Genomic DNA, 144,179 nt, shown 5'->3' with positions numbered 1-144,179 from the left:
AATTTCTGTTGATCACTTCTTCGCTGACAGCTGTGGTCTTTAGAGATACAGGTGTCAGCGCCTGATAGAAGTACACTCCCTCTCATAACTGTGTCCTTTAATTCTCCACATATACGCTCTGTGAGGAAGAGAAACGTTTTCTCCTTCCTCTCTCGCTGCCGTTGTTGCCTGCCTTGTTTCAGTGGATTACTCTAAATGTCAGCAGCCACCAGTTCTCTCTCCTTTGATGATTATTCCAGTGTGACCGATTCACATTTTGACTCAAATCCATCCAGCATTTCTCTATTTTACCACTCTGTTTTACCACTATGTTTGTGTCGTCGTCACTATATCCTATACTTTATTTAATCGCATTATACAATAATAATATATGATATGATATTATTATATCAGTATCAACCACATCAGTATGCATGATCCTGCATTTAATTCATGTTTGTCTCTGAAACATAAATCTGTTTTATTCAAAACATCATGGAAACGATGACAACCCTTGATAAAAAATAAGTTGACAGTTGGTGTTCAAAAGAAATGTGTAATGCCTGGCTAGAAAAACTGAAATGACAGTGAAAACTGTAAGCACGCTGGTGACTTGCTTGCTTAATTATAAGACAAGGAAGCATCTGTGCATAATTACATCTTACTTGTTGCCAACTATTTGGTGGAGCAAGGCTGTTTACACTTTCCAGCTTCCAAAAATGGTGTTGGTCAATGCTGAACAGATTTAAAAAATAGCGTGAGTGATTCAATATGCCTTGTAGCCATTCGGATTCAAATGCCAGCTACACTGGCATTTGATACTACATGTCATTCCCTCTCTCTTCCGCCCCATAGTTATGTCCACAAAGGCAAGAAAGTCCTTTTTTTAATGCAAACCTTGAATGCCAAATTGAACAGATAATCTGCATATATAGATTTTTTAATCAGGATGAATCACCCTGTAGATACATCCAAACACTGGGGTTGCAGGGTGAGTCCAACCAAAGGTTGCGGCTGATCTGAATTCCACAGGAGTACGTTGAGTCGTGAGCTCGTCTTGACTTCAAAGGGAGCCATGGGAAAGTGGAGCAGATAGTAGCTACTGATACCTCTACATTCACAGCAGCAGGTTTAGATTAAAACCACTGCTTGCCTCAGCGGGGATTTAAGAAGCGTTCCCTGTCAAATAAATCAGCAGTCTGCCTCCTGGTTGTAACCGTGTGTTTCTTCTCCATACCCTCACTGATCTCTGTAATCTGATGGAGCCTTCTGGAACGCTTCAAGAGCGACGACGCTCCAACGCCACTCCGAGGCTTCTCATTGGCTACGTCGGGCCGTTCATAGGAAATTTGAGAGCATTGCTAAGGGAAAGCGGGACGGCTACGGATCCTGAGCCGGCATGCTATTTGCTAAACCCTCCCTCCTGATTGCTTTTTAGCCCCAGGAGAGGTGACGTGCCTAAAGCATACATTTGAAGAGTTTGACGTCGTGGAGTAAACAAACCTGTGACAAGTACCTTCTATGACCCTCTGCAGGAAAACATCAGGGAAAGGGGATTTAAAATGTTGTAGGAATGGTTCATGGAGCTGGTTTGTGATTTGTTACTCAAAGTGAGTTTGTGTTTCTTCTTGAGATGGGAAAGGAGCAAGTAACCGTGTAGGGTGGAGAGAGGGGTACAGATGCCACCTGTGGAGGTGTTTCTTCAGCCTTAGAAAAAGGAAGGATGGCTAGGTCATTAGATGGGTACAGATGGAGCCATCAGCTGGGCATTACGGTCAAAAAACACTCTATAGTGTATCACCCCCCTTTAATTTCCCTAGTTTATCTCCATGACGCTTCGGTGAAAACCAAGTGCAGTTCCGAGAAACATCAACAGTTATAACTTCAATGGTGAGGGGCCCCTGGTGGCCCCTGTGTTCTGACGGTTAGACTTAATCAATCCCATAATAACCCAGAGGTCCTGCGTCGATGAGTCTCCGCTGCCGCATTAATCAACGGTAGTAACCCGCTGGCTTTTCCCTTCCACGCCGCAGTGCACGGCCACCGCTTCAGACATGTGTGTTGTTGACGGCTTGTCTCACATTAACGTAGTTAGTCAGGGAAGTACATGTCCTGGTTTTAATGCTTCCGGGGGGTGCAGGTCACTGCGGCCTCGAGTTGTTTTCAAGTCGATTTTCTCGTATTTTTGATTACTGCCATGATGAATCTCTCATCAGGGTGACTGTCAGATGTTTTTGTTTGGCGGTTTTATTAAAGTTGAGTCTGGAATGGCTGGAGGATATTGTTATTCCACTCTGTGCCTGTCAGGTTGTCCCTTTGCTTGGCCTCGCTACATGCTTATTTCGGATTGGTTAACACACAAGTATTTTGTTTACATTTTTTTATCAAGTGAGCGCAATGTCTTCAGACAAGCCTTACCCTGAATCATAGATGATGAATAGAGAAATATGTAGGTTAACCCTTTCATGTAAATTGAAATATAAGAAATGAAGTCAGAATGTGTTTCATAATGGAAATATATGGCTATTATGGGATACTATGGCGCCAAACTAATTGCATGTGACAAATTGGGATTCATCTATGGTGAGATTGGGGTCTGTAGACGGTACATTCAATATGTCTCATGCTCATACCAGTTATTATTCATCGGAAGGGGGCAATTGCAGTGATGCCTTTGTGTCCCCCCGCCCAAACCAAATGCTTGGGCTAATTAAATTTTAGGGATCACCTCTCTGATATATCCTCTCTGACTCAGTATTCAAGCCATCATTAAATCACAGGCTAGTTCACCACAAAATAATGTATTTTTTTATTTCCTTGGCGGATGGTCTTCCCTACGTGTCCCTGCAGTGCTCACCTACGCATACGATGATATAATCACCAAATAATCAGGTTTTAACCACATACTGGGATGACTTGTTCACTAAATGTGGTGGCTTGGGGTTCCCCCCAAGACGGCAGCTTGGAATGTGTGGGACGTCATGTGAAGCACTCCTATGGATGGTGTTGACATGCTACAGGTGGATTACTGTGTGATACAGTGGGTTTCATGTAAATGTAATCAAACCAATGCTTCTAAAAGGCCTATTGCTGGCCAGCTTATTCCTTTTATCTGCAAACCACCCCATGCAATAGCAGATTACTTGCAGTCAGAACACAGCATTTCCCTGCGCTCTGCAAAGTCGATTATGATCTCTTGGCCGTTGTGTTTAATGTCTTCCAGCGAGCAGTTTTGTGTTTCGGCATTACAGCACAATGCCCCCAACCAGGGTTAACGTGTAGAGAGCCTTTCCGTCTGTTGACAGTTCATTACCTTCCCGTATAAATAGTGGTCCGATGAATCAAAGGAGCACGTCTTGGGCCTGTATCTACTGGGCTTTTATAAGCGCGAGTGTGAAGGTACGGCGTGTTATTTATTAGATTCCCTTATGTGTGACTGTGTGTCAGCGAACATTGGCTGACATCAATCACCCCCCTACATGGACAGGCTGAATGGGCAGGGGTTGAGGTGCGAGGGGGATGAATGGAGACAAACACATTCCCGTTCCTGGAGAGGAATGCTGTGGTGATTGAGGGAAGGTGACCCCAGACCTCTGTGACTCGGGTCCACTCTGTCGTAAACAACCTCCCTCCCCGCTCCACGTTGTTGAGCTATGGCAATGTATCGTCGTATCACCATGATGACCGAGAGAGGAATGTGCTCCGCAGGCCATCGGATAAACGGGGCCATTCCGTCACTCTAGCCAAGCATTGGGGTTAAATGAAGCATGATCATGGGAAGACCTCATCTCGGATCCAGCAGTCCTGCCAGTCCTCGTGGGAGACGGCACAGAGCCTCGGCCTGAAATGAACAAATGCAACTGGACCTTAATACATCTACAGGTTTGGTCTTCTACAGTGACCAAAGTTTAATGCTGGTCGAATTTGTGTTGCCATTACAGATCCCCGCCTTGCACAACATGATTGGTTCAAAACAAACACGATGTGAAAGTAAGGTGAAGTAAAGAGGAATAGAGCATATGGACAACAAAATAAGGGGGTGGGTTGTGTTGCAGATCATTGTAAAGAGTGAAAGCTCCTGACTATAACAGAGGAGCTACCTTGTTATAGACCAAACATCTGGTCTGTTATGTCCATTGAATGCATACAAGGAATCATACAGCTCACATGCTACCCCATTGTCGATCTTAACCTAAAACACTAGACTCTAGGTTCACACTAGGTTCTTCCACACGTTCTATATCTGAAGGAAGCCCTGGGGCTGAGCTGAACATCTCGAAGCAGAACCCGGAGAACCGCACTCTACAGGTGATAGTCCTACGCCGCGAGGTTCTCCAGAACTACCAGCTACCCAGGCAGCAGCCTAGTACAGCCACTAGGATGCAGCCATGATACTCATGCGTTTGTGGATATATTCATCTGTCAAATGCAGCAGGTCCAATTCTGACTTTGAAAATGGTAAAAAAAAAAAAAAAATCGAATAATGTAGGAGAGCGCCGGTGGGAGAGTGGGGATGGGAGGGGGTGGCATGCGGGGAACAAAGGCAAATCAAAGAGCTGCTCATTGCTTTGATGCACCAAAATGTGTCCCGTGGGGTGCGGGAGCAAGGGGGGGGGGCTTTAGATGGGGTAGGCAGGAGCCATGGCTGGGGGTCAAAATAGAGTAGAGATCAGAGGAGTCAGGCAGACAGTACTGTCGGACGAGGCCACTAACTGGCGTGAGGGGAGGTGTTGATGAGTGCAAAACACTTTTAATGAATCAGCTCAGTGTAGTTTACATGAGAGTGGATCAGTTCAAGAGGTCCCAGGCCTGTCTTAAGATCATGGAGCTGCGTGCAGTACGAGGTAAGGCATCGATCCAGGGCTGCTCTCCGTGGTTCTGAAAGCTGGGGCCCACTTCAGATCTGTACAATGGGGCTCTGTGTCCCATGTGTTGCCGGGATACGAATACATGGATATGTTGCCTCTCTTTCAGTTCCTTTTGGGTAGGAACCGCCAGAGAACAGCTGTAAGACATCTAAAGACAGCTTGACAGCCAGAGAAAAACGATGAGACAGCTGGAGAGCGGACTTAAGACAGCTGTAGGAGAGCTAGAGCTCAACTATAAGCTGCTAGCTTTGTCTTTCTAATAGAGTTCCTATAATAGACAGACAGGGGTAAATTGCAGACAGACAAGTGTTTTATAACAGAGACAGACACACAGGAAAAAAAGGTGTGTATAACATACAGACATGTGCATATAACAAAAAAACGGGCAGGTGTATAACAGACAGACAGACAGATAGACAGACAGACGGGTGTATATTACAGAGAGACAGGTGTATATAACAGTGACAGACAGACCAAAAAGATGAATATAACATACGTACGGCTGTACATAACAGACAGAACCAGACAGGTATTAACAGATGTCCAGAAAGAGATACAGGTCTGCATAACAAATGTATGTAACAGGAAAACAGACATCTGCATGTAACCAACGTGAATCAAGCAGACAGACAGACAGACAGGCAGATACTACAGACGAACAGGTGTATAGCGGCGCCTCATAATTGTTTAAATGGAACAGCATACCTCGGGGACGTTGAACGGATGTAGCGTGACGCTGAATATAGAGGAGTGATATCTTGAGCAAAATACTCTTTGAGGGAGAAACCAAGCGTGCAGGATGTTGGCAGTTCTGAGGGAACACAGAGACAGCAGCCATGCTTCCTCCATGGTTTAACACGTGGCTCCCAAACTGCATCACAATGCATTCAAACATCCATCAGATCAAATTGCCATGTGTGCGATCCGGCATGCGTGCGTGTGTCTGCATTGGAATGCAAGAGTGTGTAATGTTTGGGCAAGACCTTGATGCCATGAGAACACATCCTCTGCTCGTCGCATTGACTCAACACAACGATATGGCTTGAGGGGCTAAGTGCATTAAGTTGGCCGTGATGAATGTTATTATTATTTCGGTGTGTCGGGTGATGACATGATAACAGTGTTTGAGTGTTATCATATGCCTTCAGTGGCAACTGTTATGTTGCTATGTAGAGGAGCTGAATCCTAGCCTATTGTTCCTAGCCCCCAAATTAGCACCAGGCGTTACACACAAGCGCCCCCAACAAGCGCCCCCAACTCCTCGTGTTTGCGGAACAGAGATAAATGCCAGAAATCTCGACGCATCTGCTGAGGCAGGCTGAGAGGTCTGAAAGGGAATGTGAAAGTGACAGCTAATTTGCATAGCGATGGCGTGATTAAAACCCCGCATCCTGGGGGCCCAGTCATCACCAAAACAAAAGAGCTGCTTTTATTTCTCTGAAATCCGCTGAGAAACTCGGAGATTACTAATAATATGCACGACGACTTTTCAATTGAATCCACGTGTTGTTGTTATTTTAATCACTGTGCTTCTGGCAGTTCTTGTCCTCGACGATACACGTGAATTATTTTGTAGGTTTGGTGGCAGGCAAGTGGGGCGGCTCGGGTAGGATTCCCTGCGGGTGTGGTGTGGCCCACCTGCAGGCCACTTGAACCCATCTACTCCTAATGACCTGTGTCTGAATTCACTTTAAGCCAATTGGGTACAAGCGTCTGATAATAACTTAAGTAAAGTCAATTATTAAATAAGTAGATTGAGTCAGGATTAGACAGCATATCAGTTGGGCCATAGATGTGCAAATAAAAGTTACTGTTGACCCTGAAGAGTGATTATTTAAGGGCTGTTTGGCGGTGTGATTATAGTCCATCTCTTGATCTCTCGCTCGCCGGTCGGTTTTTCTCTCTCTCTTTCATGTGGAGAGTGAGTCCAGCGGGAGGCTGCGCTGCCCCTGGTGTCCTGCTGCAGAGTCATTAGACCGGGAGGGCCCCTCCTGGGACCCCCTGCACAGACCCTGTAGCTGTCCCTGCTCTTTGGTCTCTCGCTCTCTTGTTTGATCGTTCTCTCTCTCTCTTGTTTGATCGTTCTCTTTAGTTCTCTCTCTCTCTCTCTCTCTCTCTCTCTCTCTCTCTCTCTCTCTCTCTCTCTCTCTCTCTCTCTCTCTCTCTCTCTCTCTCTCTCTCTCTCTCTCTCTCTCTCTCTCTCTCTCTCTCTCTCTCTCTCTCTCTCCCCCCTCCCCTTGGATCAGTCTAACTCGCTCTAACCATCCCTTTCTCGTCGGCTCCCTACCCTTTCTTCTCCGTCTGCTGAATCTTTGTTTAATGTGTGATTGTAATCATTCCTTCTCCCTGATCCCACGGCGTTCCTCTCTCTCTCCCTGTGGCGCGTGGCTAGGCTACTGTTCCGCCGTAGCATACATGTTAGTGTGCACAGTGGTGCTGTAAATCACCCATGCAGTGTGGTGGTTTGTGTGTCTATGTCGTGGTGTGTATGTGTGTGTAGCAGGTGTCACAGACTAGGGTGGGGGTGGGGGTGGGGGGGGGGGTAGCAGGGACAAGTGCCCACCAGGCATGACAAAGGGCCCGTGAAATGTATACAAATCAAAATGAAGGGCCACAGCCTCACTGCACGAAGGCCAAGGGCCCACTGCCTCTCTCTTGTCATGCCGGCTGCGTGCCATAATTCTATTATTTATAATACCGTAGGCCGTATGTACTGAATCGAACTAACCCGCGAACGCAATCTGTTTTCTTACTGCAGCACCAATGATGTGAAAATCAATAACGCCCTGATACGAGGTCTCTCCAATTTCCCGCATGCTTTTCGGTTGGCCAGCGATGGATCTAGTAACTATCTTTACTATCATTGATTCGTCGTATCGAACCCAACATTAATTGGCTCCAATTATTTTTACGACACGCAGAATATGTCTTACCAGGGGACCGGGAATATCTTACTGGAACTCCACTGGGGGACGTGGAGGCCCCAAGACCCCCCAACCCCGGGACCTGCCACAGCCCCTGGTGTGTGTGTGTGTGTGTGTGTGTGTGTGTGTGTGTGTGTGTGTGTGTGTGTGTGTGTGTGTGTGTGTGTGTGTGTGTGTGTGTGTGTGTGTGTGTGTGTGTGTGTGTGTGTGTGTGTGTGTGGTCTGGTTGAACAGAAGGTAGAGTTAGATATGTGAACAGAACTGTAATGAGATCCACAGAGGCCCGTTCTAAAGTGCAGCCCAACAGCTCCCGAAAATGCTTTTTGGTTGCTTTTAAAAGGTTTGCCTTTGCTGAGCTCTCGGCCTTGTCTTTTTCTCAGAATCCATCTCCATGCATCCCTTTCTTCTTAAGTCTTACATCTCTCTCTCTCACTCACTGTTTCCCTTCCTCTTCCTAGCTCCCCTCTTCCTCTTTCTCTCTCTTTCTTAACGTCTCCACTTATCTCTCTCCCTTCTCAGGTTCAACTTAATCTATCTTGAGCACGGTAAAAGCCTTATTGGCAGTGATCTGCTTGCATAACAGGCACTCTTAATGCATGTATAACGCGCTACATTATCATTATAAACAGTTCAGCAGCCTTGGAGGGGTGAATTGATGGTAACCTGGACCACACGGCCAGACAGGTGTTAAGTTTCTGGCAGCTCTGAGTGCTGGGGCATTCACTCACTCACTCACTCACTCACTCACTCACTCACTCACTCACTCACTCACTCACTCACTCACTCACTCACTCACTCACTCACTCACTCACTCACTCACTCACTCACTCACTCACTCACTCACTCACTCACTCACTCACTCACTCACTCACTCACTCACTCACTCACTCACTCACTCACTCACTCACTCACTCACTCACTCACTCACTCACTCACTCACTCACTCACTCACTCACTCACTCACTCACTCACTCACTCACTCACTCACTCACTCACTCACTCACTCACTCACTCACTCACTCACTCACTCACTCACTCACTCACTCACTCACTCACTCACTCACTCACTCACTCACTCACTCACTCACTCACTCACTCACTCACTCACTCACTCACTCACTCACTCCCAACTCTACTCTTAACATTTTCAGCGTTATTTTTCTTCACTATAATCATTTTGCCCCCAATTCTCATTTGAATTGCTCCTTCTGGCAAGCAAACCCTTTTGCCTTGCCATTCTGCCTGTCTCCCTCTCTCTCTCTCCCTCTCCTACCTTATCTTCCTCCACACTCTTTTCCATTCTCCTCCCTCCCACCTTATCTGTACCACCCTGCCTTATCTCTACAATCTCTCGATTAAATTACATTAAACTCAAAAGAGCTTCCTTGCCATGGTGCACTTAATGTCAAAAAGTTCAAATATTGAACAAAGTATAAATATCAAAGTACTTTAAAAAGTGAATTATAATGTGGCAGTACAAGTGCAATAGAGGTAATTGTCGGGATAACTATTTTCCTGACCGGGGGCATGGCATGACAGACTTGGACTGGCCTTCGCCCATCTCTCTGTCTGGTCTTTGCTGTAACCTAAACCCTCCGGTTGGGAGAGAAGAGGCCTCTGGGAGAGTCTGCGTTTGAACTCCATGACATGAAGCCCAGCAGGGCAGGACGATGGGGGATAAGAATAGAATGGCCCTTCTAGTCCCCGTATCGTTCTGTCTTTGATAGAGAGAGGTCAGCGTCGAGTGGAGGGAGAGTGAGAGGGCAAGACATTGAGAGGAGAGAGGAAAGGGACAGAAGGTTTGAGAGGGTGAGAGAGGGAGAGGGAGAGAGATGAATACAATGTCGTCGCCCCATGATCTCATCCTTGTATAGCAGGGGGAATCATATTTGTTGCATTTTGTCGAACCACACTCACCTCTCACACCTGTTTCCATTATGCCCTACACTTGTATCACTGCTATGAAGAGCCATTCTACAGTTATATATAATCAACTGGTTGAGAATACAGTCAATATATCATGTGCATTATTTAAGAAGCCTCTGAGTTAGCCCCGAAAAAAATGAATCCTCAAATATTTTTAGCATTCATGACAGCATGAATCATTCATCAATTAGGTCAAACATCGGCTCCGACTGAGATGGGAGATATGCTCACGTGTGTGCTTTAGAACGGGAAGGAGACAGCTGGTGTGTAAACGCTGAAGATGAAGCAGATGCATACCCTTAACGCTGTTTTGTAAGCCAGTGTGTCTCCTCTCCGTCGCTACAGAAGCCCACGTCTACAACCTTGTGTGTGTGTGTGTGTGTGTGTGTGTGTCTGTGTGTGTGTGCGTGTGCGTGTGCGTGTGCGTGCGTGCGCGTGCGCGCGCGCGCGTGCGCTCGCTCGCTGATGTGTTCCCCTGGTATGCACCAGGGGGGGATGTTGCCCTAATACGGCTCCATTGTCGGCCCCTTATGAACTTAAACTTGAACCCTGACCTTTAATTTATAAGGATTTGTGTCAGAATATAAATTATTTAAAGTGTAATGTTCAAAAGGTGACCGTTTATTTCAAATGCCGTTTTGGATGAACGCACACAAACATTTTCTTTTATGTTTTAGTAAAGTGTTCATAATAAGTTGCATGCCATTTGGTGTAAGCACTTGCACTATTTCTTGCACTATTTCTACCTCGCCCTACCGCTGGAGCTAAACAGCACCTACCTACCCATGTTTGTATCTTTTGATGTGTGCATTTTGTATTCCTTTTAGCCCAGACAAGCTCCTCTTGAGCGGTCTGTGAGGCGAGTCTGTGGGCCTGGGGGTGTAATACATCACACAGAGTCTCAGACTCTGCCCTAGTCATGCTGCTCCCAGCCGCCCAGGAGGGCGTCTGTTGTCTTTGGGCAGCATGTCGCGGATGCATGCTCGCCCAGCTTCTGAATATTTAATGTGTCTTGGTCAGGGCTCGGGGCAGCTGAAGGGCAGCCCATGCAGTGCAATCATGTACCGGATGGGATCCCCCCTGACCTCTGCTGCTGGTGTGTGTGTGTGTGGGGGGGGGGTTGCTGGAGGGGGGCTCACATTGGCCTGCATGGAAGACCCGTCCTTAAGAAGATGGATGGGGGGGTACAAGCGAATGTCAGGGAGGGAAGGACGGTTAAGTGGTTAGGGTGTTTGACTTCCAGTTGAAAGATTGTGGGTTTTTTAGCCCAATGTCTGCAGTCTTCTGGGCTACCCTTGAGCCCTAACCCCTACTTGCTCATTGATGACATGTTCCTTGGAATGAAAGTTTCTGCCACATAGTACAACAGTTAAAATGGATACTGGGTCTGGGGGTTTTTGGTTTTACTTCAATGGATGAATGCTGCTTTCAGATTTATGCAATGCACTGAAATAAAAGAGACATATGCAGTCTTATGTCAACCGTATATTTGCTAATTCTTCACTTTATGATTGCAATGCCTTCCTTCCTTCCCTGCTTCTACCCTTTCCTCCTTACTTCCATCTTTCCACTTGAGCCAAACTCATTAAATGCTATTCAGTGGCAAGAAAATTGATCAACAGGAAATCAATTCTAAGCAAAGCACTCGGAAAAGCAGCTGCATGTTATTTTTTCCTGACCATTACATATATCTTGATTATATCCATCAGAACTATAAAAAAAAATCAGCTCGCGGCCATATGGCGTCGTTTAGAGACCTTTTCTTCCACAGAGAGCGAGCGAAAAACCCCTGCCATCCAATTTCCTCCCGTGCTCTTTGTCAACGACGGGCTTCAGCGGCCCTTCAGTGGCTGTGATCTGTATGCTAAGTGTTTACCCGCCGTTCCCAATATAAGTCCTTCAGCATGTACTCAACCCCTGACTCTGAAAGGGTGGCCTCTCATTACCACCCCACCCCCCCCCCACACTTTACCCCCGTCACCCCGGAGCCTCTCGTGCCACCCGCCAGCTCCCACCTCCGTGCCAGAGAACCGACCGCGGTACCGCAAAGATCTCCTTGGCCCCCTTGGGGCCCTCTGTCCCCCCCCCCCCCCATCACGCCCCCATCACGCTGGAGGTGGGGGGGGGGGGGTAAATCACACTGCCCTTCCCTTTCACACCTTCCCTCAGACGATTACCTCCGGCAAATAGATTATCTTCCTCCTTCACACGCCGGCCGAGTGAATGCTATTTGCCAGAGAGAAGCCGTGGGGAGGAAGACACTGAGGATAAGGCTGATTGAAACCATGTCTCCAGACCCGTCTTCTTATCCAGGCCAATGGACCTGCTGATATCCAACTGCTGCTCGGTTGAGAGGTTACCCGCCACTGTAGAATTGTACCCTTTTGGAGTAAATACCGCCATTGAAAGTGGCTATAGATGAATGTCATTAATCAAGCAAGTAGGGGTAAGGTATCTTGCTCAAGCATAGCTACAGGTAGACTGCGGACATTGAGGATCAAACCGTGCTTAATATAAACACCCCCAGTGTTGTTATTACATTAACCTAGAGTCAAGATTACACGGCTCATGGGAGGAAGGTTCTGCATCACAGGTGATATCTCTTCACCTCTCTCTTCTTTTCCCATCAGAGAACCTAGAGAACCGGCCCAGGGGAACTGGGTAGATGTACTGAAACGACCATGAGCGCTGAGGTTGATAGTCTGTTAATGGAAATGCTTATGGGGATGAGGACAGGTGTGATGTACAGCTGCTTCAATTGCAAACATAATAACTACACTTTGTCAGCGTGACAGCCAAGCCATATTCGGCTGATCTGATCATTTTCACTGGGACACTTGGTGTACATGTTCCAAGTAACAACAAAGGAAGCAAAAGGGAGAGCCCATCCTGGAGAGTTTGGCCATGGCTGAATTGGGATAGGCCAGCCAAGCTTATTTGCAATAGTCTATCGGGGAGTATAACTAAACAGGAATAACTAAACAACGTTCAATTGGAGAGGAAAGTGGCTATCTCTAGGTTCAAGGATAATTGAGATAAATGTGTTTAAAAGTAAATACTAACATTGTAAAAGGTTATATAATTTGTGTATAATTGTATATAATTAGCAGCATGCAGTCAATATTTTTCCAGGGCACACAAAGACATGTCTGGTGAGCTTGTCAATAAGGTTGTCACGCCAGTCTATTACAGAGCACATTGTAACGCTTAATTGCCTTTCAGTCTGTTAACTATAGTAACATTTAGCATACCGAGGTAAACAAATTTGACCTCGGTATGCTAAATAACGAGAACATTGTGTGAAACAGAAGGATTCTGCAGGAGGACAGAAAACAGCCTGACAGTCCCTATCTTCTCTCCTTTATGTGTGAATTTCCGCAGCCTTAATATGGCTCTGATCCAAACAGAACCAAGTTGAGTGTTAGTGCTAATGGATGGAGGGTGTGGTGGCGATGATGTGGAGGCTTTCACACACCCAGTCGGTGCTGGGACTCTGAAGGATGGATTATACAGGACAAGCTGAATAGAGGATGTTTGTCTATTATATTTGGCCATTTCTGAAACCTTCTTATCGGAAGTCACTTGCAATGAATTATTTTAGGTAGATCTCGTTACTCAGTTGGGCATCTTGGCTCAGAGATGGGTAAGGCGGCAGACATTGGGGTCTGCAGTCGCAACATTTGGCTGGGAGTCGAACTCCATCACACAACCCTTGAGTGCTTCAGAGGATGCAAGGGACCAGAAGATGGACTGCGGGGCTACAAGCGATTCTGGGAAGGATTTAGAAGGAGAATAGATTAGGAAGATAAGGTCTTCTTATCCAACACTGTAGATCACAAGATTAAAGGATTTGAAGGAAGGATAAAGAAGATTTGAAAGGAGATATTGAACCATTGGTCAGCAGAACCGGCCGCGACTCTATTTGCAATGTACCATACCAGCAACAACACACAAAGGACACTATGCCATATACATATTGTGAATAGTCAAGTGCAAAGCTAGTGTGCTCAATGTGTCAACACAATTAAAGTATGCATGACGCAATATGGGGAGATTTTGCAGGTCCATGTATAAATAATGCACCAAACAACAGGTCTGCACAATTACTCCAATAACATGGTTCCAATTGATTTCGTGACAGCTCAGCTATTTTCCAAATAATCAAATATCTGTATCTCAAACAAAATGATACAAGTGCAAATCTCTCCTATACACCGCTTTATCATGTGTGTAAAACACACACATGAAATGTACGCAAGCGTAGCATCAGCAGATTCGGCAATGTAATAAACGACTATAGAGCAAGTGAGGCTTCCACATGGAAATGAAGATGCTGTGAGCTATACAAATGCAAATCGGTATAGAAGGTGGATTTTACTCCACTGCTTTTTTGGGTAGACCTACGACTAAATAGATCAGGCTTAGTATAATTCAAGACTCATAAATTGTAGCATCAATAGATTTGCCTTATGTTATTAAGTATGCTATGATGACTTACCTCTGATGCCTCTTTATATTAAAAGGAAAATACACCAAACATTAGAATTTATTTTAACAATCCATTTTGCTGCTATGCAATGAGGTCCATGCATACGTACATACATACATACCTACATACATACATACATACATACATGCATGCATGCATACATGCATGCATACATGCATACATACATACATACATACATACATACATACATACATACATACATACATACATACATACATACATACATACATACATACAAATACATACATATTGGGGACAAGTGTCATGAATTAGCTTTAGCTAAAAACACTTTGATGCATACATCAGCTTATCCATGTTTTTGTATCTGTCCCTATTCATTTAATCCTAAATAAATAAATACTATCTTTCTATCCAATGCCCTGGTTCATATAAAGAGCGAGAGACCCCAGGTCTCTAGCTTACTCTTCAAATGTCCTTGACCCCCAGGTCACCTACTAATTACATAATTTTTGTATAATTTTTGTATATTATCTAGTAAATTTGGTCGACCTTAGTGCCTGGATTCATATAAAAGAGACCAGACGTCTCTCTCTCACTCACTTAAGGTATGTCCTTATCTAAGTTGATAAAAATAGCACTTGACACATCAGCTCAGATGACTACACAACGCAAAGACATTGATTCAAACAGCATGCAAGCTGAGTGGTTTCATCCAGCGCAGCCAGTCCAATCGCCCAGCCAGTCTGATGGCTCGAAAGCCCCAGCCAGTCTGATCGCTCGGAAACCATCAGTGCACTCTGCTCCGTCTGCGTATGTTGTGGTCAGATTTCAAAGCACTCTCCACGGTTCTTGGGCCTCTGAGGTAATTAGATTAAGAAATGTGTATGGCGTGAGAGCCTGTAAAGAGGTTCATTTGCGGGAGACTTGAGCTCAATGCGTGGGACTTGGCACCTCTATGGAACAGGCGGACGCGGATTTCACAGGCGGTAAATGGTCGTTAACTGCTATTTACTAACTGGAATTAGTGAAGTTCTCAGGCATCCACAGGGCCGAAAATCTGTCTTCTTGTTCTTTCTCTATTTGGACGCGCCAGCGCTTGCTATAGTCGGCTTCCATTTTGTGTCTCACGAGAGCTGGGGGCGGGAGGCGGCGGAGGGAGGTGGCTGCAGGTGCAGAGCGATTGTCATATAAATGTGTTCATTTTGCCGCCCCTTGCCAAAGTGCTACTCTGGGAAATTGCCAAGGTCGCCTATATGGATGATGATGCATGATTACATCAGGTCATCAGCTCTGTCCTCTTTTGGACGCTAATTGACGCAAGCTTTGACAATTGATCAGATAGATACTCTTGAGAGATAACTAGGGTCATGGACCAGTGGCCAACCAAATCCACTTAGTCTTGATATATGCTATTCCCAAATCAGCGTCTTACATTATTTAAGTTGACGACCCAAATTCTAACAGCCGCTTCAGACTCAATCAGAGGTGTGATGTGGATCGATAAAACCCACAATAGAGGTAATCTCTCTTCACAGATTGTGCGAACATTATTGTTCTTCAGAACATGGCCGCGGGGTCATTCTGTGACAACAGATACCTGGACCTGGATCAATGCACTTTTTGGACATTATGGGTTTTCCACTCAAGAAACCTCTTCGGAGAAATCTTTAATGTCTGGACAGATTTGCAGTATTATCGACTCTGTAGTAGTTCACACTTTTCTAAGTGACTGCAACATTTTATCCATCCCTGAAGGTAAATTCAGGAAATGTCATCTAGTGGGTCTTTAGAATTGGAAAGAAAAAACGGTGTTCCTGGGCCACGAATATAAAGCAATGGTCAAATAATAAAACATAAAACAACCGCACCTTACTCGCACATCTACAAACTGCAGCAAATCAGCTTAGAATACGGGTCGCGACCCAAAGTTTCATAAAATACGTCTTTCAGGGGTGCTATAGGTTGATATATATAATAACTCCACGATGAAAGAAAGCAGAGTATTTCATTTTGGAGCACGGCAGGGTGTCAAGCTTAGCAGCTCTGATAATGCCCCCATTTCGAAGCTACAGGGACAGAGGAGTTAAAGAGGGGTCCCTGGAAGAGGTAAATTACCCTCTGTGGATCCAAAATGGAGGACACACGCTGGCATGAAACACATGGCACACGCTTGATGGCAGCCTGGAGTTAGTGTTGAGGGCAGATTTTGAAAAGCTTGTCTTACATGTACCCCCCCCCCCCCCCCGACAGTGTTGAAATCAGAAGCAGCAGGGGGTGGGGGGTGCTGAAGGGAGCGTGGCAGAGTGGTAACAAGCAGAGTGGTGCTACTCGAGGTTTAAGAGCGGGCACACTGACAAAGACCGTCCTGATCCTATCTGAAACTTTGATGTGTTCCAAAAGAAGACTCCTGCATTGGTCTATGGGCAGGAGGCTGGCGGAGATGATTTTTCTTCAGTGGCAGAGGACAGGAAAGCAATTGAACCTGAGGACGATTGGCACAGAAATGGGATAAAATAGTGGGATGTGACAATGAGGTCAAACAATGTAATGCAGTGCAGAAAGAGTTCAAAGCAAGGATGATGCCAAGGGTGCATCTCCTCCCTCTCTCTCCCTGTCTCTCTCTCTCTCTTTCTCTGTCTCTCTTTCTCTCTCCTCTTCTCTCTCGCTTCTCTTATCTTCTCTTCTCCTCTCTCGCTTCTCTTGTTTCTCTCTCTTTCTCTCGCCACTCTCTCTCGCTTCTCTCTCTCGCTTCTCTTCTCTTCTCCCCTCTCTCTCTCATAGCTGACATGTTTTTTAATGACTTGGATGAAAGAATATTGCCCACAGCTGAACAGCACGGTTGCTGTTTAGCTATAGGCCATTTGGTTTGAGATGTTATCCCTGTTTGAACTCCCATAGACACATCCAGTGAGTGCACAGGCTGCTGCTGCTGCACATTCTCTGAAGAAGAAGTTTGCTGTCCGCCAAGTCTTGTTCGAATGTAATCAGGCCATGGTGTACGCACTGGGCCCAGCATGTCGAGTTGCTTGTTCACTCGCTTGTATGAGTTGCTTCTTTATTTGCATGTTGACTAGGTCATTGCGCATTAAATCTTTGATCGTCTGTTGTTCGTCTTTATGCTTGGGCTTAATTATATTGGGAAGGTCCATCCATAACTGCTGGAGCTCCAGTATGGGAATCTTATCACCAGGTTGAGCCAACTCATGTGTACTCGTACCCACTTAAAGTCGCTATGTGATGATGAATTGGCTCGTAACTTAAAATAACCAGGACATACCTGTAGTAAATGAAGATTGGTAATGGATGGGAGTAGAAGTTGTAGCAGTGGGTGTTTAAGACACATTGGTTTAAGTAGAACGTCATCCTTGGGCAGCTGCATGTGATAAATGGTTAGAATCCATCTCCTTTTTACCTTTCTAGGACAAGTGAGGAAACTGAAGTCTTTGGTGCCCTGCCCTTAAAATGAGTTCAGAGCCACAGAAGGGCCAAGCAGCTGGTTACCAAGACAACAGCACAGGACTGCCAGATGAGCCATTTTACAACTAGGAGAGATAGATTGATACTTGGAGAGAACACAAAGTCAACCCAGGGGGCAGGGTTTGAGTGAGTGCATGCATGTGTGAATTTGTGTGTTTGTGTGTCCGTATTTGGCGGGGGGGGGGGGGGGGGTAGGGCTGGCAAGGGGAAGGGCAAGGGCAAGGATGTGTACACACACATCAAAAGTACCCCGGCTAAACACATAACCAAACACGGACATGCACGCACGCACACGCACACACACTCTCCTTCACTTCATCTGGTGGCACAAAGACTAGGTGAAGGAGGGAGGGGTTGAGAGACAGAGAGAAAGATGCACATGCATGGAAAGAGAGAGACATTAACAGAGAAACACTGAGATAGAAACAGACGTGGGACTTAACACGATTTTGTACGGCTGCTAACTTTCCTAGGCAACCCGTGTGTCTTTGGGTGTGATTGGCTTCAAAGGCCACTCCAGTTCTTCAGCGGGATGTCCCAGAGAAGGAGAAGCTGTACGTTTGGCGCATACGGGGGGTAAGGAGAAAATTGATCCAACCAGGGCGATTTATTTAATCTATCTTCACATGTAGCCCCACACCATTTAATCCCCAGGGTTACGGTGTTGCGATCAGGATACGCAGCAATAAGGATACGTTAGTATTCAGGTTAGGCTGGCTACTGCTTCCCAAGAGAGGAGGGGAGGGAAGAACATGTTGTGGAACTATCTACAGACCCAGCAGACACGGGAGCAAGACGAGAAATGTCAGCGATTTTTTTGGTCCTGGAAAAGTTGAAAGAGGGAGTCATATAACGGTCAATACTTTCCATGTAGTTTGGTTCCAAGACACGATTATGGAGGACTGAATTAGCACATGATGGATGACCACCCAATGGAATAACGGCTTGGGAGTTGTCGGTGGAACTGGAAGGGTTAAGTTGTCAAGTATTCTGATTTTTCTCTGACATAGTGAAACGGCTCTATGGCTTGGTTTTTGATCAAGATTAGGATAAAAAGTGGGACAGCCAGCAGAAGTTGGAGCTGAGGAACTGAATGTGATTGCATTGTGAGACGGGGCAGACGGTAATATGTTTCGAGATATACGGAAAGAGAGAGATTTTTTTTTTGTTAAAAGTGAAGTAATGGAATTGCAGTTTCAGATGTCTTATTATTAGTTTGAAGGGGTTCCATCACACAGTGTTATTTTCTACTCAGTTCGACTCAGTTTGCCATGAAAATAATAGCATTAAAGTGAAACCATTTACATCCTTGGCCCGGGATTTGAATTCTCCAATTGTCCGATTACAAAAATTACAGAAATAACAATGACCATAAGTGGTCAGTGGTCCAACTTCAAAAATAAAATTCTGGTGCTGTTGCAGTGTCATTTAACAAAACACCTGTATGGAGCAGTATGCTCTTGCGTTAGAACTAACCAAAGTGTGAACATCCCCCTTAATGAACGAGAAAAGCAAGTCGGTGGCATATATTATCAGCATGATGGGTGGCGTTTCAACCTTCTGAATGTGACATTTAAAACATAGGAGACTGCATGGGTTTGGCAGCAGAGCTCTGTTCAATGCTCCAGTCCTCGATAAACAGCATCAGGATTTAACAAAACACCGGGCCTAGTTCCATGTTGTTCGGGAACTCCCTCATCACAGCTGAGGAAAATCCTCCCGGGTCCGGATGACATTTTTAATTGTTTGTTTTTGTTTTGTCGAGACACTTTGAAAAGCCCAGTGTTTTTCGCAAGGCCCGGTGGAGAACGACAGGGTGTCAATGCATTAACTAAGGGGATGAAGGAAATGTCCCTGTGGTGGAATGAGACAAACTGTGCAACAACAGCCATTGCGTTCAGATTATTTGTATTTATTGTTAATGCTTCTTCACATAGGCTTCTCCATCGTTGTTTGTGCAGCTCTCAATATTTGGCCTGAACTAAAGAATCGGTTATCTTTTGAGTTGGAAGCCTAATTAGGACACTAATGAGAATTTAGCCAAGACTCATTTGACATGGGCCGATAGTGGGTTGTACGAAAGGAGGCTAAAATAGAACAATCGAATACAACTCTAAATAACAAGCCCTGTAGACCCAACAGAATAAAGTTAGTTACTGTGTAGCTGCGTGCGTTAACTTCTCATTTGCACTAAAAGAAACCTGACAATAGTTCATCAATTATTCTGAGTTCCTGTATAGGAAAATGAATCGTTTAAATTGTTATTGAATAGCGTAGTGTAATGACTCGTGGTTGGCCTTGAACAGCGGCTCTGATCGTTTCCTGCCTTCCGCCTCCACAGACCATTCACCTGCAGCTGTCTAATAGAGAACAACCACGCTGTTTTCAGTGCCTGTCAAAAAGAAAACCAAAAAACCCAATCGGGTTTTGTTGTGGAGCTCCATCAGGGAGCTGTTAATGATGGCTGTTTCTGAGAAGTTTAAGTTTATTTGACCCTTATACTTTAACGGGTGACGCATTTCATCCTACGACGTCGATCATTTTAGCACTTATACTCAAATGACGAATAATAGCAAAAATATATAATATAAGTACAAAACACATTTATCTGAAAACACAAGGTTTTTACTGAATATGCGTTTCCGGAGTTCTACAAAGGGTCCTATACAAGTTGGTCCCAACTTAATGCAAGTTTCTGTTCAATTGAAATACATATTAGACTATTTAAATTCCCTGTAGGATTTTTTTGAACATGTATCAATACATTTTCTTGCGTCACGTGTGTGAAATATTGCAAAAATTGCTAATAACCTAGTACATATCTATACAATGTTAATGAAGTGTGTGATATTTTCGGAATCATGCCATCCAACTTTAAAGTAGTGTGCCATGATCTCCTGGTTGCCACAGCCCTATAATCCTTAAATGCTCCTTTGCAGGGAACGTCAGTTTTGAAACCTTAAATTTCGGCATTTCACACCTCTCACCACTGTCTGAAGTATTATATTGGTAGCTACATTCCCCAGTCTCATTTAGTCAAGTAATGTGTGCTCTACCTTAATTAAGGAAATCAATTTAAGGGAAAACTGTAACTAATTAGCTCATATTAGGAATGTATTTAAAAAGGCATGTCATGTAGTCGTATCATTTCAAATCAACGTAATATCCTCAAGAAGTTGTTGGTGAATGCGTGATTGAGTATGGGACTTGAAAATAAGCAGTCAGTAGTCTAACTATTTTTAAATCTAATCCTAAATTATCAGTTTAACTGCCCCCCCACCCCCCCCCCACCCCGCCCTTCTTAATTGTCCTGTTCTACAAGCAGCATTACATCAAATTAATAACCCCAGATGAAGGATTGGTTGACCACTTTTAATCCAGAAATGCTTCCCTTCACAAACCTACCAATCTTCCCTGTGAACCATCGTTCCCCCAACAGCTAGTTTGGAAAATACATTAGATAGAACCATGTGACCAGCGTATAAAGTTTTTCCTTCCTTATGTTTAGGATTGCATCATGGCGATATCATGGTGAGATAATGCTCACCTGGTTTAAGCTGTGCTCTATTCACTATTGCGATTCAACCGAAAATGTTATCAAAACAGCTTAGTGAATTATATTGTGGTTCAGGAAATCAGGGTAGGGCCAGGGGTAAGGGATTTGGCAGCTCACTCATTTAGCACACACCAATTAAAACAAGACATTGATGGAAAAGTATGATGGAATGGTCAAACCAATACTATTTTGGAAAACAGCAATAATATATAATTACTATACAATATTGATAATAAATGTTTTTTTAATTATCCTTATTTTTTTCTTCTATCATTGTATTATACTGTACTGTCTGTACTCTATTTCAATAATGAAATCCCACATGCGACATGCAGTGACCTTGCGTCCCCGATGGGTTGAAGACACTGCTCTAGTAGATGTAGTGATTCATTTGAATGTGAAACATCCATAACCATGGACTTGTATAGCAGATTGATTCTTAGTACCACCACATGCACGCTGGCTCATGGTTTAATTGGTAGCTGACAGCCTCACAGCTAGAAGGTATTGGGTTAAATTCCCCTTAGGCAGGACCTTTCTTTGGGGAGTTTCTATGTTCTCCCTGTATTCACATGTTTTTTTTTTCAAATAAACACCCCCGGCCTGCCTGTAAGGCAAGGCGAGCACACTACATATGGAGTTCTGTGCTCCTAGCTAGGATAAATTAATTGCAGCGGAGGAATTTCCCCCATGTGATCAATAATCTAAATCATATCAATATCAAGTTTTGTTTCTTGGCTAAAAACGTTTGATATTATTATTTTTTTTACTACACACATTACAGCTTTATGCAAATTACCACCGATAATATTTTTCTGATTGCTTGTCGTTTCAAACTAAATTTTAATCCAAAAAAGACTGCAAATTAGACCGCACAAAAATGTTATCACCATAATATGTTGTTTTGATGATTGTTGTGATGAAACATTTTCTTGGGAATATAATGTTATCCTGGATCATTGTTGGCTAAAGTAGGGAAAAAAGCTTTTGAAAAAAGGATGATAGAAGAGGACTGATTGTGCTTTTGTTTGGTGTAATTACCAATTCAGCCGATGCTTTCATCCAAAGTGACCTTTAATAGTTAAGGGATGGTATCTTTCTCAATGATACGTTTCACATGGGAAAAGGGAATGGGACCACAATCAAACAATGGAATTAATTTTCCAGATTGGAAGTAAGCCTATGGCCTTTTTTACTGCTATCCTTTTGACCCGATGTAAATTTGTACGCTTACCTTTGTACGCGTGTCAATAAAGAATTTCAATCAATCAATCAAATGTGGGAATCGAACCCAGGAACATTTGCACCTGGCAGCTAAGCAACAAAGGAGAAACACATTCAGGAGAGATCGATGGTCCTTTCTGTAGGAGGAAGACCACACAAAAAGCAGAATTATGAATAATATAATTGCAGTCATATATCACCCTGATGATGACAAACAGGATGATGATGATAATGATGATGATGATGATCTAGGGACTAGGTTATTCCATCCAACATTTGCAGACTTTCCCCATGTGTTTGGATTAATGACAAAGGCATTATTTGTAACAATAAACCCAAACTGTTACTGTAAATTTGTTTTTGTCATGCTCCGTCCTCATTTCTGAATATAGCACACACAATACAATACACAGTGAGGGAGGGTACATCATAGCAGACTACTGTGCACCTGATAGGGCCCTCATGGGTAGGTTTAAAGGTTTGTGATGGCCCTTATTTCTCAGGCTCAGCTGGGCTGTTCTGCTGATGGTCGGTTAATGAAACGGCCGCTCTGACGCTCTTTTCCCTCATGGTTTGAGTAGTGGCACACAATGGACTCAGGCCATCCACCTAAAATGGAAAAAATTGATGGAAATGGGCTGCGTCGGAAATGTTCTGCTTACGTAAAGGCGAACATTTGATGCTTTATATGCAGTTTAAAGTTTCTTAAGCTTTGGTCTGACTCCCCAAATTGATTTTATAAATACTGTCTCAGCTTTTTGTAACCCTTGACCTATTTCTGAATTTAAAAAGTAAAAAATATGAAGGCATATGAAGATGAACACCAGACCGAGAAGATAGAATCTGAACCAGCAAATATCTCCCTGAGCTAGAAACTGCTCAAACAATCAAGCGAAACTAAATAGATGAAAAAAACCATTTAACAGATCTGCTAATGCAGCAGAACCGTGAGTTTGACGGTATGGACTGCGTTGATCGACATGTTCCTACATTCCATCCATCTGTCTTTCAGTTACTAAAAAAAAGTTAACATACAAAAGTCAAAGTCAGCTTTATTGTCAATTCCAAAATATGTGCAAGACAAATAGAAGAATCGGCATTGTGTTTGTCGCTGACACACGGTGCAATAAGGACAAAAGGATAAAATTAGGTAGCATAAAACAAGTAATATTTCCAATAAATAAATTCTAAATAGTGCAAAATAATTAACACCTTAACATGTTCGGAATCAGAAGTAGTTTATTAGCAGTAAGTTAAGACACAAAGGAAAGAGCGGCCAAGTGTTTTTTTCTTGGTGCACTGCTACATGTTTCGCCCGGTTGAGGTGGAGCTGTTTGTTGATAAGGCCTGGGTTTGTTTTGCCTCGATACTCCTAACTGTACCCTCCACCTGTCTGCAGCAACACAAGCTCCGGCACAGGGCCGGCCCACAGACGGGTATTTGAGGTCTCAACATCAGGGCAAGACAAACAGCAACATACACACAAACAGACACACCCCCTACTTCACACACACATAAGTGACAGAAGTATCAGCACTGTAAGGACAAAATACAGGGTTTGAAGCAGTATGAAAGTATCGCAAAGCTGATTTATCTGTGTTAACATTGAGGTATGGCAGTTTATAGCCGTGGGGTTGCATTGTGGGGTCTTGGTTATCGATTTGGTTATTGATTTCTTTTTCTTGCAACACTCTTTGATACACACTACAACCCCTATACTTGGACGAAGTTTACTCCAAGCCTTCATGTCCTTGGCTTTATATTTTTGCTTGTTTTACTGGTTTTGCTCTTCTCTCAATGTATTTCTGATACAAGAAAAATATTAATCGATCATTATTTCACAGCCTTTCTGAATCCTGATGTTTTTTGCTTTTATCTTTTTCATTATTTTTCCTGATATTTTCACATCCCTCCTAGCCATGGGAGAGATGTGTTTCTTTTGATGATTTCTCTTCTAACTAGGAGACTCTTTTTCTGGTTTGAGGTTTCTTAAAGATCCCATGGCATGAAAATTTCACTTTCTGAGGTTTTCTAACATACCTATGCTCGCCCAATAGCTAGAAATTTCGTTGGGTGTAAAACGAGCACCAGGCATTCTGCTCCGGTTTTGAAAAAACTAAGCTCAGACGCGCCGTTTTGGAACTTTCCCCGTATGTCGTCATAAGGGGAGATGCCACGTGTCACGTGTGTGTGTGTGTGTGTGTGTGTGTGTGTGTGTGTGTGTGTGTGTGTGTGTGTGTGTGTGTGTGTGTGTGTGTGTGTGTGTGTGTGTGTGTGTGTGTGTGTGTGTGTGTGTGTGTGTGATTACACACACTGTAACGCAACTGTTGTACACTTCTTTGTTATTTCGATAACCGTTATGCTGTTGGTGTTATGGCGTGTAACATGTCGGTTCTTTGACGTCTCTGGTCTTTCCACAACGAGACAGTAGTTGGGGTTATCTCAGCCATGGTTGAGAAGAAATTGGGGGAAAGGAACTTTGGCTTTGACTCCCTGAAGTACATGAACCACGACATGGAGGAGAAAGGATTGTTGCCCGTGATTGTCTCCCGCTTTAGCCCCGCTACCCACTGCCAGCTGCCGAGGGACCACCTAAGCGCTGGTGGTGCCCAAGCGCTGCCTGCTGCCGAGGCGGTGGTCCCTCGGCAGCGAGGCCCCGGCGGGAGACAATCGTGGGCAAAAATCCCTTTCTCCTCCACGTCGTGGTTCAGTCTACTTCAGATTGATGTGGACGTGGAAGAACCAGAGACGTCAGAGAACCTGAAACAGTAGTTTTTTATTCATAATATCGTCTGGAGGCGCACACAGCTTTTGGCCGTGATAATATATAGTATATGATACAGATATCTATGTATAATATGATATTATTTTGATACAGAGCTCCAGGACTCCCGCCGGAGCACCCAGAGTGTAGAATCTTTACAGAACACGGCAAAGGCTGTGTTCGCGTCGCCATTGCAATGCATCCACTGTAAACAGAGCGCATGGTACCGTGGCTGCAAGCTGCTCAGGGCCACACCCCCATTCTCCTCCTTGACCCGCCTCTCTCCTCCTCATTTGCATTAGAGCTACAGACACCGAAACGGTGCGTTTGGTGAAAGCTCAATGTGCAACTGGCTCGTAGTGGCTGTAATTCTGCACCACGGCTGAATTTCGGGAACGTCTTCCAATACTGTGTTAGGGGCCCACTAATATCTATATTAAAGCATCCATAAAGTAGCATGCCATGGGACTTTTAAGGTGAGGACGGACCTGAACTATAATTACCATTAAGGGCATACAAATCAACTTGCCTTGGTATTTTAAGTCAAGATGGTACACATAGAACGCGTGAATGCCTTGCACGTCCTCTGCCCTTGTCGGCTTAACTTGAAGCTGTCTTCAAGATACACAGCATTGCAGAGTGATAGCCTAGTGCCACCCTACTCTATTCTTCCACCAGTGGCACAGGCATGATACTCCCAGATCATTAGTCCCACTAACACGTTATCTTTGCTCAGACATTATTCTTTAAATCATTTTAAATGAGATGACTCTATTTAGATTTTTCTTTATGACTAATAATGACTAATCTATATAGTTTATGCAGGTGACTGAAAAAGATGGATTCATATTTACCTTTCGTACTGTAAATGCTGTTACCGCCGGCCTCGGGGAATGCAGAAGACATAGGAGGATAAAATCTCACACACACAGCCAATCAGTAGGGATCCCATCCACGATTAAACACGCACCTCATTTAAATAATCATCCAATCATCAACCCATACACAAACATATCAACAGGCTTGTATGCAAGGGAACATGGACACAGAGAGGGACACTAATTCATCATCAACACGTGTTCTCTTCGTCTATTACCAAGCGTCATAATATTACAATATCCAAGTTCTCCTGGTTTCCCACTTTTGGGACGACCATCTCATGTATAGTTCTGGGGATTTGCTGAATGACTTGGGGGGTGGGGGGGGGGGAGGTAGACGTTGGAATTATCTCCAAATTGTCAACACTAGGATTTCAGTATCAGCCGCACGGTAGCTCGACTAAGGATAACTGTCATGTCAACATAGCAGTAATGCTCTCAGCTTTATGGCATCACACATCAAGTTTGATGGCACTATCTTACGGATTATAAAAGCAGGACTTCATGGCCAAGGAAAATAGGGTAATATATCTGAATATATGACATTGTGATGATGCAAAGCTGTAGTATTCGATACTTTTGGTGCAATGATAACAATGGCACAGTTATTACCAGTTCTATTATAAAATAATTATCATCACAAAAATAATAATGTAATCATTCAATCAAAATCAGTTCATTTGCATGGTCCAAGGTTGCAGTACATTAGGACCTTGGACATAGGTCCCAAAGCACACAACCTAACACCTTAATACACTGAATGACAACAACAAGGCCAACAAGCAAACAAAAGAACTGCTCTCTTAGAGTATATCCTCTGTTGACATTCAGTCAGTTAGGCTTTCAGTTCTCTCCCTTCAACACCGGGAGCTCTGGTAGCACCAGACTTCACCTCAAACCTCAGTTCAACCCTCAACACTAACCGTTTCCTCCCAACAACATCTCTCCCTCAAAACAATTCCCACCGGAGCTATTTTCATCAGCATCACATCTGTGGACTGAGGAATGGACTGGCTGTCTCTAGGACTGTGTCGGGACTAGAATTACAATAGCTATTGTTCGATTGGCTAGGTGTTGGGAGGGGGGGGAGTGCTGATTACTACTTGATTGATTGTCCAAGGTCGTCGTCTGGGTTTTTTATTGAGAAGACAAAAAAAAGCGCTGCATCCAGACTTGATTTGTGGTTGGCATGCAGATCGAGGGACTTGTTTCAAGGCATGATAAATATGTCCTTTGTTAAGCATGTTTTGTTTAAAATGTTGTTTTTCTGGTTTAATTTATTTTAATTAATTCCGGGCTATCAAGCTCACGCTAGCTTCCGACACACAAACACTTGCCTCCACACACATTCACACATGTATCCGCACACACACACCCAAAACACTCTGCCTGTCCTCCTGATAGTGGCCGGCCGTGATGGAACTGAAGAACAGAAGGGCATCGAGGCACATTTAAATTAAAACTTTTATATCGGAGTGGATTGCGTGTGCTGTTGCAAAAGCGAGACCAACTCTATTGCACATTATCTTACAAAAGTTATGTGGCTACAAATTCTCACTGCTCTGAATGGTGAATGGTAATAGCTTCAGAATTGTAAAGTCCACATTAACATAAGCGCTACATTTTAGGTAACGTTCCAAAGTGGTGCATTGAGGTAAGGAAGTTTCAGTTGGTTAGGTTCTGGGTTGGCACTACAGGATCCTGGGGGATTTAGCATGCTCGTCCTGCCTCTGCTGAACTTCTCAGAGGTTCTATGAGAAAACACGATCCTGCTTCCACTTCCAGAGCCTTTACTCCATAGCATTCGCTCCATCACCTTTCTTTCTTTTGAAGACGATTTTGAAGAAGACTATTCTACAGCTATGGTATGCTTCAGTCAGCTTTGATCACTTTGATGTAACCGTTTGGACCCTAATCTAGACCCGTTGACAAAAGACTCACATTTTTGAATACTTTAGGCATTTGGGATTTTGGGCCAAGACTGCATTTTGGAGGGCTTCCAGAGGCTGGCCGGGTGCCAGATGGGATGGCAGACCATCCATTGTGCCTCGGAGCCACTGTGTTTATAACCAGCAAACAGCTGTCAGCTAGGAGGGAGAGGGGACGAGAGAGAGAGAGAGAGAGAGAGAGAGACAGAAGACAGAGGAGGCAGAAAGCACAGGGAAGTGTTCCTTCATCCCTTCTGACGTCAACGGCTTCACAGTGTGCAATAATGATTGATTAATGTGAGCTTTCATGCTGGATGTTTGTTCTGTGTTGATCAGATTTGCCTGGCGTCTTCGCCGTCTCTTGCTCTGACACGACGGATTACTGGTCGTGCTCTACATTACATTTACCAACATCAACGATGGGAATGTTTTTTTCGGTTTCTTTTTTGCAGCTTTTCAAAGTTATGTAAATTAAAGTAGACTCCATTCAAGGTGTACACACCATTCATGGTATTTAACATTCCGAAGCCTTCCTCAATAAAGTGAATTATATAGACATGAAAAAGAATATAAATTGGTGGGGTTATATTGCACGGATCAATTGTTGTTCATAATTTTGGATATTTGCAGCATCTCTATTGTAGGGTTGGATCGTCCTTATCATCCTAATGATTGCCTGTCTCTCTTTGTGTCTGCAGAGTCCACAATACCCCCTCCAGGACAAGAAGTTTATGGTGAGACCTGATCCTTAAAACTCTCTCTCTCTCTCTCGCTCACTCTTTCTCTATTAATACTTTAAAAGCTTTGATAATTATGTTTTTAATGGATTGGGAAAACCAAAGCTGTCAAATAATTAGATTAAACAAACTCTCACAAACAACCAACATAGATGGACACACCCACTCTGATTCACTATGTCTTCAATGTCATTGTACTTACTCATTGCACGTATTCATCATTCTTCTTATTCCTTCGCCTTATTTTTCCGGCTACTTTTTTCCGAACTAGTTTAATGATTTGTAAACTTCTCGCAGCCTCTGCAGTAAAGATCTGGAGCCCTTACTGACTGACACGCACGCACGCACGCACGCACGCACGCACGCACGCACGCACGCACGCACGCACGCACGCACGCACACACGCACACACGCGCACACACTTTTGATATTTGAAGGCTAAGTCCCCCCGCCTGTGGGAGATGACGGGGGGGCACTAGGGGGGAAGGAGGGCGGAGCCGACAGGGGAGGATATGATGCTGTGACACATCCGCCTGGGTGGTGTGTGTGTGGAGCCACGACCCTCAGACATCCAGAGACTGACAGCTCTCAGGCACGTGGGAAGAGAACACCACTTCGCTCCTTCCTTCTGACTCCCTGTACTTTTCTAAAGGGATTAATGTCAGAATATGTTCCGAACGCGAAGTCAACGGTGTGGGAAAGACCCCAAGGATAGGCTAGTGGTCCGGGGGGTTCCATGGGGACTTCCAGCCCAAGGGTTCTGGGTTCGATCCCCAATGTCTGCAGTGTTACCCGTAGGTTTCCCTGAGCAATATGCCCCGACACCTACCTGCTCCTTACTGATGTATCACTGTACATCGCTTTGGATTAATGTGTCTAAATGAAATCAAATGTTAATAGGTCAATATAATGCTGTCAGCTGCAGAACCAACTGTGTGTTCTTCCATCTGGGAGAACTTTTTTCCATGAAGAGCGAAGGACACTCCAATGGATTCAAAGGCAAGAGAGCAAACAAAATAAACAAAATATATATTTTTTATATATGTGTGTTCACACACACACACACACGCACACACACACACACACACCTCAGCTCTTTGTATGTGTGCTTCTCATACACATGCACTCAAATATGTTACACAGTTCAAGTAATTGCACTCCCACGCTGGGCCAGGAGAGGTCATCTACAGTGCAGTGGAAGTCTCTGTGCACTGTTATTAGTTATCATTAGTGAGCAGACTAGAGGTCAAAGTACCAAGCCTGCTATAATAGTTCTGATTAGGATAGGAGAGAGAGAGAGAGGGGGGGGGGGGGGAGAGAGAGAAGGGAGAGGGAAAGGCAGACTGTGAAAACGGAGGGGTGAGTAGGGTCATTAGACGGGACTTGATACAAATCTCCATACCCCCTACCACTGCTACATGTAATTAATGCGGCTGCTAGAGACCACTCAATTTAGACCTGCTAACACAAGGCCACTGCGGTGCATGCTTATGCTATCTCACGTGGCGTGCACTGGGAGAGCACGTCCAGCTACATGCTAACTCACCACCACACAGTGCTCCAATTACACTCTGAGTAGCGGTGCTGATTCTGCGTTCTCTTTGTCTTGACCGGCAGATCCATTTAAAGACTCTCTCTCTCTCTCTCTCTCTCTCTCTCTCTCTCTCTCTCTCTCTCTCTCTCTCTCTCTCTCTCTCTCTCTCTCTCTCTCTCTCTCTCTCTCTCTCTCTCTCTCTCTCTCTCTCTCTCTCTCTCTCCCCTACTCGCCCTCCGTCACCATCTAGCCAGTACGAATAAGGAAGTTACTATTTAAATATTCATCCCAGTCCAGAGCTGGTTTATTGCTTTCTTTTCCTCTTCTGTCCCAAGTTGCTGCGAGCTCACGGCACAGTTCATGAATGATTTAGAATCTTTCAGAACGTGCTACTGTTTTTGATCCCTGCCTCGGAATCATGGCGGGTGGAATTGGAAGGAATAGAAAAGAGCAGAGTGAGTGAGAGTGGCTCGCTGTTGGCCACTCATATTAGTGCGGGACTCGCCAACTCGGTGGGAGGTTTTCATCCTGCACGCTTGTTACTGGGCCACCATTGGTGTCGCGGCAATTTATTTATGAGTTGTTGTGTCGAGGACAGATGGGACTTCTAAAGGCAAGGTAGCAAACAATAGTTGTAGAATATAATGGTTTCACGGTATGCATGCAAGAGTCTCCTCTCTGGGAGGCCGAGCCCCGAACAGCGTTCCATTATATTAGAGTTTTTATACAGATGTGAACATTAGCGATTAGAATAAAGGCTCTATTATCGGTGTCTACTACTGGTCTCTATTATTGGTCTCTCGGGCTATCGGTCTCTATTATCAGTTTCTAATACTGGTCTCTATTATTGGTCTCCAGTGCTATTGGTCTCTATGATCAATGTCTACTTCTGATCTATATTATTGGTCTCTAGTACTATGAGTCTCGATAATCGTTGCTACTATGGGTTTCTATTGTTGTCTCATTAAGTTCTGTGGCACCCCTCCCCAGTGTGATGAACTGCCGGGTGTCAGACGGACGACAGCTGCTTGGACTGGTTGCGTCTTGACTCTGATGGACTGCGGCCTCGGCTCTGTACCGCTGTGCTCCTCAGTCTTTAGTGCGTAAATATGAAGTCGGTCGAGGTGTATGCGTGGTGTTTTACTAGTCAGTCATCTAGCACAGGGACCTGCAGTGAATACATTTGAAGGTACAGGTCGTGCAGGCAGGCGTCGCGTGCTAGCCCAAGGTGCAAACTGATGGATTATGGGTAAATTGGGGGTGGAAGGGCTCTGGGTTAACCTGGGGTGTGTTCGAAACCACCTACTTGCTTACTACTCTTACTAACTATGACGTCAAATTGAGTAAGCAGAACGTAGTAAGCGAGTTTTAGGTAAGCGAGTAGTATCCGAATGTCTTCTACTTCCGGAAAGATTTTGTGTAAGCATCGCTAGCTTACTAGACGTACTAAACCGCCCCAGAATGCACTGCGTCTATTCAAAAGAACAGTGGAAGCAATGGCGCTAAACGGGGAGCCGCAGCAGCAGTGCTTTTAATAATTGTTTAATAATTGTTTTTAACATATCACCGCAAATCCTTAGGTTGAAGATGTACTGTGACGTTAAAATGTGACGTTTATATATTTATTTATAATATTTATTAACGGCGCCCGGCCGGTAGGTTATTGACACGTCATTTGATTCACGTCATCTGAGGTGGTTAAGTAAGAACGTTCTTCCGAACGTCGATTACTCAAAATGGATTACTCAATCATTATTTCGAACATTATTTCGTGGTTTCGAACACACCCCTGGGCTGACCTAAATGAGTAAGTGTTGGTTTCGGGGGACGTGCCTCCACCCATGCTTGTTTGCATGGGTCTTTGGTCGTGTGCACTGCAGACAAGTGCATTTTAATGCAGAGGAATACTAAATAAGATGAACATTGAGAACGCAACAAGTGATACATATCAGATTGGTATTGAGAACATCACTTTATTTGTATTGAGATTGACATTTTGAACACGACTTTGTGAGACGGGAATTCCGATCACACGCTTTATTTGTAGAGACAGAATCTTAGAACTCAGAACTTTATTTGTAGAGACAGGAATTCGGAACACAGAACATTACTTGCATGAGATAATAATTCAGAACTGCGAACGTTACTTGTTTGAGATAGGAATTTAGAACTCAGAACTTTACTTGTATGAGATAGGATTTTGGAACACAGCACTGTGTTTATACGAGATTAGGATTCGGAGCAGGGAGTGCCAGACCTTTACTGCTCAGTGTGGCGGCTAGGACCACCTGCTCTCTGACGAGACACCCGGACCATAGGCCCCAGACCATTATGGTTAAAATAGTCTCCCGTTGGGCGGGGCAGGTCGTGAACGCACTGTGGTGTGTTGCTTTAATGGCGCTTAAGCTCCCAGCACAGCGCAGTGTTCCTAATTAAAGGCTCATTAAGCTGATTGGTGCAGATAATGGCAGCCCTCCACTCTGTGTCTGTCTGTCTGTCTGTGGCTCCCTGCCATGCTGGAATCAGGAGGCGGTATAAATGCCATGACATTTTAACACGACTTGTTATTCCGGATGTTGTTCTCGCTTGATCCCAGCCTCAGTTCTCACCAAAGCCGTGCCGTCAGCGGATGCTTGTTTGGGTTGGAGGCTGAAAATAAACATCGCTTTTCAAAGGTATAGGAATAACCCTGGAACCTGCTGGCAGTTGGTGTACGCTTATGTTGCTGTGATGGGGTCATGTTTGTTTTATCCAACTGTGTAGCAACTGCAGTAGCTGCTATCATTGCTGTAACACGGGGAATTGGTTAGCCTAGCGATTGTTGTACTTGCACTTAGTTTAGTTTAGTTTAGTTTATTTATTTAGCACACATTACAATAATGGTGCAAGGAGGGAACGAAGCCCAGTGGGCTTGTACAAGAGTTACACCCCTGTCAATAATCACAAACAAATAATATTTATAAGGCTAACAAATAAACTTTAGAAAATAAGGAGACAAAGTACATAAATAAATCAAAAATAATCAAAATTCAGTGATAAGATGATTCATGAAAAGATAAGATGTTTTTTAAGCTGCTTTTTGAAGAGTGAGTAGGATGATATGGATCTTAATAAGGGAGGTAGTACATTCCATAATGCAGGGCCTCTATACGACATACTAAATTGACTTGGTTCTATGAACATCCTTTCTGTACCGACAGCGATATATTGTTGCACTTCTTATGACAAATGTCGCTTTGGATAAAAGCGTCTGCTAAATACCCTAAATGTGAATGTAAAATCCAATGTGAGCTCTCGCTAGGCTCTTACATTTACACCCACATATTTGTAGGTGTTTCAGGGCAGGGTCAGGTAAGGGAAAAGAGTTGATAGCCAGTGTGTGTTAAGTGTTTTCGCGTATACTGGCTACTGTGCTGCGTCACCCAGGTGCGTCACCCCCACCCCCCTCTGCCACATGCACACACATATACAGACTCAGTATGTCTAGTGATTTGGTTTGGTCTTCAAAGGCAATATACAAATGCTTTTATTATATTTTATTTATTATTATAATCATTATTATCAATATGAGGCAGGGTTAAGGATCATCATAAGGCAGGGCAGGGTTGGTATTAAGGGACTTGAGGGAGGCTGTGAAGTAGCACAGCTTCTTGTAATGGGGCCATTCACTACAACAACAACAGGTCAATGCTGCGCCGACAGCAGGCGAGATGCCCTGCGTGCATCACTACGGGAGCTTCACCAGTTTAGTATCGATGTGCTTACCCGGCGGACGGCTTACTGATGTCCATGGAACATCTTCTCGGGTAAACCCGGGCCGAGTTAAGGTAAGCAGGTAAGCTTACTTGCTTACCTTGAGCTTACCTTCTTACCTTAAAGACAGGCAGGCAGGAAGACAGGCGGGGAGGTAGGCAGGCAGGTAGACAGGCATGCAGGTAGGCAGGCTGATAGTTAGGCAGGCTTGGGGGCAGGTATAAAGGCAGGCCAGTCTTGTACTGACATTAGGAACAATGGTGGTAATTAAGTCGTAATTACGTCGAGCTTGAGATCAACGAGGCATCTAATCTGTCTGTCTGCTTCTCTTCAGACCGTAGTTAATAGCCGGCCTTGGACTTGGTGTATGAGGTGGAGTTGTGAGGGTAAGCTGATAACAGAACAAAGTCGATGGAGTCAGTACAGAGGAAATTAGCAGATTGAGACTCTGACCTGCAGAGGTTCAGCTGTAAAGCTGCAGCTATATGCTAGGCTAGTGTAGAATACACTAGCCTACTGAGGCATACAAAAGCTTATGATACCATACACTAGGCTAATGTAGCATACTCTGCCTTACTTTGGCATAGCATGCACTAGGTTAGTGTACAATACAGTTGCTTACTTATACAGTATCTTACTGTACCATAAGCTACCTTGCTGTAGCATAGGCTAGCTTACTGTAGTATGTGGTATCGCACTGATGAAAAGGAAAAGGCTAGCTTACCCTGACGTACTGAATCATATGCTATCAAGTGTGGCTTATCCAAACCTACTTAATAACTTACTTATATACTCTTATTATATACTCTCTCTATCTTATTGTGTGTAATTGCATTGGACTCATTTATGGTTCTAGGAATCATTATTTTGTTCCTGTATTTGGGTCAACAGGTATCTGTAATTGAATGGTAAAAGTAATCCCTTTTTCTGCCAAATAGGATTTGACAATCTTGGTTTGGGTTGACCTTTGTGCAAGCTTATGGCTTGTGTAAACAAGATAAGAACAGGTTGAATTATATGATATTTATTCATGGACAATTCAACAATGTGCTATTTGCACTGAGCCCCCCTGTTTTAAAGGCTTTCAGCATTGAAAATAAAATCCCTGTTTCTATCACAATGCTTGTGCTGCCAAGATCAAACAGGGAGACGGGAGAGAAAGCTCCAGAACAAATGAGTCGTGCTACAGGCCTGGTTTAGCCAGCCTGACTCACACCTGATTGGGTAACCATGGGCAGGAACGGGAGAGTACGTGGGATATATTTTTGGTTCCTGTGAGTGGGAGCGTTATTTTGGATGCACCACACGCATGGGAAGAATAACCCCCGCTGATGATTGACCGCTGGGGTAGCAGGGGTAATAATGCGCTGACTGATTGACGGATGCACCTCGGTTACAATTCAGCGAGCCTCCACAGGATGCTGCCCAATCAGTGTGGCCAGTTCAGGAGGGGGGAGGAGCTAATTGGTGCAACGTTGTTCTTCCTTCTTCCGTATACTCTCGATAGACATTACACCTGTCGGGTTACTAGATGACAGCTCTCTCTCACAAACACACACACATGTCGCACACACACACACACACACACACACACACACACACACACACACACACACACACACACACACACACACACACACAAGGAGCTTATTGGTGCGATATTTTTTATTATTAACCTGTCACACACACACACACACACACACACACACACACACACACACACACACACACACACACACACACACACACACACACACACACAAACACACGTGTGTTTAAACAGATGGACGCACACACGCGCGCCCGCCTTCATTAATTTTTTTACACATACACACCAACCCTTTTTAGATTTGCGCCGGGCGCAAGAGTAATTTATGCGGCGGGCGCAAGAGTAATTTATGCGGCGGGCGCAAGAGTAATTTATGCGGCGGGCGCAAGAGTAATTTATGCGGCGGGCGCAAGAGTCATTTACGCGGCGGGCTCGAGAGTCATTTATGCGCCGGTAAAATAGCAACATCGCCATAGAACCGCCCACAAAGCTACTTGGGCTTGGCGCTTCTCACTTGCGTTTCAGACCGTTAAAATAGGGCCCAAAGTATGTGCAAGGTGCACAAGCCAAATTATACAGGCGTGATGCGCCCTTACAATAGCATCTGAACAACGCTCCACTGACTTTAACGCGCCAGAACACGCCTCCTCCTTTCGCCGAACCGCCCTTTGGGGCGCAAGATCATTCCCTAATTTACCGACGTGTGGCGGTGGAGGGAAAAGAACGCTCTGCGCTCAGTTGCAACCTCGCAACGACACATGCGTCAGTGTAGAAAGACAATTGCGCTGGATGCAAGATAAGGCCCAGAGTATGTGCAAATGCAGACACATAGATCTGAAGATCTATGAAAAAACCCATGCAATTTGTTTCAAGTTTCTTAGTACCGCCCACAGACCACACACACACACACACGCACACGCACACACACACCCAAAGCTTACATGTACATTATAAGAAGGAGACTCCTCCGCACAGTTACTCAACCCTACAAATCAATTACATTCACAGTCCACCTCCGATCCCTTCATGTAAGACATAGAAAATCAATCTGAAGCTCCACACTCCCTCACAGCCCCAGGGACCTGAGGGTTTGTTCCCAGAGCAGGATGATATTGCAGGAGCCTGTGAAGTGATGCTCTCTCTGGAAGGGTCAGGTGCAGTGGTTCTCTAACAGTTTGTCCTGTGGAATGGCTTGAAGTACCGGGAGGGATTGTAGGATTTAATACATTTTCCTGACATAGTTACACCGCCTGTGTGTCAATTTGCCGGCCAAAATCCATTTTGTGTGTATTTCTAGTCTATTCATTTAGCGGCATGCCAACACATAATCTGGGCTTTCAAGCACAGCTCTACAAGAACAATAATGTGTCCCTAACTAAATTGCTTATTTTCTTCAAAATAATAATAATCTTGAGATGATTAGCTCAGAATGAACAGTTGGAAGAATGCCGATAAGAGCTTGTTTGGATCTCTGTTGTGTTTTGACAAAACATAAGAGGGCCAATTAGTTATTGTATTCCATTCAGCTTCATTATGTCCTTTATGTTTTTAATCACAGCTTTTCTTAGGTACTGCCTCAGTAGAAGTGATATCGATTTTTACCATAGATGACCCTCTTAGCGGTCGAGATAACAATATTTAAATTGACAGGAGCAAAGCATGAAGCTCATTAGCTTTATCTCACAGCTACAGTTGGTTGAGTATTTGTCTTTGTTTTGTGATGCTGCCTGCTGTGTTAAGATTGCTTTTATGGATGCATACACAGACAACCCTCTCTGTATTCCTGAGATTTCTCTCCATGGGTATTGGACATACTGGACATTACATTTAAATAGACTCTATGTGGTGAAAGCCTTCTCTGCGTAGGCGTTGTACAACCTAGGAACACACACACACACACACACACACACACACACACACACACACACACACACACACACACACACACACACACACACACACACACACACACACACATTGCTGTCATTCCTCAACACGCTTATGACTAAGGTAGGTCCAATTTGGCTGGCCAGTAATAATACAAGGTAAGGTAGGAAGGTAGGGAAGGATTTAGGCAAGCAGGGAGGAAGCTAGGTAAAGGGGGATGGATTTGTGGAAGGACGCAGCAGGGTGTAAGTTATGGAGGGGAGGGTGGGAGGGAGGTAGCGAAGGGGGTAAGGAAGAAGGAAGTAGGGAACTCTTTCATGTCGGATAAAGTGGTGCACAATCTGTTTGTCCTTGCGTGTTTGTCCTCAAGCTTCCCGGCTCTGTGTTTGCGTTTTCTTGGCTCACGTTGCTTGCCGATAAGCTTCCTCTTGCAACAGCCATCACAACTTCCAGGGCCCCTCGCCGGCCCCCTGTCCCTGGATGAACACCAGAACCACACACCCAGAGAGCTCAATTAGCCAACCCTGGCTTGCGCCAAGGCTATAGCGCTTAGGCTATCAAGAGGCTTTAGCACCAAGGCTATAACACCTAGCCAAGGCTATCAAAGGGTTATAGCGCCGAGGCTATAGCACCAAGGCTTTCAAGAGGCTATAGAGCCGAGGCTATCAAGAGGCTATAGCTCTGAGGCTATCAAGAGGCTGTAGTGCCGAGGCTATAGCACCGAGGTGTTAGCCCCGAGGCTATCAAGAGGCTATAGCACCGAGGCTATAGCACCGAGGCTATAGCACCGAGGCTATCAAGAGGCTTTACCACCGAGGCTATCAAGAGGCTTTAGAGCCGAGGCTAGTCCAGACAGGGAAGCAGGGACTCGAGCAGTGCTATAAGCTAATGTCCACGGGCGCTCTGAATATCAGCAGGATGATTTATGGGCACAGTGGAGACTGCATCTGTTGTTTTTCTGTGGCTGATTCCCTATGTCTGCGGCGGTCTCTCAGGAGCACAGCTATCAATCAGCTCTTGAAACAGGCTGTTTGTTTGTGTGTGTGTGTGTGTGTGTGAGATACCAGGATCATTGGCTCACGGAATCCGAAAACTTGAACTTTTATTTAGTGTATTGGTATATACACAATACATATTTATGTCAAACATATTCAAGTCAGCCTTGAAGCATTTATGCTCTAATGTCTGATATATAGATCATAAAAGGCTGACCGATGTAAATTTATAAATTCATCCTAATAACAAAAAATCTCAAAGAATGTACACTATAAGAAAAACCTCTCAAAGGCTTATTTTCAAACACAAATGTTAAATTTGTATTATGCAGAATAATGTTTATGTTCACCTTGTATCAGTAATAAAGTCAGGGACCTTGGGTCTAGCAATGTCTCTCCCTCTCTCTCTCTCTCTCTCTCTCTCTCTCTCTCTCTCTCTCTCTCTCTCTCTCTCTCTCTCTCTCTCTCTCCTCTCTCTCTCTCTCTCTCTCTCTCTCTCTCTCTCTCTCTCTCTCTCTCTCTCTCTCTCTCTCTCTCTCTCTCTCTCTCTCACCTGTTCCCAGTCCACCAATGGGCCTGGGGCCAGTGGTGAAGGATCGGCAGACGGGGTCCGTCCAGACTCCAAGATAATTATCGAAACCAGTGGGGCTCCGTGTAGCACCGACTGCAGCACTAGTAATAATCCACTTTATTAAAGGTTCCTTTTACAAACCTCTGTTTTATTATATCCAATGCCGTCTTTTCATAACCTTACCAAACACACATCAAGTGCTTCTCAAAAACGCAATTAAACCCATGAAAATGGGTTGGATTGATCGGTTGAACTTCTTTTTTGTATTTTTTATTTAATCAAAATGTTTCACCCCTCCCCTCCAAAAAAGATCCACCTTAATTATACTGTGGAAATCTTCCAAGAGGCACTCAAACCTCTATCTGTCAATACGTGCCACACCTCTAACTAGATTTCATATTTGAAGATATAGTATTAAAAATACATTCCTATGCCACTGCTTTTAAAGTTTCTATCGATTTTATTTTTTGTGGGTTTTGGTCGGTGGTTTATCCCTTGAGGGTGTGTTGGGCCTGGTTTGAACCCGCTGGCCACTGCGATATTCTCAGAGAGTGCTTGACCCTAATGAAACCATAGCTATCATAAATATTGTAGCCAAACTGAAGAGCCCTATCAGTACATAAGGCACACCGTAAGCCCTCACATTGAGCTATCGTTAAATCCATCAGCCTTTGACCACATGACGTTATCTATGTTACATCTATTACTAACACGGGAAGCCCCAGGGACATCTGAAGGGCAGAATACTTTTCCTTTAATATTATCCATTATAATTGGAGTGGCCATATTAAAAAATATATATATTCAGGATACCCAATCACGGTGGACTACCGTGCGTATCACGTGAAAGGAACATTGCAACGTACATTATGTCCCACACTTCATGCACTATATGCTGATATTATACATGTATTCCCACGCTGCCTGCCAGAGCCACGCTGTGAATTCAGAGTGTCAATGTATCTCTGCACCGGGGGCCTTACAACGACACCATTTCCTGAGTAAGAGTAAGTATTAGCATGGAGTGCAGTGAGGGGTTGGAGGACGTGTAGGGATTATATACTTCGCCAGCAGAGAGAGACAGAGGGGGAAGACGGGGTAGCCCGGGAGACTGCATGTGTGCTAGCAAAAAACTTGATCAGCCACTGCCGACTCACCTGCACACACCTGTTGCAAACCAGTCCATGCAAAATTTGCCGCAGACTTAAAAATTGCAATTGAGTCTGATTCAAAGTCCCTTTGGTTTTATCTGGCACTTCTCTTCTTGTAAGACCTTGGCAGACCTTGAGAGACCTGCCGGTTGAGGCTGTAATCTCTACACTCTTGACATTCGGCTGACTGTGGCTGTGGTCACCAACGCTGTAGGGAGGGAGGGAGGGAAGGGAGAAGAGGGGTAGGGAGTGAGTTAGGGAAGGGGGGATGGGGGAGGAAAATGGTTGGAGGTTGGGAGGTAATAGGAGAGGGACCAAGGGAGGTAGGTAGGGAAGGTTGGTTGAGAGGGAAGAAAGGCAGGAAATGGGTAGGGAAAATAGGAGAGGGAGTTATTTAAGTAAACATTGAAGTCGGAGGGGAGAGAGAGAGAGAGAGAGAGAGAGAGAGAGAGAGAGAGAGAGAGAGAGAGAGAGAGAGAGAGAGAGAGAGAGAGAGAGAGAGAGAGAGAGAGAGAGAGAGAGAGAGAGAGAGAGAGAGAGAGAGAGAGAGAGAGAGAGAGAGAGAGAGAGAGAGAGAGAGAGAGTGAGTGAGTGAGTAGTGGATAGTTACCAACTAGGAAAAACTATACACCTGCAGGATATGTACCAAAGCGGGAAAAACTAACCGCAGAACAGGTTTCTCATGCTCCTCAGAAACAGCTCAGGCTGTGTGTGCCTTGGAGGCTGTGTGCTCTGGAACAAAGAGATTAGGCCGACTATCTCTGGTATTACCTGTAAGATAACACCAGCAATTGGGTTGGGTGTGGACAAATCCACATCCTACCCCTCTCTCTGCGAGCGCTGGCTCACAACCGCGAAGGTAACTCACTGGTGGAAATGCATACCCAGAGGAACACCTCGCCACCTGGAACCCTTCTTTGGAGTAGCTTGTCCCAGGTACCTGGTGGAAGGCACTGGCCTTCTTTGCTCAGCAGACCAGGGGAGACAGTGGTGTAGCCGACCAGCCGAGGGATGGACAGGGGGCTTTCCCTTGGCCCCAGGAGAGAGAGCTTCTCTGACACTCTGCTGCGGAAGGTGCAGCACATTTGGTGAGATGTTTTTGGGGTGTAGGTGGGGGTACCGTCCCATGGCGCCCGGTTGAAGTTGATAAATGATGACCCGTGTTTTGTATCCAAACGTTCCATTATTTGTGGGTGCTTTGGTTTTGGTTGGAATACTGACGGCAACAAACCAAACTGAGTGTATCCGTCTGAATTCTTATTTATGCTAATCTCAGAAGTGGAGTACAGCCATGACTTTGTGGAAATGTGGGAGTTATGTTTGCTGCAAAGATTTTAGTTATTTTATAATTCCAAGATGGCCTTTATTTATGACAATAGGCAGCGTACATATAGGCGTTAGTTAGAGCAAGTATTGGGATGCTAGGATTGGATAAAGATCTTGATGTATTTTGTGTTGTCCATTCATTGCAATCCAGCCTTGTGTATTTAAATGAGGTAATTGAAATGAATGTAACTCTTTCCAAAGAGTTACATTCATTGGTTCAACATTGTTATTGAGGGGGTGATCCGATCTTCCGATTGGAGCGGAGGACAATGTCCAACCAATCACTGTCCAGATGTGCTCCTGGATGTTCTAAATGTTGTCCTCATGATGTTAAACCAGTACACAAGGGGGAGGCAGATGAGTCATTGTTGTCCCATCTCAGGGATAGCGTCCTCTCTTGTTGTGCCGGATGACTTCCTGTGCGAGCCGGAAAAAGCACAGCGGTGTGCCGTGTGCCTTTCAGACGTCTCTTTGTTCTTTTTGTGCTTTTATCGCAGCAACTTAAGCCCACTGCAGTGTCAGCACACACAAAACTTCAAGTTTTCAAATTACAGCTCTAAGATAGATTTGAATCCTGTTCAAGTGAGCAAAACCTCAAACTTTTCTCGTGCGAGTGATTCAGCATCAAGCGGAATTCGCTGGAAAGTTGAAATATTTCAACTCGAGCGAATGACGAATTAGCATCGTTCATGCGAGTAGAATCACGCAAAATCGCATGAACCAGGTCATTAGTGCCCTGCCCAGCCGGTTTTTGTGTGAAAATAGTGTAAGCGATGCTTACAGGCGGACTTTGCCTAACCCCAACCTGTTCTTAAAATCGAAAAAGCATCACTGACTCAGTTGGTTTGGACTGAGATGCCTGACTAAAATTGTTGTAGTGGTGTCTCTACTGCATATCAGGAACACTGTGTATCATGAGGTGGGCGATGGAATGTAGCCTGCGGAAAGATGGGGAGAGAACCAGAGAGAGAGAGGGAGAGAGGAGTCAGGGAAAGAGAGAGTGGGAGGGAGGGAGAGTGAGAGTATCAGGAATAGAGGAAAAGAGAGAGAGAGAGAGCTTCCCAGCATCCTCTGACAGGAGCTGGGCTGAGGTTCTACAGCAGGTGTAGAGCGAGCAAGAGCGAGTCAGGCGCGCGGACCGGAGAGACAACACAGAGGCAGCGAGACGGAACATAGCGGTTGTAGTTTGTTCTAGGCAGAGCCACTCCGGGGGGGTCGGGGACGAGAGAGGAGCTACAGCACACAAACGGACAAAGAGAAAGAGCGAGAGGTAAGTAAAACGATGGCTGGCCGTTAGAAACACAAGATGTGGTTCTGCCAACTGGCAGGGTGATGGAGAGATCTGCAGAGAGGGATAGCAACAAAACATGGATTGTAAAAGTGTGGGGAAGGGGTTTAGAGTGAGTGGGAAAGTGAAAGGTGTGTGTGTGTGTGTGTGTGTGTGTGTGTGTGTGTGTGTGTGTGTGTGTGTGTGTGTGTGTGTGTGTGTGTGTGTGTGTGTGTGTGTGTGTGTGTGTGTGTGTGTGTGTGTGTGTGTGTGGTTACTGCCTGAGTTTGGCTTCTAGCTTTAGCAGCAAATCTTTGCCAGGCTGATCTCTTGATCCTACGCTTGTGCAGACCTTGGACATATTCTTTACTTATGTTCTTACATCTCTCTACTAGTCTCTCTCTCACTCTCGCACAGGTTGTGTGAGTGACGAACAGAGAGTGTGTGAGTTCCTTTGCTGTGTTGGTTTCCATACTCGATAAGATTAGCTGCCCCTCCATGATAGGTCGACTTGCAGAGCTGAGGTTTGAGGGTGTGTGTGTGTGTGTGTGTGTGTGTGTGTGTGTGTGTGTGTGTGTGTGTGTGTGTGTGTGTGTGTGTGTGTGTGTGTGTGTGTGTGTGTGTGTGTGTGTGTGTGTGTGTGTACTCTTGCACATGTGCTTCTCTGTGTGGACATGTAGAACCGGTGGAGGAGTTATCAGGGCTGTGTAGCATCGCATTGTTATCAACCAAATATGGCGATGGAACATGTGGGGAAAGATATTGGGCAAGATGTTGCCAAGGTTAAGACTGAATCCCAGACAAAAGATACTGGGTTTGAATCCCAATGTCCGCAGTCTGATTGTATTCATCAGAGTAGAGATAATCTAACTACTGGTGTCGTTGTAAGGCCCCCGGTGCAGAGATACATTGACACTCTGAATTCACAGCTTGGCTCTGGCAGGCAGCGTGGGAATACATGTATAATATCACTATATCAGCATATAGTGCATGAAGTGTGGGACATAATGTACCTACCTGCTCTGTTTGACATGTATCTGAAGTCGCTTTGGAGGAAAGTGTGCTAAATTAATTGTGTAGGCAAGGGGCCATCTGTGTTTATAATATTATTATTAATTAGATGGAGTATCGGCTAAAAGATACTCCAGTGGGAACAACCAGAACTTTTTCATTCTGAATTAATCATGCAACCACTGCAGGTCAAGCTTCATTTCCTTGTTACTCTAGTAATTACAGTCTTTATACAGTCCCTGTATGCATAAGGAAAATGTCAACGGTACCATTCCTTCCGATGGAAAATTGAGCTTTAGGTAGATTTTTCTCCTCCTTCCTCTTCGCCTTCAGCTTCTTAAAAATGCATTAAAAAAGATTCCTGGACACAAAGCTTCAACACAACAGCAAGGGGCAACAATTACATTTATGAAGGACGCCCATCAAGGCTGCTGTGTGACAGGGGTAGCATGCAGGGTCTCCTCGCGTTAAGAGGCTTGGTGCTGCAGATGCAGCTCTGCTACATCTACTCAAGGTTTCACACATTTTTTATATTTAACATTTTTACACCAGAGACCTACACCTAACCACTCACCGCACCTATGGCAGATACAAAATTCCCACTGGCTTTGTGATTAATGAAAGACATTATCATGGTTGTAAAGAGGCTCAGTCAAGGCTATGCTAAATATTTCCTCATCCGATTAGCTATGTCTGAAAAGCAAATGATCATCTTTTATTTTAGACTTTTACCAAGAGAATAACGCAAAGAAAATAATAACCAATCTCAATTGGTCTTTATCATTTCCAATGGTTTATTCGCATACATATGTCGGATAGGTGGAGCTTAGACATGACTTATTCGGTCTCCCAAATATGGTCTTGCATCGTGGAGCATCCAGCCAAAGATTTTATACGCTAAATGAGTTTGGTCCCAGGGCCCCAGTTGCGGAGACAAAGTGGGGGAGTGTAACTAGATTTGGTGGCGCTGTCTGAGGACTTCCCTGTCAGAGGCTGTCCAGCACGAATGAGTCACAAGTTTCATGACATCTGAGTCCCTCCATTGCCCGCAGACATCTCCCAGAGCCCGAGAAATCTGTCAAGGTCTATGCTCAACGCTTCATGGATTAAAGGTTTACACTGTGATGTTGCCTCCGGGGGGCAAAGTATCGTGTTCTGGGTTTTTTTGTTGTTTCGTTTCGTGGACTCAACATTTGATTCAACTCTCAGTTTACATCAATATTATAGAAACCAGTTCCCAAGCATTTATTCAAATGGATGATATGCTGTTGTGCTGTTTTGCTGCATGCATGACACCGTTCTGGTGTAAGTGTTCTGAGTAAAGTTTCATATTTAGCAAAGGCTTTTAATGTGTTCAAAATCGAATCATTTCAAAATCAACAAAGCTCCTATCTTTGGTTCTCTTTCCTGGATACTGGCCACAATGAGTCATCTCCTCATATTGTTAATTCAGTAGATGTGAAAAAAAGGTTCTGGTTCTTTGTGAATATGGATGAACATGTCTGCCAAACAGAGCAGTCTTCTACGTGTTTCACCGGCAGGTTCAACGCGGTCATAGCGGTGGTTGTGTAAGTCAGCAACAGTTAACAACCTTCCCGCTAGCTGCCCACCACCAGTGGTGCGTTCCGCAGAGGCGGACCAGTGCTGTACTCTAATATCAACAACAACAAATATCTTACAATGCGTTCTCCATACAACGTGACGTGAATGTCCATGACTCTAGTCGATGGTGCGTCCCGGCCTCCTGACCTTCTAATTAGACATCGGGGAAGGACAGAGCTGGATGCCAGTCTGTCCCGGTCTGTAAACATCGTAGAGCAGCGTGACGGGCCATCACCTGCCTCTTATTGATGCTGATCTGTATTCAGCGGCCACAAGTCCTTCAGATGGACAAAGAGCCGACATCATCTTAAGCCCTTCTCCTTGGAGGTACGAGATAAGCTCTCAGCTTAATTATAAAGTTTGTGGACCTTTCAGAAGGCATAGGTAAAGTTGTTTGCTTGCAATAGATTGTTCATAGTCTATTCTAGTGTGTATTGTGTTTCTAAATGCATCGTGACTACTTTAGAAAACAACATGTGTTTAGAAAATGAAACTCCCGCATGGCACTGAATTATGAGTTGATCAAGAAGTAAATCTGTACATTATTTTTGGATATATTTGAGAGTTCAGAGTTTAGTTTGGGATTCCAACATTTGGGGCACGGACAAAGGGCGGATGCCAGCCATTGTGACATCCTGACCTTAACACCTGGCCAGGCCATGAGTCCGGGTGACACTCCCTTCGCCTGGCCTCATCATCTGGCCACGGTACTGATGGCATCGGGGGTGAGCCGTAAGGTATGACCAACCCATCAGACTATGGGAAATTTTCCTTCCAATTAGCTAAGCTGTTTGGTGCTTTCAGTGGCCCTGGGTCCCTGATGCAGATCCCATTTTGTCCTTGGGTCCCTAATTGAAATATTATCAGTTAGATGTTCAATCAAATTGATTTTAGATTCACCCCCTAGACCTTAAGCTACTGCTCCTGCAGCAGTAGAGTAAAAGGCAACAGGGGACTCCGTGTCTGTCTGGACAACGTCCGGAGACGTCTCAGAGGAGAGCTGCCGAGATTCTGCTCTGCATACACGATTTTAATGAGATTTTATTACTTTACGATTTAAATGCTTTATTCTGTCCCGCGGGTGTGTCCGCGCACCACTTTTTAAAAAGACTCTCTCTGCGACTAGACATAAAAGCCAGGGAGGAAAAGTACAAACTCAAATAGAATGTCTGCCATTCTGAAATGAGTCCAAAACCTGAGAAAAACGAAGGCATGACAGGGCCCTACACAGAGGGACCAGTACCACTAAGACTGACCAGCTGTGGATGGAAACCTGCATGGTCATCATGCTGGTGCACTATACATGTACTATTGCATGGGTCTAGACTAGAGAGCCCCAAGCCCAAGGGCCAGCTCCTTTGGCCCCGGTGGCCATGGGATACATGTCTACGTTTTGTTGTGTTGGGAGAACCACGGCTACACCCTGAATACGCTTTGGTAGTTCCCTAATAACATGATTGACCTTTCTGACTTACCCTATTCCTAGTTAGGGTTGCATACACAGGAACGCCGAGAGAGAGGGTATGTCGTAACAGGTGACCGGGAATATCGGTGGCTCAGTGCGCATACAAAATATTTTGCTTATTTAACAGAATAAACGGTTCTCCGCAGCAGATTTGCAAGCTTGGCTTCGTATTTTGTAAAGAGCTGTTGTTAGGAGAGAGTAGGCAGGGGAAGTGAACCGGGACACTCACTCCTCCTCCTGCTTCTACTCCTCCTCCTGCTACTCCTTCTCCTCTCTGCTCTTCTGGTGGTGTGGTTCAGCTGTCTGTCCTGCAGGGAATTTTAGGGAAGAAGAAGACATGGAAGGAGTTGGGCGTGGATTAGTATTTTTTACAGTGTAGTGCAATGAAGGCCGGACACTGGCCTGTGGTCGCTATCATCATGTCCTGTAAGGTGACCAGCTGAGGGGTCACTGGGATTCTTTATAACCCTAGTAAACTTTGTGATAATGTGTTTCAGTCTTTTACCTACATCACTATACCTCGACTCTTAATCTCTTTCTCTCTCTCTATATCTCTCTCAATCCTTTCTCTCTGCAATTCTCTTTCTTACTCCCTCTGCTCTCCCCTTATTAGTGTGCTACTGCTACTGCAAGCACATCTACTGTTCTTCATACATTTTCTTTATTCCGTTTGACTGTTTTTTGTGCAGTTATCTGCTCCTGCATACTTTCAGCTACAGAAATCATTCAACTATCAAACTGTCCAGCTCTTTAACGACATGTTGGTTATCTCTCTGCGTTTTTCAACTCTCTCAACTTTTTAACTATTAAGCTTTTTCGGCTTTCTTTATTACAATGCAAGCCTTCTCTGACACTTCAACTACTTCAGACATCGTAACTTGGTTAATTTTAAACGTTAACCTTCGTTCAAACCATTTAACAAATCAACACACTTGTATCTTCAATATTCTGAAAACCGAATCTCTGTCATATGATGACCTGATTGCTAATTTTTCAGCCAGGTAATGCAGACGTGTCCCTCTGTAGGGACTGTAGTATTTTATTTATTTAAATTTTTGCTGCTATTGTTAATGCACAATTAGTGTAGTCTTTTATCAAGATTTTAATTTCTCTTATTTATTTGCCAACATTACATGTTGAAGTTATTTTGGAAATAAAGAGAAACGTACTAACAATTACTGAATTGATGTCCATTTTTGGGGGGCACCACAATGCATTTGTGCTTAGGGCACCCAAATGGCTAGCGCCGGCCCTGAGCGCAGGAGGACGTACAGGCACTGTTGCCAGATTGGGCGGTGTTTTTCCGCCAAGCTGGACGACTCTTTACGACGTTAACGCAGCGGTGACGCTAGCGTTGACGATAGCGCTGAAGTTAGCCCTGACGTTAGCGTTGACGTTAGCTGTGACGTTAGTGTTGACGTTGGCGCTGACATTAGCGTTTTAGCAACCACACTCTCGCAGTTGGTTAGGACGAAACACATTCTTGTTGTCTATCGCTCTTTATCTCTGTTATCGCTAATTCCTTCTCTAACACGAAAGCGCTCTTTAATTATTAGCTCTATTAATTATCTCTCCTTTTTCTGTCCCCCCCCTTCCTCCCCCTCTTTATTTCTGCATGTCTCTATCCCCCTCTCTTTAACTCTCATAATAGAAATATACATGAATGTCTCTCTAACTCTCTCTCTCTCTCTCTCTCTCTCTCTCTCTCTCTCTCGCTCTCTCGCTCTCTCTGTCTCATAGGAAACAAGATGGAAGGATTCCACGCCTCTCTGACCGAGTAGAGCCCTCTCCGGCGTGTTTTGGCCCTCCGTCTTCGCCTCTGTCAATCCCAAAGGTAAAAGAAAAGGAAAAGAGCACGGCCAATTTCATCTTTGTCTGTTTCCATGAGCTGAGCACCAATCTTGTCTTTAGAGACCTAACATCTGAGCCTTCTGAAAACTCGAGATCAATAGAACAAGAACTTACTGATTGCTCCAATCCGCCCCTCGCAACAAATTGAGCTCAACAATCTCCTTCCGATTTTCTTGAGCTTTTAAAAATCGTCGGGACTCCCTCAAAGGTTCACCGGGGATTTTTTTTGCAAATCCCACTTTTTTGAATTATTTCTAAAGGTGTTAATTCTTGGACAAAAGCTTGTCTGTACCGAGCAACCTTCGTCAACAACGTCTCATTCTCAAGCGACACAGGAAAAGACTTGAGACTCTGCCTAGTCGATACGATCAGGCGGCATAAATTGGTACGAGTATGAAAACATTCTCTTGTGATGTACCTCCACCCAAATACCGAAACCTCCTACATCTATCTCTGCTCTCCTTGGGCATCCCGTTGGCCTATCTGTCTCTTTGTCTCCCCGCTCTGTCTGCTTGGCTAATCATCTCGCTCACCCCATCTACCCTGTTCACAGAATAAAGGTGTCCCTAGTGGCCGCAGCCGTAGCGGTGGCTGGTAGTCTGTCATCATCTGGCATCTCCTGACAGCCTGGCACTGGCCCTCCATCGCTGGAGACACACACACACACACACACACACACACACACACACACACACACACACACACACACACACACACACACACACACACACACACACACACACACACACACACACACACACACACACACACACACACACACACACACACACACACGCAGACATAGCCCTGATATGCACAGGCGCACACACACACACACACACCTCATCCACACCTGAGACACACACACACACACACACACACACACACACACACACACACACACACACATCTTTGCCCTGCGGCAGCACCAGGTGTCGCACCTGCGCGTCTGAGCGTGTAGCGTAGCGATGGAGACAGCTTGTTATCATTGTGACACATAGGGGGCTGTGGAACACGTCTTGTTCATGAGAGTGATGTAAAGCCACCTTGGGGGGGGATGGGGGAGAAGGGGGGAGATGGGGAAGAATGGGGGCGGGGGTGTTGTCGCGTCTCCAGGAAGCCACCCGATCCTAACTTCCTGGTGAGGCTCATATACACTGCATATTGTATAGTAGTGCAACACATTCATTTCCACCTGTGAGTACGCGTGGTCTCCCAGGGTCTTCGGTGTGCATTCGGATGTAGGATTTTATAAAGAGATGATCAAGATCCCATCGGATCCCAAGCATGAAAACTTTATTACAAAAAATAACATGCTTTTATAAACCTGAACATTTTATGTACTTATTAGGGTTATAGCGAACTACAGTCTAAGTTATTTGACCTCATAGAAAATAGCTAATGCCAAAACTGTAAAAAACTAAATATCAGCATTAAATATCTACCCTTGTGTAGTATATTTAAGCAAGGGTTCACTTCAGTCAGTGGTATGTGCTCATTATACCACTGTGAAGGGGGTCGCCGGCCCTCCGCTGCGCGTCGGGGCCGAACAACCCCCCTTAACAGTGGTATAATGAGCACACACCACAGCCTGTCGTGATCTATTGCTTTTATACAACGGTTACTATCATGGCAAAACGAAAGTCATAGACACACTACATTTAAAAGAAACCAAGAAAGTCAAAGTAGCCGTTTTATTAAAGAATACAAAAAAGTAGTCCCTCCTGGCTGCCTTCAAAATACACGACGGACGCTATGCAACACACTTTAGCGTCCCTCTGAGAGAAGGCTCCGATAGAGAGGTTCGCCGGCAATTTATCCTATGGAGCAGTTCACTCGCCGTGTGCCTAAGCTTTCGTTAGTCTCCATGTTTTACTTTGTAGCTGTTTCTACTTCCAGGCGCGGAGTGATATGCAAACTTTCACAAAATGATCGGGCGTCATAGCAGTTATGTATACGCTCATTATACAACAGTTAGGAACCAATCAGATCGCTGGATTTAGGCCCCCCGTTGTATAAAATGTAGATGTATTGACCATCATTGACTGCAAAACATTCTGCCTCTCTTTGAAAGTGTTTCAGATATAGGGAAATAATCGTAGGCGTAACCAAAATGACCTTTTTTTACCTGCTGTTCTCCAATATCTAAACTGAATTAAACATGCCTTCTGTGTTGCTCGAGGCAAAGACAGAGCTTTATACTTCCATAACCCTGGCAACTACCAGCTGTTTTATTTTTCCTACTTTCAATATTGTTCTGCCAAGTGTGTTTGAATAGAACATGGAGAGGATCTGGAGGATTTTAGAATAATGTACATGATGACGCGCAAGAGATTTGGAGTCGGCTTAGCATATTGCACCTTAGTCGGGATCTGATGCTGGTTATGTTCTCACCGATGCATGTGGTTCTGAAGAGCGAAAATGGACACGGTTGCCTTCACGCCTGATGGCACTGTCAGACTGCCACATGGTTACTCATGCTTTTGTATCATCTTTCATCTAACATCCATTTGTGATTCCAAATGTCCTTTCCCACTGTAACCAGGCCACGATAGCAGATCAACAGGGCACAAATATAACATCCATGAACACATTAACTGAAAGACTCTGTATGGAAGAAGCATCCATAAATCTGCATACATTATGTGATGATATTATTCAAGACCATGCATGAAATAAATTAAAGCAGTCCTTTAAATCAAACACATCCACATCCACCCACCAACTGTTGTATACAACTGGTGTATTTCCAGTCCATTGTTTGAAAGCATTCTGTGGCGGACCCAATCTGGCCGTCGGAGCAGCAGGCAGTCGTTGTGATTGGCCATTCCAGCCCACTGTTTCCCTCACCTGGGAGAAGTCTCGGTAATCAGCCCATCGGGAGGGCCAAGGGCAACCCTTCCAACGTATCCTGAATCCCAGCGGTTGATTAAGCGGTTTATGCCGCATTGTTGTATGGAACCATTATCCATTATTGTGAGGTGTGCATTTCAATAGCCCTTATTGTTGAGTGAAAGAGGGCCTATCCATTCCCAGTTCGATGCTCGGTCCTGGCCAGTATACACTCTGCTGCCGTGCGGACAATATTATGCTTCTGGAAAGGTCCTTTCATGCATAAATCAAACATGTTTACCGGCGAAATGTTTTCATGTGAATGGGAATTTCGCTTAATTACCTCTGTTATGGCTTATATTTGTGATTAATATGATGCATTATTTTTGGTGCTGCCGATAATTTTATTTGTATAGCGCAAAATCACACATGTGCTATAAAAAAAATAAAGGGAGAAAAAGATAAAAAGGAATGAAAAAAACTAAACTTCAGTAAGAACATTTCAGATATGAATCCGACATTAAAATATAAATCGATAAGAATAAAAAAAAAAAAGAGAAGGGAAATTAGAAATGTTAATAGTATGCATCACTGAAGAGCTTAATCTTTAGTTTTGATTTAAAAATAGAAGTTGTGGGAGCATTTTTAATTTCTTCTGGCAGTTGGTTCCAATGTTTAGCTGCATAAACATTAAAGGCTGACTCACCACATTTTGAATCAATACTTCCTCAAACTACTGGCAGTATGGGTCACATGTTGCTGTTGTAAACTAGTTTCTGAAAGGTCTTCTCATCACAGAGGACTGGTTTCACCCGATACCACTGGTAATGACTATAATCCCCCCCTCTCTTCAGCTCCACCCCACTCACCTCCTCTCACCTCCTCTCACCTCCCATCACCTCCTCTCACCTCCTCTCACCTCCTCTCACCTCCCATCACCTCCTCTCACCTCCTCTCACCTCCCATCACCTCCTCTCACCTCCTCTCACCTCCCATCACCTCCTCTCACCTCCTCTCACCTCCCATCACCTCCTCTCACCTCCTCTCACCTCCCGTCACCTCCCATCACCTCCTCTCACCTCCTCTCACCTCCACTCACCTCCCATCACCTCCTCTCACCTCCTCTCACCTCCACTCACCTCCCATCACCTCCTCTCACCTCCCATCACCTCCTCTCACCTCCTCTCACCTCCCATCACCTCCTCTCACCTCCTCTCACCTCCTCTCACCTCCCGTCACCTCCCATCACCTCCTCTCACCTCCCATCACCTCCTCTCACCTCCTCTCACCTCCCATCACCTCCTCTCACCTCCCGTCACCTCCCATCACCTCCTCTCACCTCCTCTCACCTCCCGTCACCCCACTCCCCCCACTCCCCTCCTCTCACCTCCGTCACCCTGTCACCTCCTCTAACCCCACTCCCCTCCTCTCACCTCCGTCACCCCCGTCACCTTCTCTCACCCCACCCACCTCCTCTCACCTCCGTCACCTCCTCTCACCTCCTCTCACCTCCTCTCACCTCCTCTCACCTCCGTCACCTTCTCTCACCCCACTCACCTCCTCTCACCTCCGTCACCCCCGTCACCTTCTCTCACCCCACTCACCTCCTCTCACCTCCGTCACCTTCTCTCACCCCACTCACCTCCTCTCACCTCCGTCACCTCCGTCACCTTCTCTCACCCCACTCACCTCCTCTCACCTCCGTCACCTTCTCTCACCCCACTCACCTCCTCTCACCTCCGTCAACTCCTCTCACCTTCTCTCACCTCCCATAACCCATCCCCTCCTCTCACCTTCTCTAACCTCCGTCACCTTCTCTCACCCCACCCACCTCCTCTCACCTCCGTCACCCCCGTCACCTTCTCTCACCCCACTCACCTCCTCTCACCTCCGTCAACTCCTCTCACCTTCTCTCACCTCCGTCACCTCCTCTCACCTCCCATCACCCATCCTCTCCTCTCAACTCCTCTCACCCCCCCCCCCCCCCATCCCCTTACGTCCTGAGGACAGGACTCGGGGCGACGTCTCTGGTCCCTTGTCTCTGAACCTGAGCCTGGAACCTGGCGGTGTTGTGTTTTTGCTGGGGAAGAGAGAAGTAGGTCAGTGCTTGATGCAGTGTGATGACGGGAACAGACCTGACACACACACACACACAGAGAGAGAGAGAGAGAGAGAGAGAGAGAGAGAGAGAGAGAGAGAGAGAGAGAGAGAGAGAGAGAGAGAGAGAGAGAGAGAGAGAGAGAGAGAGAGAGAGAGGCGGCTTTTTAAAAAGCACTGCAGCTGATAACAGATTTATATATGGATAGCACATTTATGTATCGAGAAATTGGCCATATGGTGGGCAACACGCAGCCTTCATATATATAGCTTCATATATATAGATTTATGAGAGAGAGAGAGAGAGAGACAGACAGACAGACAGACAATCTGCTTTGGTTCTCTTTGTGAATCGTTCTTTTTGGTCCTCAGTGACCTCCTGTCTTCTCCCCTTCCTACTCTCGCGCCTTTCAACTTTTTCCCGTGCTCCAATACGGCATCAGCTCTCCTCCCAAAGAGAAGATCCGCAGATCTTGCCGGGGTAATTCTGGTGGTTGTCGCCATGTTTGGCCCCGCGGTGGTGGGCCCGCCAGTGTTTGATGTGGATGACAGATCCATCATCCTATCTCCTCCAGACTCGGTGATAACACATTTCACCAGCGCTGTTTTCAGCCGGCTGGTGACTCACTCAAATGGCCCTTATTTTCCCCCCACAAATAATTGAGGCGTGACGTCCTCCGCTGACTTTTCCAATTACAAAATCCTTTTCTATCCAGCGGTAACATCCTTGTTTCTTCGTGAGGAGCGCAAGGTGGAGAATGCTACCTGGGTCAGTCATTGTAGAATCTGAGTTTCCCCAAATAACCTTCCACTTAGTATTTCTTCATTGAGTGGGTCTTTTTATATCATATAATATATATTATAATGGCCAAAAGCTGTGTGCACCTCCAGATGATATTATGAATCTCTAACGCCTGCGTCGGGTTCGGCGGCTGAGGCGGTGGTGCCTCGGCAGCGGGCAGCGGGGCTCCGGCGGGAGACAATCGCGGTCAACAATCCTTATCTCCTCCATGTCGCGGTTCATGTACTTCACGGAGTCAAAGCCAAAGTTCCTTTCCCGCAATTCCCTCTCAACCATGGCTGAGATAACCCCCACTACGAGTCTCGTTTTGGAAATACCAGAGACGTCAGAGAACCCGAAGTGTTATGCACCATAACACCAACATCAGAACGGACATCCAGATAACAAAGAAGTGTACAACACTTGCGTTACAGTGTGTGTATTCACAGACACACACACACACACACATGTGGCGCTCGCACGGTCGTAGCTCATTGTCTCATTGGCAGGCCAAATTCTCTTGGCGGGCAAAACAGATAAAGGGGAGTTAATGTCCCTGTATGGCGTCATATGGGGAAAATTCCAAATCGGCGTGTCTGAGCTTTGTTCTTTCAAAGGCAGAGCAGGATACCTAGCGCCCGTTTTACACCTAACGCAAATTATAGCTACTTTGGGACCATAGGCAGGCTAGGGGAAGTCATATTAATGTTAGTAAAACCTCAGAAAGTGAAATTTTCATGCCATGGGACCTTCAAAGAAGCAGCTATGCAAAAGTCCTGAAGAAGCAGGATTCCTGATTGAACCAGAAATAATTAAAGATGGGTGCCGGCTGTAGTGTACACACACACACACACACACACACACACACACACACACACACACACACACACACACACACACACACACACACACACACACACACACACACACACACACACACACACACACACACACACACACCAGGAGCACCAGCAACATTTTAGAAATCCATATGTTAAATGTACAGATACATTTAGTATAAACACATATACTTATAAAGGATCAGTGTCTCATGCTACAGTTGCAATCACTTAAAGGGGTAATGCACTCACAGGTAGAAATGTGAGTTAATTTGACACCCTGATTAGTTGGCTTTGATGAACAATGAGGATGTACCTTCTATTTGTATTAAATACTGTACTTCCTCACCAATGTCCATTGTCTGCCACTAAATGACCTGGGCCCTATAGCTGTTTGGCTCAGTTCCTTGGAAAACTAAAGCAAACAGGACCAGTATGACGGCCGACACCCACTAATTACAATGTCTTGCCTTTATCCTCCAATGGGATACTCCATTGCTTTAGTGTTAATAGTGTTTGTTTAGTGTCGTCAGTGTTGGTTTAGCATTGGTGGGGTTCGTTTACTATTGGGGCTGTAAAAGGCCTGGTTGACGCATAGGTTGGGTCTGATCCGGTCGATCTCAAATGTAAATAGTGGACACAACAAGTGTGAACATTACAATCATTATACAATGTTGTTAGTGTAAAGACTACAGTAACCCTTTATTTAATGGACTATAAAGGGTTTATAAATGTAATGTTCCAATGTTGCAAGCAGCCTGCTAGCAACAAGCTTCCTTGTTATTCTGGTGACTTGTTTTGGTTTTTATTCCTCAGTTTCTGAGGAGGTCGTGAAAGTCTGATACAGTTTTTTGAGTGTTTGCCAGTAGATTGAGAAATGTGGCTCACTCAAGGAAGAGGAAGGGAATATTTTGGCTCAATGTGATTATAAAAAGGGAACTAACAAACGTTATGGTGTGTGTGTGTGTGTGTGCGTGTGCGTGTGCGTGTGCGTGCGCGCACGGGCACACATATGTGCATGGTTTTGAAAGTAGAAAGATGTGTAGTTCCCCACACGGGAAAACTTCCCTTCCTGTATCCATGAGTCCAAGTGTGAACGACTTTATGGCTGTGTGTGCTGTGTTCATCTGGCTTTGTGTTTAACATGTGCGCGTGCGTCCGTGCGTGTGTGTGTGTGTGCTTGCGTGTTTGTGTGTGTGTGTGTGTGTGTGCGTGTTTGCGTCCATGTGTCTGTGTGTGCGTTCCAATGTGTGTGTGTGTGTGCACCACACATGTGTGCCTGTCCGTTTGTGTGTAAAGAGGAAGGATGGAAGGCGGAGGGACGTTCTTCGCTTCATGGTATTATGTTCTGATGTCTCACGGGGGGGAGGGCGGGGGTGATTTGCACTCTAATGCGCAGCCTTCAATCTATGCCTCTTTACTTTTGCTTTCCTCCGAGTTAACAGTACGCACCTAGTGTTGGCTGGTGGTGTAGATCACGCCTCTGTCTCTCACGCACGCCGCTGTGGTCCCCCCCCCCCCCCCCCTTCTCCGCTCCGTGGTCTTGAACGCCTCACGGGCGTCTGTGCACGGGGAACGATGAGCCACCTCAAGGCGGCTAAAACGCTGTCGTTTGACGGGCCGTGTCGGACCGAGGCCCGGGCCGTGTACGCCAAGCGACGGTGTGTCAGCGACGTGAGTATTGCACCACCGCGTTGATTCAGAGGAGAATACTTTTTCTGTGAATGCCCGGCTGCACCGTGGGCAGCGTGGTGGATGTGTGAATGGGTTTGAGCGTTGTTGTTGAGCGCCTGATTTGTCAGACGAACCCGAGCGATAGATGATTGGCTCGTTGATTAGACATTGATTCGGATCAGATTGTGAGCAAAGCGGCGTTTTATTTTATGTATTTTATGGGATTTGTTATAGGAGAGGTCTCGATGCTCAAAGGTGAGGCACACTCAGTGCTACCTGGAATCTGTTACTTATTAACTCTACGAGGATTCTTCAACCATAACATACACACGTACTCCTTCATCACACACACGCTCACACTCAAACCTGTACCTATACAAACAGACAAAGTGGGATAAATGGTATAGTATTAAATGTTGTGTGAGGCGGTAATCCCAACATTGGAAAGTCAAATATTTATTTGTGACTGGACGTACGTCACAACAAAAGTGACTGTACCTGAGTTTTTTGCGCAGATAATGATGGGCTATGAGGCTTCCTATTTATTCTTGCATGATCAGGTGTGTTCATGAGCGTGTGTGTGTGTGTGTGTGTGTGTGTGTGAGTGTGTGTGTGTCTAACCCTGTGTCCTCATTTTAAACAATGTGTTTAAAATGTAAGGCAAGAGGTCTGATGTTTGTTACTGATTGTATTTCTGTTCAAGCATGTGTCTGTTTGTTAGTGGGTGTGGGTGTGTATGTGTGTTCATGTGCATGTGTGAATGCATGCATGCATGTGTGACTGTGGATGAGTAAGCATATATGCATAACCTATTGTGTGTGTGTGAGTCTCTATGCATTTGCAGGAGACACACATTGCAGGGGTTTGCATTTGTTTTGCATGTGTTTTGCATGTATTTGTGCTCCATGGGTCATATGGGAACATTGTCTTTGCATTATCACCAACGTCATGCCACAGAATCTCATAACACAAGTGACGTGTGGCAAAATAAAACGCTTTGTGAAATGGTCATTTGCATTAATCACAAAGCATTTACAATGACACCTTTGTACTCTTACATTAACAAGACCAATAAAACATTGTGAGCTTGTTAGACCTCAGAAATGAGTAGTATTTATGGATGTAGTATTTTGCAAAGCATACTGCATTGTACCCTAGTATCATATACTAAATATATAAAACTATACTATAATAAAAAAAAGACAGAATACAATGTAAATCCTATCCATTTATGGTAAACCCAGCAAGACACAATGATACATGACCCAAGTGACATATGGCGAAATAAAACACATTGTGTAATGATCAATTGCAGTAATCACAAAGCATTTACAATGGCACTTTGTACTTGGATTAACAAGACCAATAAAGCATTGTGAGCTTGTTAGACCTCAGAATTGAGTAATATTTATTGATGAGGTATTTAGCATACTGCATTGTACCGTACTATTCTATACTACTTTACAATATATAATACTTTACTATAATCCCCCCCAAAAAACATCATAAAAGAAATATAATCCTATCAACCTCTGGTGAACCCAGCATGGTGCAAGTGCACTGTATCGTTGGCCATCCCCTCGCAGTAAGGAAAGGAGTGCATGGGTGTAGTCTCTGCTCTGCAAATAAAACGGCTCATGTGAAGCTGACAGTTTCAGTGATTACGGCTGTGGTTTGGGGATTTCACACATTCTGTTCTAGTAATAACTGCTCAATAGACTTCATCCTGTCGGACGGGTTGAGCCGGACGCTATCGATTACAAAATCGGCCTTCTTGGCCAACACATGTGTGTTTCAGTCATGCATCTACAAGGTAGTTGTTCCCACGGAGATCTTGTTGTTGGGTGTGTTGTCATGAGTATCTGAAAGTGTGACCCTAAATGGCTGCGTAGTAAGGTTTATAACTTTAGTAAAGAACTTCTTAGCAAAAAAAAGATGTTACTTTTAGCCCACACGTTTCACATTAATAATGATAACAATGCCTGCAAGCCAGTTTTCTCTCTCAATTAATAAAAGAGACCGTGAAGAGAGAGACTTGTTTAAAAGGTAAAGGTTGACCCATGGCAGCTTTACCTTTAAATAAGCTGAATGTGCTTGGAGTCAGAGAGAGGGAATTAATCTGCAGAGATAAGGCTGTAGGGTGGATCCAGGCAATGGGGGACGTTTCCTTTATATGTCACACTATTGAAAGTTCACACCGACCACCCCTTAGACACCAGCCTACAGTCAGGTTAGTTTATACATATTGAGGGAGGCGGATGTGGTTAGCTCATGGGTGGATGGAGTGCTCGGGGGGAAGTGTTTTTTTTCACATTGAGCTCTGCGCGGTCACCTTTGCGTTGATCTGTATTTATGAATCCCTCTCCTGGGCACGTAGAAACGGGTGCAAGAAACGGGTGGGAGGAGACGTGAAGTACGCTAAGGGAGACGGGTAGAAAAGTGGAGGTTAAATACATGTTGTTAGGTAGGTGGAGTAGCAGGTGTGGTCTTTCTGCCTCCCGAGTTTATGGGACTCCATTAAGGGAAATTGCCTATAAAGGTTGTATTGACTGTCGCCTCATTGATTGCGACATTGTGTCTTGCCTCAGAGAGTGGTCATTAGAGTCTATGTTAGAATCTGTCTATAGTGCCTAGTTCTCTACCACCATACTCTCATCACTAAACCGGACCGTTTACCGGCTCAATCTCCCAGTGCCTTGGATGTGTGCCAGGTTGTCTGGTTACACAACGTTATAGCGCTGCTTGTGTGTGTGTGTGTGTGTGTGTGTGTGTGTGTGTGTGTGTGTGTGTGTGTGTGTGTGTGTGTGTGTGTGTGTGTGTGTGTGTGTGTGTGTGTGTGTGTGTGTGTGTGTGTGTGTGTGTGTCTGCGTGTGTGTGTCTGCGTGTGTGTTTGCGCGTGCTTGTTTGTCTCTGAGTGTGTATTCGTGTGTGGGTTCAAACATGTCTCTTCGGTTGTGTGTTTGTGCGGTTGTGAGCTTGTGTGTGTGTGTGTGTGTGTGTGTGTGTGTGTGTGTGTGTGTGTGTGTGTGTGTGTGTGTGTGTGTGTGTGTGTGTGTGTGTGTGTGTGTGTGTGTGTGTGTGTGTGTGTGTGTGTGTGTGTGTGTGTGCATGTGCTTGTTTGTCTGCGATTGCGTGTTCGTTTGTGGGTGCAAATGTGTATGTGAGGATGTGGGTGCTGTGCGTGTGTGCGTGTGTGTGTGTGGTTTAATGTAAGGCTGTAAGGCCCTACATGTCACCATATTGATACAGTGCTGATGTATAAATGAAGAGCATTGCTATCAGACAAACAAACGAAGCCCTCTCCTTGTTGGATGTGTGGTCTCTCCCCTCTCCCCAGACCACGGACCTGTTTGCAATGATCGAGAGGATGCAGGTAGCGTAAGTTGTGACGTCCCCTGCCCTGTGCCTAGCGTGCCCCCCCTGCCCCCCCCCCCGCCCGCTACGCAGCCAACCTCCCTCCGACCACTGCTGCCTCACACACCGTCTCTCTCAGCGTTCAGTCTCTCTGTTGCTTCGCTGTGTTCTTTCAATTTAACTGCTTTTTTATGTATTGTATTTTCCGTTTTTATTTCTACAACCGTTATTTTATTTATTTTTTCTGTAATCGCTATCTTAACGTCTGACGCCGCACAGCCTTTTGTTTTAATTTCACAGATTAAATTATTTTTCTAGTTTCTAGTTACATACATGTTGGAGATTGAGTTCATACCTCCACATTATGGATTTGACTTTCGAGAACTGCTTTAGTAATGTGTCGTCACATCTGAAACAAACTGTACAAAGGTGTTTGCCCAGCAAAGAGCTTGTTTTGTCCGGTCCAAAAATAATCATGCTACATCGGCCATGGCCGATGTAGCATGATTATTTTTGGTCTGACGACCTGACAAAACATCTTTATCCATGAAAAGGGAATGGGTATTCACTTTGCTGCAGTAGGTGTTGAGAGTGTTGAAAATGAGGACTTGCTTTTGAACCAAACTAAGTGATCCTTTTCGAAGAGAAACACGTGAAAGGAGCCTTTTCACCGTAATCAACAGCTGATCAATGCAGGGTCACCCGACTTGTGTGCTCGGCAGCCCCTTGCCCCTGAATGGAGAGGAGCCATAATGGATGTTATGAGCTATAGGAGACTATAGCTGTTTACTCTGATAAGACTCTATTGAGTTGCTGGTTCCATGCACCATTTGCTTTCCAAGGTCCCCTGGCCAGTCATCACAACATGTGTTGCTCTGTATAAAAGAGGGATGGGTGGATCCTTGGTGCTTTATTTTACAACGTCAAACACATTTGTGCTGAATTTATTTGATGTTGTCGAACTGCAGTGGCAAAAGCGGCATGGCAAATATATTCACTGTGAATTTAATTTCAGGAAGCAGTTTCAATTTTCCGGGGGTGAAAATGGAAAGTGATCAGACCATAAAAAATGAACCCCAATTTCTCTCCAGGCACCATCAGAACCAATCAGAACCAAGCCGATATTTCCAAATATACACTTATTTGAATATACATGTAATTATTAAGGACGGGGGATGGTGAGTCCATCGCCTTCCCTTCACGATGAGTTCAAAGCGAGCTTGTTTGTGGGCTGGAGGCAGATGAAAGGGGGATGGTAAACATATGGGGACTCAATTAACCTAACATTGGGTTGAACATGGAGAGACGAGGAGATGAGGTTTTAGTATGCAAGAGACCAACCTCGACTGGGATTTCTCTTAGCGCCATAATCACTAATTTTTAAGTGTGTAAGTGTGTGACCTTACTTTTATTAATCTTTGGAGTAATATATAATAGGTGAGCACATAAACACACTTCCAGTGTTCCAGTGTCCCAATTGGCTTTTGTGTTTGTTTTTGTTTATGGTGCCTCATGCAAGGGGATCAATCACGACTTTGTTGCTTGTCAGCCGATATTACCTTTTTAATAACCGTTTAGAAACCCCTAGTTAGCCCTGTTGGCTTTTAAAAATAAACTCAAGGCCGTTTGACACCTTTCCTATTGCCAACCACATCCTGTTCTGCTCTAGCCTCTTCTAACTCTTATTCTAACGCACGACACACAAACGCACACACTCACGTACACTCACTCACTCACTCACTCATTCGTCGTTCATATTCATTACCTGCTTTCTTAATTCCCTCATGCCTAAATATTTACAAAAGCATTCATCTTCCTTGTGTATTCCGTCTACTTAAAGCTGTTTGTTGCTTCAAATTGTTATTTATGACTTCATATCACTCAGTGTCACGGCAGGAGAGGTTTATTCACCGACCGCCAAACCCTAGCACAAACCTGTGTGTTCATGTGTAGATTAAGCTGTCTCTCAGACTTCCACCTCTTTCTTCTCTCTCTCTCTCTCGTTCCCGCTCTCTCACCACAGGCTAGCAGGATGGACGAGCAACGCTGCACCCTCCCTCCCCCCCTCAAAGTGAGTTCTGATGTCCCCCTCCTCCCCTCTATCTTCCTGTGGACCCACAGCCCCGGTCATGAGCTGTGAAACGGTCCCGTCTTAGAGCCCAGCCTTATCTGCTGTCAGGCAGGCTTCAGGAGGCTAGCCGGCTGAACGGGGGAACTCAACAGGACCTGAACCACTTCTTACTCCTCACACATCCCGTCCTCCATTGACCAATGAAGGCTCTTCAAACTGATTCTAACAGCGAGCAAACGGAAACCCTTCAGCAGGGATTGGGGTTCTTAAAACCTCCAAAGGAACAGACGCTATTGTCTTTGTTCAGGTGCGATCAGAATGAGATTCTCTTGCTAGTCCAGATTGGGTGGATTCACACCTACATTTGTGTGTGTGTGCGGATAGTCGCTATCCAGGTGCACTGGTCACCAGGTGTGAGTAGGGCTTCTACCATGTGTTGTTTCCAGCGTTGAAAGGACCCATTTGAATAGCCTTCGGTTACTGGCATGGGTGATGCATTATGATGGCATTAACACCACATTCAATTCCCATGAATATTAAAATTCATGGAATAATTGACCAAAATGCTAATGATTCAGATGGCTTTAGGCACGGTAGTTCCAAAACAACACAATGATTAATTTCAGTGCGACTTCATCATCTCACTCAATGTTTGAGTTTATGAACTTTGCGCGATGCAACGTATTTTTGCACGGACGGCTAGTTCTCACCCATCAGGCTCCCTGTAGTCGCATTAAACAGCGAGGGCAAGTGGCCATAGCTTCCCACCAGCATCTGTCAGGTCCGGCCTCCTTGTTGGCTACCCACGGACCCCTGTGCTGTGTGTTACCGATGACAAGCTCAGAAGCGGACTGCAAGTCTTGTTAACTGCATGACCAGCTTGCCCCTTGTCCTGATTTTCTCTGTAAGGCACATGGTGTCTTGAACCATGGTGTCGATTGCTAACATGGTGAGTCCTTTTGTTTTTTATTTATTTGTTGATTTGTTGATTTGTTGACTGTTTCCACAGACGGAGGAGGACTACATACCATACCCCAGTGTCCATGAGGTGCACACTCTCAGACCAACTCGCATGGCACACGTACACGGAACAATTGTTCAGTTTAACGGCAGCAGCAGCATTGTCAGGAAAAGGGAAATAGACGTGAACTACAAGGTCCAGTTATGCACTCGCTAAACAAGTTTTAAAGTCGGTTCCTCTTAACACTGGGTGACTGCGTCAGGCGTCAGCATCCTGGCTCTCTGGACGACCGGACAGCTGCAGTGACACGGCGTTCCTCCTCCCTAGACTTTTGGATTTCCAAGTCAAATGAGATGTTAGCACAGGATCAATTGTCGGAGGTCTAGGAGGAGTGATCCTTCAGGAGGTAATCTGCCGCAGCAGCAGCAGGACAGAGAGGATGTCAGTGGAGGTAGATCTCATATGATCGATATTAACCATATTAACGGTCGATATAAATACTATTCACCGTCAGACTTGAGAGGATGAGGATAAGTAGCTGACAATGTAAACAAGAGTATGTATTGTGCTATTATTCGATCTGATCTTTCCCATCTTCTTGTTCCCGGGGTCGTGGACAGGTCCTGGGTCGTACGAGCCCCTTCCCCCTTATCCTGCTGCCCCAGTTTGGGGGCTACTGGATCGAGGGGACCAATCACGAGCCCCGGATCCCCCCGGACACAGAGCAGCCCCTGCCTGCCACCCCCACCGGGGCGGGTGGCGCCGGGGCAGGGGGGTCCAACATCAAGCTGGAGACCAACAGCCTGGCTAAGACCTACAGGAAACAGTTCATGGGCAAGGTGAGGGGAAGCCTGGCTCCACCCGGGTAGAACAACACTACAGTCGCTCATTCAATGAATGGGACTTTATTTACTGCTTGGTGCAATAAAAACAAAGTGCTATGCCCATAGTATACACAAAAAAGATACTGTATGATAATTACTGTAACTAATAATATGGAGAGAGTAGGCTGGTACAAGAAACGGGAACAGTAGGTCTCTAGACTGTTGACTACGTGGGGACAGTAGACGGATCCGATATCAGTTGTATCTCATGTGAGCAAACTAGGCTCTAGGCATTCATGAAGATGGCTAAACAACAGTGTAAAGGCAGTAGGGTGTGGTCTACGTGCGGCACAGCAAGCTGCAGACTAACACAGTAGACCAATCACTTAGGAAAGGACACTGTAATATATCGTGTGTACCACAGCGTCCTCAAAATGTAGGCCTTGTGAGGCCAGCAAGACTAGATCTTGTGGGGACCTTGATGAGTGAAGGTCCATCTGTGTCCTGTCTCCCCAGGAACACTTTAACTACTACACCATGGACGCCGTCCTGGGACAGCTGGTGTTCTCCCTGAAGTATGACGTCATCGGGGACCAGGAGCACCTGAGGCTGATGCTCAGGTTGGGCGCTACTCTCAGTTATCTTTGTCTGCATAACCCTCCCGCTTATTTGTCTTGTCTCTCTCTCTCTCTCTCTCTCTCTCTCTCTCTCTCTCTCTCTCTCTCTCTCTCTCTCTCTCTCTCTCTCTCTCTCTCTCTCTCTCTCTCTCTCTCTCTCTCTCTCTCTCTCTCTCTCTCTCTCGCTCTATCACCTCTGTAGTGGCAGACTAACAGCCCTTCAGAGGCGTCTCCATTGTTCACATATATGACCGCAGCTGACGAACGGGCTGCTGGTTAATCGTGTGTCTGTGAACAGGGTGGGTGGGTGTGTGTGTGTGTGTGTGTGTGTGTGTGTGTGTGTGTGTGTGTGTGTGTGTGTGTGTGTGTGTGTGTGTGTGTGTGTGTGTGTGTGTGTGTGTGTGTGTGTGTGTGTGATCTCTATCACAGGGCGAGAGGTACTTTAAGCAATATTCCTGTGTGTTCTCCCTACACACATTCATGCCCACCCATGTTCCCCCTGTTTCAACCTCCCGAGAGAGAGAGAGAGAGAGAGAGAGAGAGAGAGAGAGAGAGAGAGAGAGAGAGAGAGAGAGAGAGAGAGAGAGAGATGCCTCTCCTCGATGCCTCATGTAGCCTGTGAATAAAATGTTAGTACCCTACCGGCTGCACTCTAGATTTTAATAGCCGTTTTGCCACCTTGTTGATAGATGTAATAGAGTGGGTAGGTGTCTGTGGTTAGCCTGCCAGCGGGTTACTGCTCCCTTCTCCGCTCACATGATAATTGTGAAATAGAAAGAGCAATGGACTAAAATCTGTACTTTGCTATTTGTTGTGGTTTACAATACCGTCATTGTCGGTTGTTAAGGGACAAAATGCAGAGAGAAGCACAGCTTGGAGTTGGGTTGGGTCTGGTCAATACAGGATGTAGTATGTACCTTACTACATCCTGTTCCGTTATGAAACTCACGCTTCACAGATGGCCTGGAAAGAGGGTGGTGCGCAACCTCCACCCCTGTGTTTATTGTTATGTATTGAGCGTAGCTAATGGGGTGTGAGGCTAGTGCCTGGATCCCGTGAGCCAGCCCACGTTTAGCTGGAAAGAGATTGATGAGAGGTAGCATCACATGCGGGTCCGGGGTCATTTGGGAGGTGAAATAAGCTTTTTATTTGCTTATTACAATAAAAGCGTGAATGTGGCTGGTCTCAAAAGAGTGCGACATCAGCGCGTTTCCATTAACCTTTAGAAGGACAAAAAACATTTGGTGTTGTTATGTGGCTCTGTGTGGATAACAGGGTCTATGTGTGAACCTGGGTTTGAAGTCCAATCTTATTGTCAGAGGAGTCCCAAAGAAAACACGAGAATCATAGATGGAATAACATTCGATTCTGTTTTCAGGACCAAGTTCAAAACCCACCACGACGTCATCCCCATCTCCTGCCTGACCGAGTTCCCCAACGTGGTTCAGATGGCCAAGGTAAGAGGGGACATCCACACCCCTGCAGCTTCCCCGCACGTCCTCTCTCCATCGCTGTAACGTCACCCTTCTCTCCCCTCCTCTTCCCCCAGCTTGTTTGTGAGGAGGTGAATGTGGATCGATTCTACCCAGTTCTGTACCCGAAGGTAAGATAAGACTCTTTTTGCTTTATTGATCTCCTACGGGAAGTGTGGTGCCACAGCAGCCGGTACGGCACAGCAGTAGAATAAACAAAAGAGAAAGAGATAAGCAAAATAGACAAGGCAACAACAGATATACAGAAAATATGTGTCTATAGAATTGTAGATGATAAAGAGGATAAATAGAAAGATTGTTGCTAGTTTGATTGGGATGGGTCAGATAGTAGTAAGGTGATCATCTTCAGTCACTCTCATCAATACTCAGTGACATCAATCCAGCCATGATTGTGCATATTTAAATATATCTGCACTACATCAGCATCTATACCTCATACATCTCCCTCTCTTTTCACCTCCAACATGGCGTGCCCAAGGCTTTCTGATCCAGGCCACAAATCAACTGCTTTCTTTATTCTAACTCTGTTCCCAGGCCTCCAGACTCATCGTCACGTTTGACGAGCACGTTATCAGCAACAACTTCAAGTTCGGCGTGGTCTATCAGAAGTTCAGCCAGGTGAGTGGGACTTTTCACCAACTCCTCTAATCTTTCCTTGCCGAGCTGTCGTCGCAGTTGTTGTTCACTTTCAAAGTAAAATATCAGTTTCTGTTGTTTTTATTGCTAACAACCCTGACAGACCACCGAAGAAGAACTGTTTGGGAACATGGATGAAAGTCCTGCCTTTGTGGAGTTCCTGGAGTTTCTGGGCCAGAAGATTGAGCTCCATGATTTCAAAGGGTAACCTTAAAACTTGTTTTCTTTCTCCCTTTGGAGCCTGCGTTAATTGGCCCTCTGCTATTCTCTACCAGCAACTTCCTAGATCATGCATCAAACTCCAGGCAGCTTGTTGGTTCATCCCCCTTGCTGTAAAGGAATGAGGCCACCAGGGCTTCTGTCATGCCACTAGCTTGCTCGCTATTTTTTTTTTAGTTAGTGCCATGCTCTCTGTCGTCACTGTTGACATGGTCATTGAACGTCCATAGGTGCCCTTGTCTATCCCATAATGACGGATAAAAGCTCTGGAGTGCTTTAGCAGCCTCGCTCTCTCGCCGCACACGGGGACGGCTTCCCGAACCGTATCTCCCTCCTCTCCGCCTCTCTTCTCTCGTCTTCTCTTCCCGCCATCCTCTCGAGTCGCCCCTCTTCTCTGTGCGTCCCCTCTCTCCTCGTCAGTACTCCCTTCTTCCTCATGTCTTTCATTTTCTTATTTCTTCCACCTTATCTCTTTCACGTTCTTCCCTGTTCCCTCTTCTCCTCATCTCCTCTTTGCTATGTGGGGGACATTCCCGCTCCTCTGTTCTGCTCTCTTTATTTCTCACCCTTATCTATTCAATGTTCTCTTATCTCCTCTTCGCCTATTCCTCTTCCCGCCGACCTCCGTCCCCTGTGTCCCCATATCTCTCCTCCCGCTCTCGTCGTTCGTTCGGTCATCGTTTCACGCCTCTCTCCTCGCCCTTCTTTCCTGGTTCCTCATCCCAGGTTCCGTGGTGGTCTGGACGTCACCCACGGGCAGACAGGGACCGAGTCGTATTACACTAACTTCCACAACAAGGAGATCATGTTCCATGTTTCCACCAAGCTGCCCTACACAGAGGGAGACTCACAGCAGGTACCTCAACTTCTTACGTTACGTTTTAACTCGGGTGCAACATTTTAATGTGAACTGATCCATCGCTGGACTGCTGGACATGTATTCATTGCATTGGAACTCTAATATAGCCAAGCACTTATGTGATCATTCAGTATATCTAACTAACAGAGGGCGCGATCGCTGTGCATGCTCATGATCCCCTTTGTCTCATAATGAGGAACAAAGTAGTGCAGGGAAGGCAAGGAGAATGGCTGCACGAGGAGCGAGATCGAACAGAGGGATTGTTGTAGCGCAAATGGCGGTCACACTTTGGCAGCAGTAGCAGCATGATTAACACCAGGTAGGATACTATAGTGGGTAGGGTATGACTGACAATCCCAAATGTCCACAGTGTATGTTGAAATCCATCTGCAAGATGTCTTTGCCCCTACCTGCTCCTAACACACATGTATCTGCAATTTCGATGCACTACCAGAAAAGTTTGTGTGGGTGTGTGTGTGTGTGTTTGTGTGCTTGTGTGTGTGTGGGTGTGTAAAAGCGTGAGGCTTATGCAATGATAAGCATCCCGGTTTATAGGCGACACAAAGGCTCAGCTGTCCCATTTTCCATTTTGTACTAAACTCCCACATGAGTTGACTTCCCATTTCAAGTTCTGATATTGGTGCAGAGAACAGAATCTAGTGTTTTTTCACCAATGAGCTGCTGTTTAATGAACTCCGTCTGGCATCCCATTTATTGATAACAAAACAGCTGGTGCAGTTGAAATCTACAGGCTGAAACCAAAAGCTTAGCGTAATACAAACATGAAAGCTCCGATTATTTTTTTTCTAATGCCCTCCTTGCTGCTCTAGTCTACTATAGAGACAAGTCTACTCTCTCTGATTTAATCTGCAAGGTCTTTTTACTAGTTTTGTGTTCTTTTGAGCCTTTTCTAAGGCTTACTTCGGTGAGATGATTCAGAGTTACCTCATCTTCCTCTCGGGCCGAGGCGGACAGTTGACAGCCGAGGTTTGGAAGAGAAGGCCACTCAGACCTTTCGAAATACGTATGACCAAAAATCCTAATGTCAAAGAGCCAAGGGGGCGTCTTAGTCACATCCTCCATCATCGGAGCAAAAGATGAAATTCAGAAATACTCTCGTGACCTGACGTTATGGGATTACTGTTATGATACAAGGATGAATATGAATATGATTTGAATCTGCTGTTGCAATATTATTGTGATGATGTCGAATATTATGATATCAATGAATATGACATGCAGAACAGCGAGGCAAATTAGTGATGCAAAATGAGGCGTAAAATAACATTACAATATGTGAGAAATCACCCATAACCACAGCCCCACCGTGTCTCCGGAGTGAGTTCCAGTCATGGCAGGTGCGGTGCTTCATGGGAAGACCCCCGACCGTGCGTGATGGCTGTGTAATTAGCGGTCCATCTGCAGGTCGCGGTGGGGGTAAAGTAGCACATAGTGAAACCGGGGAACCCCACGCTGCTCCTGAATACCTGCTGTCAACCAACCCGAAACAGTAACACTTCTCCCCGTGTGACCTCCCTCACACTGCTTTTACACACAGTGCTTCTCTATAAATCTTTTAAAACCTTACCGTTGCTACCACTAGCTTAATATACTTATATTAAAGCTTCAGCTTTGGCAACCCTTGGGCTTTTTTTATGATCGTTGCTTGTTGCTTGTTTGAAATGCAGAGAGCATGTTCAGTCCAAGGCCACTTTGTGTTGATGAAGAGAATGTGCGTTGAAAGTATGTGTCCCCCTTTTGCTGAATAGCTTGTTACATTTGACACTTCATTCTCAATGTTGCTTTGATTCTGTTATATTTTCTGATATCCATGCCTTAAGGGACAATATCTTTGGAAGCTTGCCGGGTTTTACAGAAGACGATTCTTCTAACAAGCATCATGGCCCGCCGGACATGAGTGGCTATAAAGTAATCCAGTAATATATGGCTATCGAGTTATCCCGGCATCTTTGGCTATAAAGCGATTGCGCATCACGCAGCCAAACAGAACTGTCCATAAATCTGCAGCATAAATATTTGAGCCAATGCTGAATTATTACATAATACTAATGTCTGATTTAACAGTTATTGGTATTTCCCGTTCAATGTTGAATGTGCTAAAAACAAAAGTTCCTGAACTGGATAATCTTTATTGATTTGTGTTTCTGTTATGTCTATGTATATTTCTCCCGGGCTTGGTCCAAACAGCAAAAAAACTAAAGTGCATCGTCTTTCTCTGGCATGTTTCGTATTTATCACTGTGAATCTGTTGTCTGAATCTCCCCAATGAATCCCGCATCCAATAACCTCCTTCGAAGTGAGTAAGGTCTCAGGGGGTTTAGGAGATGAAACAACAGTAAAGGATGCTTCTCTGCCCTTTATGTGGGACACTATTATCTATTCTCCACGCCCTGGCTCCTAATCGCTTTTGAAGCCTGTAATTGGATTGTTTCCTTCCTTCCTTCTTTTTTCTCGTTTCCTTTTTTGTTTTTCAAATAGTATACAAACATACATACAGCCACACATTGACAATACAAAAAACGTTTGCAGTACATTAGACGTCTCTAAATGGAGGGATAGGTTAGCCTTTACAACAGTAGAATGTTATTTTATAACACTAGTATGGTGAGAGCAGAGATACCATGCAGACGATCATTGCATCATGTGGAATGGAAGATTCATCATGGAGTCGATGAAAGGTTGCCATATCTTTATAAAAACAAGTTGAATCGTGTTCTTTAGTGAGTGGGTAATTTTTTCCAGAGGAATGCAGTTGTTTACTTATGACAGCCACAATCCAACTGGTAATGGGAGATCTAACTTCCACTTCATTGCAATACATGTTTGGCATTGGCCACTGAGATTTCTGTTAGCTTGAAAAAATAACTATGTGATGAAATAACTAAGATTAGAATTTGTGCATTCGCCCAAAAGGCATAGCTCAGGGTCCATTGGATTAGTAACTCTGTGAATTGTGGATATAGCCTCACAGACCCCCCACCTGAAACCTTGTAGTTAACTATACTGCCAAGAGGCATGAAGGAAAGTTCTGTCTTCCAGATCACATCTAAAACATCAGGGGAGAAACTGGGGCTGAACCATGTAGCTTGGAGGGGGTGAAATAAATCCGGTGCTAAAGTTAACCTCAATCAATCTATATCTTGAGTTCAGAGTACATGTTTCACCCTTGCTACCTTAATCCCTCCCCAGTTTTGGGTGTATCTCTATACCTAAGTCCCTCTCCAAAGTCCCTCTCCCACCTATGTCTAGATCTGTCCAGTTCACATGTTAACAGAAAGACTAACAGGGCTTCATAAACCTTATTGGTGGTTTCATACGGTTGACCATCATGGAAAATAACTGCAATGGGTGACATCTCATGTAGGTTCCCCCTGTCCTTGACGATTAACCCTTATATTACTTCTTAACTGTAGATATTTATAAAGTTGTTGTCACGTAGTTGATATTTCTGCTTTAATTGCTTGACGGACATAAAAATTCCCATCCATAAAACAATGTGCGATGCAAGTGATACCCTTTTGAGGCCAATAGACACTCAAAGTGTCTATTCTAGAACAAGATAGGGACACAAATTTTCCCAGAGGGGAGTTTTGGGTGTCAATATCGCCTAAACAAGTGACAAATGAAAGGGTTATGCATAATAGTTCTGATTCACTTTCCATCCACTATCCATCCACTGCAACAGACTTTAGGTTAAGCCTTCATAAGTTATTCAGCTCATTATGCACCAAGACACCCAGGTACTTAAGCCCGTTGACCATTTTACAGGGAAAATTGTTTTGAGTGGGGTCAAAGATAAATACAAGCAGAGGTAGTAATTCACTCTTGTCATGGTTAATCTTATGACCAGAAATTGAGCTGTAAAAGTTAAAAACGTAAAAGACGTGAGAGCATTTAACATTGGTTGAAAAAAGAAGAATGACGTCTGCAAAAAGTGATATTTTGTGTATGAGAAGTTTGGTTTCACAGCGGCATATATTAAGGTCTATTTGATGGCCTCAGCCAGAGGTTCGAGGGCGAGTGTAAAGAGCGCTGGAGTTAGTGGGCATACCTGTCTGTGGCCTTTAAAGATGGGGAAATAGTTTGAAGTAATCCTATTAACCAGGATCCTAGCCTTGGGGGATACATACAAATATTTTATTTTTCTACAAATTGACTATCAAAACCCCATTTTTGGAGAACCCTAAAGAGATAAGTATATTCTGGTCGGTCTAAAGGCTTTGGAGGGAACTGAGGCAGAGCGCAATGCTGGGTAGGTCATTTCTTCGCAAAATGGATAATATAAAAAAATCGACTGAGGTTATTAGCGGAGAGTCTGTTAATTATAAACCCAGTTTGGTTCAGAATTTACAAAACTGGGAAGATATGTCTCCAACATCCTGGAGATCATCTTAGTTGTTAGTTTATAATCTGTATTCACAAGGGAGATTGGCCAATAGGAGGCACCCTTCAGTGGGGCTTTCCCTGGTTGGTGAATAGGCCTGAGAGAATGATCCAGGAAATCGTTTTTCTTCCCTGGCTAATTTGAGGATTTCCATTAAGGGGGGAATTAAAAGATCTTGAAATTCTTTATAAAAGTCAAGAGGGAAACCATCTTCTCCGGGAGATTTATTTGAGGTTAATAATTTAACAGCTTCAGTTAATTCAGATATTGAATAAGGGTGTTTCCGTCCTTGTTAGATAAAAATGGTAGATTAAGTTGGGAAAGGAAATAATCAACTGCTGACCTGTCACCACTTGGCTGAGCAGTATAAACAATAATATGTTTTAAAAGCATAAATCATTACCGTGGGGTTGTTTGAGATTCTGCCGTCGCTGACTTCAATTCTTCAATTCAATTAACTGTCCTCGTGCTTTCTTGTTTTCAACTGCCATGCCAACACTTTACTAGCTGTTTATCCTCGCTCATAGTATCTTCGTTTAGACCTTGTGAATTTCTCTGTTTGGTATTTATCCAAGTTATTATATTCATCTTTTTTGTTTACCAATGTTCTATCATATTTACTTGGTTTCATCTGATATGATTTTATAGCGTTTGAATTTCAGCGCAATATTTATCTCTCAATCCTTTCGTGTAGAAAATGATGGGTCCCCTTGAACAGGCCTTGAGTGAATCCAAGGGAGATTGGCCAATAGGCGGCACCCTTCAGATGGGCTTTCCCTGGTTTGTGAATAGGCCTGAGAGAATGAATCAAAGAAAAATAAGCTATGCAGAGTGTCTTTTTGTTAGTTTAAGAAAACTTTACTAATTAAGGAGAGAAAGTCTGGTTGCTTCAGGAGCAAAGGGTTAAAGCTCTGTCTATTGGATGCTTTTATCTTATTTGGCATGGAAATAGAAAGAACCAAGGGGGAGTGATCGCTCAATAACAGAGAAGGATATCGCAGGTCCAAACCTCTATGACACTGATTGTTGGATAATAATACCATGAGGGTGTGAATGAAAGAGTAGTCCCTGTCTCCTGGCCGTAACCACCATCCAACATCTGTCAAGTTGTAGTCCTTCATGAAATAATTTGTTAACTTTGATCCCTTGGTAAAAGAAAGTGGTTCATCAGAGGATCTATCAAGAAAAAAATGGAAATCTCCTCCATTAGCAGCACACCAGATGCTTGCGCTGTAAAGAGGCATCTATTCTGAATAAGTGCTGGGTCGTTGAATTTAGGAGCATAGATGTTCAATAGTGACCAACATTCAGAGTACATATGCCTCTCCACGAACACAAACCTGCCCATGGGAAGAAGTGTCTTCTTAGTATTGATAACAATTAATGTTCCTATTTATGAGGGTTGCAGTTCCTATGATTAGGTGTTAAAGGAGGAAGAATACTCCCACTCTCTCGAGTTTCTTATGTTCATGGCCACAGAGGTGTAATTGTTAGTAAACAATATCTGCTTGGCTTGATTCAGGTGTGAATAGAACCTTTCCCTTTTCCTTTTTTATTTTTATTCAAGCCCTTAGTGTTCAATGTTATACATTTTCCTTCCTCCTTTATTTTCAAACATGAATGCAAAATTAGAAAAATTGCATACCAAAATAGAAACCAATCATTATTTATGACAATATTTAAGGATAGGGACATTTGAGGAATATCATTATAAATTGTTAGTTGATGATATCGGTCGCTGATGTTGGTCGATGTATTTGGTTGATGATGTCGGCGATGAATTCAGTCGATGAATTCAGTCGATGATGTCGGTCCATGATGTCGGTTGATTCCTAGCCTGTGTTTTTCCGTTCCAGTTGCAGAGGAAGAGGCACATAGGAAATGATATCGTGGCGGTGGTGTTCCAGGAGGAGAACACGCCCTTTGTCCCGGACATGATAGCCTCCAACTTCCTGCACGCCTACGTGGTGGTGCAGGTGGAGAACGCCTGCAGCCAAGATGTCACCTATAAGGTGAGCCCTGGAGGAAATGTGTTTACAACAAAAACAGATCCACCTGCACAGTGTACTGTGGGCGATATAGGAGCAGATGGTAGCCTGGCTGGGGTTTGTCTTTTTTAAAAGGCCAGTTCAAAAGGTATTGGTGAAATCACAAAATGTATCATCCATCTATGTTGGCACTACCAAGGAATGTTCACCTACCTAGAAGGTTGATTTTTTTTTTCTCATGTTTTTCTTTGAAGCCTCCTAATTTTTTATAAAAGAGGTACTGTTACTGAGATACCTAAAGAAAAGCGGTGTACAAGTCCAATTTATTATTATATTTACTCAAAATTATTAATTTGATTAGGATTGATAGATCAGCCTACCAATTGGTTCAGTCCACTGGGTAGGCTGGTATCTGTATCTATCGTGCATCTGGGTGGACACTCTCAGTTTAAACTCCTTTTCTTTCATGTTGTGTTGATTGCCTTGTTCGTCACTTCCTTTTGCCGTTTCACACAAAGACACCATATAAATCAAGTTTGATAGCTTGATAGATGGATTGAGTGTGATACCAGAGTGCACTAACCTGTGTGTCTTTACTGCCAGGTGTCGGTGACGGCCCGAGATGACGTACCGTTCTTTGGACCCGCCCTGCCCGACCCGGCCATCTTCAAAAAGGTCAGAGGTCATTCCTCATAGACGAACCAGCTTGACACTAAAACGTTGCCACGGTCTTCCTCTTTCCCCTTGGCTGGAGTCCTCTTTGGTTAAATGGTGGCCCTCTGTACAACAGTGAAGAAGCCTGGTGCAGTCTCAGGATAGTCTGGGCCAGGGTCTTTGACTCCCACACGAAACCCCAATGTCTGCCGTCTACCTGTATGCATCCTTGAGCAAGATTCCCACAAGCCCTACCTTTTGCCATTGACATTCATCCAAAGCACCTTTTTGGTGAATGCTAAATTACTTCTGAGAGATGTATTCGTTTTCCGGGCTTGAACACCTGTCAAAAATAGCATCACAACTAAATGCACTCTTAATCGTGTCTCCCTAATTCTAATGTGTTCCCCTCATGTTAGAGGCCTCATTACCTAACAAGGGGTTTGGGTGATGCACTAGACTGGGGAGTGTGCTTTAACTAGGGTTTATTCTTAGAAACCAACACACCATAATGAGGGCACGGCCTGAGTAATGATGTGAAACCAGTGTAACCAGCGCACTGAATATTCTTTTGCAGATGAATCTCATTAAAACACTTGCTATTAAACACGGAACACAATTTGGAAAATACGCAAAGATTGATGTTTAATTAAGCACATTTATAAATGGGTTATTTCCTTTGCTTACAAAACATATATTTCATAACATTATATACATATATATGTCATACAAACATAGGAAATATATCTAAACATATTTAGTGTGTTTCTTTGTGTTTTGCTATGCAAAACTATACTACGGGTATGCGATACTACTATACTACGCTATTCTATACCATACGACACTAGGCTATGCTACGCTACGTTCCACTTAAAAAATGCTCTTATACATGATTGTCTCTCAGGGCCCGGAGTTCCATGAGTTCCTCTTCACCAAGCTCATTAATGCGGAGTATGCGTGCTACAAGGCGGAGAAGTTTGCCAAGCTCGAGGTGAGAGGCTGTGGCAGCCTGCGGCACCTTAAGCGACAAACATTTAGCACCCTCTGCAGCACACTGTGGGAGGAGTGGTGATGGTAGCTTGTTTATGTGTGTTAGCTCATATGCAGTTTTGGATACGCGGTTGTGTGTGTGTGTGTGTGTGTGTGTGTGTGTGTGTGTGTGTGTGTGTGTGTGTGGATGTGGGTGTTGGTGTGTGTGGATGTGGGTGTGGGGTTTTTATGTTACGACATAACTGCCACTGTTGGCATTTATTCATTGTTCCTTAAAAGAAAAGGAAACCCTTGCAAAACGCATCGCGTTAATGTTGAAATGTCCCTTTATAGATTTTTTTTTATTAATCAGTCTAGTGACCTAATGCCGTGTGTGTGTGTGTGTGTGTGTGTGTGTGTGTGTGTGTGTGTGTGTGTGTGTGTGTGTGTGTGTGTGTGTGTGTGTGTGTGTGTGTGTGTGTGTGTGTGTGTGTGTGTGTGTGTGTGTGCGCGTGCATGTCTACGTGTGTGTGTGTGTGCGTGTGTGTGTGTGCGTGTGTGTGTGTGTGCGTGTCTACATGTGTGTGTGTGTGTGTGTGCGTGTCTACGTGTGTGTGTGTGTGTGTGCGTGTCTACGTGTGTGTGTGTGTGTGTGCGTGTCTACGTGTGTGCGCGTGGGTCCCTACGTGTGTCTGTGTGTGTGTCTACGTGTGTGGGTGTGTGTGTGTATGTCTACATATGCGTGTCTTCGTGTGTGTGTGTGTGTGTGTGCATGCGTGTGTGTGTGTGTGTGTGTGTGTGTGTGTGTGTGTGTGTGTGTGTGTGTGTGTGTGTGTGTGTGTGTGTGTGTGTGTGTGTGTGTGTGTGTGTGTGTGAAGGAGCGGACACGCTGGGCCCTGCTGGAGACCCTGTACGAGGAGCTGCACCTGAACACCCAGGCCATGATGGGACTGGGGGGCGACGACGAGAAGCTGGAGAACGGGGCCGCAGCGGGGGGAGGGGGGGGCTTCTTCGAGTCCTTTAAGGTAAACACACCGCTGACGTAACCCCCCCCGCCAAGACACCCGCATGCTCACTGCTGCTCACAACGTAAGAGAGAGAGAGAGAGAGAGAGAGAGAGAGAGAGAGAGAGAGAGAGAGAGAGAGAGAGAGAGAGAGAGAGAGAGAGAGAGAGAGAGAGAGAGAGAGAGAGAGAGAGAGCTATGAAAACATTATTTTGGTATATTATGTTGTTATGCACTGCAGTGTGAAAATACTTTCTCTCTCTCCCGTACTCTATCTCACCCTCTCTCTCCCCCCACCCGCCCATGAGATTCGCCGTTTTCACACACATGGCAAACTGTGAAAAGTGTAGCAAACCTACTGAATCTCAGAGGGAGCCAGGCCTGCTGTGCCATATTTCACAGGCCTCCTCCGTCTCTCTCCCCGTGGAGTGTGTGTGTGTGTGTGTGTGGCATCATAGCGGGGGGTGCGGTCCATGACGTGCACGTGGGCGGCGTGGTGCACGTGGGTTGCCTGTCTCCGTTGGTGGTGGTGTGGGGATGGTGGTGGTGATGGTGCTGGTGGTGGTCTCATCATCAGGGGCTATTAGCTTGTTGGAGCGCAGCCTGGACCGGAGAGGTGGTGGTTGTGGCGGTTGTGGCGGTGGTGGCGGGGGTGGTGGTGGTGGTGGTGGTGTGTGTGTATCTGATGGACGGCTTAATGACCCCTCATTAAGGCCTGATGATGCTGCTGGCGGACGCCTCACCCCCCCCCCTGCGTGTCTCCTTGTCTCCTCCTCTCCTCGTCTTCCCCTTTCCTCGTCTCCTCATCTCAACTCTGTCAGTTCCACATTGTGCTGTTTCCTTATTCATGGTCCATCTTTGGGTGTTGCTTCTCTCCGCGCCTCTCCTCTCTCTCTCTCTCTCTCTCTCTTTCTCTCGTTATACATTCATCTCATTCTGGCTGTACCTCTCTCGCTCTTTCGCCACTTTCTCACTGTTCTCAGATTCAGTTCTCTCTCTTTCTCGCTCTCGCTCCTGCTCTCGCTCCTGCTCTCGCTCCTGCTCTCGCTTTTTCTCTTGCTCTCACTCTCTCTCTCTCTCTCTCTCATTGTAAATCTCTCTTGCCAAGTATTACAGGGATCACTACTCATCCTTTCTAGCTCTATCCCTGGGCTAATACTTCTAGAAACTCGTCATGGCTTCATGTTGAAAAACATCATTTTTTTACACTGCCTTTTGTCCAAACACTCTTTCTCTGCCTGCGTCTCTGACCCCGACTCAGAGTTTCGAATAGTTTTTCTTTGATCTATTTTCCCAATCTCTGTCTCTCTTGTGCTCTCTCTGTACCTTGCTTGCACACTAAGTTCCTCATCTCGCTGTATGCTTTCTACATTCTCTCTCAATCCCCCACCTCTCACGCTCTCTCCCTCTCTCTCTTGCTCTCTCTCTGCCCTCCCTTCCCCCTCTCTTGACTGCTACTGCCCCCATGTGTTCAAAGTTGGTATATCAGACACATACTCAAACAACTAATTCACACACTTACCATAACAGAGATAGCATGTAGGTACAAGAAACAGAAAGCTTAGTGTCTGACATGAACAACCTTAACCAGACAAACTCGGTTCTGTCTTTTAATTACAGTGTTTGTTCAGTCTGAATGGAGGACTCCATAGTTATTTAAGCCTCATTTTTTTTTGTCTGGTTCACTTCCTCGAGAAATAGGATACATCTTATTATCATCCAAGACACACACTGTTTACTGTTAACGTAGACAGCCGGCTGTCAGGGTAGCATGTGATAGCCTACTGACACTGAATGTTTTAATGTGTGAAAGCCTACTGACAGTGTAACATTTGAAAGGCTACCGACTGTGGTGTGTTGAAAGCCTACGGAATGTGTATATTCTGTTATCCTACTGGCGGTGTAGTGTGTTGACCCTGCTGACGGTGTAGTGTTAAATGTCTAAAAGCCTACTGACGGAGTAGGATGAGGCCTCCTACTGACAGTGTAGCGTGTCGACCCTGCTGATGTTGGAGCGTTTGAAAGCATACCGACTCTAGCTTCTGAAAGCCTACTGACGGGGTAGCTTGTGAAAGCCTACTGACGGGGTAACGTGTTGACCCTACTGACACTGCAGCATGTGAAAGCCTACTGACGATGTAGCATGTGAAAGCCTACCGACGGCAGTGTCTAAAAGACTACCGACGGAGTAGCTTTTGAAAGCCTACTGATGGTGTAGCGTGTGAAAGCCTACCGACTGCGTGGCTTCTGAAAGCCTACTGACGGTGTAGTGACGAAGCGCGTGGAAGCCTACAGACGGTGTTAGTGTGTTGACCCCGCTGACGTTGTCGAGTTTGAAAGCCTACCGACTGTGTGGCCTGTGAAAGCCTACTGACGGTGTAGCGACGTAGCGTGTGGAAGCCTACTGACGTGTGTCCTGGTCTCTCCTAGCGGGTGATTCGCAGCAGGAGCCAGTCTATGGACGCCGTGGGGCTCACTAGCAAGCGGTCACACACTGTCTCCACTAGTCACAGCGGCAGCTTTACCCACAATCCCGCTGAGAGCCCCAAAGCCCCAGGGATAGTAAGTAGAAGCCCTTTGGTTCGCCAGAGGCCCACCCAACACACACACACACACACACACACACATATATACACATATAATATCGACACAAAAGAACACATGTAACCCTTAATGTTAACATAGTAGTGTATAAGGGATGCTAAAGTTGTCCCGTACTTTCCCAAAGGCAGACTTTTATTCATACCATTTTCAACTTCAACCTTCTACCGACATTAACACTTTTTTCATCCAGCCACTGTGCACACTTTCATGTCATCTTAACTTTTTCCACCGGCTTCACATTCAAGAGGCCTGTCTAACACACTCTGTTATTTGTGCTATTTCTGTTTCGCCCGAGCGCATCAGCCTCACTCACTCAATCCACTCGTTTGTTGTTTTGTCTTTCATCGGTTGGGAGAGCCGCCCTGTTGCAAACCGAGGTTTAGAGCAACAGGATGTGTGTGTGTTTGAATTCACAAGCTGTGTCTCCTTTGTGGGGTGAGTCCTAAGTGGCCGTCCTGTGACTCCCCCGGCCCCGTCTCGCTGGTTAGTGCCTCTATCCTCCTGAGGTTAGCTGATGGATGGAGCTGACCCTCCCCCCCCACCCCCTCACCGCCCACCTCCCTACGCCCCACCTCCACTACCTGCTTATTCACAGCGGTTCCTTTGTTGTTGTTGTTGTTGTTGTTGTTGTTGTTGTTGATGTAGCACTGACATCCCTGCTCAGGGCACCCTTGAATCTGTGCATGTCCCGGCTGTTTTAACTAAACCTTCTCTGGGTTCCTTTTAGAGATGGGGTCAAACAGGATCCATCGAGAGGTCTTTTTTCTTCTGTTGGCATTTTCATTGCCAATACCAGTTATGTCTCTGAGGAATAATGAAGGGTATTATGCTATCATTTATTCACCTCCAGGTCTCTCAGGCTTTTCACTTCAGATGGATCTAGTTTAACCCAAATCGATATTGTGCAACTAAGGGCGAAATTGGGCTTGACTTGTGTATGCTACTCCCTCCCCTCTCTCCCTCCCATCCTCCCCCCCCACTCCCTCACTCCCTATGTCTTTCTCTCTCGCGCACGCTCGCTCTCTCGCTCTCTCTCTCGCTCTCGCTCTCGCTCTCGCTCTCTCTCTCGCTCTCTCTCTCGCTCACCCTCTCGCTCTCCCTCTCGCTCTCGCTCTCGCTCTCTCCCTCTCTCTCTCCCTCTCTCCCTTTCCCTCTCTCCCTATGTCTTTCTCTCCCTATGTCTTTCTCTCTCTCGTGCGCTCACTCTCCCTCTCCCTCTTGCTCTATCTCTCTCTCTCTCTCTCTTGCTCTCTCTCTCTCCTGTGTGTGTTTCTCTTCTCAGCATTTTCCACTCGCTATGTCGAGGACCCGAGACCAGCCGACATGCCCCCTGCCTTTCTTTATGTCCTTCCTTCCCTCCCCTGCTGGACCTTGAACTGCTCCGTCTCCTCCTTTCTCCTCTTGACTCCTTTGTTCTGTGTTCTTCAGTGTTCTCTCCTCTGTCTGGAGCCGCGCAGCCAGACCCCTTCTTCTAAGCCGCTCTCATCTGTCCTCGCTGGGCTGCAGACAACCCTGCCTCGGCTGCTCCTGACCTACTGCTGTTTGCATGAGATGCTCTTGATTCTTTGTGCCTCTTTTTCTGGTTTTGGTGGACGCTGCTCTTTCAACCTTAATTCCTCTTTCTCTCTCTCTCTCTCTCTCTCTCTCTCTCTCTCTATCTCCCTCTCTTCCTCTCTTCTTCCCCCTCTCTCTCTCTCTCTCTCTGTTTCTGCCTCCTCTATCGTCTGTGGCTCAGTCATTGCTTGTCCCCGGCAAAAGCCCCGGTAGATACGGACGTCGCGGCAGTGCCATAGGGATAGGCACCATAGAAGAGGTTCCCGTATAACTCTTACTTTACGTTTGCCCTACGCCGTCGACCCCTCGTTGGTCTGTCCCCACCCCTGTCGTTCACACATCACCCACGTCATGTTGTTCCACGCTCCAGCAGGCCCTGTGTGTTCCCCCCTGGTGTTTGTCCTTCTCCGATTTGTCCGTGCCGTGTTACGATGCCAAAAGATGGGCAGAATACCTTTAGACTTAACGGGGGGAAAAGCCATCGATTGTGTTGTTTTGTTACCATTAAAATCTGGGATGTACCCATTCACTCACACAAAAATAACAAGGCATACTCATGTATTCATGACTACATTCCACGGCATGGGGACTCACTGTCTGCATCACGATTCCCAGTATGTGTCAGAGTTCGTCAGAGTTTAATGTACCGTATGTGGCAGAAACCTGTCCGGATGTAGATTGCAGCCCTGCCAAGCCTAGTGTTGCTCCAGGACGTTATAAGAGGAGCAGGAATACATTTCATTTCGTTTTCCCATGATTCATAATGTCAAGACTTGGCGACACATGAATTATTCATTTCGTTGCACACCACCGGTCACCCGCCATTCACTCCTGGTCACGCTGTGCTTGTCGGGGAAGGAGGGGGCCGTGGCTACTCCCAGGGACTGACTGTGTGTCTGTGTGTCTGCCTGACCCCGCACCTCTAGTCCCTGATCATTCCAGGGAAGAGCCCCACCAGGAAGAAGTCGGGACCCTTCAGCTCGCGCCGCAGCAGTGCCATCGGCATCGAGAACATCCAGGAGGTGCAGGAGAGGAGGTGGGTGTGGGTCAGGAGCAGGCCCAGCTCCACAGCCGGTTGCATCTGGGTTCTGCCGGAAATGAAAAGGACCATACTGGCGGTCTGGGGAATCAAATTGTAGCAGTCTCTATGACTTCTTTAAGACATCCATTACCAACATTTTTTTTCAAGAAGCACGCCTGCCACACATGTAAACAACACTAGCAACACAGCACTTTGCTCATTGCGATGGATGAGAGAAATGTAAAGCATGTGTATGGCCGAATAGGTGGCTGTTCAAAAACCTAACTCCATTTGAGCTTGATTTTGGTAAAATATTAATATCTACACATTTACCATAACAGAGATACGCATGTAGGCGAACGCAAGTGCACAACGTGGGAGCCTAGTGTCGTGACATGAACAACCTCAAACAGGCAAACTCGGTTGAAACTCTGATTAGTAGTAAGGACACACAGTTTGCGCCTGACATTGACGATATGTACTACTAATGTTGGACATATGAACTGAACCATTTCATCAATCCATCCTTCCCTCTGCTCCTCCAGTCGGGACGTTTCCCCCAACACACAGAGGACTCCAGATGGTAGCCATATGTTCCAGGATGCCAAAGAGTTCTCCTCCAATCACAGCTCTCCAGAGACAACCACAGCCAGGAACAGGTGGCTAGTGCAGGCATTTAATGACCTTTGCAGCGAATAGTGTAATAGATAGTAGTCAATGACTGGGTAGAAAAACAGTTAGCTCTAATGAATCCATCGTGCCCTGTGACTTGGTGACGTCACAAGAGGGCGTATCCATACAGATGTATACTGGATGGATCAGTCTACCAGCCTACCCATTGGACTGTAGCAACTGGTAGGCTTATCTATCAATACATATAGGTGGACACTCTCACTTGTGATGTCACTAAGGCACTGGAAAAGGCAGAATTTGAAATACCTTGCGATGGCTGAAACCTACAAAACTTGGTGGTAAAATAGGAGCCCTTTATTTAGAGCTTTACGGTACTTAAAAAATTGGGGGGAAAAAAGTAAATGCATATTTTTACATGCATGATTGTCTGCTCTTTAGCCTAAGTACTGACTGACTGACTGACTGACCCCGGACGGTTCCTCTGTGAGCAGGCTAACCTAGGGTGCAGCTCTGCTCTGTGCTGCAGGGCTCCTTCCATCCCGGAGGCCCAGGACATGTCCCGCTCCTCCTCCAACGCCAGCAGCTTCGCCAGCGTGGTGGAGGAACACGACGGAGAACCAGAGGTCGGGGACGACTACGACACGGGACTGGTGAGAACGGACGGAGAGACAGAGAGAGAGAGAGAGTTGCCTGGGTTTAGTGCGAACCGCAGAGGAATAGATCCATATCTGGCACGACGATTTGGGAATTGAATGGCTGCCTGGCAGAAGTCCAAAACTCATGAACATACTAAACTGAATAAATCTTAAATTAAATAAACGTCAACAAGTGGTCAACAAGCAGTTGCTTACATCCTAACCAAGTGAAAACAATTATCTGCTATTTATTTCCAGGATTAAATCGTATTGTTCCCATTAACTCACAATGGCAGCGGGCCTTTTGGCATCAGACCAGAGGGCACCCCCTACAGGCCGTCAGAGGAGCTACACGCTAGTCCCTTCAGCCGGGGCTTTACAAACAGGCTCAGGTCAACATGAGAACCCATCGTGGCTGTTGTCTGTCCCCCACAGGAGAGCCTGTCCTCGGCTGGGACGCCCCACAAGAGGGACTCCTTCATGTACAGCTCCTGGACCGAGGACGGCTTCTGCAGCCCCGGCCCGGGGGGAGGGTCACCAGGTGAGCCCAGGACCTGAGCCCCACCGGCTCCCGTTCACCCGGACCCCCGACAGGACTGCCTGCCTCATGTAACATGCAACAGAACTGCGATGAATGGAGACCTGGAGGGAGAGGGTCGTGTTTCATGTCACATGATATGGGCCTCCTTGTTCATCCTTACGTTTACCCTCTTTTGTTTTTGTTACAACCCAACATTCATGTAGAATCTGTAATGTAATTATTTTGTACACATTGGTTGACGCGTGTAGACATTTATCCAGACGGAAGATAAGACGTACCTTCTTAAGACCTTGCCTATCAGGGTATTTCCCAGATAAGAACAGATCGGGAGACTGCTCTTGCGGAACAGTGCCGGGTTCATTGCTGGCGATTGTCAAGTTATTAATAGCTATTATAACCCTTGCTGGGGGGTTCTGGTTATATAAGGCTCCTAAACAGTGCCAGTACCCACCGTGACCCTGGACGTCCCCGTCCCTCCCACACACACACTAAATGTTTCTAGTCCTCAGTGGGGACATTCCCTCCCCCTAGTGTCAGATCAACAGTTTGGAGGTAACGTCCTCCCGGGACAGTCACGGGACAGTGGCGGGACGCTGTCCTTCAGCAGCCCTCCAGCCCTGAGCCCCTCTGTACCCCCCCCGCTTTGGTGTTCATCCTGGTGTTGACAGCAGCTCCATCTGTCCCCCCCCCACCCCCCCCCCCCCCCTTTTCCCCTCCCTCGTAGGGTCCGTGCGGCCCGATCTCGCCAAGGAGGCGGAGCCAAAAGGGACAGAAGCCCAGGCCAAGACGGAGCACCCCCCCGGCCAGGAACCCAAGACCCCATCGGTGAGACCCCCGCCCCCGGTAGACACTCGCCTTGCTCTGGGTATTGGGCTTTGTTGTGAGCTCCTTCCGTCGTTAAGTATCCTCTGAATGACTTCCTGCTCTGAAGTGTTGTTATTGTTGTTGTTGTTGTTGGGTCTGTTGGTGTTGGCTGGTGTCGCTGTTTCTCCTGTCATCTCGTGTTCCACTTGTTGCTGGTTCTTGCTGTGTTGTTGTTGTTGTTGTTGCCTGTCTTTAACCACCAGCTCCTCTTCTCTGTGTCTGTGTCCAGACCTGTTAGCCCCTCTTCCATTCCTCACCACATGGATGACCATTTCCAGGTCAGCCACGGGGAGCTTGTGTGTGCGTCTGTGTGTGTGTGTGTGTGTGCATGTTGGGAGAATGAGATTGCCTAGGAAGTAATTGGAACGTAGTTTGTGTTTCCCCGCCATTTTAACAGCATATTGAACTGCCATTTTCTCACCACACCTTTCTTAGCCAGATTTAACCCTCCACAAAGTTTGTCTCTCAATATGATTTACCTCCTGGTAAGTTTTAACACTATATAGGTTTGACTTCTCTTTAAGGATTCTATAAGGTATACCCTCCTTAAAGATTTAAGTCTCTATAATGTTGCACTTTCTCCAAGGTCTTAGTCTCCCTTTCAGTTGCAATGTTGATCTTATATCTTTAATGTTTAATCTTCAAAGATTAATTATCTACACGGTTGGAGGCCGACCCCTCTCCCCGGTTGAGCCCTGCGTGGTCTGACTCTGTCCGACTCTCCCCCCCCCCCCCCAGAAGAGGCCCGCCCTGCAGGACACGAGGCGTTGCCACGTCAACTCCACCACCGACCCTGAGGACGACCAGAGTTAGAAGACCGCCCCCCGCTGGATCCAAGAGACCGACAGATATATATTTCTTTCTCTCCCCCTCTCCCTCCCTCCCACCCTCCCTATCTCCCCCTCCTTCCTCAGCCCTGTGGGTATCTGCAGTCTCTCACGACATGCCAGGCAGATCCGTAGACATGTTTGTACCTGCCGGTCCGCGTCGCTGCCCCCTACAGGCCGGACCCAGAAGTGCACCTCCAGGGGAAATACTTTATTAACCACAGACAGGACAATGGGGATAGCACCTATCCGCCATCCAACCTCCTGTTTGATGGCTGTCAGTTGAGACTGGCCGCTATGGCCCCATGGTCCTATGGCCCCATGGTCCTATGGCCCCGTGGTCCTACGGCCCCATGGCCCTGGGGCCTCTTGTTCTTGTTCTGAGAGGAGCGACGTACTACTGTGTCAAACATGGCCCCATCAGGGTGGGACCAGCCGCCATCTCGACCCAGCGCACCTCACCCTGTCTGATGGGGGAGGCGCTCCCTCACATGGGCGCTCCCTCACCCCCCCCGCCCTCCCCCCCCCCACCCCCCCTTCCCCATGCGTTCTCTTTGTTAGACACTTGTCGGGTTCTGTCTTGTCTCCAACAGACAGGGCTCAACAGACAAGAGAGAGATGGTTGAGACGAAAGAGAGGCTGGGGTGTGGGACGGGTTTCAAATGAGAGGTCAGGGGTTGTAGAATAAAAAAGACAGAGAGAAAGAAGTGTTGTTTTATTTTTTTTATTGATCATTTCCTGTCGTGGTCGCGTCCGCTGGTCCGTCTGTGTTGCTGTCGGCACGAGGGCCAGACCGAGGCCGGCCTGAATTCATGACTCATTGGGTTTCCTTGTCTTCTAATTGTTCCGGTGGAAGCTTCTCTTCAAAACCCTGGCTGTTCCATGTGGTGGAAGGGATCTTTGTACGGCTATTAGTGGACTTGTTGTTATTTGTCATCCTTTTACTGAGAAAAAAAACACTGTTTTAGAACTGAGTCTGACGTTTCTAGTCGGTCTAAAAATAAACCTACATTTTCTCTTGATTTCCAATAAGTCTGCCACTCAATGAATTTGATTATGTGCGTGTACAGTTAAGCATCGTGACTTTGGTTTTGTATAATTAACTGGTATTCAGTCGAGTCTGTGTCGAGAGACACAATGTAACATAAGTGTGTATGTGTGTGTGTGTGTGTTTGTTATTTGTGTGTGTGACGCTGACCTCTGTTTCAGACTCCATTCGCTCCGTGAGATTCTGTTGCAATTTGTTATTTTATAACTTATTTAAAAGCCCTCTCGGTCACCAACCAACGTGTCGGAGCTTCTAAGAGTACAGCCTTGTGGTGCATGGGGTAAATCTGCTTGCCAAAAGTTTTTAAATAAATGTACGTTGCAAAAGAAGGGAACAGCACACTAATGCCATGCCTGACCTATGGTTGTGTTGGGAAACTTGAGTTTTGTGGGTGGGGGGGAGACTCAACTGAAGGAAGATGAACGAGAACCAACGTACTAGTTTGCTTGTTTGTTTTAACCAGTACCTATGTTTCAGGAAGCACTAACTTTCAGAAGGCATATTGTACGAACAGGTTAACCTGACCTGGTTCGCTACACATGAAGTGACACTGACCCCCTTGGTGAAGCAGCCTTTATTGTGATAGTGTAACAGAGGCTGCTAGGGGGGAGACGGGGGTCGTGACCCCTTCGTTGCGGATCACCTGATGGCCTGAATGTAAAGGTGCAGAGGTATGCAGTGACGTATGCATATCTTTTTGTTCTCTGAGCGGCGATACTGTGTAACCCTGGGCCACGGTTATTGTACTTAAATGTACGCTCTCAAACTTTTTCATTTCCTTACAATTATCAAGCCGGATCGGGCGGCAGCACTTTGAGAAGAAATATGTTTCTGTGAAATGACTGAAATAAATATGAAATGTTCTTCATATGCAGCCGATGAAGTTTAAAGTGTGAATAATTGGTTTCGGGAAAGGAATCACTGAGGTCTACAAGTAAATAATATTGAGGTGTCTAAATATTGTGAACTTCCGAGGATTCCTGTACAATTGAGGCAAACATTCAATATGTGTTATTGCAGGCATTTCCACCGTGGTTGCTATTGTTTTAACCTCAACACTATTTTCCGATTGGCTTTCTGAGATGCTTGAGTAGATGCCATACGCTCTCTTGTGGTTCAATGTTGTTACTACACGTCAAAAGTTAATTCCTCTCACTGTGCTTGTATATTTCCAGATGGGGTGTCCGTTTGCTGTGATTGAGATGATTGTATTTATATTTCTTTCAACCGTCCGCTTAAGCCCATGTTTGTAAATACTGCTTTCAAGCCTTTTTGTAAATAAGAGCAAAAATCTTTAATAAAAATGGAGAAACATGTTGAACTCAGGTGATATCTAATCTGCCAACTTCACATTGGGTTGAATGAAATGACTTAAGGCATGTTAAAGGCTTATTCAGGTCAAGATATACCAGGGGTAGTTCTGACACGTTTCAAACTTGAAATGAAATGTTAACATACCAACATTGTACTTAGTGTTAAACAAAGCTCGTCTCATATAGAAATATTATACTTGAAAATATTATAGTTGTACTTTTCCGAAGCTCCCTCTAATCTACTAGTGCGACCGAACTTCGGTGATTCAGAAACCGACCATCGGTTGTCGCCCCGGTTACCGGGCTCACATCTCCAGGTTCCACCACCTGAGCTCAAAAGGCTTCCGGCGGACGTTGGACCCGCAATGCACCTCTCCGAGGAGCTTGTGGTAGGAGGCGAAGTTGTCGATGTAAGTGCAGTTCAGGCCCAGCGCCTCCATCAGGGAGGTCATCTCTGCCTCTAGGGCACAGCGACCGTCCACCTTGGGCCCAAAGGGCTTAGGGATGCCCAGCTCCTTGCCCAACACGATCATATTCACCTGAGAGAGAGAGAGGGAGCGATGGTGGATTTGAAACTTGCGTTACTCACTAAAAACTCACTGTTCTAGTGTTATTCACTGTAGAAACTCACTAAAACCTTCTCTGTTTTAGAAACTCACTCCAAACTAACTGTTCTAGTGTGTTATTCACTGTAGAAACTCACTCCAAACTAACTATTCTAGTGTGTTATTCACTGTAGAAACTCACTGTCCTAGCTTGTTCTTCGCTGTAGAAACTCACTAAACGGGAAGCAGGATAGTCTAGTAGCGCTTGCCTTAAGGAGTTTATCTCCTAGCCAAAAGGTTTGTGCCTCACACTCCACTGACTCACCATTCAATGCAGTGTTTGCCAAGGTTCTGCTTGCGACGATCAATAACGACAAGCTACTCAGCCATAAGAACATTGATGCTAAATCTCTATTGAAAGGGATTAATACTAGCACTTGGTTCAGTCCGTTGTACCGGGCTCAGGAAACACATGCACGTTTTGGGGTAACGGCACGCACCATGTCAGGGTAGAACGCCACCGCCCGGTTGTCTTCCATCAGCTTGAAGAGGATAGGCAGGTCGATGATGTCATCTTCATCCAATCCTAGCTCTCTCTTCAGCACGTCTCTGTTCCAGTCGATGCAGTTCTGAGGACAGGGAGAGTGTGTTGAAACCAGTCTCCGTCGCCTCTCTGTTTGTTTTCACATCAGAGACTACTGGAGGGAATGCGCTTTAATGGAGTTGTTGTTGTGCTTTGTGTTTGATGACCAACAGCTTAAACTCAATGATGAAACCCTAAATTATAGTTATTGAAGCCCAGAATGTGTCTCCTACCTCCCACGCAACAGCTGTTGAGTAACCAATATAACTGCCTCAAAAATATTTACCAATTGTTTGAGAGTTCATCAGGAAACAGTTATTGTGCTATCTTACCTGTCAGCTATAACCTATACCAATAATATGATTGGCTTCTCCATGCTGTTGTCAGAGAATATATCATTATAGAACTTTCTGGCCCCTTACCCAACGCAGGCCACTACAGGCCACCGTAGCTCCTCCTACGTCATTTGACAGTGAGGGCTGATGAGGTGTGTTCAGTTGTTTGCAATCTAAAACAACCCACTAGATGCCACTCCATTCCACATACTGCAGCTTTAAAATAAGTGTCACTGATACAAGCCATCTACCTGTACATAATCGTTTTCAGATTTAAGACGTTCGTTGTCCAGTATTTCGTCCACTGACATTTCTTCATCTGGTCCCAGACCTGATGGAGAGAGACAGAGAAACAGAGATATATAAACAGAGCCAGAAACAGAGTGCTATAGTCGTCAGTTGTCATTGGCTACAGGCATACAAACATCCCATAATTTGTTGATTACCCTCAAAGATCTTGGCCTTTCCGTGCCCATCGTTCTGCAGGCCTTTGAACAGCTTGTAGCCTGCGTCTGGGCTGGCCAGCAGCAGACGGAAACCCTGCACACAAGATAGACAGACAGACAGATAAAACCACAAAGTATGAAGGAGGTGATATATAAGGGACAAATTATCAATTTCATTCAGAAAATGTTTAAGCATTTCCAACCTCCTTTGACCTACTAGTTTGAAGCCATATGGCAGTAGGGTTAAAATAGCTTTTACATACTGAATGTGAAGATTATTTACCTTAGGGCCGGGTGCTGGAACGAAGGTCATGAATTCATCCACATGACCGACGTAGAGCCAATCAGAGAACAGAGCCACGGGCTCCTGGACCTTTTGGGCCCACAGGAAGTCCTGGACCACCTTGGTCATGTTGCGACCGTGAGCTGACCTTTGCAGGGGAGAGAGAACGATTACAGTGTTTTTGTTGCCCCGTTCTTAATGAGAAGAAGACGACTATTCCTAAATTCGCCAATAGTTTAATTAAGCTCATTTATATATATTTATCTTGTTCAAAAACGGTTGGTCTATCAAGCTGGCCTGCGTCTCTTATCAGTCAACAATACTATAAACCACAGTATAAACTGCACTTCACTGATAAGAAATCAGTTTCTAAAGAACTAAAAGAGCCTCCCTCAAGTTACTGAGAAATTTGTAGGAAACCTGGCATCATCCCAGCAACATCTGTGAAGTTTCTCGCTGAAGCGAATTAATCGTTCGTCGACTCAAACTTCAGACTCGGCAACAAACTCACGTAGGAAAGGCCACGCCGATGATGATCCGGCCCAGTGGGTAGTGTTTACCGTTCACTGTGACGGGCGGGCTGACCTCCAGGTTACCGAAGGAGTCCAGGCTGTTGACCTCTTCGTCCTCGGGCACACGCGTCACATAGCCGAAGTCTTTGCCCTGCGCGGAAAAAAAAACACCAACGTGAATGGACTGCATTTGTGTAGCGCTTTTCTGATCCACAGCCACCCAAAGAACTTTACGATGAGTGGCTCACATTCACCCGACCGTGCACACATACACACAACCAATGCACCGGAACAGCCCTATAATCAGGAGCCAGTGAGGATTAGATGCCTTGCTCAGGGACACCTCGAAACTTAGGCTAGGAGGAGCCGGTTATCGAACCAGCAACCTTCGATCTGCCTGACAACCTCCTCTGCCTGCTCAGCCACTGCCTGCCTGAAACATCAACCCTTTTAAGGAAATACAGGTGGTAGTAGAGCTGTCCAGATACCGATGGGAGCTTCTGAGGAGGTTTCTCACCAGCAGTTCGTCGTAGGGGAAGTCCTTGAGGTCCCCGTCCCGAGGAGAATCCAGAACCACGGGGAATTGCTGGTGAGGGGAGTCGATGTAGCCGAACTCCAGCTCATCCTGGGGGGAGGAAGCACACGCAAGGATCCAAACGTCATCAATGATCACAAAAAGGTCGTGCTCAAAATGGTAAAAAATCGAGTTCTAAATAATTAAATCCCCTTATTCATGAAGGTAAATTTGCTCTTTCGCTATTGCGCTTACGTGAAGGGTAATGGGTACTAACAATGTTAGTCATAGTATTTACTTCTTATGGTTTTCAGAACTCCTTCAAACCATCCTCATACCTGCATCCAGCGATCTCCTCGGTTCTTGTACTCGTAGCACACCTTCAGCTTGTAGTTGTTCTTCTTCGCCAGGCCAGTTATCCCCTTCAGGAACGGGTAGTTATCTTTTGTGCTGGAAGAGACACCACATGCAAAGATATCCAGTTGATCCAGCCAGCATTCAAATAAAAGGGAGCGTTTTGTGTTCATCAGGATAAAATTCACATTATAGGACTAGACATGTCGCCACATGTGCACATTAATTACTACTACTATAGTACAACTATAACTATACCTACTACTGAGAATACTACCTATTAAATATACTTCAATTATGCAATAACACACTACAACAGAGTGAGTCTGGAGTGAGTTTCTACAGTGATAACACTAGGACACTGAGTTTGTAGTGAGTCCTACAGTGAATAACACTAGGAAACTGAGTTTGTAGTGAGTTTCTACAGTGAATAACACTAGGACAGTGAGCTTGTAGTGAGTTTCTACAGTGCATAACACTAGGACAGTGAGTTTGTAGTGAGTTTCTACAGTGAATAACACTAGGACAGTGAGCTTGTGATGAGTTTCTACAGTGAATAACACTAGGACAGTGAGTTTATAGTGAGTTCTACAGTGAATAACACTAGGACACTGAGTTTGTAGTGAGTTTCTACAGTGAATAACACTAGGACAGTGAGCTTGTATTGAGTTTCTACAGTGAATAACACTAGGACAGTGAGTTTGTAGTGAGTTTCTACAGTGAATAACACTAGGACAGTGAGGTTGTAGTGAGTTTCTACAGTGAATAACACTAGGACAGTGAGCTTGTAGTGAGTTTCTACAGTGCATAACACTAGGACAGTGAGCTTGTAGTGAGTTTCTACAGTGCATAACACTAGGACAGTGAGCTTGTAGTGAGTTTCTACAGTGCATAACACTAGGACAGTGAGTTTATAGTGAGTTCTACAGTGAATAACACTAGGACAGTGAGGTTGTAGTGAGTTTCTACAGTGAATAACACTAGGACAGTGAGCTTGTGATGAGTTTCTACAGTGAATAACACTAGGACAGTGAGTTTATAGTGAGTTCTACAGTGAATAACACTAGGACACTGAGTTTGTAGTGAGTTTCTACAGTGAATAACACTAGGACAGTGAGCTTGTAGTGAGTTCTACAGTGAATAACACTAGGACACTGAGTTTGTAGTGAGTTTCTACAGTGAATAACACTAGGACAGTGAGCTTGTAGTGAGTTTCTACAGTGAATAACACTAGGACAGTGAGTTTGTAGTGAGTTTCTACAGTGAATAACACTAGGACAGTGAGCTTGTAGTGAGTTTCTACAGTGCATAACACTAGGACATTGAGCTTGTAGTGAGTTTCTACAGTGCATAACACTAGGACAGTGAGTTTATAGTGAGTTCTACAGTGAATAACACTAGGAAACTGAGTGTGTAGTGAGTTTCTACAGTGAATAACACTAGGACAGTGAGTTTGTGGTTTGTTTCTACAGTGAATAACACTAGGACAGTGAGGTTAGCGCCCTACAACCAAGCGAGCGTCTACCTGCAGACGAAAACCTCCACGGGCTCGAGGGTGTTGGGGGTCATGATCCAGGGGGCAACCCTGAACACCACGGTGTCAGTGTAGATGGGGGTCTCTGGGAAGTCCTGGAGCAACAAGCAGCAACACCAGGTCACTTCCATATAACGTCTTGCATCACTATCCTATAAGTTCTGATCAATATCCCTAAAGTTCATGTTTCACTATCCTACATCGTCCAATGGTTTTACCGTCCTCAGCCTCACTGGATAAAATAATCGGCTCAATGACTAAAGGTTGTTGCTGTTGTTATTGTTGTTATAACACTGGTTCTACTCTATAGTTATAGTTCCTTAGTTTCAGAACTATTATGCCACACTATTTGAAGGGAGGGATCCCTGCCCTTTGCTCCCTCTCATGGTGACTCCCACTCTGGTTTGGGGAGTTGTTTCTCTCCTGACCCTAAGTGCGCTCAGGGTTAGGCGTGTTCTCAAATGCGGGCTGCAGTCTACCGCCACTCAGCGGTGAAAACACCCATGAATACCCCCCCCCCCCTCTGGGTATGACCGCTCCCACCTCAGAGATGGGCTCCAGCAGACTGAGGTGTATTTTGAGCAGCCCGTCGAAGTCTTTGTCTGGGAAGCGGAGGCCCTCCACGTAGAGCTTCGTCTCCTCCTGGTAGGGCACCTCCTGGGACAGCACCTGATCATCCAGCACCAGCGGGTAGCGCTTCACAAAGTCAGGGAAGAACACCTTGCCTGCAAGAGTCAAGGAGAATAAGAAGGGTCAGGTTATTATTATTTAACTCAGGTTTTATTGTTCTTTTTTTATCGTTATTACACATGTTAGTATTAGTTTACTCATATGTTGATAATGTAATTAAATTCAAATATATACAAGGTACAAAATATTAAACAAGACAATATAGAAAAGGTATAACGTGTGCAGGTAGGCAAGTGGTAATGTTACTGGAGAGCTATGGGGAGGGAAATACTGTATTATAATAATAAGAAGAATAGAAATTAATCCTAACTATATTCCCCTGACAAACTGCAGGGATCATACTTCATACCACTGACCGCTGATGGCCTGAGCCTTCCTTCTATGGAGGAGGGGTTGAGGGTGAGATCGCCCCCATGGAGACACTCAGGACTTACCCAAAAAGCGGCTCAGCATGTCTCCAGCCGTGGACCTGAAGACTCTGACCTTCTCGGCGTCCCCCTGAGAGATGTGCAGGGTCAGCTTGTACCCGGGGGGCAGCTGGGCCGGACCCTTGGTCCGCAGAACCATGGGCGACATGTCATCCAGATCTGGAGAGGCCGGCCAGCGATCGGGTTATTGATGATCGTAGATATAGTCATGATTGATCTGGAGCTCCTTTTTGAGTGTGCAAAAGTGAAATGTTACATTTGCGCTCCCAATACTAGCCTATTCTTTAATCATCGATCTAGCTTTGAGGTTACTCGAAAAGTTATGCAGTGAAAAACACGCGGGTTGACTTGTAACCGGAAGGTTGCTAGTTCGATCCCCGGAGTGTCGAGGTGTCCCTGAGTGAGAAGCCTAACCCTGACTGCTCCTGACGAGCCTGCTGTTGTCCTGCGTGGTTGACTCCGCCGTGAATGTGTGAATGAAAGGTTGCAAGTCACTTTGGATAAAAGTGTCAGCAAAATCCCCTCAATGTAAATGTAAAGTCGCAATGTGTCCGATTCAGTTACGGGAGTATGGAGCTGGGGTGTCTGGGTGAGGAGGGGTTTAGGGAGCGTTGATAGTAGTACGGGCTGGTCAGCCTTTATTTGTAAAATATAAATGTTATAGGATGGGGTGTTATAGGATAAAGATATTGCAATCATTATTAACACATATGTACAGGTCCTTTAAAGCTCCAAGTTAGTTGAAATGTTGCACATCGGGACTTCAAGGAGCTGGTAATGTTTACATTTACAGGAAGGCGAAAAATATATATTATCAAATGTGCATATTTATTTATATTTAAACATCTAACTCTTTATTTCGTTTTTCTGAGGCAAAATGTCGAATTAAAACAATAATTACTGCACATCACTAAAGCGATCTGCTGAATCTTGTATGATTGATTGCAAACACAGACCCCCTCAGTGGCAAATCCCATGACAATGTTAACTTTGTATGATTTACAACTATGTTTTTGAAAAAGTAGTAAAATATGTTTTCTTTTTTTTTTGTCTTTTGTCACAACACAACAACAAAAAGCTGCGCAATCACACATAAAAAAAAGAGTTACACATATTAATACAATTACAAAATAATCAAATGATATTTACCAGAGACTGCTGTGATGTGTTTCCGGTCACTGTCCGGAGTTTTATGATAGAATTGTTCAGAGTCGCAGTTGACCAATAGAATGGCCCCATGTCCTTCAGGGCCCCATGTCCATGCCCCCTATACAACAATTGGGAATACAGACAGTAATGGAACTTTGTGTGTGTGTTTGTTTGTTTGCTGTTTGTGTGTGTTTTTCAGGGAATTCTATCTATGTAGAACTGTTCAGAAACACAATTTTGACATCACTTATAAAATAAAATAAGAAGAAGCAAAATTATCTATTGAATATAATTTTTCTTACATTTTAGACCTGTATAAAGTATTGTGTATTCATGTTGCAATATCTTTATTTAAAATTTCCTGATCAAAGGTCAAAGACAACCAGAAGGAATGACTCGCCGAAATTGGCCCACAATCTGGTCAGCCTCAGACAGACTTTATTTCCTCATTGCTGCCGTATGTCGCAGCCAAGGAGGAAGTGAATGCATATTTATCGAATGTTACCTTGTGCGGGTTGTTTTTCTCAACAACACCATCCCTGTCGGCATCTACGTCCAGTGACACCTCTGCAGACGACAAAAAGTTCACTATTAATTCAACTTGGTTTTTCTTGGCTCGCACAGCATTTCAACTTTCTTTGAAGCTACTCCAATTTTGAATGTATGCTTCTTTTGAAGTCTTGTTAGTCGCTTTGGTTAGAAGTGTCTGCTATATGACAATTTTTTTTAATATGTGAGCCACTGCACAACATCAAAGCAACAAGACATGGGATAAACAAAATAACCACAACCCCGAACATGGCATGTCATTGCAACACATTGAAAGGGGAACATACAACAAGATGCAAGAACAGCATTCCTGTGTAATTACAGTTTATAATCCCGGACCCGGTTAGGCAAGTGGGAATTGATGGATTTATTGCTCTAGGGGGTATGCAATTAATTCAAGAAGCATGTTTCTATCATATTCATCCATTTGCCCGGACTTGACTGAAGAGGGTCTGAGATGTGCTCTAGGCAGAGAGCCAGATGCTCTCTCCCACACACGTTCTCCCACAGATGCGTGGTGTGAACCTCCTACCGATGGCGGTGAGGTGAAGCACGGCCTTCCCAAGGACCTCCGTGTTGTCTCCATAGTAGGTGACGGACAGCTTCCAACCGGCAGAAGAAAAAGATATGCTCAAATTACATTTACATTGAGGGCATTCAGCAGACGCTTTTATCTGAAGCGACATGCAAATAAGATAACCCAAGTACAAATGTTCGAAAAGTTTGACATCAGCAACCTATGACACCCATTGGGTTACAGGTCACACAATCAACCTTATAAAACCCGCTCCGATTCACCGCCAGGGTGTGTGTGTGTGAGAAGCGTTTTGTGTGCATATGTATATTTGCAAATCTTGGTGTGTGAATGTGAAGCCTTGGAGTGCATATACATGTGTGTGCACATGCATGCATTTTTAGCATGTCCCTTCCAGCTCAGAGCCGTATCAAGTGTTGGAAGTTGGAACGGTTGTGTGGCAAAGCAGAAACGACTGTAGACCCCCTCCCACCACCCCCGAAATACCGGAAACCCCCCCGAAATACCGGAACACCCCCCCATACCTTGCTGTCACTCTCAACCATACTGGCTTCCTTCATGACGATGAACAGCAGGGTGTTGTCGTTCAGTGGCAGGGGGGAGGGGGAAGGGGAGGGGCCCGGGACAGGGGTGGGGCTGATGCTGAACCGGACAGTGGGCGTGCATTGGACGTTGAAGGCCTTGGACTTCGGAGGAGCGCTCCTACACGGGAAGAAAGGAAGGGCACACACACACACACACACACACACACACACACACACACACACACACACACACACACACACACACACACACACACACACACACACACACACACACACACACACACACACACACTAGGGGTTAGGAGCGTTCAGACTCCAAGCCGAAAGGTTCTTGGGTCGCTCCCCCAAGTGCCCGGAGGCGAACCTGATCTGAACCTGACCCAACCCCCTAACCTGCTCCTATTGAATGATGTGTGTCAGTATCTGAGTCGCTAGGGACCAAAGATAGGCTGCAGACATTTGAGTTAGTCACGTGCATTTCAGTTTATTTATAGTTGTTTATGATATCACGTGTCATAAGAAAGGGACTAGGACTCATAGAGGCACTGAGATACAAATGACTCCCTCCCCTTGAAATAGAGAAGGAATTCCCCTGAAAAGAACAAAAAAGAAACACAAACAATTAAAAGGTACAAAATAAATTATAACAATAGTGATGCTTGCTTTGCAACCCCACTATTTACAAAACGAAAAATAAGGCACATGGGAGTGATACACTGTTTTGTATACGTGGATAAAATGCGGTCTGTTTAATCACACAAACTACAATATACAAAACACTGTGGCATAGCTAAAAGAGGGAGGAACCTGTTCTTCCACTGTAACTTTACACGACCCGTAATAATGGCCTGCATCACTGTCTTCAATTCCAACAGTCACCTAGTTACAGCTCCTACAGTATTGAGATGTTGTATTGCTGTAATTATGCAACATCAGCACACTATCAGCTCTAAGAGCTACGTGCAGTATATTAGTTTGATGTGCTACACCTGAAGAGGAAATACAATGTTTTAAAGAATATCACCGCGTGAATACGTAGAATATTACCATAACTCGATGTAAATTAAACTAAAAAAGAAGCACTTTGGTTTAACATTTATAAATTGCTTCCATTTGAGTTTCAATCAAATTCAATGGTATTGATGATTATTGAAAATAAATAGAACAAGCGTGAGTCAGTGCCCTGTCAGCACGCAACGCGGTCAGGCGAACACAACCACACTTTGTGACTGAGACAACCGAATTGCCTGATCATGATGTTTTTTTTAATCCGTCTCAATTGTACAAAAGCCCACCGCTGGTGCTGAATAGGCAACAGACGAGGGATTGTGTCCAGCTATCAGAAACAATCACTGATCTGTCTGCGGCTGACAACGGCATGCTTTGACATCCCACTCAAACCCACTGTGTGTGGCTTGTGACGGCTAAATTGACGTCACAGACGGTCACACAAACAAAAAAAACACATAACACAAAAGTTGCTCACAATAATAGATACGGACGATTGATTGAAAATTAAGAGTCCAAAAATCAAACTGAGATGGAAGAAAAAAATAGTAACGTAAGCCTAAACATTTTCCCAGACTTGATGGATCCATTTACCTGCAGAGGTTGACGGACAGAGTCGTCCCGACCACGTACAACACTCTGCTCGTCTGCCCGCACCTGACCCGGAGCGTCCGCTCGCCGCTCATGACTACTGGAAAATATTGACCGACGGAATTCTGTACCGAGGAGGACCGAAGCTGGACTTGCAGAGCCGGCTGACCACGAAGGCGAGAATGTCCACTTCCGATAGCACTAATGGTCAACGGTGGAACAACGGCTCAGGTGAGGCCAGTGATCCCCTGTCCTGGGATTGGTCAGCCGGCGGTAGCCAATCCGATCCCCCTTCCCAAAACCTGGCCCTCGCCCCTCCCTGTCCACGACTGTTTCACGTTCACAGTCCGTTTATTTCAGCCGCGGGGACATCATGCTTTGTTGAATGAGTTAACAATAGGCTATGTGTATTAAATGAATACAGACCTAGAAAATATCCAATGGATAGGTTCACGCCTAAATTAAAATAATATATAATATCATACAAATTATAATCTATAACTTAAGTGCATCTGCAGATAATACCGGCCTGGCCTACACGTCTGGTTCGCTCACCTGCTCAAGCTCGCCTTCAGAACCGTCCCGATAACTTGAACCACGCTCTGGCGGTGGTGGACGTCCAGCCGCACGGTCCGCTGGAACGCACCGCTGTCCACGAAGGGACATCTCCCAATGCAGTGGTGGAAGACAGGCTTCCCGAGAATCTCCTGGTTGATCATGTTAATGGGTGGCTGCCTCAGCTGAGCAATGGCATGGGTGTGATGCTTGCTGCAGTTTTATTCAACCTTCCTGCGTGTAATACGACCCATGAGAGGGAATATTAAACGAGTTTGGGCAGTGGTTGGCACATCTGTAGCATGTACCTGCGTGCGTTTGTGTAAATGCTTTGTGTACCTTTGTCCAAAAGTTGAGATATGAAAAGGCGGATTGGGGCTTGCCTATACACGTGTCGAGTAGAAAAGGTGCACACTGTTTGTTGTGATACCAAAATTCTGACTAGAAAAGACAGCCCTGCTAAATGACTAATGTATCTTTATACTATCATCCATATTTGGGATAAACTATGTTGGTGGCTTTAGAAAATACTTTGCAAAAATAGCCTATATGTAGCGGTTGTGTTTTGCAAAAAAAAAGATGCACTAAATCATCTTCTTATAAATTCCAATAGGCTAGCAGCAGACACTTGACAGGCATGATCGCCTTCCAATTGAATCCGTGTAAACATGCTGGAAGGGGCGGGAGCTGGGGTATCTCATGTCGTCAACGCGAGGCGCTTTGTTGTTCCTTCGAGACACAAGTCGGGAAAAAATAACTTTTTGATTTAAAATAAGACAATCTGTGTGATAATAGTTTGCAACGATTAGGGTCGGTGCCATGGCACTGTGATCTGGACTGGAGGTGTACGGTATCATGTACAGTATTGGGAAAAGTGCCTTCTTGGAGGAATACAGCTAGCGGAAGGAATTCCAGGGAAGACGGGAAAAATCTCGGCAGGGATGCCATCAGCAAGTTGGAAAAATGTACTTCACGCCACGATATGGGATTGATCCACCTCTCCGCGGAATTATGTGCACGTTTGATTAATCCCGGGTGCCGGAAAGGAGCGTGTTGTGTGCTTTACAACTATTGTTCGGACAGTTAGCAAGTTAGCCACGTAGCTATGGCTAGGAAGACATTTAAAATGGCGGAGGATTGGCCCGTGTCTGTGGCCGTCGTCTTCATGTTGTTGGGTTTGAGTGCCTGTGCACTGGAGCCCTGTCCTGATCCATGCTCGTGTAAAAGTGGATCCGACGAGATACATATCCTGGACTGCAACCGCAAAAGACTTACGACAGCTCCTCGTAACCCCCCTAGCTGGATCACCCAAGTGTAAGTAGTATCCCTAAAATCCCGAGCACCTCTGAGCCGTCTCAAGGGAATCGGATCACTGCCGTGATTCATTGAAGGGATCATGTCATCGCTCCGAGCTGAATATCATGTCGAAACATGTAGATGATTGTGTTTGAATGTTTGTTTTTATTTACATTTGCAGGAGCATGAATCATAACGAATTGACTTCTATTCCTTCCCTTGGGGACGTCTCCTCCAACGTCACGTCGTTGTCATTGTAAGTCCAGCATCTTGTCAGGTTCTAGGTTGCTGTGATGATGTTCTGGTGATTGCAAAGATCAGGGTCAATTTCTATTTCTATTATATATTGTATGTTTATTTATGCTAACAATGCCTTGCTTTAATAATTATGCGTCAGTTGTAAACTCTTAATACTAAACTAATATTATTGTGAAAACTGGTTTGTGACTTGAGATGAGCAAAAAAGTATTTAAAAAGTCCCCTTCAGACGCAAAATATTAAATGTTCTAGCGGTTTAGCAGGCTGTTAGGCTTTCCACTCTACCACAAAGGCATGCATGTTTTTGCAATCTTAATGCTAAATACAGTCATAGATTGTGTTGATTATATCTAGTTTCTCCTTTCAACAACGGTGTATATTTGAGTAATACACTGACGGTGGTAGATTGGCTTTTAATTGGTCTCTAACTGCCCTTATCCAGGATCCACAACCGAATCTGGGAGCTACCTCTGCATCAGCTGCAGCTGTACACATCCTTGGAGTCCCTCGACCTCGCCTCCAACTCTATCTCTGTGCTCAAGGCCTTCCCCTCCATGCCGCTCAAATACCTGTAAGTTCCTATTTAAGTTTTCTTACTCTTCTATTGGGATTTAGGAGAAAGTGTGTTTGCACCATGTTGTGCTGTTCCATTGGCTTCATGTTTGGGTTATGTCATTGGTGTAATCACAACAATCTGTGATTCATTCTAAGGTTTACTAATGTTTATTAACACTGGACTACATCAGGATTATTTGTAGACGTTTACGTTCAAAGTGATTTCCTATTTCCATTTATTATTAGTACTCAAACCCACTGCCGTATGTCATTGTTTCCGCCAGAGTGCATTAAATCAGAAAGTGGTGTGCACCAGTGTAGTGAGAGTTATCATAGTCATTGCATTGTTTTTATTGTTTCAGGGTGGGGCTGATTTACTGATGACTGATTTACTAATCAAGGCTTAAGACATGTGTTTAAAAAAAAAAGTTAAAAGTTTAATTATGTATATTATTTAAAATATATTAATACTGGTAGAATAAGGCCCAATGACAATATGCTGCCTTAATGTTTCGCATTAGTTTGTTTCAAACCCAGGTGGTCCTGTCCTAGTGTGAGGACCAAAACAAACAAGCAAGTCTTGTGTTTCTAACGGCAGCGCTGTTCCCTCTTCTCTATCTCCCAGGAATCTGAGCAACAACAAGGTCAGCACGCTGGAGCCGGGCTGCTTCGACAACATCTCCAGCACCCTGTTGGTGCTCAAACTCAACCGCAACCGGCTGGCCCTGCTACCCTCCAAGGTCTTCAAGTTGCCCATGCTAAACTTCCTGTGAGTTGTACTTGTTGTTGTAATTCTTCTTCTTCTTCTTGCTCATTGTATAGGTGTTGTTGTTGTTGTTGTTGTTCTTCTTGCTCATCGTATAGGTGGTGTTGTTGTTCTTCTTATTCTTCTTGCTCATTGTATAGGTGTTGTTGTTGTTGTTGTTGTTGTTGTTGTTCTTCTTCTTCTTCTTCTTCTTGCTCATCGTATAGGTGTTGTTGTTGTTGTTGTTGTTCTTCTTCTTCTTCTTCCTCTTCTTGTCGGTCTTGTTGTTGTTGTTGTTGTTGTTCTTCTTCTTCTTCTTCCCCTTCTTCTTCTTGCTCATCGTATAGGTGTTGTTGTTGTTGTTGTTCTTCTTCTTCTTAATAACATTGCCTAGTTAGTTTTTTCCAAGTTGATTGTCAAACATTTGCTGTGTCAAATAGATGACGGGTTAATTCCATTTTCCAGTGAGATTAAACGCAACAAGATCAAGGTGGTGGACAGCCTGACCTTCAAGGGGATGGAGGCCCTCCGCTCCCTGAAGATGCAGAGAAACGGCATCACCAAGCTGATGGACGGAGCTTTCTTTGGACTGAACAACATGGAAGAGCTGTGAGTCAACAGGCCTTATCGTTGGGCGGAAGGAAACTGGAAGGGTGGCATGTCTCATGATGTAGCTCAAAATGTAGAATAGAGCCGTTTGAAACATTGGTGGAAACTTGAACAAGTTTATTTAAGTGAGTTCTGATGCAAGTGGACTGGATAGCGGTTGCTTTTCTGTTACACTCATTTGCTAATTAACTAGGCACTAGGTTTATTTTGAGTGTATTCTAGCACCTTGTGTGCAGGACCGTTCAATTACCTTTCACTTCACGTTCAACTTGTTACGACCCATATGCAAATCAAATCACCCCTGACCACGGTGTGTGTTGTCTTAACCCTCCAGAGAGCTGGAGCACAACAACCTGACGGAGGTAAGTAAGGGCTGGTTGTACGGCCTGCGGATGCTGCGCGTCCTGCAGCTCAGCCAGAACACCATCGGCATCATACGAGCAGACGCCTGGGAGTTCCTCCAGAAGCTCGAACAACTGTGAGTCCGGCTTCCTATGCGATGCAAAAAAAAAAACATCCCACTCACCCTGTCTCTCGCCTAGCAACAGCTGGCCCCCGGGCCTCTCAGGAGACATTTGACTACCTGCTTTGCATCTTATTTGCTCTCTAATTCCCCGTCTGGGGTTAATATAGGGTAATATATCTGAGCTACATGGCTGTGGTATGGTGTGTTCTAGAGGGTTGATAATGGACCCACGTTCACGTAACGCAGGGGGGTTACGGACCCGTTACGTCCTTGCTGACCCTCCTTTACGTCCGCCACAAGGGGCTGACGTGCACCTCCCAAAAAATGTAACCTTCCGTCGAGGCGACGCAGAAGCAAGGGCTGCTCACGAAAACCCAGTTGAAGAACCGAAACAGGTTCACGACTGCGTCGAAGCGTCTGCGTGGTCCTTGCGTGGCGTGAATCCGGGACCATAATCAGCCCTTAAGCGTGTATTCCTAGCCCGAGTCAAATGGTGTTGTGTGACGTCTTCTCCCGTGGATCTCCTCCTGTGCAGGGACCTCTCCTTCAACCACCTGACGCGTCTGGAGGACACGGCCTTCGTGGGCCTGGGCCTCCTGGAGAACCTGAACCTGGGGGAGAACACCATCAGCCACCTGGGAGAGGGTGTGTTTGGCGGCCTGGCCAGCCTCCGCAGCCTGTGAGTCCTCCATCTGTCCGTCTCTGGAGCTCTGTCCTATCTCTGATGTAAAACTAAACTAATGTCTTTTTGGTTTTCTGATTAAATGTCCATTTCCTTTCCTGTAGGCGTCAGGTCAACTGCCTGTCTCTGTAGCTCCCTTTTATATTGAAAAGCAAAACCAAAACACACCGTCTTTATCCAAGGATTTATGACTAACCTCTTTCACTTCTGCTTTCTGATGAAGTCTTACGTCAAAAGTAGGTGTTTTTATTTTGTTTATTTCATTTCTTTGTGTCTCCGTGAGTCCGTAGTGTTGGTCCTGCCATGGAATGCACCGTGAAGTCGCAAAAAGAAATATAAATAGTTTGTTTCTAGTTTAGTTTGAAGTGTGTATTTGTATGTTTGTGATCTAATTCCGTCTTCTACTCACCTCATTTTTAGATGTGGATCTGTCGAAGTCATTGTAGTCTTAATAGAAACCCGTTTCTTTGTAGCTTTATTTTTTTTTCCACCATAACTTCTTTCTGAAATTGTTTCATATTCCTCCACCAAACCAAAATGTCATTAACCAGTTCATACTTTATCACTTGGGGTCCCCTTGGTTATATTTAGCAGCTATACTGACTGATTCCCTAGGTCGGAGGGGGGGTGGTTTGAACCCCACTAAGGGGTGGGGGCTGGGGAGAGTTCCCCTCAGTTTGCATTGAAAAAGGCTTAATGAAGCACATCTCCCCAGAACATCTATTAGTGAGGTACGGCTGTGTAGTGAGAACACATGGCGCTCTAAAGGGGTGGTGGGGGGGGGGGGGGAGGGGGGGAGTAGCGGGGTGGCGGTACAAGCAGGGGCTTGTGGTATGGAGGTCAGTGCATGACAACCAGAACGGGGGCCATGGCCTCTTGAAAAGAACCCGGGCACGCAGACAAAGGAAGGTCCATGACCTGTCCTGTACGCGGGGCCTCTCCGGGACCCGCAGTGGTGTCCAATAAGCAGAGCGAGAGGCGCAATTAAAAGCTGCTCGCTGAGAAGGACCATGTTAATATCTCCTCAGGACAACACTCACCCCGTGTCCGCCCCCATTGGGTTTCCTCTCCTCCATCCTCCGATTCTGAAAGGCCCGCGGTCTATTCACCCCTTGTCTGTTGAAAACGTGTCTTGAGTGTTTACACGCTGGTCCTCTGCCTTTTCAGGGATATCCGCAATAATGAGATCTCCTGGGCCATCGAGGACTCCATCAGCGTGTTTGAGGGCATGAAGAAGCTCAACACTCTGTAAGGGCCGCGCTCCGTGGAATACCGGGCTGTTTTGGGAATGTCTCGGTGGTATTCATTTACTGGGAACGAGTGCATGGTTTAAGATGATTTCGTGATCGGTTTTCGGTTGCAATATCCCAGTTGTAATTAGTTGGGTGTTATATACAAGCACAGCTCTAGGTGCTCGCATTAGATGTTAATTCCACAATCCAGGTTAACAAAGGAAAAGTTTGATTTCCACTGATAACAAGCCGGCATTGGCTTATTTTCTACTTCTAATAAGCGGTTCTGGCACTGTGTTTGCCTGTAAAGTCACAAAGCAGGATGTGTCCAAACCTGAACCAACATAGATCTTGTTTAAACAAAACGATGATACCCGTTGAACTTACTTTGCAATCAAACTTCAAGGTCATTTTGGAAGGCGTTGCTTAAACTAACTTCAACCTCTCTTCCTACCCAGTATTCTCCAGAGGAACAAGATCAAGTCCATCACCAAGAAGGCCTTCCAGGGCTTGGAGGAGCTGGAGCACCTGTGAGTATGAAGGCCTTCCCTCCCCTCTGAGGTGTCCATACCATAAGACCACCAGGCTTCCAGCTGGCTATAAATAAGGCTTTGAGTGACAGCCGATGTGAACGTTCTTGACGGGCGATGTCACTAGCCAGGCTACAGTAGTGCGATCGCTCAACCTGTTCTTGGCAGTGATTGTCTGCCAAAAACGGTGAAGGACTGGATAGGTTTTAACCTCAGAATTGCCGATCCGTTTTCGGTGATGGATCACCTCATGGCTCTGAGATGTAGCGCTCCCGTGTTCGCTAATCCGTAGCGATGGAGCCACCATCAACCGTGGTCGAGGGATGCCCGAACTGCAGCAATAAATGCATGGACAATCTGGTAGTTTTAACCTTTTACCTTTTTTCTTCTTGCGTCTTATCTCTTGGATGGCTTAGGCACGGTGAAAGAAACCTAGAGTCGGGTGCCTAAGCCTTTCCATTGCAGGAAAAACCCACACCATACCATTTTTATCCATAGGATCAGTGTTTGCGTCGGGAAGAGAAAATGGGCCCCCAGGGCTCACTCACGCTTTATTACATAGTGCTGGTCTTGTCTGATGGGCTTGTGAACCCAAGAGAGCCGCCAGCTTTATCCCATCGCACCGCACAAGTGTCCTAATCTATACGTTCATCTCCTGCCCCCCTCTCCCTCCGTCTCTCTCTCCCTCCCTCCCTCCCTCTGTTCTTCGTCCACCCTATAGGGACCTGAGCAAGAACGGCATCATGTCAGTCCACCCCGACGCCCTGGCTCACCTGAAGCTGAAATCCTTGTGAGTGGATTCTGTTATCGTGGGCAAAAAACGCTGCCTAAGCTGTGTTTTTAGAAGGAATGTGTGTTTAAGATGGAAAGTGTGTTGCAAGATGGAAAGTGTGATTTAAGATGGGAAGGGTGTTGCAAGATTGAAAGTATGTTTCCAAATGGAAAGTGTGTTTTTAAAGATGGATAGTCTGTTTAAGATGGAAATTGTTTTCCCAAGATGGAAAGTGTGATTTAAGATGCGAAGGGTGTTTTTAAAATTGAAAGTGTTTTTAAAAATGGAAAGTGGGTTTTAAGATGGTAAGTATGTTAAAGTGGTAATGCAGGGTTAGCACCAAGCTTCGTTGACGTATTGCAATGTCAGGTAATAATAATTTAAGCACAGACCGGGCACGCAATGGGAAATATGAGCTCTTTTGATGTCGCCGCATTGAAGGAATATTAAACGGAATGCATGTGGTTTTATGAGGTGAATATTAAGATGAGCGGTACGATGAAATGACTTAAATGACATAAATCCAAGAGGCGACTTTGACTGCTAAATGTGTCTAGAATATATCCTTATGTGTTAACGTGACACTCATCCGTTAATGCACATAGATGGCCATCTAGAGATAATGATAGTGTCAGCATTTGACATCAGATATGAGAGTTTAACATCCCTTTATTATCCTCCTCTGCTCTCAGTATGCTCAACACCACAAGCCTTCTGTGTGACTGCCAGCTGCAGTGGCTGGGCCAGTGGTTGATTGACAGCCATTTCCACCAATCGGTCTCTGCTGTGTGTGCCCACCCGGCCAACCTGGTGGGGCGGGACATCCTGTCTGTCACTGCCGAGGAATTTGTTTGTGGTCAGTGTACGCTCTCTCTACTGTCTCTATAGCTCTCTCTTCCCTTTTTGTATGATGTATGTGTGGATACAACATGACATTAGCACATTTGTATGGTCTTCAATGTGTGTACGTAATTATTCATTTGTGTATTTATAATGTTTAAAATGTTTTAATTTAAATAGCTATAATTTCTGACTGATAACCAGGCTAGGTAACTACCTTAGTCCTTAAAATATACACAGAAACTCTAGTGACAAGAGCAGGTCCCTTCTTGTCTCCCTACTTGTGCAAACAATTACATTCAGCAAACGTATAGACAAAGAAACACTGGTGAACCTACTGGCTGAAGGCCCTAATCTATTTATTTATTTAAGATTTGGTCCTGGACATTGCACATTAATAAACATGAAAAATGTCGATGTGCCAGAATAAGCCAAAATAGCTATTTCGCATCTGGTGTCCATTCGTCGATGTTAACAGGCCAAAAGCCCCAAAATGAACTATAAACACTAGAACTAAAGGAACTATGCACACGTCTTGTACAAGTCAAAAGATAAAATGACCCATTACACATAAAACATATACTTAAGATTTTACAATCAAATGGACATGAAACACAAAAAACGTATACTAAAAGTATAACAAACTTAGCAGCCATAACAGGCCTTTGCATCATTCTGAGTTATCTTTTACTACTTTTGTAGTGACGCCTAACGACTCCCCCTCTCTCTCTCCCCCCCTCTCTCCCCCCCCCTCCCCCACAGATGACTTCCCCAAGCCGCGCATCTCGGCGCACCCGGAGACGGCCACGGCGCTGCGGGGCACCAACGTGACTCTGAGCTGCGTGGCGTCCAGCAGCAGCGACTCGCCCATGGCCACGGCCTGGCGCAAGGACGGCGAGGTGCTGTACGACGGGCAGGTGGAGAACTACGCCCGCTACCAGCAGGGCGAGCTCAGCTACACCACCGTGCTGCACCTGCTCAGCGTCAACTTCACGGACGAGGGCCTCTACCAGTGCGTGGTCACCAACCACTTTGGCTCCAACTACTCTCACCGCGCCCGGCTCACCGTCAACGGTGAGGCCCCGCCCCCTTGACCCCCCCCCCCCCCCGACTTTGTCTGTTGCCGCCCTTTTTCGGGTCCGTTGTGTGTTGGAGTTTCAGTCATGGTCATTGATGTTGGCTGTATTTGGGTTCTTGTTACCACAATGCTTTCTTTCTTTGAATCCTGTTGAATATAATGATGTTGTTCGTAACTACAGAATGCCTTTATTTTGTTAATCAATACAACCTATTTTGTGTTGTCCTAGATATTTATATTTCTACATTTAGCCTTTTTGTAATGATAGCTTGAGGGAGCTACCTCCATCTTGGCCATCAGGTGCAATTAAACCATAGATGACATAAAAAGATAATAGTTTGTTATCAAACTGTTCTCGGTCAGAATTGATTGGGCCCTATCTGTGCCTGGTACGATAGACTCTTGTCCTTAAGAACCTAGTCTTGTCCCACGTGCATTTAGTTCAGCATTTATCTAAGCGTCTATTTTTGTTTGCATTAGTACTTTGCATTTTTATTGTATTGTATTTTTTATCCTGTGTTTTTTTTCCAATGCTTCTGGGCTGTGGCGACAAACAAATAGATCCAACGGGGGGATTAATGAAGTCGTATCTAATGTAGTCGCCTCCCCTGTGCTCTGCAGAGCTGCCCTCCTTCCTGAAGACGCCCATGGACCTGACCATCCGCACGGGCACCATGGCCCGGCTGGAGTGCGCCGCCGACGGCCACCCCTCCCCGCAGATCGCCTGGCAGAAGGACGGCGGCACGGACTTCCCCGCCGCCCGCGAGCGCCGCATGCACGTCATGCCCGACGACGACATCTTCTTCATCGCCAACGTGAAGACGGAGGACATGGGCGTGTACAGCTGCACGGCGCAGAACGCCGCCGGCAGCCTGTCGGCCAACGCCACGCTGACCGTACTGGGTGGGTTCCCCCGGGGGTGGTGTCGGGCGTGTAGCTTAGCCGCATGCTAATGCCCTGCTAGCAATAGCCTGCGTGCCGTCGACATACTTTTTGATCATTTTAATGTTTTCTTACCAGAGTATAATTGATGAATGGCGGGTGTCCGCTCTGAGCATACAGCGCGTGGCGTGCACTATGATGAACTAACCAGCGCTCCCCTCCTCCCCCCCCCACAGAGACGCCGTCCTTCATGCGCCCGCTGGAGGACCGCACGGTGGCGCGCGGCGAGACGGCGGTGCTCCAGTGCATCGCCGGCGGCAGCCCCGCCCCCCGCCTCAACTGGACCAAGGACGACGGGCCGCTGGTGCTCACGGAGCGCCACTTCTTCGCCGCCGCCAACCAGCTGCTCATCATCGTGGACGCGGGGCCGGCCGACGCCGGGAAGTACACCTGCGTCATGTCCAACACGCTGGGCACGGAGCGCGGGCACATCTACCTGGGCGTGTCGCCGTTGGCCAACTGCGACACGGGCGCCTCGTACGAGTCGGACAACTGGACCACGGTGGGCATCGTGGTGATCGTGGTGGTGTGCTGCGTGGTGGGCACCTCGCTGGTCTGGGTCATCGTCATCTACCACATGCGCCGGAAGAGCGAGGACTACAGCATCACCAACACAGGTCGGTGGCAGGGCCAGGAGGGGGACGGCTGTGGTCGCTGATGGTGCTGTGGGGGAACGGAATGACTTGAGGTGGCTGAGGCTGCTGCAGGCCGACCCCAGGGGTCATGCTTGAGGTCTGGTTAGTGATATCGCTACAGGCCAACGCGCATAGCTTTATTGCGGGGTTGGTGATGCCATTACAGGCTAGCAGACTGAATTCACTGCGTTCCTGTCTGGTTACTGCAACACTTGCTACGTGCAATGGGGCTTTCTTTGGTTCATAACTTCTATTCATTGGTAAGATCAGCACCTTAACAAAGAAGAAAAAAACGGCAGTCTGTTCAATGTAGCAAGAGCATGACCGAAAAAAAAGATATTCCATTGTTAACATTGTGGTCCAACACAAGGCTGTTCAGCCTTAGTTTGTGCTGTGCGTGAATCCGGTGAGCTACACACAGGACTTTACTATGCACCTAGCATGACTGTAGCACTCGGCTCCTAATCTACATTCTCCAGCCATCTACACTCAAAGGACTCGCCCTCCCCTTTCGCAGGCGACCCGCTTTCCCCCCGGGAGCAATCATCACATTTTTCTTATCTCAAAGTTGTGTGATGACTTGAAAAGCATAAAATTACTCTGCAGAGGGTAAATATGCCGCTGATTGTGCGGTTCGCAAATGAATTCAAAGCCAAGGGCGAATCATTAGACTTTGGTGTGTGTGTGTGTGTGTGTGTGTGTGTGTGTGTGTGTGTGTGTGTGTGTGTGTGTGTGTGTGTGTGTGTGTGTGTGTGTGTGTGTGTGTGTGTGTGTGTGTGTGTGTGTGTGTGTGTGTGTGTGTGTGTCAGTCACTCGGGTCCCTTAATGCCATCAGTCATTTCATGCGTGATCAGTTCACTGATTCAATCATAGCTAGCTTTATTTATGCGATTCTTTAGAAATTCAGCCCTGCATGCTAATGTCGGCGCTGTTTGATGTATCGCCGTCGGTTTGACGGAACCAGCGCTCCGGAAATCACAATGTTTCCTACACTTAGGGTTGCATGACATTAGCAAACATTTAGGGACGGTCAGATTTGATCAAGTTCTTAAATATGAGGGCGATTCTGCTTCAACGCTCAAAGCCCACAGGCTTGGTTTCGGTTCATAATCGTAGCGCCACCCTAAAGAAGAAGTAGTGAGGAAATAGTGTAGTTTTAATGGAGCACGAATGTAACGGGGCTGTTTTGACGCTAGTATAGATTTCACGTTTATCTTTGACACAAATCATTTACGTTTCTTTGTTGTTTCTTTTACATATATTTTAAATGTTAATGTTTTTTTTTTTTTTTTGTTTTTTACATCCGTCCTGACACAAACGTGTGCCTTGGGCCTGAGGTTTGCAGAGTGACTCAAACAACATGACTGAACTCTCACTGTGATTGATTGCAACTCTTCTGTACTAAACCCGTGTTGCAGATGAAATGAACCTGCCGGCAGACATCCCCAGCTACCTGTCCTCCCAGGGCACCTTGTCGGAGCCCCAGGAGGGCTACAGCAACTCGGAGGCTGGCAGCCACCAGCAGCTCATGCCCCCGCTGTCCAACGGCTACGCCCACAAGGGCACCGACGGTGGGTGGAGCGCCGTTTGTTTACCGTCCTATTGAACGTATCGATTAGTGTGTAACAGCAGATGCTCTTGTTACAGGTGACCCGCAGGGCATTCAGATACAGGTCATTAAGGAGTGGCTATAAGGGGTTTAGGGCGTCTTGCTCAAAGACATCGGGGTCTTGAACCCAGAAACAAACCACCAGACTAACTGGCTCTTTTTAAAGCCCCCCTTTTCAAGTGAATCAAAAAGGGCTCACTTGAACAAATCAGCATTCAGCTGATTTGTTGGGGTTATGTCGGTCCTTCTTGCCACTTAGCGGTACAAAGGAGCAATGCTTTATGCTTAGTTTGGTTCTTTAGTTGAGCTAGGCTCTTACACATCATTTTAATATAATTTATATCATATATATAATACAACATTTGAGAATTATTTCAATAATGCCACACATAACAAATGCTGGCCAGCCCGTACCTCCCTTTGTTTACAAGAACATCCTGCTATCCACACAACCACTTTAAGAGTATACAGAAGACTTTTATGGAGTTTTTAAATAGCCCGACGGTGGGTGTTGATCTCGCACATTGTGACTTTAATACACATCGCGACAACTACAGCGTGAACATTTCCACGCCAGACAGTTACTTTTAAAATGCGCCGCTATTTTTCTTAACGAGGCACTGGTACTTAACGAGCTAATAGTTCTTAATGCGCCGACTGGTTCTAAACGAGCCAGTTCGTCTTTAACGAGCGACTATGTTCATAATGAGAAGCCACGTCCCTCGCTGGACCCCTAGTCCCTAACGAGCGGCGGAGTTCACGACGAGCCTCTTTAGTGGTTAACGAGCGACGCTAGCCCTAACGAGCCCCTGTGCCCCCCCCCCCTTGTGCCCCCCTCCCAGGTGTGTTCTACGGGGACACGGGCCTGGAGCTGGATAACGAGGGCGGGACGCTGCACTGCAGGGTGGGCTCGCTGTTCCCCGGCAGGAGCAGCTTCCAGCCGGGGGAGCAGCCCCGAGGAGACGGCCTCCCCGGTGCTCCCACAGGTCAGTACGCACGCACGCACACACACACGCACACACACACGCACACACGCACGCACACACAGGCGAGCACAAACACATGCACAAATCCTTGGAAAAGTGTGGACCTCAAATAGTCAGAGTCGAGTTCCTGCGCTTTTATTTTTGGTCTTTATTTGGTCTTTCATTTCCAAACATAGCTTTTGAGAACAGATTTTCTCCTCATTTTCTGCTTCTTGCTTTGTCTATGTTCATTTTAGTATTCGGTTCCGTATTTTGTGTCCTGTTTTATGTTTACGATTACCACATAGCTATTTCCTTATTCATAGTTTGTCTGCATGCTTTTGCCGAGAGTGTGTCTGTGAAACGCTGAGTGAAGAATGTCATGAATCATTCAGCAGTTAAATAATATACTCGGTACGCAGTCAAACCTTCAAGCAGAGTTACAGGAGCAGCAGGGATAATACAACACCATCCACCGTACCAGCCGTTTGTGGTGATGGGACAGCCGTGACTCAATATGTGCATCTGGGGATCACTCACTAGAGGACTGTACAAAGGCTTATCTTTCTTCCGCTAGCGTCCTGTGAACATATGTGACCACGGAGCTGTTTTCTGTAGGGAGGGGGGAAAGTGAGATGAGTGGGTTGAAGAAGAGAGGAAATGGCTTGTAGTGTAGCGCACTGCCATACCTGGTATTTCCCGAGACGCCCATGAAGGACAAGTCGTCTTAATCTCCTTGCATCGTTTTATTCTTGTTCTCAATGTCACTCTTTTGAATACTACTGTCCTTCACTTTCTGCCCTGACGTCCACATCACCCTGTCTGGGATTAACAAAGAACCGTATTCTCTTCCTGAGGAGATGGGGCGGGGGAGGGGGGGGGGGGTTCCATGCTAATCAGCTCACGTAGAGTTTGAATGTTTAAAGTAGCAGTGTTTTCCCCTGCATGCCTCTTTTAGTGCAACGCCAGTCCTCCATAGTCATCCATGCAACAAAAGATGTGGGGCGCCTCAAATGCAATTGGTTTCATTGAAAAACATGTGTGTGTGTGTGTGTGTGTGTGTGTGTGTGTGTGTGTGTGTGTGTGTGTGTGTGTGTGTGTGTGTGTGTGTGTGTGTGTGTGTGTGTGTGTGTGTGTGTGTGTGTGTGTGTGTGTGTGTGTGTGTGTGTGTGTGTGTGTATATGTGTATGTATATGTGTGTCATCTCCTGCAGCCTTCCTACATTGTTGGATTCTTATTATTTTCTCAGAGAAATACTGTGGAAAAATACTGACCGCAAAACAGATTCTACCGTAGAAGACTAACCAAGGTTGTGCGCTAAACTACACTCTAACTACTCTCTTGTTTCACCGCTCCCTCACTCACTTCCTCGCGCTCCCTCGTCACATATAAACCCATCCCCCCCCCCCCCCCCCCTCGCTTTGCTGAACAACACCCCTAAAACCCTGCTCCACCTTCTGCTCCCCCCCCTCCCCCCGCCAGCAGGTGGCGCAGGTTCGCTGGTCATCTGCTCCGACTGCTACGACAACGCCAACATCTACTCCCGCACCCGGGAGTACTGCCCCTACGCCTACCTGGGGGCGGAGGAGGACGACGTGGGGCTGGGGGCCCCCCGCGGCCCCCCCAGAGAGGACGCCACGCTGGAGGGCCTCATCAGCCAGCAGGACCCCTCCGCCTCCAACTCCTCCTACGGGGGCCTCCACCCCCCCTCGCACGGGGAACGTCTGGGGGGCCCGGAGCCTGGAGAGTGCTACGCCACCGGTGAGAGCAACGGATGCTAACGTTAGCCGGTTAGCTGTTGGTCGATGATTTTATTTTCTTTTTTTAACAAAATACTTTTGTCTGTTTTTCTTATGTGGTAACAGTGAATGTCCGGTTAATGAATGTCGGTAATCTGCCTGAAATAAAGGTCAGAATTAGCATGAGAAAGAACATTGAGGTCGCTGTATGAGCGCCCCACTAACGCTGGCGATACTGTGTTAGTGGTCGAACCGTGAGACTGCTAGGGGGGAGAGGGGGCTCCGTGCTGGGATCCCTGTGATTGCTGTGCTCCTGCCGGGAACACTCTGCTCACGGTGTGAGCGCCCGTGCTAACCATCTGCTCCCCCCTCTCGTCCAGACCCGGCCAGCAGGAGCTTCTGGGGTGAGGGAAAGGAGCCTGTGGTTTCCCAGCTCCCCGTCCCGCTGGCGCCCCCCTCTGGCCACAGGTCGGAGCAGCAGCAGCAGCAGCAACAACACAACAGTAGCAGCAGCAGCTTCCCAGGCACTGCTCACACGCAAGCCGTCAACAACACAAGTGGATCCCATAGGACTAACACACAGGAGCATCCTGCTCCCTCATAGGCTAGGCTTGCCCTAGCCCCCCCCTAAACACACACACACACACACACACACACACACACACACACACACACACACACACACACACACACACACACACACACACACACACACACACACACACACACACACACACACACACACACACACACACACACACACACACACACACACACACACACCTGATTCCTCCCCCTTCCTCTTCACCAGAGCCACGATTCCCCCACTTCAGCTTCTCTCCATCCACTACCTCCTAAGAGACTTCCTCGCTCTCTGCCAAAGATTCTCTCTCACTCTGACTCTCACATGTGTTTACATTCCCACCGGCCCAGAGACGAGGAGGACTTCATGCCTCGTTGTTTGAACTGAAACTCCAGGCCGGGAAAGAAAAAGAAAAGACTTAATGCAAACTTTGAGGCGATTGAGATCCCCTCGTGAAGATGTACGGACCAACCCCCCCCCCCCATCCTCCCCATCGTCCCAGCTCCACACACACTCTACTCTGCTCCCTCTATCTCTCTCTCCAGAGAAAGCTATGAATGTATGCTCGGAAGAGCCCCACGTCACTGGGAGACACATTCCCCGTGCCCTGCCACGTGGAGACCGGGGTACCGGTCAACACCGGGGGTACACACCCGGCGTGAACCTCCCGGAGCCTGCCCTGTGACTCCGCCTCAATTCCCAGCAGAGGGAGGGGGGAGGGGGCAGGGGGGGGGGGTATATAAAGGATGGAAGAGGATCAAAGATGGAGGACTCGTCCAGTTCTCTGACCAGCAGTCCCTGGTTCCCTATATATATACACGGCGGAACCGCGGATGCATATATGACCTACATTCCCATGGCAACCTGTACTTGACTCTCAAAGCGGATTGGTTGCCTGTTGATGCAAGCTTTGAGGACGCGCTCGCACACCACGTTGCCACACGGTGGCTTCTTGCGTGTGCGCGCGTGTTATACGTGTAATAATATATCCTACATTAATATTTGCCTATTGATGTTTTTTGTTTTTCCTACTATGTCTGTAAGAGGTACCGTATCCCGTTTTTCCTTGTTTGGATTCTCTGCTGTCCCCGGGTGCCCGGTCTGGTATGAATAATCATACGTGTTTGCACATTCGACAATCGTGTCGGTCGTTCCTTGGGAGAGCCCCGCTGTTGTGTTTTTAAACAATCCTTGTGCGTCCTTTCTTCAGGTACAACAATGGTGTACAAAAATGTGTATCGATTTCAATATGCACTGATTCGTGTTATTTTCCCCGGGGTCGTTGTTTAGCAGGCACTTGATTATGAATTCTTTGTACGTTCTTTTAACCGTAATGCATTTCTGTACCCATAATGCATTGAGCATGGCTGCTGCGTCTTACTGGGTACGACCCCATTGTTTCCACTTCTCGTGTGTGTCTGTGTGCATCCAATCCTAGTCTTATCGGTGTGTTGGGAGTGAAATATGCTCGGATATATTTGGCTGATTCCTAAACCCTGTTATTTCCCAGCGTTTCTCTGGCATGCAGAGATCCAAAAATGTCTGCTGAAGAACTCATTATAGCGAGAGCGGCGTTAATTAAAGCGCTGCAAAGCTTCCGTAATGCTGCTTATCAAGACGCTTATCAAAATCAGATCGCTTAATCTCCCCACCCCCCCTCCTGCTTTCATTAACGTCTGCATTCATTACCAAGAGGTAATCTTTATTTCATATGCGCCCCCTCGCTCCTGTTGGTTGCCTGAATGTGTTCGCGATACCTTTTGATCGCACGTTGGTTACTATCCGGAATACATCTTCTGTTCGGATGATGGATTTCCTTTCCTCTCTCTTCTCCGCGCCACCCCTCTGTTTTACTCTGCCTACGTCTCGCTTCCACCACGGCAGTTGTCTGCCAATTGAATCATTTCCATATTTTGAGCAGTTGTGCTCTTGTTATGCATTTTCAATTTGAGGTGTTTCAAGAGGAAACTACCACCCTGGTACTTGTTCTTTTGGGGCTGTAGCCTCAGCAGCAGCTGAGGTATTTCTAATGTTGGGAAAAATGCTTAATTTCTCCGTTGGTGGTGAATTTGGAATAAGTGTATGTACCCATTGCTTGGGTTGGGAGTCCGCTCTGGCACAGTTAGTGAAAGCTACGCTTTGTGTGTTTAGGTTCGCTGTCTTAATGTAGTTCACCTGCTGGGTTGGTTCATGGTGCATGGGCAGGTGAGTTATGGTACTTTAAATACAGGATATTCTGTGGTTATGCAAAGACCTGGTTGAGGTCTGCCTTGGTACACCAAATCACATACACCTTACACGCCTTTTTTTGTATCGACGATAACGAGTCCATCCACGTGATGTTTTATTCCCTCCTTTCTGTTGGACCAATGTTAGGACACTTACATGTAATGAGAATATTTTCCACTGAAATCTGATTGCCACTGACTTTAACTTTTTTGATTTCCCGGGAAAAGTTCTTAGTCCAGAAAACCGGTTCTTCCAAAAGCAGTCAATGTTCTGGTCGAGTGCAAAATAAATACACAGTGAAATGTATAGAAAACGTGTCTGTCACCATGGAAACACTATTTGTACTAACAATTGTTCAATTGTTAATTTGTATGCTTTTTGTTTTGTATCTTTTTATTGTTTTTTCTTTGTTCAGGTCTTTCCGACCCAATACCAAAGTTTAGCAGGGGTGCCTGATATTACCCAATGCTGCTTGTTTTTGTACTGTTGGAACTTGTTCAGTTAAATATGAATTGTATTTGGTTTAAACTCTGGATACTTGTACAGAAAAATCTTTAAATCTAAAGCGCCATTTTGTTACATAGCAGTTACTCATAATAAACACATGTAAAACATAAAATCACTTGTTATCTGTTCTAACATGCACCATGGTTGAACTGTAATTAATGAACCTAGGCTGTATGATGTATGATGCAATGTGTGGATACAATGGCGCTAGGCTTAGAAATATAATAGCTGTCTTACGAAGATTCATAGATTAAATGTAACTTCAATGAATGACAACAATATCTTGTTAAAGACTGCAACGAATGTCAAACTAATCTCTGTTGGTTGCAGTGACCGCATCATGTCAACAGGGGGCGCCGTAGACGTATACATACGCAAATATAAACGTTCAGCTATTTATTTATTTATTACCGACAGTTTAACATAAACATATTGTTGCTTTTTTTATACCAATTAATCGCTGGAAATGTTTCTTTACGACGTTCAAAATATACGCGTAGATGTCCGTTGGTAAATCACGGGATAAAACGGCCTGCTTAAACATGCAATGTGAAAGATTAGACATTGTTTATCATACGAGAACAGGGAATGAAAACCGACGATTTCATCTGAATTAATCTGGCGACGCGTGCCTGTGGACGGATCCAGCGTTTGGAGGGAAAGGCCAGTGAACTGGATGCGCACGGCGCTGCGTAAATGGGCGTTCCGGAGAGATGTGCGTCGCGCGCGGTGCCAGGTGTGTTCAGACCTGTAGCGGAGAACGCTGCCGTCGCCAACAGCCGCCCGTCAATCAAAATGCACTGGATGTTGAGCCGTCTTCCAGGGAACGTCGTCCTGAGCCGCCCGCCAGTCTGTTCCCAGGGTTCACAGCGGATATCGCGTCGACGTCTTGAAACGTAGCCTACGACTTGAGATCCTCAATACGACGTACAGCCTCATAATAATAACAATACACTGGGCGGTCAGTGAGACGAGGTGAGTGAACAGTTTGTTTCGGGCTCCGCATGTTGCATTCGAAAGCGTCTGGGAACGAATACTTGCTGTAGTTGTGGTGCGGGGACGACAACAACAACCACGGTGATTACGTTATTTCAAAGCATTACGCCGCTGTAAACTCATCATTTTACGCACGAATACCCACTTGGAAGGGGGGGGGGAGGAAAGGAAAGTGCGGGCCTGTGTTATCCTAATGGGCATCGGGAAGGACCGCGGACCGATGGAATGAGCGAGCACCACGCACACAGCGGCAGGCAGCAGGGGGATGCGAATCCAAACTATCCCCGATACCAACTCCACGCTATCTAGTCTCAGGCGACGCCTGTTCGCGCTCAGCTGAAGTGGAAGTACACCGGATCTGAGGGCTTTTTACAACAGATAAACTGCGTGCGTTCCCGCTCTTTGGGTGAAGAAAGCCAGAGCTTAACAACAACCATGTCGAGAACCCTGAAGAAGAAGAAACACTGGACCAGCAAGGTGGTGGAGTGCGCGGTTTCGTGGGGAAGCCTGGGAGAGTTCGGCTCCGTGGTGGAGATCCTGGGGGGGGCCGAGGGGGGAGAGTTCCCCTTCCTGGGGCAGATGAAGCTGGACGTGCTGGTGTGTCACGTCGGCAAGCTGCCCTACTACGGCGACGTGCTGCTGGAGGTGAACGGCACGCCCGTCAGTGGACTTACAAACCGGGACACCCTGGCCGTCATCCGGCACTTTCGGGAACCCGTTCGCCTGAAGACCGTCAAACCAGGTGCGTGCCCCCCCCCCCTGTTTCTTGCTGCGTGTTCCAACAACTCTCTCCTCACTGTGTTGCTAAGCGTTTCGCATGCAGAACACAACGCGCGTTGCTCTGTTCCATTTTTAAAAAAGGAAGCCCACTGATATATACAGGAAGCGCCAAGCTCTCTTCTCTCTTCTTCTCATGGAAATTGAACGGTGATAATGACAATAATGGCATGTAGCCCAGGCCAAGCCTGCCATAGGTTAAGTGCACTTCGAAGCGCAGAAATATGGCCTAATTACATTCTCATTCTGGAGTCTCTTGTTACAGAGGCCACTCAGACCGTTGGCCACACAAAGTAAGAGTGGATAGGCCTGTATCGTTGTCTCTTACCCGAGGTCTGTATCTATCCACGTCCAGGGGAACACCACGTGGGCCCAACCGTCCACAGTGCCCCTTCTTATATGCACTCATTCATAAGGCTGTCCTACCGGTTGTGTTGGACCAGCCGGCGGCCACATGGTAAATACACAAATGACCCGTTGCTTTGGGTTCAACCGCTCAGTGGTGTTTGACAGCCACTCCGGCGCGAAGGCTGAAGTGTGTGTGTGTGTGTTTGTTCTGTGTGTATTTGTTTGTTCTGTGTGATGCGGTAGGAGGAGAGGGGGGCGCAGACCAAGGCCTCGGGAGGTGGGAGGGCTGCTTTAACTGCCAAGACCTCGGAGTCCTTTTGATATTAAATACGAGTCACGTGCACCGCAGAGCTCCGTGTTGACACCAAAGGTCAATAGGAGTCCACTGTGCTTGCAGCCTTGCTGTTCTGAAGCAGCATAAATCAAGTGTATATTCTACCGTCACCATACGGCCCGAGGATCTGACGGGGGATCATCCCCTACACGCGAGGTGAATGTCTGATTGGCTGCTCAGACTGTGTGTGTGTGTGTGTGTGTGTGTGTGCGTGTGCGTGTGCGCCTATGGCTTGTCTCGATGTAGTCTATACAATCCTGGGGGTGTAGCCTCATGTTTAATTCACACCACCTGCATAATTAAGGCGTAGTTCCTCCTCCACCTGATGGAGGCCCGTGTGGGGGTCTGGAGGCAGACAGGAAGTGGCCCAGTGACGGGTCGCCCGCCAGCCTGCCATGGAGGTGGAAGAGGAGGGGGGGAGAAGAGGTTGGTGCAACTCAGAGGCCACGAAATGATCCAATGGTGCCTTCTCAAGGCCCTCTGGGTTGTCTACCTCCACCCCTCCGACTGTATCCCCCTCTCTACCTCCCCCCCTCCTCCTACTGGATCCCCTCTCTCTTCCCCTCGGTCTCCCTGGCTCCTTTTCTCTTCTCATCTCTACCTCCACCCCCGCCTATTGTATCACCCTCTCTCTTCCTTCTGTCTCTCTCTCTCTCTCTCCCTCCCTCTACCGACTACCGTGTCTACTCTCTCTTCCTCCCACCTCCTCCCTTCTCTCGTCCTCTCTCTTCCTCTCTACCTCCACCCCTCCTCCCCTCTCTCCCGACTCCTCCCCTCTCTCTCTCCCCTTCTGTCGCTCTCTCTTCCCCTTCTCGACCTCCTCCCCCCCTCTCCCCTTCTGTCTCTCTCTCGGAGTCCTGGCTCCGTCCATCCTCTCTCTGGCTCCTTCAGTCTTCATCTCTCCACGTCCGCCCCGCCCACTGTATCCCTCTTGTGTTTTCATTTCCTCCCTCCGTCTCCATGGCTCCATCCATCCTCCTCTCGTCCTCTGTCTCTCTTCCTCCCTCTCCTCTCTGTTTCCATCGATTCCCTCTCTCCTCCACTTCCTGTCTCTCGGCCCTGGCTCTCTTTGGACTCTCTATGGTCCTGTATCTCGCTCTTCCTCCCTCTCCCACTCTTCCTCTCTCACTCTATATCTCTCTCCCTCTATCTCCGTCCCTCTCTCCCTCTATGTCTCCCTCCCTCTCTCCCTATATTTCTCTCCATCCCTCTATCTCTCTCTCACCCTACATCTCTCACTCTTCCTCACTCCCTCTAAATCTCCATCCCTCTCCCTTGCTCCCTCTAGTTCTCTCTCTTCCTCTCTCCCTCCTATCTCTGTATTCCTCTCTCCCCATTCTGCACCCTGCACCTCTCTCCTCTCTGACTCCTTTACTCTCATTCTGACAGCCCTCCCCCCCCCCCCCATCCATGCTTCCTGGGCTGCTGACAAACTGGCTTTGAGCTGATGGGCGGATGGGTAGAACGAGATAAAAGGAGAGAGAGGGAGAGAGAGTCAGGAGCAGTCGGAGCCAAAAACCCGGTAGATAGAGCCAAGAGGTCGGTGTCAAAGGAGCACAAAGGAAGTGCAGCGAGGCAGAGGCAGGGATGAAGTGTGTGTGTGTGTGTGTGTGTGTGTGTGTGTGTGTGTGTGTGTGTGTGTGTGTGTGTGTGTGTGTGTGTGTGTGTGTGTGTGTGTGTGTGTGTGTGTGTGTGTGTGTGTGTGTGTCTGTCTTCCGGTCTATCCCTGTCCCCTCCCAGTCTATTCCCTCTACACACGCACATATATATTCACGCACAAACACACTGACACATTGCTCTCCTACACCTTGTCTGTCGTCGCACATTCTCACACACACACATTCCCACACGCTGTCTGTCAGTGTGCAGTGGGGCAGTGTGCCACACACACTGTTGATCGCTGCACACTCACTTACGCTCTTTATACACGCACACACACACACGCACACACACACACGCACACACACAGGCCTGCAGTGAGGCTCTGGGCGGTGTTACTGTGTGCTGCAGTGCCGGCCCCGGGGATCCTTTGATTAGCGCGGAGAGACGTCTGATGCTTGCATTAAAGCAGCAACACTATTTCGGTAGTGCGTCACGGCAGGCAGCAGAGACAACCTGGTGATGAACACAGCGTCCTGACACCGCCGCCACGCCCACCCGATTGGGAAGAGGAAGAGGAAGATGCAGTTTTATTTGAAGGCTTTGGTCGTTCTTCGTGTCCTCCGACGCCGGTAAGGTACTTGCATCCTCCTGATGGCGTCGCGAGGAGTCTGGATGGTTTGTGTGTACATTGTGTACATGCGTACGTTCTTTTGATCAGTGGTTTTAGATTTGAGGTTGAGGCTCGGAGGGGGGGGGGGATGCTGCTATACAAGTTGTATGTACAAGATGCTATTAGTAGACTCACAGAAGCCACAGTTGTATTTTTACCTTATAGCAACATCACTTCCTGCTAAAATCGCAGACATCAGAAAAAATCAATTGAATTCAAATACTTTGAAGCTTGCTGCTATAGGAACTTGGTCGTGCGATTATTTATTTTCTTCTTTATCGTTGATCATTAGTGTCGGATTTCTATAAAAATTCTGCACGAGTCCTCAGGCAAACACGGACTGTAAGTGTATAGATATGAAACAACCTACTGGAGGCTAATTACAGTAAGTATAATGTTCATACCACATACTGCGTACTAAATGAAAATGTGTGAATCCGACTCAAGCCTCCAAAACTGTCATTTCACGCCGGTTTAACTCCAAGCAATTCCAAGCGGAATTCTGCGTTTCCAGCGTTGCCTTTACTTTCTCTGCATATCTCCACAATACCTGCTGTTGCTGAGGCATCCAATCAGGAGGCATGATACATCAGGGGGGTGGGGGGGGGGGGGGGGTGCGGCTCCCTCAGCCTCCATGTCCAGCCGTCGGCGGTGAAAGTGGGTTAATCCCATGAGTGCACACGCTCTCTCTTACCAGTAAAGAGGCTCTCACTCACGGAGTCATCCTCTTCCCGGCATCGTCATCGGTCATCAAAAGAAGATGCTCTCATGTGCTGGAACGTCGTCACCGGGTAATCAGGCAGAGGTCAGCGGGCGGGGCCGGGGGTGGTGGTTGGGGGCATGATTAGCCGTCAGCACCAACTCCCCGAGACGCTTTTAAGCCATTAACTGAATTATCCAGACGGCATGGCCTCATCGCTCTACGCTTGATGCTCTCTGCTTGATGCTCTGTTTGGGAAATAATTTAGAGAGCGCGAGAGAGCGAGAGAGACGGGCTCTCTTGGCCAACTTCAACTGATTATGCGATTACCAGAGATTTTTCTTTTTTTGTCCTCCTTCTCTAAAAGTGTGTGTGTGTGTGTGTGTGTGTGTGTGTGTGTGTGTGTGTGTGTGTGTGTGTGTGTGTGTGTGTGTGTGTGTGTGTGTGTGTGTGTGTGTGTGTGTGTGTGTGTGTGTGTGTGTGTGTGTGTGTGTGTGTGTGCCGAGAGATGGGTGAAAGAAGGTCTGCTCTCCGATTGTGTTGTGCTGCTATTAAAACCCTTTCTGGCTGTGATTCATCAGCTTCTGACCCGGTTGGCCCCATTTGTTTGTGTAGCTGTTCTCACTTCCCACAGAGATGCTTATTGTGTTGAACCGCTTCTCTCCCTGTAGCAGATTTCTAATTTTAACAGATTACCAACAGATGCACACACACATACACCTGCACAAGTATGCACATAAAGACAATTACCCCCGACAATGGCAGCAGACACTGGTGTTGCCTCATTTGTCTTGTTTAACGTCAAGCCACACAAGCCAAAGCAAAAACATATCAATACTATAACAAGAATAAATGTGGGGAAACAATGTCGTACTGTAATGTGGTTAAAACTGAGACAATTAAATGAGCCAATTGTATATCGCGCTCCCATCACGACAGGATGGTCCTAACTTAGCACTGACTGGGGCACCACGCACTCACTCATGCGAGGTGCATCACCTCATGGTGGATGGTGATGTAACATAATTGATTAGTCAAGGTCCCGCCACGTGCTAGCATACTGTAGCGCTTAGCTGCATGCACACGATGGGGGGGCTACCTTCCTCTTAGCATGGGGCTAATGACTTGACAGTCATTGGCCCTAATCCTCCGCGACGACTTGTTAGAGGTGAGACGCAAGGCAACAAATCCCTTGATCAAACGCAGCGCCGCTTGTGTTGGTGGGGATGGGGGCTAGGAAGGGTGTGTGTGTGTTGTGGGGGGGGGGGGGGGGGGGGGGGGATGTAAGGGCAGCCAGCCGCACAACCCTCTCCTCGACATGGTGCTAGCAGGTTTTAGCAGCATTAAGGCTCTCCTGGAAGGCTATAGAGCTGTCGCCACTTGACTAGGGATGGGTTCCACATTAAGCCTTAAGCCCTGAAAGATCGAGTAGAAGAACGTGTTGTTCCTACGTTGACGGGCACGGTGTGCAGCATCGTAAAGCTTTGGATGGGACGCCGTTGCATTAATATTCCTCCCAATATTTCCTCAAATATACGTATCAATTTAATATGATGGATGACTATTGTGGGTGGAAGAGGAAGAACGAACGGAAGGAGGCGAGATGTACGGCTGCTACATTTACCGTGGTTAACACCGTGTACAAAAGTGTAAATGACTCCTTCAACTCATCGCCTTTCGCACCACTTTAGTTTGTAGCGAAATACTTAAAACAAGAAACATAAATGAAAGAAAGCCATCAAACAGTCACAGACTTGCGGTTTAACAATGAAATATAACGAGTTGAGAATTTATGGTTGTCTCGCCCCTTCCGCCAAACGAAATAATCGATAGTGGTATCGATAATGGTATCGATAAAGACTCGGATCGTTAAGTAGCCTCTATAAATGAGATCAATAAAACGCTAACGTCCCCATCCCTCCTCTCCACATCACAGTCATGGCCAGCTCTCTGGCTCCCTCTTTCTTCTCTGCCTCAGTCTCCGTCTCTTTCATGTTGTCCATTTATCCATTCAGTGCATTTACTTGTCTCCTCTCGCTGCCTTCAGTAACCGCTTTGACTCTTTCACTTTCTCTTCCTCTAGCTATCTCTATCTATTTTCACTGCCTCTATTGCTCTCGTTCGTTCTCTCACTCTCTTTTTCTGCTCCCTCTTTTGCTCTTTCTTTCTTTTTCTTTCAGACACTCCATCTGTACCCCTCAATATATGTCCTCTCTATTTCAATCCTTTTTGTATCAACTTCAATGTATCTCCCCCATATTTTCCTCCCACTCCTCTGTTCACCACCTGTTTCATGCGCTTTCCATCTAATTATGTTTTCATCTGATCCTCCTGTAGTCTCTCTGGTGTCAATTGCCGCTAGCTACCTTGGATTCAACACCATCAGCGTTGGTGGATGAAAGACGATCGAGACCGCTCAATTACACCTGATGATCTGTGTGTGTACATGTGTCGGGTGCACAGGCAGGAGCCGATCACCTAGCTTTTCTAGCAGGACACCCAGATTCCCCCCCCCCCCCCCCCCCCCCCACACCCAGCTAGCGTTTGGAACCAAGATGGCCCCTAGGTGAAGATGACCCCATTACTATGTGTATGTGATGTAGCATTAACTAAGAAAAGTTTCCATCTACTTTCCCCGGTACGACATGTCTACTGAAGCCAACATCAGCCGTGTGCAGCTATTAATAATTCATTTATAGCGCTGCATACTTTGATGTTGAGGCGTGTGTGTCTGTGCGTGCACCTGTTATGCGTGCGTGGATTTGCGGGTGTTTCTACAGTCACTCTTCTGTGTGTGCTTGTGCATGCTAGCGCGTGTGTGTGTGTGTGTGTGTGTGTGTGCACACGGATGTCTGCGTGTAGTCATGCGTACTCAGGCACGCATCCACACGCACACACACTTCCCTGTGTATGCTACCTGCCTCGCCTGTCTCTGGTGAGGCTCTGGAGGCGTCAGGGCCCCCGCGGGGGGGTAAAGGGGTTGGGGGGGGGGGGGGGAGGAAGGGTTGGGAGGGGGGAGGAAGACGGGAGGGGGAGGAGGGGGGGGTAAGGAGGAGGGAGGGGTGGGTGGGGTGGGAGGGGGAGGAGGAGGAGGAGGAGGGGGGGGTCAGGGTTAGGAGGAGGGGGGGTCAGGGTTACGACGAGGAGGGAGGGGGTGGGTGTAGGAGGGAGGACGGGTCGGGTGAGGAGGGGAGGGAGGGGGTGGGTGCTGGAGCAGGAGGGGGGGGGGGTTGTGAGGAGGGTGAGGAGACGTCGCGCTAGTGGTGTCTGATTCGTCCCGGTGGGCTCGGGTCGGAGCGCGTGGTGCTCTCCCGCGTGCTCCATCACTGCCGTTATTTAATTGATGCGGCGCGGGAGAAGGCCAGAGTGTAATGGCGGAGCACCCGTGCCGCGTGCGGTGAAATCGATGACCCGCCTCTGTAATTGCGCTGTGTAGCCGGGCGCTCGTTCCAAACAAATAAAGAAATAAGCAGAAGAAATAAAGCGGGCCTTTATATTGGGCTGCTTTACGGCTTGATCCCCGTGGACGCCGCTGGGTTCTTGTGTGTGTGTGTGTGTGTGTGTGTGTGTGTGTTCGTTCATTATCCAAGCTTAGAGGACTCGTGTAACCCCTTCATTTTGTTTTCCCGAAGTTTCCTTTGAACACGCGTTTACTCTCGGGGAACGCTTGCAAGACTTTCGAATGCTATTGCATGCCGACGAAATAATGTTTAGTAGATACAAGGAATCGACCAACTAGTTTATACGGGGTACGCTAGGGGTACCCTATTTACCTCACCCGTGCACCCTGCTGAGAGTCAGGCTTTTTAATTGATGAGGGACGTAGCATGAGGTCACTGAGGGGCAGACAGGTAGGTGCAGGTGGAGATGTATTCTGAGTCTCTAGTGAACGTTGGCTAATGGTCGCGTCAACCCCGGCTGACCCCTGGGGTATTGACCGTTGTTACGGGCGATGCACTGAGAGCCTCCCCGCGCCTCTACGAACCAGACCGGGCCGGTGATGTGACGGAACTCGTTTTAATCACCGCAAACGACGGAGCGGTTCGTTGCCATGACGACGCGCCTGGTCGCTGGCCCGAGGTTACGCCACGCTGCAGGGGTTTGTGGGTAGTGGACCGGACGCCGGACCCTAATGAGAGCTGAGGAGGGGGGGGCAGAGCAGGGAAAAGAGGGATGGAGAGAGGAGGAGATGGAGGGAGGAGGAGATGGAGAGAGGAGGAGATGGAGGGAGGAGGGGATGGAGAGAGGAGGAGATGGAGAGAGGAGGAGATGGAGGGAGGAGGGGATGGAGAGAGGAGGAGATGGGAGGGAGGGAGGAGGAGATGGAGAGAGGAGGAGATGGAGAGAGGAGGAGATGGAGAGAGGAGGAGATGGGGAGGGAGTGATGGGGTTCGGGAGGGAGGGAGAGAAGGTGAGGGGAAGAGAAGGAATGATATAAATATGGTGAGAGAGAGAGAGAGAGAGAGAGAGAGAGAGAGAGAGAGAGAGAGAGAGAGAGAGAGAGAGAGAGAGAGAGAGAGAGAGAGAGAGAGAGAGAGAGAGAGAGAGAGAGAGAGAGAGAGAGAGAGAGACCCCCGAGAGGAGACGAGATGGGGAAAAGGGAGGTATAAGACCATTAGAGAGAAATAAATATATTCTGTATAGGGAGAAACAGAGGGGGAGGAAAAGGTCATGCCAGTACCAGTCAGCGACATCATTTCTCAAGGTGGACTCAGCCCTGCGTTGAGAGCCGTACCGCGTTGGGACGGCAGAGCTCCCAGGCGTCAACACAATTAGAATTCGAGCCGTCTGAACCACACAGTTCTCCCCCCCCCCCCCTAAGGGTTCGGGATGTAAATCATATTCAATACTCCAATGATCGCCCCCGTACCGCTGGATACCGGTGGCTTCATGTGTCATTGACCAACTCATTTCACGCTCAACAGAGAGCACAGTGGGTCTGGAAACACACAATCACTTCAATTTTTTTTCCATCATCGCCGGACAATTTGTGGTTTTTCAGAGAGTGCCTGAGGGGAGGAGGGGTACCGCCCGCCCAGCGGGGGACAGCCGTTGTTATTGACGGGGTATTCTTAGCTCATTTGTTTTCCACGGCGTCTCACCTGAAGCTCCTGATTTCTGCCGTCGTTATCGACTCGGGTCGCCCGCCTCTCCCGTTAAGAGATCCCCTCTGGGGGGGGTTTTCAGTCTTCCTTCGCTTGCTGGGATCTCCTGTTTGATTGTTTCGCTTCTCATTGTTCACAGGGTGGGGTGTCTCTCCCACGCACGTCAAAGGGCTTCACCTGTGGATGCCGCAGCGCACCACCTGGACACCGCCTGGGTCGGGGTGGGGGTGGGAGATCTTGGTCTTAATGCAAACACAGAAGGCGGGGTCAACCACAAAGGGCGACAGCCAGCTGTCAGGAGGAGCCGGGGATCGAACTAGCAACCCTTCGGTTACCAGTCGACTCGCTCCACCGCCTGAGCTACTGTCGCCCCTCAGTCCTCCCTCAGACACTCGCTGGTGATTTTCCCGCCACATTTCAAACCTCATTGTGATCACATGAGGGCGTATCTCTCACTGTAATTAGTTTAGACTGCGCTGAGTCGACGTCTCGTGATGTCAGATGTTTTATGGCGACGCGATACCATTCACAGACGATGGATTATAATATTGAGTCATTGCCAAGCCCTATGCCAAGCGCAGACCGCCTCGACGTTCAGTCGCCATCACTGTACAGCCTCCTTTTCTGAGTGAGGATTTATCTCTGTGTGTGTGTGTGTGTGTGTGTGTGTGTGTGTGTGTGTGTGTGTGTGTGTGTGTGTGTGTGTGTGTGTGTGTGTGTGTGTGTGTGTGTGTGTGTGTGTGTGTGTTACTTACTAACACATGACTTGATGAAGCTCATATCCTTCACTCTCTGTCTTTCCATTTGATATATATATATGCACAATCAATTGTATAAGGAGTGAGTACACACAAGTAACCCTGATTCAGGCTCTCCTCAGTGGTATTTCGGCTTAGCAGCAGAACAGGTGTTTTTCCCAAACCAAGCTTTGTTTGTCTGCAGCCTCGGGCGCCGGTGTGTTGTTTAGACCGTCGATTGAAGATCTAATTGAATCGAGACCTCGCAAATGAAATCTCATTATCTATTTTAATTGATAAAGTGTGTCTTCGGATCGCCGAATCAATGCGGTTTAGGGGAGGTTGGCAGTTCCGCTGGATACATACTTTGTACTAATGCTAGTTATTAGCAGCAGGGCTAATGACTAGCATTACACACACATCCTAAATTACAGCCTCCAAACCTGCACTATGTCTCTGCGGCCTGATGCCACTCTTTGGCTGTCGTAACCATGACTGCAGCGTGGTGATGTAATGCGCTCTGTGAGGTGATGATGTAACACGCTACTACTATCCCCCTGCTGTTCCGCCCAACGCCCGGCCGGCCAAAGAGCACTCGGACTGATGCTAGGGTTTATTTCGCAGTATCCAGTCCACAACAGCTCTTACACACACACGCACGCACGCACACGCGCGCGCATGCGCACATGTGCGGCACGTAAGCATACACACACAAACAAACGCACTAAAACAAACGCAGAATTTTTTTTTTTTTTTTAAAACACAAACATATTCACCCATGCACAAAAACACACGCACAAAATTCAATTGCATAATTACATCCAAAAAAATAAAAACACGAACTCATTCACCCACGCATGCGGAAAAGAAATGCATAATTAAAAAAATAAATAGAACACACACAAAAATTCACTTGCATGACTGCACCCACCACACTAACACATGAATTTCGACAGGAACACGGAGCCACACACGTGCGGGCGCCCACCCCTGCAGCCCCACGCGGGCCGCATCCTGAGCAGTCTGCTAATCAGCTCCTCAAAGCGCAGAATAATTCACATGTCAAGGACCATTACCTGGAGCCTCCTAGAGGTGACCCCGGGGAGAGAGAGAGAGAGAGAGAGAGAGAGAGAGAGAGAGAGAGAGAGAGAGAGAGAGAGAGAGAGAGAGAGAGAGAGAGAGAGAGAGAGAGAGAGAGAGACAGAGAGACAGAGAGAGAGAGAGAGAGAGAGAGAGAGAGAGAGAGAGAGAGAGAGAGAGAGAGAGAGAGAGAGAGAGAGAGAGAGAGAGAGAGAGAGATTCTTGCCAATCTGTGGATAAGTTATAATGTGTATGCGGTCACTACAAGTGACAGCACAAGTGATGTGTGTGCGCCCGCACCTCAGCAAGATACATAAGTGTATGTGTGGTTATATATATATACACATAAATCTCAATATATAACCACACATGTGTGCGGATGTGTGTGTGTGTGTGTCTGTCCTCATGTAGTTCTAGATATATGTGTGTGTTTGTGTACACGCTGAGCGTGTGTGCTGCTATTTAATGGCAGCCAGTGCTGCAGGGGACAGCAGGGGATCTGGGACTTGAGCTCCAGAGGAGCTGGGCCAGCCGTCAGCGCTCTCCGGACTGCAGGATGTCCTTGACTGGGCTGAGCTCTTCACACCAGTCCCTCCTCCGCTTGAATACACCAGCCCCCCTGGAACCAGGGTGTCTCGTCACCGATATGTGGTGCAGATGTGTGAACACAAAAAAAATACCATGTTGCAATATGTTGTCAAGGCACCCACCCGATCGTGTGTGTGTGTGTGTGTGTGTGTGTGTGTGTGTGTGTGTGTGTGTGTGTGTGTGTGTGTGTGTGTGTGTGTGTGTGTGTGTGTGTGTGTGTGTGTGTGTGTGTGTGTGTGTGTGTGTGTGTGTGTGTGTGTGTGTGTGTGTGTGTGTGTGTGTGGATCTGTTTGTGTGTGTGTGTGTGTGGATCTGTTTGTATGTGTGTGTGTGTGTGTGTAATACAGTATAATTAGTGTGTCTGTCCGGTTACCCTATGGTAGCGGGGGGCCGGGGAACAGCTGGCCTCGCTTGAATGTTAATCCTGGACACGAGGCGAGCTCCATCCCTCCTCTCCTCCTCTCCTCCTCTCCTCCATCCCTCCACTCCTCCAAACCTCCAACCCTTCTCTCCTCCACTCCTCCTCTCCTCCACCCGTCCTCTCCTCCCCCCCTCCACCCCTCCTCTCCTCCACCTCTCCTCTCCTCGAACCCCTCCTCTCCTCAACCCCTCCTCCTCTCCTCGAACCCCTCCTCTCCTCAACCCCTCCCCTGGTTCCCTCGCCTCGTGTCCCTGCATGCTAACTAGGCGCTGGTGCTGGAGGGGGCCTGGGGAGAGAGAGGGAGAGAGGGGGGTTAAGAGCCCAGTGGCAGGTGGGACCCGGGGCGCGTCCGGCCCTCAGCGCGGGCCCCCGCTGCTCCACACACGTTAGCTCAGCGCTGCTAACTAGCGCTAGGCTCCGCCGTGCATGCATCCCAGACCCAGCTCTCACCCCGTGTGTGTGTGTGTGTGTGTGTGTGTGTGTGTGTGTGTGTGTGTGTGTGTGTGTGTGTGTGTGTGTGTGTGTGTGTGTGTGTGTGTGTGTGTGTGTGTGTGTGTGTGTGTGTGTGTGTCACACTGCCCCAGAAAATCAGACAGAGCTGCTGATTTAAATTGAAAGGATGATAAATGGGGTGCTTTGCCAGACCTCTGCATGCATTCTCCCCTTAGTTTGTCTGGTTCTATTTTCTCCTCTCCACTTATCGCCTCTCCTTATATCTTTCCTTCCTCCCCTCCTTACTCTCTCCTCTGCTTTTGTTAACACCTCTCTCCTCCCCCTTCTCATCTCTCTGTGTTTGTCTCTCCTCTCCTTCTCCTTTCCTCTCCTCCTCTCTGCTCTCATGTTCTCTTCTCTCCTCTCCTCTCTCCCCATGTTCTCTCTTCTCCCCTCTCCTCTCCTCCTTTCTCCTCATGTTCTCAAATCTCCTCTTCTCCCCTTGCCTCCTCTCCTCCTCTATGCTCTCCTGTTCTCTCCTCTCCTCCTCTCCTCCTCTGTGCTCTCCTGTTCTCTCCTCTCCTCCTCTCTGCTCTCCTGTTCTCCTCTCCTCCTCTCCTCCTCTCTGCTCTCCTGTTCTCTCCTCTCCTCCTCTCCTCCTCTCCTGCTCTCTGCTCTCCTGTTCTCTCCTCTCCTCCTCTCCTCCGGGCTGAGCAGGGAACAACACCGTACGCATCCCTGAGTGGTTTGACAGGGTATCGGAGCTCTGTACTTCACCATCGGCCCCCCGTGGGACTGACTCTATCAGCTGCTACGCAACTCACAACACCACCGCAGGGTAAAGGGAGCCTCTGTATGCAGGCTCCACAGGCTCCATGAACTACAAGATGTTCCATCTCTGTGTTAATGTGTGCGTGTTTGTGTGGGCGTGCGCATGGATATGCATTCAAAGTGCTTTCTGAGCTTCAGTGGGGTGATAAATATATATTTTCTATATATATATATTTGTGAACCGGCACATACGCTGAGCATATGCCAATGCATGGATGTATGCATACATCTCTCTAATCCCCTCCCCGGTGTTACTGGGAGCGATGTGGTCGCTCAGACTCAGCCCGGTCTGCACATTTCTCACCGCTCGCCTTCCCTCAGACCCTTCAACGGAGAGCTAGGCCATATCTTTTTCCAGGTGCACACACGCACGCACGGCACTCTGTCCGACACACTCACACTCTCTCTGTCTCTCTCCATCGCACACACACACTCACACTCGCACTCACACAAACAGTCACACACACCCCTTCCGTCTCTCTCTGTCTCAGTCTCTCTGGCTTTTTCTCTCTCTGTCTCACACGATCTCACACATACACACACACAATCACACACCAAACAACACACACGCACGCACGCACGCACGCACGCACGCACGCACGCACGCACGCACGCACGCACGCACGCACGCATGCGCGCGTGGCCCATTAATCCGTGTCCCGTCGGTGTGTGCGTGAGGTTCTCCACGAGACGCGACACTGCAGCGAGCGGCAGAACGGACTGGCTGGCCCTGGACTCCCAGCCACCCATCCCTGTCTGATCTCATTACCCTTCGCCCCTCTCTGTAGGGATTTCTGTCTGGCGTGCGGTGGGGGAGGGGGGGTAAGACCACAGCTGGACCGCTGAACCACGCCACCGTTGTGTAATAGCACAGCTGCTTTTTGTCCTCCGCGGTGGAGTGGAAGAGGCCAGGAATAGAACCGCCCCCCCTCTTCTAGTTCTACTCTTTTGTTACTGATTGGTCGAGTGTCCGTGTCTGTCCGCTCGTGAGTTTGGTGTCATGACGCCACTGATTCCGTGCGAGGAAACACACGAGCGAGCCCATCTGGATTCCGACCTTGTTGTTGTTGTTGGGTATTGGCATCCGAATGAGCGATTTGGTATCGACTCATCCAGTCGATGCTGAGACGTGATGCGAACATTTGCCATTGGGCGTCTCGGTATAGCGTTGTGTGTGTGTGTGTGTGTGTGTTTGTGTTACGCTGTGGAAAGCACCGGTACACACCGTATGACCCATTGTGGTTTGTTTTAAGGCTGGCTACCGTCCTTTCTGCTCAGGGTGTGATTCACGTGGATGGAGGTCCGCTGCTCTCTCTGCCCGGGGGTGGGGACGAGCTGTGACCTCATCGTAGACGGAGCCGGTTTTGTTGCGTTGCAATGGCTGACTCAGCCGTTTGTGTTTTGGCATGTCCGCGCCTCAGTGCACACCTGACATTCACACGCCCCGTTGCGCCGGCATACCTGTGCAAAGAACCAGCCCCGCATGGGAAGTGAATTGAAAGGCGAGCACGTATAACGATGTGGAATTGCACACATGAGTCTATGTTCAAGCAGGCTTCTATTAATACACACGCAGAAACGTGTGCGCACACACACCCCTGAGAAGGATCTGAAACAGTACACCATCTCCTATACCAATCTTTGTAGGCAAACCTTTCTATGTATCTCAATCCCTACCCTATGTTTCGTTTGCTTTGGTTGGGCTGGCCTATCATTATGCTGTTTTTTATATCATAATTCTTTTTGAAAGTTCAAAGCAATATCTTTTGTCTGTGAATGTGAACTGGATGTTTAAAGAATTGCCACAATATAGCTTTACTTACAGACAGACAGACAGACAGATAGACGAACACAGACATCTCGTCGGATTAGACCAGTGAAAGCTATCGTTTGGCTAAATGCTGTCCGGCCGCATTAATCAATCTCCTTTCCATGTAACGCACTCCATCCTCTCTCTCTTCCTTACCCTGCACTGGGTTCACCGCGGTCAAACTCGGTGTTCCGATGCTCCATCCTCTCGCTCTAGCGGGGGCGTACGCCGGGAACGTTTCCAGTTTAATCGTAGGCACGAGACCCAATGCATGATGTCACTTCCTGTAGCTATGTAAGAGAGGTTGCCATGTGAACGGTCAGCGCAACCATTACGGTCTCAGAGTGTCTCGGTGAAAGCATCTATCCACGACGTGGCAGGGATATACTCTTTCTTATCGCCTCGATATTCCGAATCCACTGAACGCATCGACTTGGGACTTGATGGGGGGGGGGGGGGGGGGGGGGGGGTGCTCTGCAATATTATTATGTAAAACTAAAAGCAAAAAAAGACGGAGACTCCATTTATCCGTTCACATCTTCCAGGAGAACACTCCAATTAGCCGGTTCCCATCCATCCTCTCTTATTGTTTCTGGAGAACCAGAGAGCCCGGAGCCCTGCCGCAGGGACAGCTGCTGTGGAGTACACACACACACACACACACACACACAGACACAGACACAGACACTCACACTCACACTTACTAATACATGCATACTCTCACTCACACACACACACTTATACTCACACTGATGCTAACACGTCACCCACACTTACACAATCATGCTCACACTGACACTAATACACACACACACACACGCACTGATACTAATGCACACACACTCGCATTTGTACTAATAAGTGTTCATGTTTGTGCTCACACTCACACCCTTACTAAAACGCACACACACACACCCTCATATGCACATACATGCACTCACACTCTGATACACACACTCGCACACTAGCACTCCCACATACACATACACAACACTCTGGATATATATATATATATATTTTTTTAAAGAAGTAGCCCTACTATTGGCGATGGAGCCTGGTTTCTAAACAGCTTGGATGTCAACCCACCACAAGGGGCTCCATGTTATGCAGAAGCCATCAGCTCTGTAGATGGCTTTTTTCGAATACAAAATGCAAATGAGTGCGAAGGCACCCTGCCATATCTCATCTGAACACACACACACACTCCTCTAGAGATAAAGAAAACCCTGTCTTTTCAAACCATTCACAATTCACAATCAAGGGAAATGGAATCAAATTTGTGCTATATCAACCCAACTTTGTTTTCAACACCTACAGTGTGAACAGTTTTATATTAAAATGCTAAGCAGTGACATCCCTGCTTGAAACAAATTGGAGGGATAGGCTATTGGATTACGAGGGAGTCCAGTGGTGGATTGGATCCAGTCTGACTAGCTTGTGATGGTGTCGTATTGCAATCAGGGCCGAAACTATTGTCGTCATTGTTAGGGAATCAATCAATCATCTTTTTGGATTGATAGATTCATCTTTTTTTTTAATGTCATAAAAAAGGCCGAAAGCAAAATTAGCACATCCACAAACAATTCGCTAGAATCAGCATGCTTTGTCTGACATGCAGCCAGGAAACGTACTTTGGTAACGATCCACAAGTACAAAATACATCTCAAATCGATTTCTTAAGCTATAAGAAGCTGATGAATGCCTCGACTCATTATTTCAGCATTGTTAAAGAATATATGTTACACCTTCAGCAGACAAATCCAGCGTTCAGTATAGCTTTTTTCAGAGGTTCTCAATCACATGTTAATGCAAGATAAGTTTGCCTAAGAGCCGACGTTTCAATCCTTTATTATTCACAACAAAAAGACATTCATATCGGCTCAAATACCCATTTCCCAGCTCCCGCAATAAACTCCGCCTTTGTGAACCTAATAGAGTAGACATTCACACTGCGATATTGGCATAAATTAGATTTATTTGGCAGCCTAACCATTAAATTGTCTGTATATATTCCAGGCCCACCCCCGACAACAGATTCGGGCACCAATTTATTTCCCAGCCACTCGACTGATATAATACACTGTACTGCGTCTGCAGGCTGGGGCAGGGCCTAGCGAAGCACCCTGCCAATAACATGCTGATAAATCTGTCTGTCTGGCTGTCCAGAGCCCCTGCGGCGGAACATTAATCTGTCGGCCATTGATCGGGTGTGAGGGGGGAAAGAATCACAGGTTTCATAGGAACACGGAAAAAGGCCTTGTTTTAAGCACACAAATAAATGTATATATCAACAGTATAATGTGAAGTACTAACCTGCTGGGGAGTAGTTATCGCCGTGGATCCTTGAGTTATGTATATAAGCTGTACCACCTGTAGTAATGTAGTCAGAGCAGGGCTTGCATATGAATATATATTGCTAACTCGCGTAGCTTGTTTTGACGTTATTAGCATACAGTGTCTGTCTAATATACGTTATGGTTTATTCTCCACGCAGCACTGTTGAAGGTATCAACAGTGACAAATGTAATTGAACTAGAAATGTCATTTGCAGCAGCTCAGGTACGCAGGACCCCATCCCAGCCTGACCCCCCCCATCCCTTCGGACCCCCCCAGCCCTACCCCCCCCTCCCCCCCACACACACCATCCTGACCCCCAGCCTGACCCCTGGATGAGCCTTTAGCGTCCTGTCACCAACAGGACGGACGTGCTGCCATGGCATGCGTGGAATCCAAGCCATTGTTGGGTTTCTGGGAGAGGACTGTTTGTTTCTCTGTCTCTCTCACTCTCTCTCTCTCTCGATAAAAAAAACCAGTCAAACCAGTAGCTGTCCAGAAACACTATCTGCCTAGATAGCTAAATTCCTTATTTTAATTTGTTACAGCTCCACAGTCGCCCAGGAGTGAGGCTGTGTTGATGTTAGCGATGCCATCCCTGTCAACAGTGCAGGTAGTGCCAATGAATGCTAAATAGTCAACAAGGTAGTAAAATAAACAGACGCTTTGGTCCAAAGCGACTTACGGTGAATTCAGATCCATGTTATTAAGGAGCGAGTAGTGGTTAGGGCATCTTTGCTCGAGATGTCCACCTTGGGGATCGAACCGGCTACCTTCCGGTCAAACCCATACACTATCCCACACCACGCTAGTTGGTTATTAAGCGAGACCGCCGCAACGTGAACCCTGATCGCCCAAAGCAGTCACGACCTCATCGGGTTCTTCGCGCTCGGGAGGCGAAGGGGAGCGATCCGTCAGCGTGGAGAGGAGTGGCGTGTAACGGACAGCTGCTGACCGCCTCCTCCGGAGAGACACGCCGACGTTTGAAGCATGTTCTTGTGAGGCGCTCATGGATGAGGGATCACGCGTACTTCCTGTCCTCCCCGCCGAGGGGGCCGTGGACCGGCACTCGGAGCTGACGCCGCACATCAGCCGCAGTATCCGAGGCGGTATCCGGGGCAGGCCCCGCCCGGGGATGTTTGTGAAACTCTTAATTGTCTTCCGGAATGCATGCATTCCGGAACATCACGGAATGTACCTCTCTGTGTGTGTGTGTGTGTGTGTGTGTGTGTGTGTGTGTGTGTGTGTGCGCGTGCGCTTCTTTGCGTGCCTGTGTTTGTGTGTGTGTTTGATTTACGAAATGCAATAAGAAATTGGCATAATTATTATATATATATATATATATAATTACTATTTATTTATTTATACAAATAATTTACCATATATATCTATATATATAAATTGTATGCACTTATTTATTATATATTATGTACGTTTATATATTTTATATTTATTTCTATGAGTGATTTATATAAGATGATTATAATTCTCCCACGATGTCTTTCCTAGTTTGTAATGATTCATTTCCCTCAAATCGCTGAGCGAGCAGCACATAAGGACTTGGCAAAGGAGCCTGAGATGCATGAATGTGTGTGTGCGTTTTCTTTCTTTGTGTGTGTTTGTCTTTCTTTGTGTATGTGTTTTTCGTTCTGTGTGTGTGTGTGTGTTTCACTGTGTGCGAGCGTATGTGTGGTCATGATTAGGCGTTGTGATAATTCCTCGGCGTGCCTGAACACCAGGTGGGGAGAGGTGGAGAGCGCTTGGCCCTCTCCCCTCTCTGCTCTGCTGCCTGATTCCACTCCCGGTTTGTTCTGTGATTACCCAGAGTCCCAGACCGCCATTCACTTCCAGCCCAGACACCCACCCCCCCCCCCCCCACATCCTCCCTGCCCTCCCTAATCCTCCGCTGTTTGTGTCCTGTGCATTCATGTCCCCTTCCTCCTTGATTCCTTTCCTGCACCCTCATCATAATTCTATAAGTGGTGATTGAAATTGAATAAAAGGTTGTGTCTGGGGTTGAATTGACAGACAGAGAAATAATAATGACGATTAATAAAAGCAGGAAATCCCTTTAGGGTAAGCTGCTTAAACCCATGTGCCGCGTGTTCAGAAATGTCACTGTGTTCACTCTGGGGTGACTTATTGAATGTCAAGTGCAGGACGGGCTGGTTCACACACAGAAAGTAAAGTAGGGCAAGCCGCCTGGGACAAAAAGAAGGAGCTTGTGTAAACTGTGCATCGTCATCATCTGCCTATAAATAAAGGATCAATGACAAAACTACAACCTTTTACTATAGATATATAATGTTAATAATGGCCAGGAGAGTGAAGGCGGAGGATGTGATCTGTCCTAGAGAGAGGGAATGATGTGTAGCGTGGGAACTGCAGGTCAGACTTGAACCTCTAACACGACAACAATGTGCACTGCCTACAAGGTCGGTGCCTCAGCGGGTGGAGCCGGCCAGTCGCCTATTGCCTTCAGGATTTAAACCGTGCCGCTTTACGCCGGCAGTGATTCACCGTCGATCAAGGTCTCAGCCGAGGGGAGCCCGACCTCAGGTGCAACTCGGTGGCCATTGCTCTATTTTCCGAATTAATCTTTCAATCGTCTAGCCGCTCCCTCTCAGACCAGAGAGGAGAGGAGGACATTCCCAGGGGCCTGTCACCAGCTCCGCCCGCCTCCACCCTCCAGTCAGCCTCAGCCTCTGACACGAACAGCGGCGCCGCGATATACCCCACTCTCCTCTTTTCTTCGCCTCCGACGCGTTCATTCCGGAGTTTCTTTTCCGGCCTGCTTGGGGATGGCTGGCAGGTGGACTCTGAAAGGCAAAGGCGTACGCGCCCCCGTTTCATTAACTCCAGCTGCTGACATTTCAGGAGTGGCTGGAGGCAGGGGGAAGCATCTGGAGCAGAGGGTGGAGAAGGCCAGCCTCCTCTCTCATGGTCGGCCAGGGAGCAGGTGGAGGAGGAGGGGGCGAGGAACGGACAGGGAGTGGAGGAAGATGGGAGTGTGTGTGTGTGTGTGTGTGTGTGTGTGTGTGTGTGTGTGTGTGTGTGTGTGTGTGTGTGTGTGTGTGTGTGTGTGTGTGTGTGTGTGTGTGTGTGTGTGTGTGTGTGTGTGTGTGTGTGTGCGCAAGATCATTTGGTTGTAATAGTTTTGCATTTTCTATTAGTTTTATTTTAGACTTTTTGCATCATTTTTAAGTGGGTTTGCTAGTTTTGTTTATTTTTTATATGCTTTTGAATTGCTTATTTTGGTACAGTTTATACTTTTATACATTTCATTGTAAGTTGTAGTGTTGCGTGATATTGTGGGATTCTCATATTTTGGACAAATTACTGTTCCTTTTTTCTTTTGGAAAAGATTCTTAGTTTTCATTTGCGATGATAACATTGCCGTGAGTCAGCTGCATTGGTCTAGAGCCTGCGTCTAAGGCCTGGGTCTAAGGCCTGGGTCTAAGGCCTGGGTCTAAGGCCTGGGTCTGGGGCCTGGGTCTAGGGCCTGGGTCTAGGGCCTGGGTTTAAAGCCTCGGTATAGGACCTGGGTCCAGGGCCTAGTTTTGGTGCCTGGGTCTAAGGCCGGGGTCTAGGGCCTGGGTCCACCCGGGCCTGGGTCTAGTTTCTGGCTTCAAGGCTCTGGAGGGTGGGTGGGGTGGGGTGTAGGTGCTCGAGGTTGGGGGGCGTTTGCCTGTCAGTCGATGCCAGTCAGTCAAGTGTGTATTTCCCGAGTGCCTATTCTCTTCTTTTCCTCTTTTCTCTCCCTCCCTCCCTCTGCTCCCCTTTCTCACCCCTCACCTCCTTCTGCTCCTTCTTCTTTCTATGTTATCTGTTGCCAACCAACTCACTGCCTTCGCACACACACGCCACACTCCAAGCACGCGCACGCGCACACACGCACGCGCGCGCACACACGCACGCACGCACGCACGCACATGCACGCAGACACACCCCACACATTTCCAGACACACATAGTGTGTGCAGTAAATTGCTCAAACTCACACAGGCATGCAAACCTTGTATTTGCTCCCTCAGTCTCTCTCTCTGCTCATGGGGGGATTTTGAAGAGGTGTGTGTGTGTGTGTGTGTGTGTGTGTGTGTAGGTATGTGAATGTGTTTCGGTTGACGTGTGTGTTCTGCTCACTCGAGCGTTTGCTTTGGAAAGGAGGAAGGAGGATATTTTCTCAGTCGAGGAAACCAAACGGAGTGTGTCTGAGCGTGTGTGCGTGTGTGTGTTTGGCGTGTGCACTTTGTATGCATTGTGTGTTCAGCACCTAGATCTAACTGTTTGCGTTCATGTAAATGTATGTATGGAGTCAAATATGTGGTGTGTGTGTGTGTGTATGTGTATGTGTGTGTCTGTGTGTGGGCTTGAGCTCAAGTGTTAAACCAGTCCGTCGGTACACACCCACAGGCGTGTCCCTCACCTGCAAGTGAGCTCCTGTGTGTCTCGTATCTGCACGTTTGTACACATGCACCTGTGTGTGTGTGTGTGTGTGTGTGTGTGTGTGTGTGTGTGTGTGTGTGTTTGTATGTGGGGTAGTTCAAATGCATGTATTTACACGTACACCCTTTTGTGTGTGTGTGTGTGTGTGTGTGTGTGTGTGTGTGTGTGTGTGATGTTTGTGTGTGTGTGTGCGTGTGAGTGTGCGTGGGACTTACATGCATATATTTTATACATGTACGTTTGTGGGCGTGATGAGTGTGCATATTCCCGCATGTGCTGCCATGCGTACCTCCGTAGCCCACGCCTGCCCCTCCTCGCATCTCCAACTCACGCACGCATCCTCAAACTCACCCCTTTAATTCTGCAGCATTAATTAAAGATGCGTCTTGGAGATGAATCCCAACAACCCCATCTAATTCTTAGTTTTTATATTCCCCCCTCAAAAAATTCCCCACAGGTTCTTCTCCGCTCTCATCGCTATTTCCCGCCACGCAACTAGATCCAGCCGGCAGCGTTCTCGTCACGTAGCCCAACGCTTGTTTCTAAGCCGCTTCTCGCTCTCCCCACCTCTCTCTCTCCCCTCCTCTCCCCCTCCTCTCTCTCCCCTCCTCTCCCCCTCCTCTCTCTCCCCTCCTCTCCCACTCCTCTCTCAACTCCTCTCTCAACTCCTCTCTCCCTTCTCCTCTCTCTCCCCTCCTCTCGCCCTCCCCTCTCTCTCCCCTCTCCTCTCTCACCTCCTCCCCCTCCTCTCCCCTCTCCTCTTTCTCCCCTCTCCTTTCTCTCCCCTCCTCTCTCCCCCTCTCTCTCCCACCTCCTCTCACCTCCTCCCCCTCCTCTCCTCTCTCCTCTCTCCTTCTCTTTGAAGCTGCTGTGTCTTTCTGTGTCTTTCCTCCCCTGCTGATGCTCCACCCAGGGGCCTAGGTGCTCCTACCAGGCCCTGAATAGCAACAGGGGGGGGGGGGTACAGTGCTACAGCTGCGTCGCTGACGGCTAGGTGCTTGGTTAGCTTGGAGATGCATGTGGGTTGTCTTTGTGGGGTGATTTAGAAAGCGTGACATCCTGTTGTGTTTAGTACTATTGAGTCATTTAGCAGATGCTTTTATCCGCAGCGACTTACGGTGAGTACAGAAACATGTCGTTAAGGAGCTGGTACGAGTTAGAAGGCGTCTTGCTCTGCGATGCGCTGCACTGGGTGAGTCTGGGGATCGAACCCGGAACCGGGGTCGGGTGGGAATCCAACACCCACACCACTTGACCACCCTGCCCTGTGTAGTGTGTGTATCCATGTACGCTGCTGACGTGTCTCTTACAAACACAAACACACATACAGTATATACACACACACACACACACACACACACACACACACACACACACACACACACACACACACACACACTCACACATTCACACATTCACACATTCACACATTCACACACTTACCAATTCCACCGTATTGCAGGGTGTCTAATGTGAATGCAATCCAAGCCCAGTGGTTCTCATATGGAGATGTAGTGAGAAAAAAGATTAATTAGTCTGAATCTGAGAGCACCCCCATAGCGCCCCAATGTGCTTGAATGCAGAATTGATCTGTTTACTTCAAGGTGGTTGAAAACAGAGGGCTGGTTCACTTCAAGCGGTTCCACTTTACTCAACCAGCCGGGTGAAAACTGCATCGATGTGCGCTTCAGCATTCTTTTCATTTCATTGTTCTCCGTTCTTGGGGAGTTTAGTGTAATTAAAAGTATTTCCTCCGGAGCAATAAACACAGCTTGTATATTAAATCATCAAGTCATAAGGAAGCCTTCCTATTGTTTTAGTTGTTTTTATCATCCAGCCTTTGGCTCCTCATTCCAGATCAGATTGCAGCGTTCTATCAAGGGCTCGACCTTTCAGTCGAGGTTTGAGTGAATCCGACGAGCTTTCCCTAAATGAGTTTTTCCCTGTTCCGTCCTCTGACCTTTGACCCGGTGTGTGATCGGGGGGGGCAGGCCGCTGCTAGCGAGCCCGCTCGACACGTCGGCTTGAGGGGATACGGGCATGACTTGCATAGCGTACGTGGCTAATAGATTTGTGCAGAATCATTTCCAGCTCTGGCTCCGGATGAAATAATTAAGTTGACATCCTCTCCCTGATGCAATTAACGACGAGTGCTGTCCAATCAGGGAGCCGATAGAGGGCTGATTTCATGGACTCTGTCTGCCTATTACCAACCCTCTTACCCATCGGAACGCTTTTTAGAAGGAAGTCCACTGTCAGTTATTTGTTGTGGGCTAGCCTTCTGCCAACAAACTGCCTGCCTAATTTGAAAAATATAGAAATGATCAAAATAATTGTTAGCAGCAAACGGAAGTAACATTTCATTTGGATGAAATAATTGGATGCTTTATCTTTAAAACGGTTACATAGATGGCCTAACAATATTTTTCTTCTGGAATAAATTATATTGTGTGCAACAATCTGAATTCTTTATCCTGGTTAAATAAACGTAATCCGAGGGGATTTAAATAATAACGAAATGAGATTTGGCGTACCATTTTATCGAAAGGGTTTCATGATACTGCGAGTTTATTCATCTCCCAGTACGGCTAACCACAGTGAGAACGGATCCTTAAGCCATGCTCTGCCAGCGGGGTGTCAACTCAAATTGTTTTGGTGCTGCTCCACTGATAGAACACATTGAACATCACACAACATCCTGAGATTTGTTCGGCAGAAGAGAGACACGAGATTTCGCCAATTATCTCCTCTGGCTCTTTGAAGACGATCCATATCCGTCCCTCCAAACACCTTCACGCCGCGGCCCCCTCGTGAATCAGCCATGTGTTAAACCTCACGTATCGGTCCCCGGGCGAACCGCACTCGCCCGTGCCAAACTAAAATCATCCAATCACGGCCCTTGGCACGGATCCCGCTGCGATCGATCCCGCGGCGGCGTCCCATACCTCTGGGCGCAGCAGGCAGAGTCAGAGTCTCCCCTCGTCGAGCACGTCGGGGCCAGGGGGCCCGTGGCGCCGTGTTGGGCCGCGAGGGCGTATCGCGTTCACTCATCTCATTTTCCTCAGGTGTCCTTTTTCAATTAAGGAGCTTTGAGTTCCCTGCTGGTGTAAGGGGGCACTGAGAGCGGACAGGGGCAGGGGCAGGGGTAGGGTCGAGAGGCCGGGGCATGACAAAGGTCCCGTAAAATATATAAAAAAACAATTAAAACGGAGGGTCCCCAGCTGCAGGGGCAGGGGGGCCAAGGGCACGGGGCGACCTGGCCACTCTCTTTGCATGCCTGCCTCTGCCCAGTTAATATAGTCGATATACCGTAGGCCCTACGTAGTGAATAGAAGCTAACTAACCCGCGACCGCTGTGTATCTTATTACGGCCCTGCTGCTGAGCAAATGGTATGTCTTGTTGTTGCTGCCCTTCTCGTGTGACCTGCCTGGCTCGTGAAGTTAACGGCGTGTGTAAATACGATGTAAGCCTCCACAAGGCCTTCATGAACGTGAATTGTATTTCTAGACTCTTGTGGTTCTGTTCCTCA

General features: G+C 46.6%; 4 protein-coding genes across 6 annotated transcripts; 3 read left to right on the top strand and 1 right to left on the bottom strand.

Moving 5' to 3' along the window:
* The first annotated feature begins 56,635 nt into the window (after positions 1-56,635).
* Positions 56,636-86,140, top strand: rap1gapb (RAP1 GTPase activating protein b). Its single transcript, XM_056605661.1, has 22 exons — positions 56,636-56,917; positions 60,255-60,290; positions 62,295-62,342; positions 63,352-63,390; positions 63,924-64,142; positions 64,644-64,747; positions 66,123-66,201; positions 66,294-66,347; positions 66,772-66,855; positions 66,977-67,077; positions 67,819-67,948; positions 74,213-74,368; positions 74,948-75,019; positions 75,903-75,989; positions 76,846-76,992; positions 79,402-79,533; positions 82,056-82,165; positions 82,696-82,809; positions 83,292-83,433; positions 83,854-83,959; positions 84,684-84,784; positions 85,562-86,140. Exons 1-22 carry the CDS (start codon positions 56,822-56,824, stop codon positions 85,634-85,636), a joined length of 2,232 nt encoding a protein of 743 aa, XP_056461636.1. The 5' UTR covers positions 56,636-56,821; the 3' UTR covers positions 85,637-86,140.
* A 682-nt stretch (positions 86,141-86,822) lies between these two features.
* Positions 86,823-99,391, bottom strand: padi2 (peptidyl arginine deiminase, type II). 2 transcript variants are annotated; one of them, XM_056605482.1, is made up of 16 exons: positions 99,168-99,391; positions 96,993-97,170; positions 96,466-96,535; positions 95,890-95,951; positions 95,385-95,502; positions 94,242-94,394; positions 93,661-93,842; positions 93,109-93,212; positions 91,568-91,679; positions 91,233-91,340; positions 90,715-90,866; positions 90,204-90,351; positions 89,921-90,014; positions 89,726-89,805; positions 89,057-89,185; positions 86,823-88,550 (listed from the first exon to the last, which is right to left on the bottom strand). In XM_056605482.1, exons 1-16 carry the CDS (start codon positions 99,329-99,331, stop codon positions 88,317-88,319), a joined length of 2,088 nt encoding a protein of 695 aa, XP_056461457.1. In that variant the 5' UTR covers positions 99,332-99,391; the 3' UTR covers positions 86,823-88,316. The 2 variants fall into 2 exon arrangements, with proteins under 2 accessions (XP_056461457.1, XP_056461458.1); XM_056605483.1 differs by lacking the exon at positions 99,168-99,391 and adding an exon at positions 98,616-98,862 and having other exon boundaries at positions 86,825-88,550.
* A 322-nt stretch (positions 99,392-99,713) lies between these two features.
* Positions 99,714-117,579, top strand: lrig2 (leucine-rich repeats and immunoglobulin-like domains 2). 2 transcript variants are annotated; one of them, XM_056605480.1, is made up of 18 exons: positions 99,714-100,481; positions 100,645-100,719; positions 101,164-101,292; positions 101,902-102,045; positions 102,487-102,630; positions 102,965-103,108; positions 103,632-103,775; positions 104,946-105,026; positions 105,469-105,540; positions 106,262-106,330; positions 107,005-107,168; positions 107,915-108,226; positions 108,852-109,133; positions 109,349-109,789; positions 111,226-111,378; positions 112,259-112,402; positions 113,864-114,142; positions 114,501-117,579. In XM_056605480.1, the coding sequence occupies exons 1-18, from the start codon at positions 100,273-100,275 to the stop codon at positions 114,722-114,724; spliced, it is 3,210 nt and encodes a 1,069-aa protein (XP_056461455.1). In that variant the 5' UTR covers positions 99,714-100,272; the 3' UTR covers positions 114,725-117,579. The 2 variants fall into 2 exon arrangements, with proteins under 2 accessions (XP_056461455.1, XP_056461456.1); XM_056605481.1 differs by having other exon boundaries at positions 99,715-100,481; positions 113,867-114,142.
* Positions 117,580-118,188: 609 nt separating this feature from the next.
* LOC130401960 (membrane-associated guanylate kinase, WW and PDZ domain-containing protein 3-like) lies at positions 118,189-136,968 on the top strand. Its single transcript, XM_056606013.1, has 2 exons — positions 118,189-119,177; positions 136,753-136,968. Exons 1-2 carry the CDS (start codon positions 118,871-118,873, stop codon positions 136,839-136,841), a joined length of 396 nt encoding a protein of 131 aa, XP_056461988.1. The 5' UTR covers positions 118,189-118,870; the 3' UTR covers positions 136,842-136,968.
* The last annotated feature ends 7,211 nt before the right edge of the window (positions 136,969-144,179 follow it).

This window comes from Gadus chalcogrammus, chromosome 13, assembly GCF_026213295.1.
Source record: "Gadus chalcogrammus isolate NIFS_2021 chromosome 13, NIFS_Gcha_1.0, whole genome shotgun sequence".
Lineage (NCBI taxonomy): Eukaryota > Metazoa > Chordata > Actinopteri > Gadiformes > Gadidae > Gadus > Gadus chalcogrammus.
The sequence above is the reverse complement of the archived record's forward strand: the minus strand, read 5'-3'. Positions and strand labels throughout refer to the sequence as shown.

Bases quoted from the DNA above. Each gene is read 5' to 3' on its own strand.
- rap1gapb (XM_056605661.1), top strand. From the start codon at position 56,822: ATGAGCCACCTCAAGGCGGCTAAAACGCTGTCGTTTGACGGGCCGTGT. The intron at 64,748-66,122 runs GTTGGGCGCTAC...TTCTGTTTTCAG, and splicing joins CACCTGAGGCTGATGCTCAG to GACCAAGTTCAAAACCCACC. The intron at 67,078-67,818 runs GTAACCTTAAAA...TCCTCATCCCAG, and splicing joins GAGCTCCATGATTTCAAAGG to GTTCCGTGGTGGTCTGGACG.
- padi2 (XM_056605482.1), bottom strand. From the start codon at position 99,331: ATGATCAACCAGGAGATTCTCGGGAAGCCTGTCTTCCACCACTGCATT. The intron at 93,843-94,241 runs GTAAGTCCTGAG...TGACTCTTGCAG, and splicing joins CATGCTGAGCCGCTTTTTGG to GCAAGGTGTTCTTCCCTGAC. The intron at 90,015-90,203 runs GTAAATAATCTT...TCTTGTGTGCAG, and splicing joins TTCCAGCACCCGGCCCTAAG to GGTTTCCGTCTGCTGCTGGC.
- lrig2 (XM_056605480.1), top strand. From the start codon at position 100,273: ATGGCTAGGAAGACATTTAAAATGGCGGAGGATTGGCCCGTGTCTGTG. The intron at 102,046-102,486 runs GTGAGTTGTACT...TCCATTTTCCAG, and splicing joins TTGCCCATGCTAAACTTCCT to TGAGATTAAACGCAACAAGA. The intron at 105,027-105,468 runs GTAAGGGCCGCG...CTTCCTACCCAG, and splicing joins ATGAAGAAGCTCAACACTCT to TATTCTCCAGAGGAACAAGA.
- LOC130401960 (XM_056606013.1), top strand. From the start codon at position 118,871: ATGTCGAGAACCCTGAAGAAGAAGAAACACTGGACCAGCAAGGTGGTG. The intron at 119,178-136,752 runs GTGCGTGCCCCC...AATTTGTTACAG, and splicing joins CCTGAAGACCGTCAAACCAG to CTCCACAGTCGCCCAGGAGT.